This window comes from Lonchura striata, chromosome 2, assembly GCF_050655825.1.
Source record: "Lonchura striata isolate lonStrDom1 chromosome 2, ASM5065582v1, whole genome shotgun sequence".
In the NCBI taxonomy this organism is placed as follows: domain Eukaryota; kingdom Metazoa; phylum Chordata; class Aves; order Passeriformes; family Estrildidae; genus Lonchura; species Lonchura striata.
The window spans coordinates 12,345,088-12,475,738 of NC_140704.1; the positions used below are offsets into that span (position 1 = coordinate 12,345,088).

The 130,651-nt window shown below is 36.3% G+C and overlaps 2 long non-coding RNA genes across 4 annotated transcripts; one reads left to right on the forward strand and one right to left on the reverse strand.

Annotated features, from left to right (window-relative positions):
* Positions 1–42,252: 42,252 nt before the first annotated feature.
* LOC116183196 (uncharacterized) lies at positions 42,253–73,549 on the reverse strand. 3 transcript variants are annotated; one of them, XR_004147739.3, is made up of 5 exons: positions 63,219–73,549; positions 61,892–61,963; positions 55,001–55,068; positions 52,426–52,484; positions 42,253–49,284 (listed from the first exon to the last, which is right to left on the reverse strand). It is a non-coding gene; the product is annotated as an uncharacterized LOC116183196 (long non-coding RNA). The 3 variants fall into 3 exon arrangements; XR_004147738.3 differs by having other exon boundaries at positions 54,957–55,068; XR_013341257.2 differs by having other exon boundaries at positions 52,426–52,496; positions 54,957–55,068.
* Positions 69,767–121,574, forward strand: LOC116183197 (uncharacterized). Its single transcript, XR_014950571.1, has 3 exons — positions 69,767–76,061; positions 95,106–95,153; positions 114,024–121,574. It is a non-coding gene; the product is annotated as an uncharacterized LOC116183197 (long non-coding RNA).
* Positions 121,575–130,651: the final 9,077 nt, after the last annotated feature.

Below are 130,651 nucleotides of genomic sequence, written 5' to 3' on the forward strand. Positions count from 1 at the left end.
TTCTAAAAACAAAAAAAACAAACAAACAAATTATTTGAAATAAAATTGAAACTTCTTATGTAAACCTGTCTTTAATCGGCAGTCTCTCATTTCATCCATAGACCGCTGTAATTTAAGTTTTTAAAAATTTATCAGTTCCAGTGTCCCTCCCCCTCCCCTTCTCCCCCCCCTACCCAGCAATAATCACTAAAGAATAGCAAGAAAGAAAATACTTCAGGATTTTTCTCAATGCTGAAAGAAGTTAATAGTATCATGCTTTCAAATACAATACAAGAAAATTGTGAAATGTGACTGTTCATTCCATTCATAGTTTGATATCATAGAAGATATGAAGGCTGTGCCACTCTGCTTGCCCTTTAGCAGCAGAAGAAAATTATTACATCTTTGCACACCTCAAAAGTATTTCCTGACCCTATATTTAATGAGTTCCCTTCCTTGTATCCACAAAGAACACATAGGAGGACTTTATTCATAGAACAAAGACATCGGTAACCAGATATGCTGTCCCAAGAATCAAAGTCCATCTCATCACATATGTGAAAGATCTCATCTTATGAAAATTTTTGAATGATTGATATGGCTAAAGAGGGAAAAGTTAATTTTTCAAGAAATCACAAACTCAATATTCTCATTGAATAATCTGGATTGTTGCTATATTTGCCACAGAGATTTGACAAAAGAAAATAAAAGGTCTTTCTAAGGCAAATAGAGATCATATTTATAATATTTTTTTATCTATTATATAGCAACATTGTAAAGTCTCTGCACTGGAATTTTATCATCTCAGTTACTCAGCTGCAGTTACTGTAAAAACAAGGATAAGCTTTGCATTATTAACTAATGTGTTCTTTTCCAGACTAAAACAAAACTGTTTCTTTTGGCACATTGTCACTTTGGTTAATCTCAACAAGGGAAAATCCTGAAAATACTCTTACTGTTCTAGTAGACCTGGTTTTGATTCAGGTTCAGGGCTCTCATCTGTCTTCTGGCTCTTCAACACTCTCTTCATCCTGTTCCAAGTCAAAGCTCCTCTGCACACGTGTGTTTTCTGTTCTTTGGTTGTTTTTCACTGTTACAAGCAGTAAAGCTGTCACACTGTAGTGAGAGCTGGGGCTCTCACTGTCCTTGCTAGAGAACCTCAGTTAGTTCACGTCTGTGAAATTTTGGAATCAATTATTAGGCCAACACAAGAACAGACGTGTGCTACAAGCTTCATTATGGGATCGGTAATAGAAGAGCGAGTAACAAACACCATTTAATGACAGATACCAATGCAGAGAGTCACAGAAGGTGAAGAATTTTTCTAAAAATAGATACAATATATTCACCCTTGGATTGCTAAAATTAAATATCTAAAAATTTCTAAAAGTTCCTTAATAAAAGACTGTTCTTAAAGTTGGCAAGCTGCTATGTCTGCAACCAAGTCAACAAGGTCTTCTGGCAATTCAGAATTAGTCTAGTGAAGTCACTTTTGGTATTTGGGAACTTTTTCCTCCTCCATCTCTTTCACGTAGGTTTGTATTGGTCTCCTTCCAATTTTTACAAAAAATTACCCCATTTTATTGATCCTCTTCTTTTTGGATACTCCTTCAAACCTCTCCAGGCATAGCCCTATGATCAAGATGCTAAAATATCTGAATTGTCAAAGTACAGCTGAAAAGATAACAGATTTCTGTGGCTAAAAAATTGAAACAAAAGTAGCCATGGACATTATTTTGGTCAAAATTTGAAAACAAATTCAGCTCCCATTTAAGTTCAAAACCAATTAAACTAAAGAGAAGATAGGAAGCTGCTGTTTTCCAAACATGTCTGTGTGCCTTTATAGCCTATGACCCTTGTCCACTTTAATGAGGCTCAGGTCAGGTCTGTAATACAAAATTTTGCTGGAGCAGCTCTGTTGATGAGGAGGGTGGTAAAGTGTGATGTGTGATTGACAGAGCAGTGCTGGTGAAATCGCTGGTGTAAGCACAGACATATTGGCAAAACTGAGCTTTTGCAGAGGCTTCCTTTTATTCTGAGGAGTGTAGGGGGAGGGAGAAGGAGAGCAGTGAGGTTAAATGATTCCAAGCTAAGCACAACTTTATTAGTATAAAATGCTTTTATATTAGGAAGAATTTGTTGCTAAAATACATCAGTGATCAGAATCCACCAGTCAGTTGTAGCATATCACACTGGCACCCTAAATATTTATATTGGTGCCCAGGTAGGATAAATAGGTGTGATACAAAGAGCCTGAATTTACAAAGGGGTCTCTGATACTCTTTTTCTAAGTGAAAATATAGTTAACAGAAAATAAAGGAACACACTGTTACTGAAGAAGCATCCCAGATTCGAAGCACCCCTTCATTTGTCACCCAGGGATTACAGAAATCTGTGATCACCGAGGAATCTTAAAAAAAAGCAGAAAAGTAATAGAAGTGGAAGAAGATCCTAATGTATTCTTGATTGATACATATAAATCTTCTTAAAGAAATTATACAATCAGATGGTTTTAATCTGGGCACCAAGTACCTAAAGAAAAGTAGTGGCTCATTTAGAACCATCAGCTCTATTGGGTAATTACTTTAATTAGATAGTTTTTGAAAACTGCACATTAGCTACATGACAGATCAGAGTTGTTTTGGTCTATTGAGTAATTATTTAATTAGGCCACTTTTTAAAAACTGTTTATATCCCATATAATGGTTGGAACCAACTCCTTCTGGTTTATTTTGTAATTATTTAATGAGGCCAAAGGTATACATTGCAAAAAATCCTATGCAAGCATGGTCCTATTCTGTGCTGCAGAAGAAATGGAATAAAAAAAAAAATCTAAGGTGTTTTATTAAGAGTTTACTACATGCAGGAAGCAAATGTCTTTCATTGGTAACATTACAAAAATTGAAGCAAGGAGGACAGAAAGGCTACAGCCTTTGGGCAGAAGGGCTAATGCAAAAATCTAAAAATTAATAAGGAAAATGTTAGCCACTTTTGCTAGACCAGCTATGCAAAGGTAAAAGTGGAAAGCGGCCAAGAGTCACCTTTTTTAGTCTTGCCAAGGAAAAATGAATCAGGAATACAAGATATGCTGGCAAGGTAATAATGAATCAGAGTTCTTAATTAAGCAGAGATAAAATATCAAAGCAGAAGCATGGTCTAAAGAAACTTTGTTTCTTTGTAAAAAACCAGCCTGGATTAGCAGAGAATGATGATTCAACATAATATTTTAACTAGGGAGATCTACATATAAGATATGACCCTGTCAACACTGAAGTCTGTGCCACAACTTCTAGTCCTTTGAATGAGAGAAAACCTGAATATGTGCCACTTCAAAAATTAATCACATTTTTCAAGGAGCCTTCTAGCTATGGAAAATACTATTACAAAACCTGCTTAAAATACTTTAAAAAATGTTTTGGTAGTAAATATATGGATGAATGTGTATTTTGCTAAGGTACTTAATCATACTATTCTTAAAAAGACTTTAGAATAGTATGGAAAGAGAGCTGCAAAACCTAGGAGACTTAGGGAATTTTTGTACATACAGGAGACTTGTACAACATTCTTGCCAACCAACAACAGATATGTGATTAAATTTATAATTTCATGGATTTCATGAGGTGATGGTGTTTTTTAAAGAAACCCCAAAGACAGAAGGGATATAGAACCTGTGGAGATGGGGGAAATACAAGACAGTACCAGCATTTACCCACTGCATCCCATTGTGAGGAATGGTATTGCTCAGGTGCCATTGCATGACTTTTTGCAGGTGGATAAGGGAGAAAACTTTCAGGCAGAACAATGTCACAGTAAAAGGAATGGAATGGCAATAGTGATTGTGTTGCTGTAGCTGTTAATGTCCAACCTTGCTTTACTGAAATAGCAACAGAATTTCCAATCAAAAGATGAGACATTTCTGTAGCTGTAATATGTGAGACCTTTGCCCTTATTCCACCCAGAATTATGGCAATTTAACAAATTGCTTCCCATCAGGTACTGTCTGTGTGCACACTGTGAGTGTTGTCTAGCAGGAGGTCTGAATTTGTTAAAGGGAGACTTATTTTTATGCTGCATTATCTCAAAACCAGGAAGAGATTTTGAACATTCATAGCAGTTCCATGCTTCCCTAGCAGTGCCATGGGTCTGAGCCAGTCAGCTCCCGAATTACTTGGGAAAACTTCCTTGGCTCTGAAGATGAGTGAGTCACAGAGCCCAGGGGCAGAAGGCTTTTAAATCCACAAGGCATCATGAGCTTATCATACTTGAACTTCCATAAACTATTTTCATCTGGTTGGTCTGTATAGGGACAGACCAAACAAAGTTTATTGTTTGTCTATATCTTACACAGTTGAAGCCTCAAGGGAAAAAAACAAAAAACAAAACCAAAAACCACCCCAAAACAGAAAAAGAGAAAAAAGGAAGAAATAGACAAGACCTCATGATGCCCAAACTCCTGCTAATCTGGATTTATGTGGAATCTGAGTCATTCATATAAATTCTTTTTTCTACTCCATTCTTTGGCTCAGTGGCTACCTACAAGGATATAGTTAACAGTTTTAAAAATTCCCCAGACCTCAGTTCCTGAAAGGGTAATTTTTCTGGACAGAAGTCAAAAAATTGCCTTTCTTGGCTTCATCTCAGGAGGTCCTTCAGACATTCTTTCTACTATATTCTGTGATTCTTTCCAGACTATTGTCTCATGCCAGAATCCCCTCTGAGCCTTGTTGGAAAAAACCCTATGTACTTCATTTGACTTTATTTTTCCTTCTTTTGGTCTCCTGGTATTGGGGCAGATTTCTCTTTCCAAGGGAAAATCTACTTAAGAGTCCAAGAGTAGGAAAGTTCGAGGAGTTTCACTGTTTCCCTCACATCTTTCTTTGTGTCAAGGTGCAGAGGAAGTGAGGCAAGAATGGGGAGAGGAAAAAGGGCGGGATGGTGACCTTTAAGTTGAGCATTTTAAACAGTTGGTTCCTTAAAATCTTGAGAATTCCTGAGGTCTGTACCTCCTCAGAGGACCTCAATCCACAGCTCTCTAATCGAGTGTGTCATGGCAGGACACTCAAGGCATTTAGAGGTGATGCTGAACTGGCTGAACACTGGGATAAAATAGAGGACTCCAGAGAGAGGAGGAGTAACCTTGCACTGAATATATGTTGTGCATCTTCCTAAGTTTTTGTTGTTTAAACAAACAAGTCACTTGACCTGCCTCCTTCTAAGTCAGTGGCTCAATACTAAAAGGGACAAAAGGGACTAGGTAGGACCTCAGTCAACAGAAGCTAAATCAAATTTAGGGCTCATCTTCCATGCTTTTGGCTGCTTCCTGTTCCTCATATCTCTGGTATAACTGAGAGTAAATCTCTGTGTGCCATAGGTAAATGCCATCAGCTGGGGGTATTATACCTCCTTCAAAGCATTAATGCAATATATAGCTGATAAAAATCTCAAACATGTTTTTTGCTCCATCTGGGAAAAGAAATTGCTTGACATAGTTTATTTTTAACTAAATTTTAGCTACTTTTAACCTCTCTAATAAAAGACATTGATATGAACTTTATGGTATTTTACTTGGATTCATCCCATTTGAGAATTACACAAGTGCAAAAAATATGCTTGAAAATATGAAGTTGATTCTTTTAATACAAACAAATAATGTTGAGAGACTCTGTTTATTTGTATATAAAATTTGAGAAAGGAAGGAAAATGCTTTTTGGACAGTTCTTATGGTAGTCCATTATATGCCAAGTTTTAAATTGCAATGCCAAGTATATTTTTACAAGTAATTTTTAAATCTTCAGTAAATATTATTTCCATTTGATTACTAACATAAACCAAACTGAAGAACCAAAAGGATTCTGCAGGGAAGATAATCAGTCCCTTCAGCCCTGACTGTCTGCCAGAGGGAGACCTTAGTTCCAGCACTGCCATGGTTCTCAATTGTGGCAAAACAGGATCATATGCATGAAAATCATCATGGATTTCTAGAGATCATGTCATACTCTGACAAAAATTGCCTAAATCATGCTTCGGGAAACCCTCCAAAGCACTTATTTAGTGCTCTGAATTTTATTTCCAGCATAGCTGATTGCCAGATATTTGTGCATGAATTAAATTTTATTGCCTTATTATACTTGACTGATTTATGTAGAGGCATTTGTGTAACGATGAGCAAACCATTAGAAGGCTTTAAGGCTTTGGTTCACTGAAGGGAAAAATTCTGCAGTTTCAATCTCACTATTGGTTTGGAGTTCCCGAGAATGGGCTTTCTCATCACATTTTCCCCAGCATTTCCTAGTAATAAACCTGGCTAAAGCAACACGTTTGCGCTCAGTCAAGATTTACAGAGGTTTCTCAGAAGTGCTGTGGTTGTCATTCTGGAGTAGTGGAATTTCCTTTGCTCGTAAAAGGAAATTTTAGGGCCATGACAGCTTGTTTCAATACATTTGTAATGCTGTTTTTCTCTCTGAGGGGTGCAGTGGAGAATTTTTCAAGCTAGGGAAGGAAAAAAGGCAGTTGATGGAAGCAGATGTCTTCTTATTCCCCATGCTGGTTTCATGTTGCCAAGGATTTGCAGAGTGGTGGAAATGGCTGATGCCATTTCCCTTGCGCTGGTAGCCTGGAAAATGGACAGAGACTGGACAATGGGCAGAGGCTGAGGAAGGCCAAGGTCAGGCAGGTGAAAGGGGACCTGCCGACACACCCCATGGGATGGTGACTCCCCATGGAGGTCAGCTGGAGGCTGCAGAGGCTCCCTGGGGCTGCAGTCAGTGTCTGGAGCAGGATGGGTTCAGAGCAACAGGAGAGGATGTCAGATGTGTGGGCAGAGAGCACAGGGGAGCCTGGGGTTCCAGCACAGGGACTGACAACCCCAGGGAGCTAAAAAGATGTCTTGGGCAATGTCAGTAGCAAGAGGAGCCGGCAGGGCTGGGCAGGGACAGGGACATTCATCAGTCCCTTCAGCCCTGACTGTTTTCCAGAGGGAAACCTTGATACCAGCACTGCCATGGCTGCAAAGCTGCAAACTGACCAGGTGCTGTGTGAGGGGTGTGCAGCTGCAGCAAAACCCTCAGGACAAATGCCCTAGCAGGTGGGCAGAGGCAGAAGTGCAGCTCATCCCACAGGCTGGGTCCTGCACGTCACCACAGTGAGTGGCTGCTCCTTGGCATGGACTCGGTGCGCTGAGCTGGCACCGTGACACTGGCAGAGCTCAGCTGGAGGGGGGACACAGCTCAGCTCTTGGGTGTTCCCAAGAGACTGAGGAGTCAAGATGGGAGCTGGGCACAAGCACAAGCTCTGGAAAGCAGCTGAGGCTGAAAAGGAAGGTGCTTTGGGAGCGTTAGTGTCTGTTGGGTGTGACAACCCCTTGCTGCATGTCTTTTCTGGATCATTTTCTTGGACTTCACTGCCTACATTTCATCCAACTTCCATTTCAGGCACCAAGTAGGCGCTCTGGAACTCATCTCTCAGTCCTCTCTCCATAACAGAGCTCCAAAAAAAGGCAGTGACAATACACAAAACCCACCAACCTGCTGGGAAGCGGTGCTCAATATGTGTTTCCGTGTGTTTGACTATTTTGAGCACAAAGCCAAACTTTTGTTTTGTGTTTTCTCAATTGTTTCCACTAATATAAAAGCGACAAAATGAGTGCAGACTGAAAAAAAACCCTTCAGTCTCTGATTGCAGAATTTCTAATGTCAGAAAGTTATTATTTTGAGTCTCTGATGAAGAGGAGAAAAATATTCTCTTTTCTCCTGCCATTGTATCATGTAATTTAGGAAGCTTCTCCAAACAGCTCTATTTTTTAAAAATGGGACATTAAAGACAGCACAAAACTTTTTAAAACTTTTCCTCAATATTAGTGTAAACTATTAGTGTATGTGTTCTCTAGAAAGTATTTTTAGTTTGGCTTTTCTTTTGAAGATCTGAAAATATCTGAAGTGGATTTGCTCAGGTTAACTCCAGAGCTGGAGCTGGGTGAGGGAACACTGTAGATAGCTGAAGTTCAAAATCAGCTACATAGAATTTGTGTGTTGTCTCTTGTCTGCAAAGTGCTCTAAGGATTTCATGGACTTTTTCAATACAAAACACAGACCTCTGCTGTAGCCTTTTATGTAGTTCAGATTTGCCCTCAGTCTTAGTACACCTCACAAACACATATCATTCAGGGGATGGAAATCTCAAATTTAAAGCCTAGATATAAACAAAAATATTATCTGGCTCTCCATCCTCTATTTAGAGAGAAATACAGTTACTTCTATGTTAAAAATATGATTCCTCCATAGAACTCTAGATTCTTATAGATTTTAATTATAATTTAAAATATTTGCCTGAATTCTCAAAAGTCTCATGTTATGTGCCCATCCATGAGAGGTAATGGGGCTGCATGACATGCAGATGTCACCCAGCCTCTCTGGTAGCCAGAGAATTCAAATTGTGTTACTTTCTGCCAATCCCCTGGTTTCTTTGTCATATGAAATATATAAAGAAAATGTCAATACTCAGTATCATACCATATTTTGTTTTCTGCTCTAAATATCTTTCTTTCAGATGGCAGTTCATATTGCAAAAGGTTTGATCTTACAAAAGTTTTGATCTTGTATACTGGTGATTTGTTTTTTATTTAAACTTTCACTTTATGAGGCATGTTGCTGTATCTCTTGCTAGTCAAAATTTAAGAAGAAAAATTCCAACCCTGATATACTGGAATTTAATTTTTCCTTTTATTTTTTCTTTATTTTTCTTTTCTGTTTCTTGTATTTATGTTTTCTTTTTCTTTTTCTTTTTTTTTTTTTTTAATGTTTCCCTGCACCTATGGTTCAGTATGGAGTGTTAAGATGAATACTTAATCTCACTCTTTTGTCTCAGAAGGAGCAGGGAGGTTCTGAACAACTAACTTTTCTCATAAATTCACAAGTTTAAAAATCCCACAGCACACCCCAGCCCATTAGTCTTGCAAAGGATGTAATATTTGCACAGATCAATATAGGAAGTAGTGGTATTTGCTTTTGATGCATGCTATATAAAGGATCTGTTGAATATCTTAGTTTGATTTTAAGATAGTCACATTTATTTTTTGTTTGGATATCCAAAATTTCAAAATAAGAGAAGTGCCAGAGGAAATTTTTGCAGTCTTCTCTTTCCCAAAGGGGAAGTAGGGGAAAGAAGAAAGATACAGAAAAAAAATACTTATTTTTCCCCCTTGGCTCACACAGGTTTAACTGAAGGCTTTGATTGTTCTTAAGCAATCAAGCTGTGGTTTTATTGCCTGGGCCTAGACCTTACATTTAGTTGTCTCTTATCAGACATATACAATTTCAAATCCTAACTTGTAAGAATGACCTTGTCCACATGCTTATTTAACTTGTTTGGCTGCTCGCAAAGCTGAGCTCTATTGATGGGTTTTAAGTTCTACGTCCCTTATGGGTGTGAAGATGTGACCCAGTCCCTGGTGCTACAGTTTGTCTGAATGTGACTGAAACCTCAAACAAATGATAATTTCTTTTTACAAAAGATAAGCAGAAGCAAAAAATAAAATATAAATAAAAAAAATAAATAAAATAAATACAAGAAAATATATTCATTCATAAATAGGGGTGAATGCTTGCCAAAAGTTTATCATGGTCCAAAAATAGATGTCTTTGTTCTTTTCATGCATACATTTTCACCAGCTTCACAACATGTTTGGGAGTAATCAGGGTACAGTCACTAACCCAGAAGCTTTTCTCTTCAGAATGTCATGTAAGTTCATGTATTGGTCTTTTCCTTACAAAATGGGAGCATGCCTTAATAATAATTGTTTATAAAATTACTTCCCTCTAGGAAACAGACTCTTTAATGTTAACCTTAATAAGGTGATTACTGGATTGTTTGCAGTACAAATTAGATATGAGTATGAATTGTCCAATCTAGACTGATTTTCTTTATTCTAGTCGGAGATATGGTATCCATCATGATGCCTTTATCATTCTCAAGGCAAGCATTCAACATTTTGCAGAATAAAACTGCTCAAATATGTTAAAATTATGTCTCCTAAAAAGAAGACAAAATGTGTTTAATACTGTATAAAATTACTGAAGAATAATTTTAATGGAATAATTCTGCTTATGTACTTGCAGATTCTGAGAATTTAACTGCTGAAACTGGACATCAGGGAGGACCACTGAATTCCCTCTTTGACCACAGGCATATCATTTTTCCTAGTTATTCCTGACCAGAAAATGAGAAATCATGTGGGTTTTTGTGCTCATTTTCATGTCATATTTTTATTTGAAGGTTGAGATTTTATTCTGCTAATGCAAAATCTATTTCCTGTTGTTTTGGAAGGAGTTAACTTTCCTTTCAGCCATTATTTTTTGCTATTCCTTAAATGAGTCCATATTTCCACTATTAAAATATGTCATTCAAGTCACCTTTAAATCTTTTGTCTGATTAATTAATCAATCAGGTAGAGGTCTGTAATACCTGAATTTTAAGATATTTTGTCTATAACTTGAGGTTTTATTGTGCATCAGTCACCTTGAAATCTTCTGTCTGATCAATCAATCAATCAATCAATCAGGTAGAGGTCTGTAATACCTGAATTTTAAGATATTTTTTCTATATCTTGAGGTTTTATTGTGTATCAGACATATTCATCCAACATAAGCACAAAGAACCTTTATGCTTTTCAGGAATCAAACTGCATCCAGGTTTTGCAATCACACTTAAAAATGGCTACTGAAAAATGTGAAAAAACAGGTGCCACCAAAAATAGTGGCATTTAAGTCAAGAAATTATAACATTTTTCCTTTATGAATTCTTCTGAAATCACTGGAAACCATTGCTATGTACCTTGGGATGTCTTCTTTATTTGTATTGTTTGTTTTTTTATTTTCCAAGTGAAAGCTTAGTCATAACCTACTGTGCATACCAAACACAAATATTTTCATGATAAAAGACTTTTTGCATTTGCTAGTTATCTAATAATTTTATCATCTTTTACATGGTTTATCAGGTATTTTCATGTCCTGTTTTTGCCCCTTTAGTAGAAATGAGTTCAAGAGGAAACCTCCCTGGCAATTGGGAAATGCATATTTGGGAACAGTATGGTATTTTTTAATATTACATGTGTGTGTATGTGTGTGTACATATATATTTACACACACTCACACAATTTTTTTTTTCCATGCAGTTTTAAACTTTCTTTCTTCATTGCTATTGATGCTATTTAACACACAAAGAAATTGCATTTTCTTCAACAACCAGTGACTAGTGAAATTGGACCAAATGTAACTAAATAAGAGTGACATTTCTCCTATTAGTGCAAGCAGAGAACTACATGTGCTCAGTCATGCTTGGAGTTTTCTTGCATTGTGTCTTGCAGTGATCTCACAGGGTTCATTTTGCACAGAGGGACAGAATTCCTGCCAAAGCCACCCCTTAGACAAACCCATTTGTCACTCAGGTACCACAAACCTGCTATGTTTTGGGACAGGGGTTGCACCAGAGCCTGCAGGATGAGCTGGAGGCCACCTGGAGATCTGGGTGAAGTTCCATTGTGTATCTGAAAATTTGGATTTATCATTTAAAGACTGTGAAGATCTCAGAGAGGTTGCTTGGCTGGAGTCAATCGGCTCCTTAGAAAGAAAATGGAGTAAATTTGTCACCAACAGATGCCAGATTTGACACTGTGAAGTCCAAGCAGTTATATCAGTTTTCCCAAGACAAGTATCTACTTTCCATTCCCCTCACGCCTACTGATTTACTGAGTTATTCTGCATGTCTGTGTGTGCACTTTAAAGTATTTTTAAATATCACTAAATACCATCGTGTATTTAAAGACAGGATTATGGGCAGATTCTGAAGTATGCAACCTAACAGATTTTGCCTGACTACCATGCACTTTCTCTGACTTATGCTGAATATTTGAATTTCTATTTACTAAATGATAATTTTTTTCTTTTTTTTTTTTTTAAATTTTCCCTTTTTAACTCCTACCCATGGTATTTCTTTATCCTCGAGTTTCCTTGGTGTGTTTGGTTTGAGGGTTTACTTTCCCAAAATAGTGAAGATTCAGACTTCTGTCAGACTTTCACTTCACCTACCTTTAATAGGGGATTTTCATTCACTACTTTCAGTGTTTAATAGCTATGGAGACAATCATACCTCCTGCTGAGACGCTGTCCATCTGTTTCTCAGGTATTGAGACTAATGGGACTGAAAAGTGATGCTCATCATATAACAGCAGCTTGAATGAGCATCAGGAGCTCTGCAATGTGAGCAGACACAAACTTTGAATAAAAAAGAGAGATCTTTCAGCAGGTACCCTTGGTTTCCTTAAAAGTTCAATATCAATCTTTCTTCTTCTACCTCTGTTTTCCTGCTGAATTCCCACGTACTAATCAGAGTGAAAAGTGTGTCAAAACTGCTAGGAGACTGTAGATCACACCAGGGTCTTCCAGCTTAAAACAGGGTGCTCAGGAACTCTAATTCTACTTTCTTCTACTCTCATAGTGGAAAACATAGATTCTAAGGATGTTGATGTCTTAGTATTTTGCTAAGACATTATTTAATTAAAACTTGATAGTAATAAAATTCTACTTTTTCCTGGCTCAAATTTGTCTATTTTCATTGACTTGAGTAGTTCCATTGATAACAGTGAAGATGCATTCCAACAGCAAATTTTTATTGGAGGTTTTTTAAGTCATATTTAGGTTTCAGTTCAATGAAAATGTGGAGGAGAGAGAAACACTTGATATCCTGTAGTAAGTCAGTTTATTGAATGACAATTTCTGTGCTCTTTAGCAATATGGGTTCTGTCAGCCTTCACAATGTTTGTGCAGCCATCTGAGAGCAAAAATTCAGCTTTCTTCCTCCTGGGGCAGCATCATTGGTATGCTGGAGCTGACAGCTCAGCTGCAGATTGTGCTCAGGACAACACATGGAGCATCTACCCTTTTCATTAATGGGTCTAAAACAACCTGGAAGCTCTGTTGACAAAGCTTATTGCAAATATGTTCCAGAGATGAGACCAGGCATTAGTACTGCTGGAAGTGGCAGAGCATCAGATATCTCTAACTGTATTACCTGCCTCTACTATTGTTCTGTTCAAACATTTCATGGGCTTTCACATTATTTACCCTCAAAAACTCTGCAGTAGCAGCTGTGCCTTTATCTCTGGTCTACATTGGAGGAAGTTAGAGTATAGCCAAACAACTTGCCTAAAGTCATACAGGAAGTATATAGTGAATAGAGAAGTTAAATGCTAGATTAGTTCACTGTTTTTTAGACCTTTCTTCCTCATTAAATAATTATTGATTTTGTAGATGAAAATGAAGGAGTTATTTACAGTGAAATGCAGTGTAGAACACAAATTCTAATGCTTTTACATTACTGATCATAACATAGTAGATGTATCTGAGCAATTGCTTAATGCAAGCTGCAATTCAGCAGAAATCATAGCAAGATTTTTCTTGGAAATGCATTTAGGCTGCAAAAAAATTGAAATTCTTTGTGTGTAAATGAGTCCCATCAATATTGCCCACAAGTGTGAGAAAACTGACTTTGTAAGGAGCAGCAAACCCACTACAAGGGAGTACATTTGAAATGAGTGGGTAATGGGAAGCTTTTGCTCTTGCTTCACATTGTGCCACGACAGAAGTGTAGTCACTGAGTCTTTCATGTGAAGAGCTAAGAGATGTGATGTGGATGGTGGAAAGCATTTTGGTATTTACAATTTGTTATTGCATACCAGAGCAACTGTGAGATAGTGAGATTAAGAGTAACCACTTGCCAGATAACATCATACCAAGCATCTTTACTGGGAGTGCACATCTTAATGCTTATCTCAGAACTACCCAGGATGTTATCCAGGGGACTTGCTTCACAAAATTTCCTCTTTCCTACATTCAGAGTGATTCAGGGACAGGAAAGAGGGAGTCTCTGGTTACAGACTTGCCACAAGGCATTCTAATGAAAGATTAGTGAGACAGGCTGGATGAGACTAGAATAATTTTATATAATCATATACAGAGAATCTAGTTCTATCCTACAGAATAAAACATTCCAAGTTGCTTTTGAAAAACCATGTGATTTCCATTAGATCCAGCCATGTGATTCTTCTCAGGTTGCTATTAATGGCCCCATCTATCACAATCTAGTGTGATATACAGTTCATCATCATTTCAGGTTATTTTGGTGAGCAGAGAGTTTGCTATGGTGGAGTGTTGCTGGAGGGTACACTAGATGGCATTCTTGATAACTGTGCATTCCTCTATACTATTACTGATGCTCAAATATGGTTTAGGGATTCCTGGAATAATTTCAGCGAGTGTGCTAAATTCCCCATCTGTGGCAGATGCTTAAATGCTACACATATAGTTCTGGCTGTATGTCACTTTCCTGGAAGCAGAGGAGTGGATAACTGGTGTTTAGGCTTTGACAGCTCGTTAAGTAGTCGTCATGGAATTGCAGGGTTACCTGCTCAGAGACAGGAGTCTCTGCAGTACAAATCAGGCTGCCTCTACTGACTTCAAAGGGACCAGGCATCTTTCTGGTAGCTTTGGATCTGCCCCAGTGCCTTTAAAACTTGTACCCCTTGAAAGCTCTCCGTGCAGAAGCCTGGGGCACACAATTAGGATGACCTTCTTCATGATCTTATTGTAACATTCATCCTCTTTTCCCTTGTAATACTTGGCACCAACAAGTTGCATTTAATATTAGATAAAAACTAGCTGGAGGCAAACCCATTTCTGTTTACATTTTAAATTGCAGAGCATTCTTTGGGGAATCTGTAAAAATAAAAGCCAACAGGCTTGATGTCCATCTTTTCAAAGCCCTTATCTGTATCATATAAATGAGCATAATCAGTATTTAGAGTTCTTGAAGAAGATAAATCTATTGTATTTACATTTTTGTTAGCAATCCAGGAAACTTCATATTAGATTTGTTATCAATAAATATTTATGAATGCAAGATAATGTTTCTATCTGACACATATGTAGCAGTGGGAGGATTTTATGCTGCATTAATGTAAAAGAATGAAGAGTGATCAAAATGTCTGTGTTAGTTTGATTCAAAATGTCTAAGAAGGAGGTAATCCATCAGTCAAGAAATATTACTCGCTAGAGGGATATTTATCAATCATTCTAACTGAAAAGAAAATCAAAGAGCAGACTCAACCTAAATATTCATCATTACTCTGGCTTTTGAGGTTTCAGATATGATTTCCTGGTCAGTGGCAGTTATTTTTTTTTTTAATAAACCACAACAAGGAAAAGAGGCTGTTGATGAAAGCAGCTTCTTGTGTATGTTCTTTATAGCCATCAGACTATCATCATCAAGCAGTTTTGAATCACTGAGCTGAAAGAGATCTTAAACCTTCATCTAGTGCACATGTATGCTCTAAAACAGGATGCAGTGTTTTCAATCTGTGATATAATTTCTTCTGACCAGCATTTGGTCATCACTGTTTCATAGAACTTTGAACATGTGGTAAAACTAGCAAAATAAACAATCTAATCCAGTGAGGCATGTAAATATTAAATATATTGAACATTATCTTGAACATTCACCTGAGCAAATTGGGAAAATAATGCAGAATGTTGCAGTAATTTTTTTTTTTTCATTAAAGGAGTTGCTTTATATGCTATAAAACTATTTTGGTGATAATATACTGTATACAATCCTTTAAATCTATGTTCCTCCTAAATTTACCAAGTCTGATATTTGATTATGCCTGTTATTAATTTTCCATTTGCACTTATTTAAATGCATTCTTAAAGTGAGGTCAGTCACACTTTCACGTGTAACTAGTTCAGACAAGTACCTTGGTGAGCACTGAAAATTAGTCACAAATTGACAAATAATGTCACCTGGAGTTCTATTTGTGTAACTGTCTCATCTTTTGACTTAATACACAGGGCTAAACCTTTCCCCTACTTCCGTTTGGCTGTGGATTGTAGACTTCAGAGTAAGTTGAAGGGCAAACCACATGAAAACTTAGACAAAGCTGCCCAGATTGTTGTAATGCCATGTTTATTGAGTGATCTGTTTTAACAGAAAATGGTTTATCTGGCAAATTTAACTGTTTTTGAAATACAGATATGCTCTGAATGATCTAGTGTGTGCAGCATTTGAAATTACTCATCCAGTGACACACTTCAGTCAAAGGTTGATGGTGAGCTGTTCACATGTGCCTGGGGGCATCCTGTCTGTGTGCCATGCTCAGCACAACCCTGTTGCAGTAATAAGCAGCAGCTCCAAATATAAAAAGATTGACTGAACTGAGTTTTTCACTATGTGTATTTTGTTCTACCTCTCTAAGCCTTTGGTCATCTCTTTCATGTGTGAAACCATTTTTGTTTCCTTGTTGGAAAAATTCCCATGCTAACATCAGCTCTCAAGACAAGCTCATGAACTGGTGCAGCACAAACACTTGTACATACACAGCCCATGAGTCAACCCTTATTGACATGCTAAGCAAACAAATATTGGCAGAAAGATAAAAGCAATAGCAAGCACTATCAAACTGAATTTACTGGGTTTGTTCTGAATAAACAAGCATTTTGTCATGGCCTTTTCTAGTTTCAGTGTCATTTATTTAAAACTTCTTTCTGTAGAACCTCTTTCAAAATGAAAAAATCCATAGATGTACAGTTACTTCATCCTCTAAAAGATCACACAGTCATTGTAATGACCCAAAGGTGAATGCCAGGCTATTAACAAACCTCTGACTAGGTGAACTTTAACTGATTTGAGGTTTCATAATGAGATTTCACACAGCTCTGTATAGTATGTAGCTGCATGGAGTTGAGCCACGTGGAATTTTTAAAGAGCAATTATAATAATTCTTTGTTAGAATGCAATGTTCCCTGTAAAAGAGGAGGAGCTGCCTCAGTGCTGCCAAGAAATTTCTGCATGATTCTAATCTTAAATGCATTAAAAAGGTATAAATGCATATATGTTTATATGCAAACAGATTAATAGATACATGTACATATATTGCATATATGTTTATATGCAAACAGATGAATATATACATGTACATATATATGTATGCATGCAAAGATACATAGATGTACATATATGAATCTCTTTATGCACCTAAATATATAAATTTACAAATATGCTCACTTTTGTCATTTTTATGCATTATAGAACTTTATATCCATAGAAAAGAAATCAATCCAGCCATGACTTGAATACAGGGGACTTTGAATTTTTTTTAAAGCTATGATGTGAAGGTAATTTTGATTAGAAATACAAAAGAGGTCAATTTTGGATTCCTTTCTGTGCCAGGAAAGAGCTAATACCTAATTATGTTATGCTTTAACATCTCTTTAAAATAAAATCTCATTGGGACAGAAAAAGGTTCAAATAAATGTTACTTTATTTAGGCTCTTGGTGAAAATAATGGTTTTCACAGTTCATTTGCTCCAAACAGCTGTTCATGGGAATCAGGTCTGCAGGTCATTATACAATCTTGATGTTCGTAGCTGAATCATCTGAAGAGATTGATTGAAAACATACTTCACCTTTGATGTGGTTTTTTTCCCTGTGAGTTTGACTTCATATTTAGTTCATTATGGTATTCCTGGAATGCTGAGTCTCTTTGACATTCATACAACCATGAGGGCAGAAAAAGGTTTAGCTTGCACTAATAGATGCAAATTGTATCTAACACTCCGTACTTAAATAAATTTCCAATTATTGTCTTAAATTCATAAAGTCAAAGAAATATAAATACAAAGCAACTTTGGATCATATTGACATGAAAAATACCATAGCACAAAGATTTAAGTTTTGATTTTTGACCTCAACTTTGCATTATATGCTGTTCCTGGATGAAGTCAAAAGCTTAATGTTAGGCTTTATTGTATTCATTAGCAATTTTTCATATTGTACTGGCCTTTTATGTCAAGCAAAAACACATTAAAATGTGTGTTATGCCACTAAGAGATGATGTAAATCTTTATTGAGTCTTTACCTCTTTTCACATTGAAGGCTGGTTAATCCCTTCAATTTTCTTTTGTGGAGGGATAAAAAGACCACAGAAGAGCCAGAGGGATGAGACTAAATCATATAACCTCTGGCCAAAAAGCAGAAGAAGCATCAAGCCTGTGTGTTTGTGAGGTAGATAGACAGAGTGTAAATAGCAAAGCTGGGAACTGAGCATGCTGAAATGTCTCATCCTTGGAGCACGCTGCCCAGAGAGGAGGTGGATGTCCCATCCCTGGAAGTGTTCAAAGCCAGGATGGATGGGGCCCTGAGCAACCAGATCTATGGCACCCCTACCCATGGCAGGGCAGCTGGAAACAGATGATCTCTGAGGTCCCTTCCAACCCAATTATTTCTGTGATTCTGTGATTCTTCCAACCAGAAGTGATTTCTCCATGTCTGAAAATGGTGTATCAGCTACTACCTTATCTGCCTCTGTGCTGCATAATTGAGCATAGGTCATATTTGTGAGCTCCACATGGAAAGTGTTTGAAAGAGGCTAGGTTATTGAAGAAGATAGAAATGATAAGAAATACTGAATTTCTGTGTTTATACCTTCTATGCAAAATATCTCAGATTTTCCACAAGGGACACTGACATGTATAATGGTTGCTCTCATCACAGAGATCAGGTTATGACTGACAATCTTCGAAAATTTGTGTTCAACCTGAAGCAGATACCAGCCACAGCCAGTTTGTAAATGGCTTCTGGATAGGGCACAGGCTGAGTTTGAATCTCTTTTCAGCTTCCAGGAATTGTTCAATTCCTCTTAGCTTGTCCTCAGGCAAATGCAATAACCACAGACTACCAGGTAACATTGGCAGCTGGGGGAGGAAAGCTAAATTCCACATTCTTGTTGAAACTTGTTTTGTCACTTTTCTGAGAAGAATGCAGGATTCAGGGAATTTTTAACAGAATGCACAGTTGGTTAGTTATTAAATAGCCAAGTCAGAAAGGATGTGTCATTCTCAGAGGAGTCATGCTGATTTTTCTGGTTTCTTTCTGGCCCAAAGAACCTCAGTTATTTTATGCATGGCCTATTACCTCTGACCACTGACCTAAGAAGAAAGAAATCCTTTCGGCAGGGGGAGGAGTTAACTTTCATCTCCCACTTCCTGAGGAAGCCCCTATGATTTAAACCAATGGTTTAATTGCACTGTGTCCTCTTCACAAATGCAGTAGCTGTGAAAGCACTCCACGTTTTCTGGGGCTCTGACCTGGTCTGTGTGCATGAGCTCTACCCTGATGATGCTTACCAAGTCAGAAAGACCTGAGGGGAATTCAGAGAAGGCAGCTGGGTCTTCAGTGAGAGGTTTGACAGTGCAGTGATCACCAGTGCAGTGTTCAGCCGTGTCAGAACACGAGCTCCTCTGCAGTTGTGCACAAGGTGAGCTCTTTGGATGCTCTAAGGTCACAAAATGCAACAGCTGTGGAGACTAGGTGCCTTTGATGCCTATGTAGTTAACCAAAATGTCAACCTTTCCCCACGTAGGTACTTAGATCCTTTCATTTTGCTTATTTTTGGGTTTGTATTTAATCCTAGGCCAGATAACATCTTGCCCCTGAGCAAGACTTGTGTGATCTTGTACACAGTGAGGTGAGCTTGAGTATGAGAAGGGCCCCCTAGTTACCTCAGTTCTCAGCACATCAGCTTTACAGCTGTTTAACCATGAGAAGATTTGAGCAGAGGGTTTCTTCTGCCTTCTAAATATATGCAATTCATTAAAAAAAAAATAAAGGCTGTGTGTGATGCAAGCTCTCTATCTGTCAATATGATGAGGAATATCATGGTTAAACCAAATACTTGAATCAGGTCTTATTCCCAGCTGCAGGTAAAATCTTATCCTCATTGGAAACATATGTCTATCGATCCAGAGGAGACCAGAACTTCTTCTTGTAGTAATGTAGGACATAAATATTTAGTTAACATAAAGAGCACTTCATAATTTAACTATGAACTTAAAAGGTTCACTGACATTCAAATAGACTTTTCATAAGCAAGCAAAGTATTTCTTTCTTTTTTTAATTGTAGAGCTCATATTTTCATAGCAATACTATTATCTTATATGCTCATCTCTGAAGATCTTGCTTTCTCCAAAAGCAGGAAATTATTCTGATAATAAAAAAGTGTATTTATGCAAATACACAAGTACCTAGAAAACCACTTCCTCTGAAGAAACAACATAAATTACAGGGCAGAAGCCATTTAGGCATCTTAAGTATTGGTTAAAGAATTAGGCATGATTAGTATAATAATAAAATATTTTTTATCATATATTTTCTATCAATTCAATAAGTTGCATGTGTTGTTGCCTGGAGGAAGCTGCTTGTGGCTAGAGATCACACTTTTCAGGGGAATGAGAAGTCCATTAACCAGGGCATTTTTGTACTACTGCAGACACAAGTGGGGAACCTGCTTCTTTCTATCTGATGCTAGACAGAAGATGGAAATTCTCACGTGATTCAAGATCTGCCTCAGATGTGGAGATACCTGACAGAAGAAAATGTGTCAGGTGCAGTTAGGCACAGATATCTTCACATTTCAATGTATTTACCAAGACACGGGGAAGAATGTGAGGCCCTTGGACAGAAAAGTCTCTTGAACTTTGCTTTTGCAGGTACTTCAGCTCTCAGCCTTTGTGAAAGTGCAGCAGAGGAAATAGTGCACAGTCTGGAGAAGAGAGGTCTCTGTCCCGCCAGAAATCTGCTCAATAGCTCATGTGAGATACAAAGCAGCCAGTACAGTCAAAATTGGTATATTTTAAGGAAACAGAAATACCTGGAGGAGCAGTCCTTGTGTTCCTGATATAACACTGATCTGATATTCTCACTGCAGTAGGAGCACAGGATTTTTTCCAGTCCTTAATGTAAGCTTCCAGCATACTGTGGGCAATGAAGTGTAGCCATGAAGAAATCCAGCAGTGTATTCCAGCAAGCATAATAGCTAAGCACAGACAAATTAGAATAAATTGTTAACAACTCTCTTCAGATGCCCCTACTTTGTTATATACAATAGCGTCCCATTTTTGAGGCATCTTCAAAAGAGGTGGGTTTGTTTACAGCACTTAAACCAGGTACTTTGCTTTACACTGACCATTTCTCTTTATGGTCAGTATTCAAACATGGAAATGGGCAATATCTTTGTACTTACACTGACATTGTTGTTGTAGTTTTGGTTGGCTTGGTTTAAAATTAATTGAAATAAATTAGATTTTTTGAGAATTTTGATTTGATTCACTAATTCCTCACCCTTAAGAGGATTATTTTTTTTAGTGTGATTTTTTGCTACAGACACCAAAAGCTATTTGACTTGTTAAAACTCATGGTGCCTAAGAGGCACTTCCAATCTACTCTATGAGGCATTTCTGAACCAGATTGCATCCACACAATTTAATTTAATAGCTCCTGATATATTTAGTCTTCATGAATTTCCTGAATCCCATTTTGAACCTAAATATATACACATATTTAGGGAGTGTGTAAGCTGCTTGTAGCAATGAATTTAAATAATTATGCTTTGATCTATCTATCTATCTATCTATCTATCTATCTATCTATCTATCTAAGCTGAGTACAGGGTAAGACCCCAGGTTTCTCATGTTTGTTACATGGGGATTTACAAGACCACATTGAAACCATGCTAGAATATCTGGTAAGACTGGCAGTGGTGTAGCCATATGAAAATCTACGGGAAAAAATTCAGAATAATTATACATTTTCTGCATAAAATGTAAAAGGTTATAAAGAAGTGATTTTGAGATTTAATTCAACTTCAGCTTCTTTAGTCTATTTGCAATCATGGACAGAATTTTTGTATATATAACTCACCTTTGGTGTTTGGCCACCTGCACTGCCTTACAAAAGGCAGAAACCTGTCAGTGTTTTATACTCTGTCATGCAAACTTCATTAAATTTCTTCACTTGAAAACCTGGTGTACAAGGATTACTTTACAAGTTCATTAGTAATAAAAAAATAACTAAACTCTCAAAGTCTTACCTAATTGGAAATAATTAATATTAACTGTAGAATGTGCTTTAAAAGACAATTCATGGCTTTTCTGAGCTACTAATCTTCCTCCAAAACATTAGTTCTGATGATCACTCTTCCTTCTCTTTCCTTAGCTTTAAAAATCCCACCCAGTTTTTATTTCCAGTAAGCCTTACCACTACACAGCACAGTTCACCAGTATTCCCCATCATGAGGTTTTACAAAGTGTATGAAAATAAACAGATGGAGTACTGGAAAAAGTAGAACAGAGCATAGTTCTCACCTGATGACAGTGGTCTTTCTCTGATTTTTTGATTCATATGAATTCTGCCTTTGCAAAGCCTAAAACCAGAATAACTTCTCCACCTTTCTGGCTTGAAGAGAGTTGTAATAGGCAATTATGTCATCTGTGTATGCTTACAGGTATCAAAAAGTGATATTCTGTATTCCTTCAATGAGAGCAATACTGGAGTTTTTAAAAAAATAACCTCTCTTTTTAGACAAAGTAATTTAAAGAGACACTTGTATAATAGTTAGGTATGGAGTAATCATTTGGTTTGAAAGCAGCATTTCGAAGGCAGCCAAATTGCTCATCTTTCATCAGCTTTTAGGCCCCACAATGTAAATCAGAAAATATTCACTCCACTTAACAGTAGTATTTTAGTAATTACATTATCAAGATTTTAAAGAAGGAGTCTATTGATTTCTTCCTCTGAAACTTTTAGAGAAAGTCATATGCTATAGGAAAGGCTCCAGAGTAGATCCAGGCTCAGTAGAAAAATTATAGGATCATTTGATTTTTTTTGTTTCCTTAGGAGTGCTTCTCGTAAAAATCACATCTCAGTGAGAGATGGACAGTCTAGGGAAGAATCATTTAATAAAAAGTAGCCCTCAAGGATCAAAAACATGCTGATATATTGGTGTTTTCCTAAATACTCTCACCAATGCCTGCAGCTGATTTCTTTAATAGGATTTTTTTATAAAAGACAGATTAAAAACTTTGTTTATCAAGAGTGGCTATGGTCAGTTGTGTGAAGCTAAATAAATCCTCTAAATAAATTGTATGGTGCCTATTTACTGAATCTTTAAAATTGCATTTAAAATAAATAAATAAATAAATAAATTCAAGTAGGCCCCATAAATTAAAAGATGTTGCAGCCTTTTTTTTAGTGTAATATGATCTAGCTGAGGTAGATTTAAATTACGGGTTAGAGAAAACATGGCACCCTGTTCCACCCAGAAACACAAAACTTACTTTCGTGGATATTTCTTATTTTCATTGTCATTATTAACTTGACCAGAAAGATGATCCAAATTAAGCAAACCTGAACCCATTTTGTGTGTGAAAGTGTTGATTAACTGCCCAGAATCAGAGACCTTGCTGGTTTGAGCAGTGGATATTGAATTGAACAGGTTTGAAAATTTACTTTATCTCTGGCATTTCAGTTCAAATTTATGCCATATTTTTATTAGTGTAGAATGAAGACTGATGTATTAGGTTGAACTTTCAGGCTGTAAAGTAAGACAGATCTGAACTCCCACTTTATTGACATGATGCATAATATTCTATGTGTGATGAAGATTTAATTGCATTTTAATGATCAAATGGAAATAGTTTTCAGAACTAAAAACAATTCTCAGAAATGTTTCTCCAAAAGGGATATATCCTGTGCATGCCAGGGCAGGGTTTTCTCAGGACAGATATTTTTTCTCTGGTAACAATAATTTTTTTTTTTTTTCTCTAGAGTTCCTGGATGTCAAATGAGATTCTAAGGTGGTTCAAGGAGGATGAACACAGAGCAAGAAGTTCAAAGGGATATGCCCATGATTTCCTGTTTTTAGTCCTATAGTGCTTTTGTAAAGTTAAAAGTAAGATAAAATTCTTTCGGTAACAAAAAGTGTATTATTTATAGATACACTGTTCCACAGATAAGCTATTACTTGTGAGCAACACTTACAGAGACAGAAACTATATTAGCTCCAAGTTCTTAAACTAGCTGAACACACAGATGAATAGCATTTATTTGAATGCAGAGCAATGAATATTGAACTTGGTAATGTTTGGGCTTTCCTGAGCTTTTCCAAGCTCCCACAGCAATGCCAGGGTGCAGGATGATGTTCATTGCTTCCCTGGAAGCCACCAAGCAAAGGATATGTGGGCAGTGTGACTGATTGTCTGCACTAAAGTTCTGTTTGGAGGTTTAAAATAAATTTTCCTGACGATGCTTAGTGGGAATAATGTCTCACTTTTAAAAAAACACAGTGATGTAAGCTAATGATTTTATTGGTTTTTTAAAGTGTAAGTGCCAACATTTTTCATCTAATCCTTTCCTTTATGTGAAAGTAACATTTTCACAGTAAACTTATTAAAGACAGCAGACAAAATTAAATAACAGATGTTTTTTGTATGGGTGGCATTAACACTACTCATATCTGAGTATTAATAGATTAATAAATTGTTTACAAAGACACTCAATATACATACTTAGTCTTTTTCATCTTTCAAACCACTATGCAGAATTGCATAGCAAATTAGAACTAATGGAGTTCTTAATCTTCTTTAGACCATCTAATTGTTCAGCATCTAAGGACTGAAGATGTTCATTAGACTGTAAAAGAAAGAATTCATTGTTTAATAAGAAATACAATATTATTCTAAAAAGTTAAGGAGGCTTGTCTGTGGACATAAGGATCCATGCAACACTTTTGTCAATATGACTGGCATTATAGCCACTCATTTGTTTTTCATCAAGAAAACACATGAAATTATAATTTAAACTCTTTTGCAAAATAAAATCCAGTCAAGATAAAAAATAAAATAATAAAAAAATAGAACAGGACTTCCTTAATGCATTTATAAAACAGTAGGTGCTAAATTTAATGTAATATTTATTTGCCAGATCTTCAAAGAATAGATCTTTTATCTCAGTTAAATTCTCAAAGTGTTAGTCACTGTTTTTTCTTCAGCAATTTTATTTTTAATTATTTCTTTTGTAAGTTAAGGTGCACTGGCTTTGAGTTTTACAAATATTCTTTGTTCCTGTGAAGTTCTCAGCATGCAAAATGTTTATAAGGTAGGGATAAATGAAACTCTTCAAATTCAGCTATTTTAATGCTTATAAAATATTAAAAAGTAATATAAGAAGATGCATAGCAAACAGTAGGAAGAACTGAGTTGAGATGATCAAGTGTTTTATTTTTCTCATGGTGCATTCTTTTATTCTTTATTTTAATATAACAGTGTCACAATAGAAGAAAATGCATCAAAACGAGCCAATGCAATTGCTTCATGGATATGTTTAGTTTACACAATCATAGTCCAAATAAAAAGACAAATGTCTGTGCCACAGCTGTGACTTCACAAACTTTTGGTTTTTCCAGTAACTGAAAAAGAAGCACATGAAACACTGTCGGATTATTTAAGTGATCCAAATTTCTAATAAAAGTGTGAAACAATTATAATTTGTAGCTGCCTCAAAAGATTGCGAGAAAAGGTATCGATAGCAATATATATTGAAATCTGGGATAGATAACAGAAGTTGAAGGTGGCATTTTGTCTGCAGGCACTTTTGTGTGCTTTGGAATTACTCTAAAAAGGTTATTGGTAGAAAGGAGAAACCAGGGAGCTAATGCTCATCTTGTCTCTGGAACTAATCTTTTTCTTCTGCATTCTGAAAAACCCCTCACAGGCAAAACATCACCTCTAACCTTGTTTTCTGTTCTGTGTTTTTTATTAACCTTTCTTTTCCAAGTCTACAGTTTTCACTCGAGTTCAGTCCTGATAGCCATCTAAGTTGACTGATTATTATTTTTTACAATGAGCAAGGTGTTACCATGATATTATTTCAGCAAAAAGGCCATGTTTAGTTGCCATGGCAATTAAACAATAATAACTGAAGTCTTTACTTGTCTACCACAGTTGTCAATCCAGCTCCTGCTTCTTAGTGCCAAACTTAATTTTTTTTTGTTGTTGTTAGTCACTATTACTTCATTCAGGTAATGCAGCTGAGCTTGTTCTGAAGCAGGAAACAAAGCAAGCTTTGGGCTGCTGCAGCTGGATACAAGTCTAGGCATCCATGGCACTGGTCAGTGTTGGTCGAGTGCTGGACTCAAGGAGCCAAATGAGTTAATCTCTGTCTGAGACGACAGATGTGTTAAGCTCTGTGATACAGTGACCTTTGGAGAGCACAAACAACATTTTCTGTCAAAATTCACATCACCATGAATATCCTTGGGCTTCCAATTTTTTGATCCTTCTGGAATCTATTTAGGGCGCAACCAATGATTTATCTGAGAAAAAAAAAAAAGCAAGAATAAAACCCAAACCACGCAGACATCTGACTTGTTTCTTCTTTGAAGGGTGCTTATGAAGAGGTCATGATTTTCACTGAAAAAAAAAAAAGTAAAGCTTTTTAAGCCTTGGGTTTCGTTATATTATCAGTGTTATGGGTTTGGGATTACCTCCCAGTTACCATGTGGGTAATATAGTTGAGTAGCTCTGGGTTGGGTAAGAGCATATGGCACAGAAAAATGCAGCCCTGCCTCTGCTCTGTAGCTTCCATGCAGGGGAAACCGTGGCTGTGTTCATAGGCCAAATGCAGCCATTTGTCACACAGTGTTGACAAAGTAAATGTGGTCTGTGCACATCTCTTGTCTTTGTGCTTTCATTTTGTGGGACTGCACCTGATTTAAGAAATGTTCTAATCATTGAAACATCACTGACAAGCAAAACCAGCTCACTTAGTGTGTTGGACCATCTGACAGATGGTAACTGCTGGTGTTGTCCTTGACAATAAACTGCTCCTTTATGCAGTACATTTAACAAATAGAAACTGTCTCCTAAGTTGTAGACTGTGATTTTTTTGTTGTTGTTGTTTTTTCTTTTATGTTCATAACCATCATTAGAAGGCTATTTCAAGAATCATTTTCACAAACAGTAATATGACTTTTTTATTTTTCAATGCATTTTCCTTACTGGTCTATACCAAATTGTTCACATCCTAAATGAACAAGTTGACATTAAAATAATTAGTTCAACCAGGTATTGAGGGGACAGAAGAATAAAAAGCTGAAGGATGAAAGGAAAGATCCTAAAATTTATCTAGAAGAGAATAGAAACTTTTCTTCCATTGATGCAGGACTACATTAATTATTTCTGACCCAGATCCCCAAAACTTTACATTTCTTTATCCCTTCCCTGAGACAAGCAACTTACAAGGGTGTTAGAACTGTACAAGGCCATCTGTTCTTTTGATACCCTATAATGACTTCTGAAGACCTCTTGCCTCCAAATTCCATTGAATAGTTCTCATTGATGTTCATCGTAGAAGGAACATATGAAGGAATGAATAAAGAAACAGTCCCAAGAAGTTAATTTCATTTTTATTCTGACAATCTTTTCTTATTACTACAGGAAAACCCTTGCTTTGCCTGACAGTTTCCAGACTCAGTTTTTTCTTCTCTGTCTTCATGCATGCTCCGTTTATTTATTTGTTTTGTTCTTTGATTCTCATTATCTCCTTTTAACAGTACATCCTTTGGTTACTTCACCTCTAGTACTGCTTTTTTTGCAATCCTGGGCCTGACACAGCAGTAGCCCTCTATGTCTCACTCCCCTTATAATCTGGCTTTATATCTTTACACGCCAGGCTTTTCAAGAGGGACTATCTGCTGGCTTCTGGTGATTCATCAGAACATAACACTGTATCCTAGATCCTTGATTGATATTTTAGTGTTTCTGTGATAACAATCAGAATTTAAAAAAAAAAAAAATTACAGTTAAGTTCATTTAACTGTAACCGCAATGAAAGAACTTGGAGTGCACCCTAAGCAACTGGTCTTGAAATACAGGAAAAGAGAAGTGAACACAGCCTCTATTGTTAAAAATGATAAACATCCTGAAAAGGTAGTTCACCAGCAGTGTTCATTGCAGAAAACATGAAAACTGAGAGGGAGAGAGAGAGAGAGAGAATGTTTTTCTGAATTCCAGTGAGCCATTTTATCAGATTTGCCTTCACCATGGCCAGGGATTCACATTAAAGATAAACAAGAGATTTTATTCAATAACAGTCAAGTTGTAACAGGGTCAGGCATACAACAGAAGAGCATGTCACAGCTGCTGACTTCTCAGTTTTAAAAAAAACAAAATTAATTTCTTGACCTGTTTTCTTACAGGGGGAAGGTGCCACAGCCCAAAATTTGAAGGGCTATCTTTTCTTGACCATTGAAAATATTCTTACAGAAAAGAGCTTCAATACCTGACAACAGGCAAATTTTAATTCTCAGCTTACTTAATTCTTTTTTTGAGCTATATCTTCCTTACAACAACAAAACCACGGATTTGGGTATTTTATTTATCCCTTTCATTCAAAAAGAAATTTAAAAGAGGAGGGCAAAGCAATCCGTGCCTTTAGAAAACAAAGGAATTCTCTCTTGTTCAGATTAAGCTAAAATGTTTTCAACAGCATGAGCAAAGAAAAATCCTTTTATCTGTGTTAATATAAAAGACTGATTTAAAAGTCTTTTCCCACCATTTCTTTAAATGAGAACAAGTATCCATTTATTATTTTCCTACAGGCATTAAATTATTGTATTAATATTTTTTAATTTCCTGACATCACCTTTTACCTAAAGGATTATGATTTACAGTTCAACAAATTCTCTCCTCAAGAGCTGAGGGCAGGATTGTGGAAGAGGTTGAACTGCTTGTAGGTATGATTTCACTGTATATGCTGTGATGCAATAGGGACTTTGCTTGAGGGTATATCTTCAGTCAATATTTTTTATAATTTTATAAAATGTATCAAAATCAATATGTTGGACAGAATTTTGCTAGTTTATCAATTTATGAATTTAGGGTAATTTTTTATATTCTGAATATCCTTGGCCAGACCCTAAACTTCTCTGTCTCCAGAAACATGACACACAGACATCACAGGGGAAAAAATAAACAGAGTCCCCAGCTGTCTTTGTTAAAACCAGTATGCATTGGTTTGTTCTGGTTCTGTTGGTTTGGAGGGCTTTTTTTCATCTCTATGAGGAAATAATCTTAACAGTACCTTCTCAAAAAGGATTTCCAGTTCAATATTTTATGATAAAGCTCTCTTTTCTCCTTCCCGTAGAGTAAGAAATGACGAGCCAGTTGAGGGACCATATGGCTTAGAAGTTCTCATTTGTTTAGTTAGATGATACCACAGACAGGAAATCAACGTATAGGAATTTCACAACCACATTTCCATCTGTTTTATGTGGGTGATGCCATCAAAGAAGCTGACAAGTCTTAGCAATCCTCCAGCATATGTCAGCTCTTGGTAGTGCTACAGGTCCAAAGTCCATTCTCACACCTGCCTCAAGCAGCAGCAGGAGCCAGAATTGGAGATGATCTCTGTGGAAAGCCTATGGCTACACAGCATGCTCAGCTCTGAACTGTGATATTTCTGGTTTTAGCTGCGTTTGATAAGATATGCCATCGTTTGTCATGGAAGTTCTGGTGTAATTACTACCAGATGAAATAAATTTCAGTATACAAAGATCAAAACAAGACATTTTTATAACATGCTGGCAGGCTATAAATCTGCTCATCAGGTGCAGGATCTACTGAGAGCTGATAGTGGAGAGCATAAAGGCCCCTTCTGAAATCAGATGTTAAATCTCACAATCCCAGGGTGCTTTGAAGTCACTCCCACTCTCCGTGTCTGGAGGGTGTAAAAGGAAACCAAAGTTGGATTTGTATGTCGTTCAAAAGGAAGGATCAATTGAAACATTTAGGAATACTATTAGTGTCATTTACATGTCATAGAGAGTCTCGTAACTATGCTAGTTTTGATTATTTTCTCTCAAATAAAAGAAGTTCAAGCTGCTCATTCTAGTTATTTTTCTCTAAAGACCAGAGAAATGGTCAGTTATAAATTCAGCCTCTAAAGACAAATTTAATCAAGAGAAGAGAATTTTCATTCTTGCATAAATAATCAACTGAATGTTGCAATTTGCATTCAACTGCTTGTGCTTTCACTTGCAGGTCTTAATTAGGATCACTATTGCATCTTGTAGACAGCTAGACTATTAGTATTGTTGGTAGCTTGCCACCATATTTGGCAGCCCAACAAAACTGCAAAAGCTAAAAAATAAGCCTATTTAAAAAGTCAGTAAAGCCAGCATCCTTTCTGAAAGCTTTAATCTAGGTTTCCATATGCTGTACCTTTGCTGAGGGTAAAAATTATCAACCTGCTGCTCTGCTTCCATCTATCAGAGAATTTTTTCTGAATACCATTTCAGAAGAAATTATCTCTCTTTTGCTGTCAATTTGGATATTGATTATCATTTTCAGATTCTTCTGCCTTTCATGTAAACACTCTTGAGAAGGCTGCTTAGATCTAAAGAGAACATTTTTTATTGCTTGTAATTACATTTATACTGCATGATGGATGCATATCCTTAAATGAAAATGGAAGGTAACCTCACGTTTTTGTTGTACTTTATACCATCTTCCTTCACAAGATTAACTTTATTGGCAAATTTAGAATTCACTAATTCTAAGGAACAGATCTTTAAAATCAGACAGGCTATAGAACACAAAAGAGGAAAGTCTGGAGAAAGACAATGTCAGTTCTATTTTTGTCACTGCTGTTAACCTTTCTTTTAGAACAGAGGTCCTTCCATTTCCTTTCTTAGCCATTCCTGTGTCCACTTAAAGAATAAACTCCATAGAATGATTAGTTCATTCTATAAATTTTATAATATTTAATACATGTGCCTTCAGTAATTCTTGGGAGTTAGATAGAATATCAATAAAGGCAACAAATAATAATAATTAAAACCTAACAGGATATGTTTAGCTACTCACTATGCCCATCCAAACAAGATATCAATTACTGATTAAGCACTATTAAAATGTGAACTTCAGATAGAAATATCAGAGGTTAAAAATACAGGGAATCATACAGTTACAAAGGGAACAAGACTATCTGTCTTATCTTTGTTTGCTAAGACCATTTCTATCTCCTGATCCATAATGGTGGCATTGTAAAGAGCATTTCCTTTCCCTGTGCTTCAGGTTAGAAGAGTGTCATGAAGTAACCAAAAGAAACTAGAAGGCAGTAGTTTAAGTGATTTGGGTGCTCAATTTAGATGGAATTCTTTGAAGTTTTCAGCTGACAAAACTGAATAAGTTGAAGAATCCCCTGTGTAGTTTGAATATCAGCCCTGTATCTATCAGCAGTAGAAATCCTAAATGGGAAGTTTATGGACAATGCTAAATGTCTGTTTAAACCCCTGCTACAGATGAAATCTAGGGGAAAATGGAGACAATATAGTATTTACCAGAAACAATTTTTTCTTTTTTATGGTTCTGTACTTATTTCATCTTAAGTGATATCTTCTCAGGCAGCTGAAATGTGCAGTGGTTTCATTCCCAGAAGCAAGTAAATTTTTCCTTATTCAAGTGATTTGATACAGTACATTACAAACACAGCAAAATTCACAGCAGTAAGAAATAAATTCACTTTGTCTAAAAATGCTTTCACAGTATCTTATTGATGCCAGTATTTGCAGCCACTTTTTGCTGGAATATCTCCTCTCCTCTCCTCTCCTCTTCCACATAAAGTATTTATTTTCATAGGGTTTCCATTAGAAACTCAAATTTTTCTCTTCTGCTTTACACACTTAAAGATAGAGGAGAAACATTAAAAGGAGAAACAAAAAAAGTTTTTATGGATGAGTAGTTATTAAAAATATGGTTGCAGAAGAAGAATTCTTAGCCTTATAATCTTACTAAATGACATTTTAGGTAAGAAAATGCTTCATCTATAAGCTGGTATTTAATTCCCTGAAAATGTTATTGATTGTCTTGTACAGTCTGGTTTTATACGGATTATCCTTTTATTATGGTATAAAACATAAAGATTCATGTATGCAGATTTTTATTTCTTTTAGGATTTGTAATATACTATATAAGATAGTAATTATAAGAAAAAAAATCAAAAGTACATTCAAAACTATTTAATTTGGAAGGAACAAAAGATATTTCTTATCCACCTGCAGAAACGCTGGCATTTTTATCCTTACTGCTTTCTAGCTATTTAAATAGATGCATATTAATATATATAAAATAAAGAGTATCAAGAAATTCCAGTAATAATCTACACCAAAACAAAGCCTACATCTATGGTTTATTATAACCTCATAAAAGGAAGAAATTGCTTCTCATTGGTTTAGGTATTCACAGGTATCACAATCTGAGCTGTCTGACAGGAGAGCACAGGTTACACAGGAGCAGGATAAGCCCATTTCTCTGCAGGTCTGCATTGACCTCCTGCACTGCCCCTGGGGTTTTCCGTGTCTGCTCTGCCTGCTGCTGTAAAGGATCCGTCATCGGTGCTGGGTCCCTCACCCTCTTAGGAACAAGTTTTATGCACCAGTTGGTTAAGAGACCTTCATGCTGGCAGGAAAAGGCAAAAAGTGTTGATATTTCTGTGGTCTGACAGCCAGAGAGCTGGAGAGGGGGCTGGGGGCGTAGGTGGGTTCTTGTTCCTCCACATGGGCTTTGGTTGTGAATTAGGCCCTCCACAGTGACATCAAAGCAGGAATTCCAGTTACTGCTAGAGATGATAAGAAAGGAAACAGACATCAGGCTAAGGCAAAATCCTTATAAGCAAGGATCATGAGTAGCAGATGTAAAGAGCAAGAGAAATATTTTTGCTGGAATTACAGACAAGCCTTCTAGAAAGGAATCAAGAATAAATTCTTTTTTATATGATGGCTATTATGTAGTTAGACACATAATTATTGCAAATATTACATATTTCTATTACATAAAAATAGTCACCAAATCTTGAATGAGTAATTCTAATATTAAGTATAATTGGAGAACACTATATGTAAGCAGTATCAACACACACTAGGAAAAAAAAAAAAGAAAAAAAAATAGGACAAGACTATTGAGTTGTGTACAAAAAAAAAAACAAAACAGTTTCAGTCCTACAGGATGAAGTTTAGGCATATTGTTCCATTTCTCCACTTCAGAACAGGAGGAAGCAAATTAATACTTCTGCACAGCCTCCAGAGGCTCCTTCTGAATGCAGCAAGTGTGTGATTTTGTGTGACTCTGTGTGAGCAACCCAGTTGTCTTTCATGTATACTCCATCAGAGGTCCACCTCAGTGGACTTGTAATCATTTAGGAATTTGCTTTGAAGATGATGATGGCGATTTTTAATACATACATTTATTACTGCTGCAATTTTTCTGTATTTTTGATGTTACTCCTTTCCCCAGAGTTAGGCTGAGCAGTATTTTCAATATATCAGATGTGAAGATAATAAATACAAAAATTCTTACTGCTTTTATGCTTTTGTGGATATGCAGTGAGCGTTTTCTAATTCCTACTATAGACACAAGAAAAAACTGCAATATTCAAGATAATAAAATTAAATTACTGCAGTTCCATTAGCTTAAAATAACAAATGGAAGAAATAGGAAGAGTTGCATCTTATTGACTTTTCAACCTGAAATTGTCATACACTGATTACTGTTAGAAGGGGAGCAGGTGGTCATTTAAAAGTCAAAAGACAGAATAGAAAACATAATCTGATTACTTCTAGTGCCAATATCATAAGGTCACTGTCAGGCTTTTTGCTGTCTGACTGATGACTTCTGCTTTTCCAAGGCTGGCAATACTCCAGGTGGTGCCCGAGCTGCTGCAGCCCGTCCACAGATGTTTCATTAAAGAAGCAGGATATTAATAGTGTCCCAGTAATTCCACATCAACTTCTCTGAACTGGCTCCCCCACAAGATTGTGAAGCAGACCCTGTCCCTCACACACCACCTGGCTCTGGTCCTGCTGGTCTCTGCCCATCTGCTTTTGCCATGTGCTGACCACTAGCTTGATATTTTTTATTTCTAGATCAGTGGCCAAGGTGGCATGTATAAGCAGATTTAACATTTCTATGGACCAAGTAGTGTTCTAATATTTATGCATAAAAGCAGAATTTAGTACATCAGAAATACAAATAAAATTAATACCATACTGGTAGAAACAAATATGGACTGTTATGCAACTGAAATACCATCTTAAGATTTTTCTGCTTTGAGACAGAACTACAAAAATAAACATTCATCTTACAAAATTTGGACTCTGCAGGTCCCAGAATTATGAAATTAGTGTAATTATATCCCAAACATACTTATAGCAAATCTCTCTAACTGTGCAATTAGAACTTCAACTGATCCAATTACATGATGTAATGGTGTAGAGTAATTATGCATAATGACACAATTATAATTTGTGATTATATCACAAAAAGGATTCTGAAACTTTTAGAAAGAATATTGGACACAAACTGTCATTCTTTGTTTTAAGCTGAAAGGACTCATCTGTTTCAGACATCTATTCCAAAATATTTATGTCATGTTGCAAGTAAATGCTATATTAGCTAGGAGGAAAAAAAAAAAAAGGATGAGTCAGAGGTTTAGTTGTTTAAAAATGATTCCCAGGGACAGAGGAATGTGGCATTCACTGCAGCGATGTCTAGAGCCATTTAAAATGCACTTTTTTTAAAGCTATGAAAGGAAATTTTTACTGTGTCTGTTAGAAATTCCAGCTGAGCATTCTGCCTTGACACTTCTCATCACAGAACCTGAGCACCCTTCCGAGTAGTTACTGAGAGCATCTCTATAAAATAAGGCTATATAAAAACCAGATAGCAGCAAAACTTCAAGAATTTATATAAGAATATTTTTATAACAGGAAAATACATTTTATGGCAGGTACAGATCTTGTTATTATTTTTCAAAAGAGATTTTCTCCAGCAGACACCAAACAATACACATCCACTACAGAGATGTAGGAGGTGGAAAAGCTCTCTGGAGACATCTGCCAGCTTTTATATTCCTCACTGAGTCGAAAGTCACAGTTGATCAGAGTTCTGTCTTCCCTACCTAAGCAATGGGACTGAAGCCAAGTGGCTCACAACAGCACCGTGCCACTGAGCATGGGGAGGCCTGGAAAACACTGAGAACACATCCAGTTATTCTTGTTCTAATACTGGGAAACATCCCAAAGTGATTTCCTTTGGAGACTACCTTTGGAGGCATCCCTATGGCTTACTCTTATGTATTTTTAAATTATAGAACTGCAGACAGTGACCACTGCATTTTCTGTGACTGAACTCTACACCTATGCCTTATTATAACACCAAACTAACAGAATCTTATAAATATAACTCTTATTACTAACACAGTTCAACATTTGAAAGTCTTTTCCAAAACTTGTTCCAAATAATCATTCAATATGCTATTTGAAAACAGTTGGAAAATCTGATTCTGAAGATAATTCTAGGAAGACATTTGTCACTATGGATGGGGTCACTGAATTCTGGACATCTGTTTTGAGTTAACCATATGAGTGCACCACTGTTGTGGTGTAATTGTGAATAGAGTAAATCCTTACCTCTCTGAGGTAGATTTTTAAAAGAACTCAGATGAATGAGACCGGAAATATCTATTCTCTATTTATACACAAAAAATTATTTTATTATGCCCAATGACAAGAAGATTGCTTTTGTTTTGTACAGAGATATTAGGAAAAGTACTGGTAAATTTATTGTATAAATGATATGTACCCCTGAAAAAGATGCATATCAGCTTTTGCAACTCTAAGTAGAAGGTCTCATGAGTGATTAATCTATGTTTATGTCTGAATTATCTGAACTCTGATGCTATGGAAGGCCTTTCACTTTGAAAGATGGTTGAAGGTACAAACATTTTCTCAAATATTAATATCTGTGCTGCCCTCAAAGTGCTGTTATGAGCATTACCTCTCCTTAACTGAGTTTCAGTCAAGTTTCCGTATTGGTCTAACAGTTCCAGCAGACAGAGTTTTGAAAAGAGAGATAATGTCCTTTAATACACCAACTAATATAGCCAGGGAAAAAAAAAATATCTTTGAGGCTTACAGGTTGACAGACAGACACTAAGCAGAAAATTGTACCTTAATGTTTTAAATACTTTTTTCTAGCAAAGAAAATTTTACTGCTCTTAGTTCTGTTTTTCCTAGAGTCACTTTAATATAGAACATATTATTGTCTTTCCAAGAAATCCTGATTTTTCTATTTCTGAACTGGATAAATTAATCTGGAAAGAAAAGCCAGAAACATATGAAATCTAAAAAATAAAAATAATTTAAATATTTACCAGGGCATTGAGCAATATGTAGCTACCAGAGGAAGGGTGAGTAAGATTTGAAGAAAGATTGAGGTATAATAAGATGGACGTGTACTTACATTGAAATAGATCAGGACATACTTTTCTTATTCTGCAAAGCTTTTTAAAACTTCTGTAATTATCCTTGTAATATAAAAAGTCAAACTGAGAAGTCAAGAATCCAAGTCACAACCTCAGAAAAATACACTCACTTGATATGCAGAAAACTCAGATTTTCCAGACCAAGCAGCTAGGACTGTTCTGCATGATTCTGAGTTTGAATAAATGTGACATTTTATATTAAATCAGAGACATCTCATTGAAAAATATTATCTTTTGGCAATTAAAAGGTTTCTGAAAGGATTTCCAGACCAGGTTTCCTTTCTTCTAACAGATAGTAGAAAGAAATAAATTAATAAAAATGTACGATTTATTCACTGAGGCAAAGAATAAGAAGGAGAAAGACTTAAGGAACAAGAAGATCCATTCTGAATTCTTTCAAAAGGGAAAAGGTGAGAGGATATCCACATAGAAATGGCTAATAAAAGGGAACAAAGGAGGGGAATGCATGAGGGATGGTGCTTACAGACAGCTCTCAGTTTCTCAGAAAGGAGTTACTGAGAGATCCTGGCACAGTCTCACAGACAGTAGCTATGGAAGGAATAACGTAATTCACAAGGAAAATATGCCAAAGAAGACTGGAAATGAGGAAAAACTGATTCTGATGATGAAAAAAACCAACAATGATATGAATACTGTCCAATCTTGGTCATGAGAAACTTCAACTCTTACATGTAATTTCATTAGTACATAAGGAACAAAATGTGTTAGATGGCATTGAATTTCCTTGCTGTTTCTTTTCTTAATTAGTACATCTGACAAATTAATGTACATTTGGTGCATATATAGAGTGCACTAGCACTGACAGCTTTAATTAAATAATCAGTTGTTATGGATTATGTAGCTATTTAAGATTATTACTTAGAAGATTTTCTTCATTATCTACAGCTTTGATACCTAGATAAAGGATACAGAGACATTCTACTGGATGGTTTCCAATGAAATTGCAAGAACTTTGCAAGTATTAAGTGCTGAACCCAAAGCAAATATTTAGTAAGCCAACCTTTTTAATCTTTCATATTTTTACTGTTAATAAAAGTCAGGCAAGAAGATTTGAATTTAGATATCTTAAGGAAATTTGCCAAGATTTGCAGTTTCAGCAATTCCAGGACCTCATTTGGTTCTTTTATATTGAGAGTTGTTGGGTTGGACGAGTCACTCTGTATCTTCCTGATGTCGATTTGGCATCAAACTATTTTTTTCAGGGAGTCACATTCTGAACAAAAGGTAGGAGATGGCCACAGAAGAATTATCTGATAAAGTGCTTGAAAGAATAATTACCGTTGATTAAGTGGAAGCATTGTTAAAAGGTCACTTTTCCTGGAAATTGGCTGTCCAAGCTTATCCTAAAATTTTTGTTGAAATACTTCCATCATTCAAGGTCATAAACACTCTCAAATACATTCTCCTAGTTACTTAGAGGCTTTTAAAATATTCAAGTCAATGTTATTACTGTAAAGCCAGGAATAAATTTTCAGCTTGCATTGAAAAGCCTGTTACTAAAAATGGGTTAGTGGTACTTAAGGACAAAGACTCTCACAAAAGCATACGTGACTGGGTGAGAAAATTAATGGTCAGTGCTGATGAACAAATAATGAGAATATTTGGTCAGCTTTGCCAGCTGCAGATGTAGATGAGTAGAAATCTCTGGCCTGAAACTCTGAAAAGCTTGGCACTCTTTGTGGCTTATAGCTATTAATGGACAGGGATGACAACAGTCAAGAGCTCCCTAAGAAACTAACCTGAGAAAGAGACTGTCATAGTAAAAAAAGTTTGTGCTGTCTTTTCTGGATAAATAAAAGAGACTGTGTATCAAACCATGTCTGTATGATTATTAAGTGGTGTTTTGAGGAGCATTTATTCAAAATATGTAAATGTTGCATATATATATATATATATATATATATATTAAAATTTATTAATATTTTTAATGCAAAATTCAACATGACCCATCAGTGAGTAGTTGCAGCCTAGAAAGCCAATGGAATCTTGGGCTGAATCAAAAGCAGTGTGGCCAGCAGGCTGAAGGAGGTGATTCTCCCCCTCTTCTCTGCTCCCTCCCCCCCAGAGTAGGAGTGCAGTTCTGATGCCCCCAACATAAGAAGGACATGGAACTGTTGGAGCAAGCCCACAGGTGATCACGATGTTGAGAAGAGGACTGAAGCACCTCCCCTGTGAGGTCAGGCTGAAAATGTTGGGGCTTTTTATCCCGGAGAAGTTACACAGCAACCTTCCAGGATCTGACGGGCACCTACTGGGGACCCAAAGAGAGACTCTTTCTCAGGATGATTGGATAAGGTCTTGAGCAACCTGTCTAGTGGGAGATGTCCCTGACATGACAGGGGAGTTGGGGCCAGCTGATCTTTAAGGTCCATTCCAACCCCTTAACACTCTATGATTCGATGATGTAGTGACTATAATCAATATATTCAGTGTACAGGTACCTGGCTACATTTGTAAGAAGACTACTTTTGTTAAAGTAGCCATTAACCTATGGCTGATTATTCAGACTTAATGTTTTTCTCGGAAATGTATTCTTTCACACAAAATACAACTCTGCCCATTTCAGCTGTTTAGGTCGATAATTGTAAATCAGGAAATCATGTTCATGGCCAGTCAGCCAATGCAATCTGTCATCTCACTTTTAGTAAGAGGGTTGAATAAAAAGAGGATTTGAACAATTTAGTCTAAGATCCTAGACAGAACCCACTAGAAATAACACCCAAAATATCTTCTTGCAAATAGCAGAATGCTTTAATAAGTAACTGTTAAGTAAGTTTCTTCAATTTTTGTGGCTGGAAGAAAGATGTGGCTGCTGAATGGAAATGGTAGAAGACTGGGTTTCCTGAAGATTCAGCGTTCTGGACTGAGATACAGTGAACTCTGAAGACATTTCTCTTAAGCAGATGTGAATCATGCCATAGAAAGTTGTGCTTCATTCCGTGAATATAAAGGGAGTTTGGGAATCTGATCCAGTTCTAGATGTTTACAGTACAGCTGTCTCTGCCCTGCAGCCTGGTGTGACTGGGAGATGGAGTTGTGTTATTGGAAGCAGTCAGCCGTAACTGTGGTGGAGGCTGAGTTTGAAGCAATGCAATCTCTTTTACAGAAAATCCTGAATTGTAATCCCCCATCTTATTGCTCAGCCATGAGATAAATAGTTATCCATGACTATCCATTTCAAGTAAAGCAAAGCTCCTTCTTCAGGGGAGCTCACTTGATTGTAACTTTAACAAGATTTTGAATTAAATCTGTATGAAGTACATTATTTAGATAATAGCAACTAAAGTAATAATAATGTAGTTTCTTAATTTTAAAAATGAACACACATGCTCACTTGCAAAATAACCAAACTGTGGTGTAGGCTGTGGTGTATAGTCATGTAATGTCTGAAAATTGCATGATTTTTGGGGGACCCTCTGTCTGCTGCTGGAAGGAAAAACCCAATATGAATTATGTGGATCTGAAACTTTCAGAATTAGACAAATTCTCTGCTCGTGGCTTTACACTTATTCTTAGGGCATAAAATAGGATTTTTTAAATTGACGTGACTTGCTGATATTTTTCTCAGAAGGATGCACATAGATTACATTATAAAATGGTTAATCACAACTAGAAAAATGAGCAACAGTTAACTGTTGTTTAGTCCTTTCAACATCTGTTGTACTACTGGGAAAATTTTCTTGTTGGTATTTGAGCATTTACTAGCAAGTAAACAAATTTGATTTCCTAGTGTTTATTATCATAGAGAAAAAATAATAAAGTTAAATGAGAGCTTTTTAAATTAGATTTAAAGCCAAATTTATTGGCCAAAAAATGTTAATTTGTCTCTAACATTTTTATGAAGACATGAGAAAAAGGAAATAAATGCCTTCTGGATACAATCAAGAACCTATTTACCATGTTTGCAAGTGGCACCTTGAAAGACTAAGTGACTAGTCTTCTCCCTTTGGTGGTTCCATGATTGATGCTGAATCCTTGATTATCTAAAAAGTTGTAATTAAGTTATAGCAATAACATAACAATCCCTCATTTATAGCAAATATTGTCAATCTCCTATGTTTAATAGATGAATAAAAACATCAAGTACGAATATGTTGACATTCAATATATCACTTAAAATATCTAATTTGAAAAATTCATTGTTATCATAAACCTGTATTAACTAAAGACAGTTAAAAAATACAGTTATGATATCTGTAGATCAGTTTTGAAAAAAAAAGACTGAAAGAGGAATCTATCACTCTTTCCTCATTACCCCAAGTATTTTCAAATATTTTTCCTGTAATTATTTTCTTCTATAACACCCAGAATTTTTGTCACATCAAGGTGGTTTTTTTGTAGTTAACATTTTATTTCAAATGAAAATTATTCCTTTTAATGAACTTTCTGGCAACTGATGCTAATTTCATGAATATTCTCCATGATTAATTTAAATTATCAGATCAGTACTTAGAAGACAACTAGTTACGGAAAACAAAACACAGTTATTTTACTAATTCATCCACTAACTGCTGTGAGTAATTTATGAGTGCATGCTTTCAGGATAGAACCACATTGTATCACTTAGAGAAATTATGCACTGGCGTGAATAAAATGGTAACAATTATCATACCGATAACATCTCTATTTCTAATTAGGCTCTAATTACCCTTAAAGCATTCTTAGTAATTTCTAAGATTTTTTTTTTTTTATTACTACTACTATTCTTTTGTCTTATGATAAAAATCTCTCATTTGTAACACAAGGTTGACTATATTTAAGCAAAATTTAATTTCCTATGGATATCTTTATTCTTGAAATTCTGATACTACACGGGAGTGAAGCAGTATAAAATTAAAGTCTGCTCTAATCCATCCCAGAAGGAAGAGCCTAAGATCCTTCATGTGTCATGCATGGCAAAAAAACAAAAGGATTAAAGAAAGGAAAAAAAAAACACATAATTGAATTCTGTATAACAAATTATTTCTAAATTACTCTTGGAAGTTAAAGGGCAACATTATACTGCAGCAATAAGGGTTAACTGTGTTAACATGGTTTTCAAGATGCTCTTAAACTGTGTGCATCATCTGAATGTTAATGATGTTAATGTAATATCGACTCTCATCTTAAGGGAATATTTCATAGATGTGAACTCCCACTTATCTTCATTGCAAACTCAGGAATACATGTGAAATATTTGCCATTCAACCTCAGTCAGGTCTTGTAGATGACCCTTTTGATTTCATCTGTGCTCTGTTCACTCCTCCATATCTCCTAAGGGCACTTTCAACACAGTGATTTGTTTAAAATTTATAAAAAAACCTATTCCAACAAAGAAAGAAAAGGTTTAAGAGGACACTGATTTGGGGATAAAGGAGAAATCACTCATAACAGATATTTGAAAACAATCAGTGTAAGAGATAAATAATTTATCTGCCTTAAGGAAGTGGGATCCTAGGTCTGAACCTCAAAACTTGGTGCTTCCAAATTTCCTTGTCCTACAAATGCCATGTACGACCTGCACTGTGACCATTATCCATACGCTTCTCACAAGAAGCAAACTGCTCTTTTCCAGATGGATTTCAAAATCCCTCTGTTTTCTGTTGTGATGGATGCCAGGTTGTTGATTGTCATTTTTGTGGCTTTGGTGGTGGGATAGTGTGAGAGGCAGCAGCTTCTACAGCTGCCCATTTGATCTTTAGCACTTTGCTTTGACGTTCAGCTGAGCTTGTCTCATCAGCTTGCCGTTCAGAACCAAAAGGAATACTGGGTATATGGAATGGGAAATGAAGGGAATGTGTTGTAGCATGGTAGGAAAGGTAAGACATGAGTGACAAGGAGTTACAGATGATTCTGTGAAATGGATTACTGGGAATGAGAAGACTAGGAAATGTGAAGGTTTGAGACAATTTAAGGGACTACTGCTCTTCTCAGCTGGTAGAGCTTGACAATGCTTAACCCTAACCCTAAAGTACTGATCTAACCACACCTCAGCATAGAAAAAGGTGGAATGTTAAACAGCAGAATCATGCAGTAAAAAGAAAATTTCTTACTATTTATTTTTTTAACTAAACATGATTTTTTCCTTGCTGTTATAATGATCTTGGTCCAGCACATGGATTTCTCTGTATGAGTTAAAATATTTATTTTTCTATAGCCTCTTGAGTTTTGGAATGGGAGTTTTATATCATCTGATATTCTATTCAGCCCTAGAGGAAATCAAGAGACAAGTCTTGCATTGTATAACATACTTATAATGCATAAAGTTAGAGAAAGCCATTTTCAGTTTATTCACTTGTATTTCATGTCAGCTAATACAACAGGCTTTGTAGAATATTGGTGAGAAGTAAACAAACAGTAGTGACAGATCCTTTGTGTCAGGCTTTATGTAAAAGAAGCACCCTTTAACAGCTTAGAATTCATTATTTCATATTGATTTCAAAGGTTTTCAATGCTTTCCTTGCCATGCATTTAGTGTAGTGAGCACATACGTAAAGTTTCTTCTCATTCTCCAAAACTAGTTTCTATTCTCATTAACATGAATGTCAAAATGTCTAATTGATTTAGAAATCACAGACAAAGCTTCATGATTTAACTTTTCAACCAGTCCTGGCATGTGGAGGATTCGTGAAAGACTTGTTTTTCTACTGCTCTTAAGAGAGAATGAATCCATCATATCAAGGTGATGGCATGAGTGTGTTTGTTTTATGCACATTTTTTTTTCTGTGTTAAATTGAAAAGTGTATTTAAGGGTTATGCTTCTTCTGACTTAGTCTGACTCAGTAGAGCATTTTGGCAGGTACATAACTTTAGATGGTTGAATACTGCTATTTAAAGTCAAATGTAGTTCACATTCTTTAAAAGGTATGGATAATCTGGGATTCTTATGTGATCTAACATGGAAAAGAAGTTATTTGTCAAGCCTGCACAAATCACAGGTATTTTTCCAAACAGTCAAAAAGAAAACAAGAGAGGAGAGAGCAAGATTTTATAAACTAAAAAAAAAAACAAAACTAAACCAAACCCCAAAAAACCCACAAACCCAAAAAACTGAATATTATTTGAGTTATGCTAGCTTTTATTTCTTACTTTTGTTACTGTAATTTGCTTCCTGAAAACATTGCACAATCTGCATGAGGAAATGTGAGCACATACAGTGAGAAAAGCCCCACAGCTGGATTTTTTTTGTGCATGAGGAAAACCATCTTCTTCAGGAGCACAGTTGGATATTTTATTTATGAGGACTTCAAGGAAAGCACATTTACTAGACTTTCTGTACTTGCCTCCTTGGGAGGAGGTGCTCAAGAGCCCCAAATACCCAGTGAAGTCTGTTTTAAAATGCTTGAACTGACAAGTGGGAGAAAATAAAGAGTATAAAACCTTAAAAAAAGCCATAAGCCAGTTAAGATAAAAGAGAAAGTCATTAGCTTCTTACTAATGATGAAATCATCGTTTGCCTAGGATAGAGGTTTCAGTCTGCAGTCTCCAGCATTCACAGGAACTGAAGCTACTCAGTACCACAGAGAAGCCCTCAGGCCATTGCAGAGCACATTTGCCAAACATAGACATTATCTCAGTCTTTGCTAACCTAATTAAAGGCATTCTGTCACATAAAACAATGTGAAGCTGGAAAAACCTGAAACACCAAGCCCTGTTTTGAAAGAGTTGCACTCTTTACCAATGCTTGCTTAGCACATATGGCAGCTGCTTTATTCAAGGCTTTCCCATTTGTAGCATTTTAATCTCTGCCTGCTCCAGCTCACTTTCTTGTGGCGGCAGCGTGGGATGCAGCAACTCATCCTGTGAGAGCTAAGGTGGACCAAACCTATGCAGCCAAGTCACTTCTCAGTGATACTCCTTATTGTGACATTAGGAGTTGAATAGTCATTTAGGAAAACTTCAAACCTTTCTTGCCTGTATATTCTAGTTACTCTGAACATTTGTCCATTCTTGCAGCATTTTCACAACTAACCCTTTAGACTACCCTGAGGACTGACTTCAGTGGAAAAGACCTGGCCATATTCATTCCAAGTTCACTGTCCACCTTTTGTATTAAAAGCAGGGGTTGGAACCCTTCTCCATCCATTTGGAAAGGAAATTGCAGTTTTCTTGTTGTCCTGAACAAGCCCAAACACAGACCTCAGGTAATTGTCCTCAGTGTTAACATGCAAGTAGGGTTGGAGTAAAAAGAAAAAAAAAAGTGAGGGTAATTTCATAAAGCTGGAAAGGAAATTATTTTACTAGCCTGTAGTATAGCAGATGATATTCTTGTGGGAATAGGGGTGACCTTAGAATTGGTTTTGGCTAGAGAGACATACTTCTGTGCGAAGAACTAATTTTATAAAACATACACAGATTATTTCATTCCTATATTGTTATATATTTAGAAGTCCTCTCTAAGGCACAAATACCTTTCATTAGTGCATATGGAACTGAGAGTTGCAGTTCAGACTTGTCACTTCTGCTACTATAGCCTTTTTTTATGTCTGCTTGTGTGTTGTCAAAATTAGCACTCAAGGTATATTTAGTCCTTACTTGAAGTTCTTAAATCTGGTGTCTGATCTAGAAGCATAACCACCTTCTATCCATTGCCAGTGGTGAGAAATATGCACCTTCCCACTAAGTGGTGACAGAGGCCCTACCACAGCCATCTCAGCTTCATATATCAAATTCTGTGGGGCAGAGGGATGCATCTCCTCTAGGTTAAGACACCCACTTTATGCATCTGATATTTAGATATCTGAACCTAATTCTGTCAATGTAAGCTCCTTTCATAGTCCAAAAAGCAAGTATGGGTGTTGTCTGCTCCAGTTAGATGTTATCTTAAAATGGATTGCATTATGGAAAGACTTTTTTTATCCCATGAATCTTGGTGATGTCTTGGATAATTTTTTTAGATTCAGAAGTCTAAATTTTAGATGTCCAGTTCTGGGCAGATGATTAATCCCTGTGTTGAAAATCTCCATTTGCAATTAGTCATACCCTGAATCCAGTGAGTGACTGTATCACCTTGAGTCATGCCTACATAGCCTATTAGATGCTTTTTCTCAGAATAGGAGGTTTTTTCTAAGAGATGCTTTCTGACTTCAGACATTTAACACCCATAGTCAAGCAGGTCCTGTCAAGGACTCTCATTGAAGGGTGTTTCACTGCTTTTCCTTGGGTGTTCTGTATTCAAGGTTAGGGCCTATATAGACTTTGATATCTGTTTTCGATGTTTATGGAGCAAGATGTAATATCCCTTTCACTCCTGACCCCTGTACCCCAATCCTTCCCCTGGCTGCAGCTTCAGGAGAAGAAATTGCTACTCAACACCACTTTGAAGTATGCAGATAAAGAGAGAGAGAGCCTCTGCATGGGAAATAAATTATTCTCCCTGAACTGGAGAAAACCTGTGGTCCTTGAGTGGATGTCTGGAATATTTCAGATGTCTGGAAGTAGCTTCATAGTGATGGAGGAGAGGGGATATTGGAATTAAGTGGCTGGGCCAAGTCAATACCTGGAAGGAGCCTTAAAGACTCTGAGTAGTATCCATGGGCAGCACCTCATGGTGTACAAAGTATGATGACTGATGCCCCCTCCTTCTCTTTCTGCCAGAATCTTTCCCTTTATGAAAGATCTTCAGTTCCTAATGGATTGCAAAGACCAAGCAGGACCTGATTGTCAGAAATCTTATCTTTCATATAACTCTTTTTAATTTTTCTGTTTGATGCTGTACTCAATACCTCTAGGGGCCATGTCTTTGAGTCCAAGATAAATAAATGTGTTGTTTAACTGTTTTCTCCTAGATAATATGTCCAATAAAAAAGGTAAGGAGTAGCTCTGTCAATTAAAAAAAATATTTTTCTCTCTTTACTGGCAGATGGAAGGGGTTCCAAAATATGTTGAAAGTCTCACACAGGGAAAATTGTGAATGAAGAAGAAAAAGAGTGGGGGAGACAAAGATGACAGATGGCAGTAGATTTTGATAGCACCCTTCTTCTTAACACATAATTAACATACTCTAACATGCTAAGAGGTTCTGAAAACTCCTAATCAGGACAATGTGGATCAATGAGAAGAATACACAAGAAATAGAAGTGGATGGTTCAGAAAAATGTGAAACTTGTCAGATTTACTGCATGAATTACAAGACTGAAGAATGAAATGACTAGCACAATATATATTTACATATTTGTAGCATGACTCTACCGCAAGCAACTGAAGTACTTAAAATAGTTACCTATTAACATAGTTGACTTTCTGAAGAACAAATTATACTGTTAAAAGCAGATCAAACATGTTTCTTGACATGATAGTTGACAGATTTCTCCAGCAGTCTTTTAGAAAATGCAAGGAGTAGTGTTTTATGTATAGTTCTAATAGGTAGATGGGTCTCACAGATGAATGTCCCTTGGAGAAATAAAATAACTTGTGTTCAAAAGCATTGATTGTGTTTAAATATTTGAAATACTAAACAAAAAATACACCTGTAAACAAGGTTTTCAACAGTAAGAGAAAAAACTGAAAAAATAAGGATAACTGATTGATATGAAATAAAGAATAGACACTGTATGAAAATAAAAACCTTAAAAAGCCTGCTGGAAAATACAATAGGAAATCAAAGTAGGTAGTTACATATTAAAGGTCTTGAAAAATTAGGATAAAGTAATAATGACTTATAACTCTATTAGACCTTGCAAAGAAATTAACAAAAATGATGAAAGGATCTTTACCTACAGTGTTCAAAAGAAGGCCACAGTGGAATTGGCAATGCAGTATGAGTAAGACAAAAGCTAATGTTAACTTTAAAAGGGCACAGAACCATATGAATAATTTTAATCTTAGACAAGGATGTGAATCATGGGTCAGAAGGTTAGATGTCTGATAGAGATGTCCAAATCAAGATAGAAATTACTGCTATCTGGACAATGTCAAAATGTAAAAGCTATGCTGATAAAGATGTAATTCTGGCATGATCCTTGTCCCTCAGACTATGTGCTGAGGAGCTGCTCATGTTTACATAGTTCAGAGCTGCTTAATCCAGAGCAGACTGTGTGTACCTGTGTTTTGTAATTCTTCACCTAAACTGCTTCTGGGGCACAACCAGAACACATGGGTATTTTGGTAAAAAAGCATAAATGGTGTCAATGTTGTTCCATGATAGAACTGTTATAGCATGTTGTTAAGAGGGTATGATAGATGCACTGGGCACTAGTATGACATTATATAGAACATGTAGGAAAAGGATTTATGAAAATCAGAGTAGTTTTAGAATTATGGTAAATGACTGTGAGAAAAAACCTTTTTGAGGAAATTAAGCCTTGTACAGCCCCGTTGTCTATGATAAGTTTCATCTTCGGATATATATATAGAGATATAGGTCTGCATCTCATCCAAAGAAAAAAAATATTATTTTCATCCATACAGAAACTCCATGAGTGATCCAACACATATATGTTGATAATCAGAGAGTGAATTACTTGGCAAAATAAATGTATTCAGGTGATTGCATTAATGCAGATTAAGGGCAATGGTAATGTACATGTCTGAATGCAGAAGGAAATTGGACAGATATAAGAAACCACAAGCCAGATTGAAAATATTCACAATGATTTTATCAAATTTTTTTTAATGGAATCATATCTGTTCCTTCAGAATAACAATTATTAGATCTATTGTACTGTGCGAGAAAAAAACTGCCAATAAAAATGGAAGATCTTGCAACTAATACTAAATGGGATAAATTGTTATTAGAAATGGCCAGTTTATCCACTGGTGATGATATGTGATTTAGAGGCAGCACTAGACCATTAATGGCATGTGATCATTCACAAACAGTTATGTCCATAGTATCTATCAGGAATGAAATTGCCAAAGAAATAGAGGAAGATGCAACAAAGCCTACTGAGATATTTTATGCAGCACTGTGCCAGTTCTGGCTGACTCTTCAAGAGGACATTCACACTGGAAGATGTTGCAACAGAGGATGGAAAAAGGGGAAGACCTACATCACAAAAGGAAATTGAAAGAGCATGGGTTCTTTCAGCTTAAGAAAGAGTTTAAACAATTTGATCTTCATAAATACCCTGAAATTAAAAGCACCAAGTTGAAAGAAGACATATTTAAAGTAAGTGTTTGGACAAGAATAAATTAGTTTAATCAGGCCCTGGGAAGGAAACAAAAGGTTCCTAATTTTCTGAAGCTTGAGGCCTTCTTAGTCACCTTATAACAAGAAGCTCAACTGGATTCAGCATCCTAGAAAATTAAATACATGATGTGTTTCCTGGCACAGCAATATCTGCTTATGTAATTGAAAACACCAACATCTTTATCTTTTAATTCTATTTACTTTTATTTTAATTTAAGAATAAAGTATATGGATTTTTTTTTTTTTTAGTATGTTTGGTGACTCTGAAGCTGTTGAGTAGACAGATGCAATATATTTAATTGGAGTATGGATTAATGTTACAAGGCGAGTGATGTGATTAATGAGCACCTTTTCCATTATCATTGACATCCTATGTAGGTAGATTCACAGGGAGATACATCACACATACAGAACACATACACATATGGAATGTGTGTAATATTCTTAGACGTTATTTCAATAAATTTTATTATCTAAAACATATCTGTTTATGTGTGGAAATGTGTTAGAGGGACATGTAATGTTAAAGAAGAGGAGGATAAATCGTGATGGCAAAATCAATCATTTTGAAAAAGAATATAACAATTTTTTTTGCCAATTTGCTGTTCATTTGCTCATTTTCATAAATATTTTGGAAGATTTCAAAAGAAAGATTTAGGAATTCAAACCTATGTTTCAAATCATGTTCTGGGCAATTCATTTTTACCTTCCATTTTCCAGTTCCTGTTACATAGCAGTATTACACACAACTTTTTTTATATGTATAAATAGAAGAGCCATTCACTTTTATTACTTCTCCTTTTTATTTTACTGAAAAGGAATGGGCTTAAAATTACACAAGTTTTCTCTCAAAAACATTTCTTCATCCAGTTTCTAGCATATGTAGGATTAAACCTTGTTGCTCTGCATTCATATACCTGGAAAAAAGAACTCCGTATCAATAGTCTAGTCCAGTTACTTCCAATGTGAATGTGAGTTTTGTGATTCGTCTGAAAGCCAGTAGAAATACAGATGAAAAGCCAAGAGTGCTTCTCTGTCATTGCTGTCATTCACTAACAATATTCCTGGTTTCTTAATGTCTCACAATCCCTCTGAAAACTATTGAAATATCATTCATATAGAGAACTATATCCTTTTTACAGAGGGGAGGAGCAGTAGGAAATGTGGAAGATTTTAAAGTTAGATTTAAGGAGTGTGACTTTTACACCAGAAATGTGAAAGAAATTCCAGACTAAAAGGGTTAATAACATATCTATAGAAGATTTTTGCTAGAAAAAACCATCTGGATAAAACTGCGGGGGTGGATGGAGAATCACAAAAGAAAACTTAAATAACATTAAGTCATCTTTTAGGAGTTTTGATCTCCTGAGATGCAATTTCTAGATGGTCTAAATAAATTAGGATCTCATATTTTGAGAAGGTCCTCATCACCTTGCAGAAATTATTTTGGAAAAAAAAAAGCTTTGGATTTTATACAGTAAGAAGAAAACTTAGAACTATAGTGTATATATTTTCTTATTAGAAAGGCACAAAATCTTCAAAAGGAAAGATGAAAATTTCTCTCGTCTCACTGATTTGTCTTAAATCATGTTTTGGTGCACACTGCATTATGTTAGCTTGAAGTATTAATGCACAGTGTTATCCCTCAGGTATGTGAACATCCCTAAAAGCCTTTTTCATGTTTTAGAAATTCTATTTCTTCCCTAAAACTACTTTTTTTAACTCTAGGAAGCTGCTAGGAGTGAGAGAAGCTGTCATGTGTGACCTCTGGAAACGCCACAGTGGAGCAGAGCAGATTCCTCAAATACTTTAGATGGAATCAAATGATGATACATGGATGGGGCTATAAATTTCCAACTTCAGCATCAGTCTGTCAGAAATGGCTGAGCCAACAAAGTAAAACATTTAAGGAAATTATGCTGCTCTCAAAAAGTCTTCTAGCAAAGGATGGGCAATGTTCTGCCAAAGCCCTGCTCTGATCTCTGCAGGCAGGCATCAGGCTCTGGGGCTTCTCAACCCAATACTGACAATATTTTCAGCATAGGCACCTCAGGCACACAATACCCAAAATCTTCTGGTTAAATTGGCAATGAATTACAAACCCAAAAAAACAAAAACTGAAATGTTGAAAAACTGGACCTTTCAGTGTTTTTTTTCTTTTTTTTATTGACTCTGCATTTTAATTTTATTTTGATTTTTTCTTTTATATTTCTTTTACATTTCTTTCTTTTGACCAGCTTTACTGTTTAAAAGCTATCCATGACATAAACATCATTTCCATAAAAAGTTTATTTTAAAAATATGTAATGTCAGTAATGCACAGGAGATAACCAATTTACATGCAGCCCATTATCACCTGATCTAAATGGAATAAGTATTTTAATCTGTCTAAATTTTTTGTTATGTGAAATACTGCACTTGAAAATGGCTACTGCAGTAGCTCATGCAAATTTCAGCTTCTGCAGTTCTTCTTCATTATTATTTTAGTGATCATCAATATTTCATGGAAAAAAAAATAAGTGTTTGTATTGGCTGATGAGAGTGGATGCCATGCTCTTCTCTACATAAAAAAAAATCAGCACTTATAAATTGTCCATTATCAATAATTTCTACTTTCAAATTTTATATCTAATACTGAGAATGCACTTAGCAGATGGCCACTTCTAATGTCCTGGATGATTGTTTGTTCTTATGTACAGCAAATGGATACTTCCTATTTACTAACTGAAAATCATCTCTGCAGTCAGTGCTGAAGGCTTTATTGTACATTTGTTTTTTTTTTTTTCCTAAAGAGAGAATTTAGCAGCAGCTAAATTTGCTTCCTATGGTATACATTGCTGAGCTGAAAATGTGAGATATTGCAATTAATAAAAAAATTATAATTTGGAGAGCTTATAATACAATCATAACAAGATTAAGTGAAATAAATCAAATCCAATTTGTGCTTGGTGGTTTTGGGAATAACATTTCTGTCAAGTTGTTGAGCAGTAATCATTAAAACATGGGAATAATCCACCTCCTAATTAAACAACAATAAACAATTGTCAATGGCACATAATTGTTAAAAGTCAACAAAGGAAGCATTAGTGTAAACAAAGATTAGACATAGTTCTTGAAAATGAGAATGGGAATGTTATTTAATGCCTGACAGAACTGACTAAATGCAATATTTGCAATACTAGAGTAGCAAATACCTCCATCAATATCATTTAGTTAGGAGAGAAGCTGAGTAGTCTGTTGATAATATAAGCAATGTGTGTAATGTTTGGTCTCCCAAATTTACTTACCCTTGGAAATGTTGTTACATTCCTTGTTACGTAGTTTGTTTGCCTGTAATTTTTCCTTACGTCCTAGTCCTAGGACCAGTCAAATTCTCAAAAAACATTTTAGGCCAAATCCATCTGTTCTACCAGCAGCTGTTTCAGTAGTCACACACTGGTTAGTTAGGAACTGAGATTAGTTCACCAGACCTTGAATCTCTCAATTCAATTCCAGATAAGCTCCTGAGCTGTAAGCAAGTCTGAGGACACATGCACATCCAATAACATCACACATGCACGCTCACAAAGATATGTAGATATGGATGTGTCAGGAGCTTTGGATCTGCAAAAGTGTCCATGTGCCTGACATGAACATCTTTAATAATTAGGAACCTAAAACGTCTTATTTCAATGCAACGTGGAGTTAACCCAAATTCCACAGATGCCTGTGAGCACAGGCACAGAGATGAGCTGTAGGAGGGGAGACTGAGGTAAGAAATTTCAGAGCCCTTTCTCTGCTGTAATCCATTAATGCTTGTAGCATTAATGTGAGTTTATCTGCTATGTGCTCTGCTGGAAAATGACAGTCAAATGGTTTTCACAGGAGACCTGTGGGGCAGTCCAAATTTGTCACATGGAAATTTGTCCCTGTGTATGTACCCATCTAAGCCTGAATCTCTCCTCAGATTTTCATTCATACGAATTAGTTTTCATGTGACCCTGCAAATTCTGAGGTCACTTAGTAGACTGAAAGACTGAAAAAAAAAATCATACACAACATATTTTCTTAGCTCTCACCTGTGCAGGTTGGAGTTTTATTTTGCTAAATCCACAACTGGCAATGCAGAGTCTTCATGCTGAAAAGGAGACTATTGTAAAGAAATGCAAAATTGAGCCTTGGATTGCTTTGTACTTCATAGCTCAGTGTCAATTACATGGTGAACTAGACAATGGATATGCCAGAAAAAAATTTCCTTGCTTTTGAAAAGTTTTCCTGGTAACATACATCTCACTCATTGCAATAGCTCAGTTTCCTTCAGAACTCTGGATTGTGAACAGGACAGAAAAATGCTGAGGAATTAGGAAAAAAACAGGTCATGAAAATATACACCATGTATAAATGTAACAGTATCCTGGAAAATCTTTAATACTTTAACAGACAACTTTTATTATTGTTGTAACTTTACTGACTTAGCCACAATTTAGTAGTAGTGAGTCTGACTCAGCAGCAATTTTTTTTTTTGAACAACACTCGTGGAGAAAAATCAAGCCAAACCTGAGACAAAGGCTGGGATCTGTTCCTCAGAATATATACACCCACCATTACATTCAGCTGCAGTTCTAGTCTGCAATATTTATTAAAATATGCATTTATACATCCAGGAAATAGAGGATATACAAGAAATTAGCAGGCATTGTAAACAGGAGCTAAAGATGTTATAGTGACTTCACATTTATGAATGAATCACGGATTTTGTCTGGCTCCTCCATTACTGAAGTGTTATTAATATTCTTCCTGATTTCCACAGAAGGTAAACACAATAATTTGCAACACTGCAGTCCACTTCACATCCAGGCAATCTGTCCAAAGGACAGGTGGTGCAGTGGAAGCTGTTTTATGTCTTTTTTGTTAAAGCTTTGTGCTTTGGTTAGCATACAAATATTTTCAAGGACACCACTGGGGACTCCATAACATAATGACACTCCATAAGTGTCATTACCATGTTAGCTGAGGTCAGCTAATCTTGCTTATAAGCATCATACATATCACATGTATCATTCTGCAGAACTCCAAGTGGGAACATAAACATTTATTTTCCATATTCTAGCTCCTGTTATTGAGTTTAAGTAATTTTTAATGTTTATTTTCTTAGGGGGAAATTATGGAGATATATATATATATGAAGGTCCTTGATCAAGAAAAATCTATAGGGAAACTAAAATTATGGTATTAATGATACTAAAATTCCAGTAGTGATATTTTAATAATTCCAGTAGTGATATTTTAATTAACAAAATTGAATTTTGTTTTAAATAGAAAAGCTTGAATAATCAACAATTTAAAGTTTGCAGTCTGAGTTGACTGTTGATATGCATTAGATTAAAATTCAAGGCATTGCTGACCTATTGGAAAGCAGAGATTTTTAAACTGCTGCAGAAAAATTGTTCTTCAGTGGTGAATGAAGATAAAGGTCAAGGATTCAAAGGATGCAACTTATATGTTTGTGATGTGGGTGCTCTTCCTGCATCAAAACAACAAACACTCTCAGGTTGTATTCTGTATAATCTTTAATTTATAAGGAAGGTCTTGATTAGGATCTCCTTTGAGGAGTGGCTTTATACTCTAGTTCAGCAGAATTATTGTAAAATTGTTCTCCAGAATGTGTAGGTGTGGCAGACCCTGGCCTAATGCCATTTCCAAATTCTATACTTTCCCCTGAAAAAAGTATTTTTCTTTCCTCCTCTTCACATTCTTGCCTCCCCGTCACACGATATCTTGGAGTTCTTCCAAGGATAGTTATATGCCTCTTTAGACACTTGGTGAAGGGTTTTTTTTAATTAAAGAATATAAAGATTTTTGATCTTTTTTATTTAGTCATTAGTTTCAATTAAGGAGATGTGAACCTGTTATCCAGAGATTAATTCAAGTGTATCATTGAAAGGGCAGCAGATGTGATAATATGCAATAAGGTTAGAGACTTCATGGATATAATTCCCTGCTATAATGATTAGTGTAATCCACTAATGAATTAGTCTTGGTAATTTTTAGGAAGGTAAAATTTCAGGAGTGGTTATTTTTACTTTTCTTTCCAGTGAGTAGAAGCTTCTTTAACAAGTGCATGGAGCTATCCTGGTGTTCTGAAAGCCGCTGAAAAATCTCTCACTGAACCCTAGAGGAGAAGAGTCCCTGATCTAATTAGTGCTGCTTTGAGAGGGGGATAGGATACTGTGACATATAGAGGGCCCTTCCAAAATGAATTATTCTATGATTCCATGATTTCTGTGTAGACAGATAACATGATTTTCTTAAGAAAAGCAGTGCATGAAATTTGCTGCCTTATCCAAAACCCATTGAGATTAGTACACAAATACCTTGCAATTGAGTTTATGTGTCCTATTTTGGTACCTCCTTCCCTTGTCTTACCAGCTGAAAATGAAATGAAACTCATTGAATTCTTTGGGTCACTATATGTTTATAGCAGGACTCGACCTGGCCCCACTCACACAGAAAATGTTTGAGAGCATAATGTAAGCATGGGAAACCAGCAGAAACCACTTATTCTGATGCAGCTTCATCATATTCTCTGCATTAAGGAATGCAGTCCTACCTGGTTGGTGGTTTAGAGCCTGAGGTTCTTTATACCTTGCCTACCTCTGAAAAATCTGCATGCCCTTTGGGAAGCTGATCCCTGGGGATTTCACCCATTAGGCTGCAATCACCTGTGTGATGAGAAAACACAGCTTTATTTAATTTATCTTATCTTATTTTTCTTTTTAAAAATTTATTCTTGATTTTGCATGCTGAATGCAGTGTTGACTAAAACTAGAACTGCATGAAGATTTCCAAAGCTGATCACACACAATATTGAGGAGCTCATGTACAGTCACACTCATTTGGGTTTGGACACAAAATGGAGCACGTAAAATTCTCAAGCGACATTTGGTTATGTAAACTATAAAAGGAATATTTCTGAAGACATTGTAGACTATAGACACATATGAAAATATATGTGTCTGTATTAGATTCAAATCCAAGTTCTGGAGGAGAGAATAAACATTTTTTATAGCTTAACTTTCTAATTATAATTCTAATATATCTTTTGTCTTGTAATAGCATTGAAATTCAATTCAATTGTCCAGACATAGGTATCTAATGACTCCTGGGCTAATGTACAGTTTATAATACTCAGGGCTAGTAAATGTGACAAAGCCTCTCCAGAATATACAAATTATTTTGAAGTGACAGGTGGAAACCAGAGAGGATATCTGGGATATCTAAATGCCATGAAATATCTTATGAGGCAAACAGAGTCAAGTCCCTTTGAACAGCCTCTTCTGTGTCTCTCTGGTTTGGTCTAGACATTACACATCCTAATGGATTCACATCTAATCTTATTATCTAGCAGTTATCCTATGCTTCAAAATTCTTGTTAAAAGGGCATTATGAAAGGATTAAGTTAGGGGCTATAACCTTTAAGAAAGGGTTATTTTTTATATGGAACTGCATGGTTCTGGTTAACCTGAAGGGAAGCAATAGAGCTGCAAATAGCTTTAGAATTTGGGACTGATGGAGTTGAAAACCCACATTTTTTTTTCTCAATTGAATCTTACCTCTTCCCATATCATAATTTCATAGGGAAAAATAAAATCAATTCAAATTTATTTTTATTGAAAAAAATTGTAATTTTTCCTTTTTCTTTTTCACCTTTCTCTAACACAGCCTCTAAAGTCAATAAGAGTGTCCCAATTGTTTGCTGCTCTAAGCATTATTATAATGGACAATTTCGTTAGCTGCCCTGACATTCTGCTAAAGATATTTGAGCCCTACGATATTAATACAGTATATATTAAATAACTTAATAAATAACTAATGCATTGAAAAATATATTCATCCACAGGGATTAATCATCACCTGGGATGCTCCTAGCGTGGATACCTATAACGGATATTTTACATGGCATTCAATATTTCCATCAGTGAACTGGAAATAAACACCAAATTACCATTGGCAAAATATGTCAACAACACAAATGTCAACCATATAAGGACAAAATGGTTGTCATATGCAACCCAAACTGCTTGTTTAGCCTAATCCTCTGAAATTAAATGTGATTTAATGCTTAATTGCTTAGCCAAATCCAAACTGTTGCATCCAATAGGAGGAATAATCTGTGAAATGTGGTACCTTGTGACATGGAGCCAGTCTACCTGTCTGAATTCTAAAGCTGCAATTTAGCAACTTGTTAAAGACTCTCATTAACCATTTTGTTCAAGAAAAAAACACAAATACGTGACATAATATTTAACTTTGAAACTGAAAAATAAATCCTATTAATATACAAAACCAGTATGAGCTAATGCAATGCAACTATTGACACCACAGCTTTGCAAGGATGTTAGAAGTAATATTATTATTTACAAAAATCTATTATGACATATGAAATGATAGTACATGACCAGGACCTTTATCAGCTTATAAAACAGAATATTGCACTATGAATACATGACATTGGCTCTCTGGATATTAGGATTCATCTTACTGAATCATCAATATTTCTTCCTTTAACACCTGATACTTTTCTTGGACAACTTCAATCAAAACACTGAGCTCATATGATCCCAATTAACCCATGAAATCTAAGAGAATAAAAGCATGAGGCAGGAAAATTTCAGGGATTGCTGTTAAAATGAATTAAATGTGTTTGGGGACACAGACACTTTGATAGTAGAAACTACATTGTCAGCTGCTTCCAAATGTGTCAGAAAGATCACAGAGATCAGTCTGTAGAGATAAATTGTGTTGCAAAAAAAAATTTGCATACAGTGAGAACAACCATGTGCAAATGGAGCTTTCCATGCCAAGAAATGTGTTCATGGAAATGAGAAGAAAGTAGATAAAATATTACACTATGAGTAAACCTTTCCATTAAGCTCCTCCTTCATGTACCAGAAATCAGTACCCAAAATCACATTGTCACAATAAGAAATCCTCTCTGACTTTCTCTTTGAAATGATTCAGTGGCTTCACATGTGGTTTTTTCCTTTTATTTAAAAAGCACTACACTTATATTTCACTCCTTCATTTGTATTTCACTTGTAAAGAAAACCAGGCACCTACTTTCTTTGCTTTTTTTTAATTATATATGGAGCTAAAATTAGAAATCTGCTGATGCACTGATAAAGGAGCCATAAGAGATCATGTTGCCTTATTGTCTCCATGAGTATGTGTCACAAGATTAGATGACAAAAGCAGGGTTGTGCATTGCCATAAGAAGGGTGTGTGACAGGCTGGCAAACCACAGACCTTTGCTGCCAGATGAGGGGAGACTTCAGTCAGCTTCTTCTGGGATCTCTCCCAAAGCCTACTCAGAGTAATTTGCTTTTTAATGACTCTGATGAAGCAGTCAGTACACTTGTGACACTGGAGGCTTATTCCAGCCTGAGATAAGTTGTGGCCACTCAAGGGCCCATCCCAGAATTAAAAACACTCCTCAAAAACTGATAGTTTGGAAATTAAATAAAAGTAAATGCTAGTCCCATCTAGAGATTTAACGTCAGGGAATGTAGTAACACAATTTCTTTCCCACACCAGCTCACCATTGTCCATTGTGAGCATTTGCTACATCTATGAAACAAATTACATAAATTCAGCAATCTGGTACAGGACATGATTCTTTCCTCCTTTCTCTAAGCAAAAATTCAAGATTAACTTAGAATGGAAAAAGCAGAAGTGCTAGTTTTAAAATTTCAAGGACTTTAAGATTAGTATCGCTGAGCAATTAATCTAGAAATCAATTTTTCAAATAGAGACTGGGAAAGATATGGGAAGTACCAGTACTTCAGGAAAAGATATGTAGTATAGTACATTTACAAAAAGCATGAGTTAATACATTAATGTTATTGCAAATAGTGCAACTTTTATTTGGGCTGTGCTAATAAGAGTCTTACATATCAGAAAAGGAAGTTAATATTCTTGTTGGAATGTAGTCTGTTTTCTGATGTCTGAGGAACCCAGGTTGAGAAACTTTATGTTCCTTCTCAAACTTCCTGAATTTCTTTCAGTGTTTCATGGTCTGAAAGTATGTGACTGCAGAGCAGATGACAGTGCTACTGATTTAGAAGCCTTTTGGTTCTGCCAGTAGTCATTTACTATTTTCAGTTCTGGTTCAGACATGTAGAACTAAGTGAAACTGAGAGCAGAAAAGACACATATAAAACAAGTGTCATTCATCTTTGAATATTATATGTTGAAAATCATGGCAAGGGCTGAATTTCATATTGTTAGTCCCCCCCTGTCCCCTATCTTTCCCCAGGTTACTTTCTCTTTATTGCTTATAAACCCCTACAGCTGCTTTGAAGCAGGCATTTTTTATTTCCCTCTCTATTGTAGCAAAACTATTGTAATCAAGGTTTTAGAGTCATGAAAGCTGAACAGGGGACTTCTAAACCTTAAACACCAGATGTGAAAGGCCAGTACTGTAATCTATATAACCTTTCAAAACAGGCAGAAAAAGTTAATGAGTTACTCTACAAACACTGTTCACGATGTTTCGTTCCAGTCTCTTAACTATCAAAATCCCATGTTATTCATTTTCCCATGTCTGATTGTTTTACTGGAGTGCACTTGCTTTTGGAAAGATTTCAGCCTCTAGCACTCTGTGTTCTCTTGTAGGAAAAAATTATATATTTGTCTTTTCTTCCCCCAAGGTCTTGCAGGTTTTTTTTTAATTTTATTTGGCACTTTATAATATATTACATTCCTTGCCTGCATGTACATGCACCTTGGCATTATGCTGCTTTAATGTGAAGACTGGGAACTCATGACAGAACAGGTTTACAAGGACTGGCAAGCATGCATTTGCACAGAATATCTCAACAGATATCTGGCACTTACTATATATGGAAAAAATGCTAAAAACAACTTTGAGGAAAGAATCTGAAGAACTACTTTCATTAGCTTCCAAACCAGATGTTCACATGAACATATATAGAAAGTGGGACAGCAGACAAACACATTGATTTGCCTGTAATGCTCTTTTGAACCTGGCATGTAGTAAGAGTAAAAATGTCACCTAACAAGAGATCCATCTGCCTTGGTTTAGGCATCCAACACGGTAACTAAGTTACAAAGTGACTAAGACAGTTACTACACACTCTTTTAAATAGTCAGTGAAGAGAAATACCATCTCCAGACAGCAATTCATCTCTTCCTGAGATAGGTGTCTAGAGCAGATCAGATAAACTGTCCTCTAGGGAAGCCTATGTCTCTTTACTGACTGCTAGGGGAATGGGAATAGCTTGAACTTGGATATCCAACTTCTAGGCTTCTGAAACGTGATGAATTTCATTCTGATATGGCCAAAGAACTGACACAAAATCGTTGGCCTGATAAAAAGGAGAAAAATCTATCCAGCTAAATCCCACACATTTTATACCTAAGAATATGAGTGAGTGAAAATTCAAGAATATTAAAATTGCTTTAATCTGTTATCTGAATAATTTTCCATTATGATACCATCAGCTTTTCTCTGTAATACATCTTTTACAGGAAAATGAAAATTTACAACTTGGGTAAGGTTTCCATATAAGAATATAAAAGTTTGGAAAAATATCACAGCAGCTTATAATAATTACTATTAGGTATAATTAAGATATCCAATTAAACATTAATGTTTTAATATATATATGCATCTATTTAAAAGGCATCCGAGAGATGTAGGAATCAAGTAATGAATTTTTATTTGGTTTAGATACATAAGTGCTTCAGGCTGTCTTGAAAATCCTTCCTTATTTGTATATACAGTCATATGATCACACATCTTCAAATTCACCTCATGCAGAACAGTCTCATTGTGTCTAAATGTTGACTGCAAGGCTGCCATTCACATGAGAAGTAATCACAGGATCAAGACCAAATGATATTTTTTTTGGGAAATGTTCTCTTCTTAATCTGTATTTTCCTCCAAGAATTTGTGAAATTGTCTTGTATGGTGAAAAAAAAAAGAAGCTTCTGACAAAGTCTTGGGAAAAAATGATCATAAATAATAACTGATCCAAATATTAATTCTGTATAAAAATTCTTTAAGAGTTATGGGTCCAAATGAAAACAAATGCTCAGAATTTGTATCCCATTTGAATAGTCAGAAATTTGAGCAATTGTGCATCAGAGACATCTGGCAGTGAACCATTTTTTTAAACATTCTTGTGTTCATTTGATGAAACTGGGTAGACTCAGGCAACTTGAAAGAAGCAGCTTGGCATCATCCAGTTTTCTCTGTACATCCCTTTCACTGATTGGTTTAGCTGACCAACCATCTTTTCTGTGCCTCGCTTCTGTTCTCCACCTCCTGCTTTTTAGTTTCTCCTGCTTGGTTTCTGACCTACCACACAGAACATGTTTTGTGAGAAGAATACACCTGGATTGCTACTGGGACCTGCAGTGGGCCCAGAAAGACAATTATGGGTCAAATTAGGAGCAGGAAAGGAAGACTTGGGTAAAGGACATATCCTGTAGATGTGTAGGATGGAGGGGAGAGCAGAAAGATCAAAAATTGTGACAGGAACTGCTGTGGATGTTGGAGAGAAAAGAGAACAGTGAAGATGTGTACTGAGGGGTGAATTGCTGGACAAAGGTGGTTCCTTTGTGGTCTACCTCCAAACATCAGTCCAGTTATGTTACTGGAAAATGCTGTCCTCTTTATTTGTAAGCCTGTTCAGCTTTCAGTGCCTCCCCTACGTGGGCAGCAAGAGCTTCCCTAACACCTCCTGCATGAAGGGGAAACAATCCATATTTGCCACAGAGGATTGAATCACCTCAGCTGCCATTCATGAAGGGGTATTTCTCAGTCACACTTCTTTTGGAAAATTTACTTGTTTATACTGTGGATTAGCACTTCTCAGTTATCTCCTTCATGTTTACAATTTCCAATTAGTTCAGTCATTCCCCTAGGGATTAATCAAATAATTTCTCTGTAGAATAGCAAACACCAGCCTTCTAGAGTAGTGCTTTCTTCCTCAGGTTGCATTTGAGCCCTTTAACACTGTGAAAAGAGTTTTAAGTTTACTATAAAGACTCATAATAATTTTCACGGTATTAGAAAATCAGGCATTTATATGGAATTTAAACCAGTACACACAATATGTGGGTTATTTTGGCAAGGGGATAAAATGAGAGGATATTATCTCAAACAGGAAGTCCATTATGGCTAAATCATAAAGTTTGTCTTCTAATTAAATCAAATCTGCTTGGAGGCTGTCTATTAGAGACCATGAAACTTACTGAATGTCCTAATGGTTAATGAGGTAAATAAATGAGAAATAGAACTGATGAAGAAAGTTAAGATTGCTGGATTTAACTGTAGGACTTGATTACATTGAGCCAGAGAGCTCCATCTATTGTTTTTTTTTATTTTTCATTCCCCGTCTTTGAAGGGATGTATTTTTCACTATTGATCTCCATTTCTGCCTTTTGTGACTATTTCTTAAGGTTTCAGCTCTTTTTTGTCTCTCTCTTAAGTGAAAAGTAAAGAGCTTTTGTCCTTACAGTTCATAAAATACTGTTGCTCCTTAGAAATTTTCTGAACTGCTGCTTTTCTTCACTAGTATGATCCTATTGCTGAAGATCAGAGGGGACATATTTTAATAACAGATACAGAAGTATGCTAGCTTTTGTTAATGTTAGCTTTTCTAGCCACTTAAGCATGTCCAGGTAAACCTGACAATTCATTATGCACAAATAATAAATCCAGAGGTATGTACACTGTATTTTTTACAGCATTCAAGACTGAATAATTCAAGAGAAATATTCTGCTGTAACATCTGGAGACAGGAGAACATGTAACTCTCCATAGGTTCTCTGAGTGGAGACTGCACAGTACAATACCTATGAATATAGATTAATGCATGCATATGGATAGAAAAATGATCTTTTAGACATATCTGAGAGTTAGGAAACTTCTCTATAATCTCCCCAGAATATCAGGGAAAGCTTAGAGAGATACAGGCCTTGCATATTGCTCATTAAAAGTAATTGGCTGTATAAGGAACTGTAAATTCCCTTCCACAATTTCTCAAGGCACTTACAATTCCTCTCACATAAGGGTATTGCTACATTGTCAAAGAAATTGGGTAAACTGATTTATAATCCTTACAGTCAGGTATCACTTCCTCAGAGTTTAGTGTGTCTCTTGTTGTCAGATATTTGTTTGATGTATTTAGTCTGTTGTAGCTTGGTAATGGGTAATTCCCATAATCGACTGTCATATTTCTCCTGTAGGGCATGGAAGGATTCTGTCTTATTTGCAGTATTATATTTAACTGAAAAGAATTCTCTGTATGTGTAGAGAAGAGTACTCACATGATCATGAGTTGTTCATATGGCTGCTCTGCTTTAGGGAACTAAACCAGATTTCTTTAGCAAAATAAATTCATAAGCATCCTTTTAATTTTCTGCTTTTAAATAGGACTAAGTCCAGGTGGGTTTCTCTTAGACTAAAGGCATTAAAAATGTATCTGATCATTATGTGCTATTTGAATATAGAAAAGAAACAGCATGCATAAACCTTCCTTAAAAATTATTAGATCTGTTGCAGAAGCAACAAGAAAAGTTAGAAAATTCTGCAGAATATTGGTGGTCACAAATTTTTGTCCTTTCTCTTCCTAAGCATAGCTTCTTTGAATGATATGGGAGATCTAACAGAAAACTAATAAGCACTTCTATTATTCATTAGATCAAATTACATGTCTTGCCTGTGAACATCTTTTAGAATCACATTCCTGACTGAATTTTTTTCAGAAATTAAAAGGAACAGCATGCTGGTAGAAGCTCAGATGGGAGCTGGGAGATGTCTTCTCTGAGAGCAGCATCTTACCTCTGGAATACTGGTGTTCCAGCTGCCAGGTTTGCTGGGTGAGTGCCCAGAGGCACAGGCAGGCACTGCTCCTCTCAGCTGTGGTGCTCAGGGTGCTGCAGCTCCAGGTCTGGCTGGGCTGGGTGCCAGCACTGAGCTCCAGTGATCCCAGGAATGGTGCTGCTCTTCTCCTTCTCTCCTTTCTCCCCAGCCTTCGTGGCAACGCAGGAGTCCCCAGCCTAATGTGGGGACAGAGAAAATCCAAGGAGATCCCCTTGTTTCTTCTTCTTCTTCTTCTTTTATGTCTTTCTCCACATTTTTGACTCCTTTACTGAATTCTCAGCTATGTGGGATGCCTCCTCCTCTTTTGCATTTTGGGAGCAGTGTGAGTCTACTTATGTATAGCTGGTACTTGGGATTTTGTGGAACAGAAGAGGAGAGAGGAAGTGGCGATGTGTAACAGTTTATTTGCAGTAAAACCTGGGTATAGCTTCACACTTATTGTTTTCAGAGTCTTCGGTATTTGGAGCAGGGAACTCCCTCAGGCGAGATACTGATTTTGTGGCTTTTTATCTGGGCTCTGAAATTCTGCTCAGCTTTCACTGGTATCAAAAGTTTGAAGAAGGCCACATGAATTTTCATTAGCCTGTCTTAGGTTGCCTTCTGAAAACAGTTTCTAATTTCTTCTACTGCAATTTTTCTTAACTTAGATTTTCTGCTAATACATAGTGGTAAGTTTTAGGGCTTTCTAATTAAAATCCACCTTATCTAAGTGTGGATTCTAGATCTATATATATATATATTTTTACTCTAGCTTGAGCTACTGCATAGATCTGGGATGGACTTTGACAAATTTACCATGTATCTTCCCACAAGATGATTTTTAATCCTGGGAAGATCAGCTGTTGGGGGTGGTGTTGGAGAATAGGATTGGGAAGCAAAATCTCTGGGTTTTCCTCATCTTTGTCTCATCTGTGTGTTGGAGAACAGATTTCGTTGAGGGCTCTGCTATCACTCATGGTGAAGTGAGCAGCTCCTGGGAATTTTGGAGATCATTTTGAATTAAGTGAATGATTTTCTAATATTTCAAAAGAAATAAACTCACATTTGATCATTTTAAACACATCATAAACAGACACAGTTGACTCAGGGGTGAAGTGGAAGCATGATACCCGCACACTGCTGAGTGAGTAAACTCTGTGACCTGACACTCCCGATACATTAGTTGCTGACATGAAGAGTTTTACCACATGATAACTGCTTGACTTGCAAATGAAGAGGCTGCTTTGAAAAGCAGAAAACTCTGTTTCCAGCCCCTGGTGGGGTCCCATGTTTCTGTACCTTCTGAGGTGCCTTTAGGCAGACCCTGTTGTTTATAGACAAAGAATGCTGCAATTTTACTGACTTTCATGTGAGTTTGTCAGAAGTTCAGCGTATATTCTATCAGAATTCAGCTTAGAATTTTGAACAATGCCAAACTAATATTTTTACTTGTTAGGAAGACTCTGGGTTTTGCTTGTCTTCTGAGGCACTCTAACAATATCCCACTTTGCAGGTTTATTTGATGTCAGCTATGACAACAAAGCTTCAGAGTTTTCCAGTAAAGTAGAGTTTTGTTCGTCCTTTTTATCACCTGGTAAGTACTGGATGAGTTTCAGTGCAATAACAAACCATAAAAACCAGAATGGAGAGAAGAATAAACTTTTATTGTTTTAGCAACAAATCTGTTCCGCTTTGCCTTTCCAACGAGACACAAAAGCCTGTCTTTTGTTTCAGCACTGGAAAGCCTTTAACCTTGTTTGCAAACACTAGCAATTCATCTTCCACTTTATGTTTATCTGAGCAAGAATATGAAAACTGTTAACACTAAACAAAGAAAAAAATCCTTTCTATACAGCTGAGTGAATATTGAATGGGAATAATGCTCCTGAGTTTCGGGTAGAGGGCTATTATTTTGATTATTATATTCATATCATGGTCAAAATTGCATAGCTGAGCGAGGGAAGTGGTACTGTAACATTACTGCTAATTGAAAAAAATTTTCTGAATTACTTCTTGTGAGGCAAAGATAACTAAAGACTCCATTAGCTCTTGTTTCACAGCTATTAAGTTGTTGTTGATAACACATCATCCTCAGATGGAGAAACGAAGTTTTAGCCCATTTCCCTGGTTTCTTGACTGTAAAAAGGTGGGCACTATGTGACTCTGAGAAGTAATCATCAGTGCCATGAATAAAGTCAATCAGTAAGTGAGTGACAAAACTCTCAGTTGAATTCAGAGCTTTTCACTTCCAGATATATGTCAATTTTCTTTGCTCTAAACATTTTTCAAAGCCACATATTTTCACCCAGATGGTCCAGATCCCTTATTCTCCTGCTGTATTGCTTTCATTTCAGTTATGCTTGAGCTTGTATTCCCAAGATAAATCACTGCATGTTATTGAGCTTGCATCTTTGCTATAAAAGTGTATTCTAAACAAGCATGGACTGGGGGAGTATTCATGCACAGTGTGGGAGGGAAAAGGTGTTTTAACATTTCTTAATGTTGCATGAAAGTCTGCATAGACTTTTTAACAGTGAATGGCACTATGAAGTTTTATTCTTAGAACTTTGAAGGACCATTACCCAAGGGTAGAAGGGTAATTCTGGTTTTCTAAGAAGCAGCTGTAAAACCCTGACTGCTCTTGCTGTACAGTATTTTGTTTATACCACAAACAATTTTTTAAAAACTTCATTAATTTTTAACTTTTCATTTTGCTTTTCACTGGTTTTCTGTCTTAGAAGTACAGATTCATAAGACATGAGAACAAATATATCACAATCATATATTAAACCTGATCTAGCACCTCCTGAAGAGTCATCTCTCCTCAAGTTACCTTCCTAACTTTCCCCTATCACTCTCTACAATCAATATGGAGAAAGGTAGATACTTCTAGAAGGTGAATAATTCTACCAGACTTCATTATTCATCTTCAAATTGCCCTCAGAAAGTGCTGATTTCTCTCTCCTGATTTTATGGTCTACTTAGAAAAACAACTTTGACAAAATGTTTCAGATTAAATTAATCCCCTGTTAAGAATCTCCTTTGTCTTCAGTGGGAAATACTTGGTTCTGTGACTTACTTAGAATTTTGAAAAGTAACATTATACTTATATTTTTTCCCCTGGTATATTTAAATTATTAATCCTAGTGTATGCAATAAAATTGAAATATTTGAGATTATGTGTGTTTTCATGGACTACTCCCAAAGGAAAATCATGTAGAGAATCTGCTCGACAGGGTAAAATAGCAATTTTTAAATTTGAATTATCTTTATTTTTCTATACCTATCCTCCTTTGCATATGTATTTTTATGTTGTATGTGAAGTGTGTGTGTTGTATAATATTTATTATTTCTAAAGTAATGGCACCTAATATCAAATTAAGAACAAGTTCTTATTACAAATAGCATCACAAAATGAAATATGCCACAGGCAGTCCCACTCTGGAAAAAGCTTTCTCTCTTGGATGTAGGTTTCTATTTATTTTTCTATTTACATAGAAAATTTACATTATTTTTCTATTTATGAGTTTCTCTTTTTTAATCATATAGTAACTGCACTAATGATGAGTACTTCTGTGGTCAGTTCAGTTAGACCAAAAATTGAATTTAACTTTATTTTGTTCATGGATTAAGAAAACAGCCCATTTTTTGATAATTAATAAAATCATATTGATTGACTCGAGAAATAAAGAGTGGAGGAATCCTTTCCTTGGACTGTCATGCTTTCACATTATTATTTGGCTTTCCCATTTCTAAAGCACCTGGTTTAGTAACAAAAGTGATGTGTTTAAGCATCTGTTTATTCATCAACTTGTAAATAATTTTCTGCTCTGAATATGAGACAAAACAGTACTAAATAAATGAGATAAATAAATGCATATGGAAGTAATATTTGATGTAATGCTTTTCCTTACACTCCTACCAGGAGTTAAAGGCAAATTAATTTGAGCATTAACTCTGAACATCTTCTCAATTTAGGCAATCCAACTAATTTGTTGTATTTACCTAATATCCATGTCCACAATAGCACACAGCTCCTTATATAACTTGCTGTAATTGTAAAAAGGAAAACACAGGAACTATTTTGGTTCAGGATTCTAGATCAAAAAAACTGTCATCTGATTAAAGAACAAGGACTGCTTAGAACCATGAAAGAATGTTTGTTATTGTTTTAGGACACAAGTTTTGCAGGAATCATATGATAAGAAAATGACATGGAAAAAGTTTCTCTTTCGGACACCCTGGAATCAGCTGTTCTAATCTTGTTTTGGCATATGTAGGAAAAAGCAATCAGGCAAGTTGTAATATGCTAATCCTGCTTCATCTCCTGATTTCTGTAATTGTGGTGACTGCTTCTGCTTCTGCTGTTTTGGAAGGAGAGTTTTTAAATATTGTCTGTTGCCTGAAGTTTGCAGAACTCTATCTGGGGAAAGATTTTAAAAGTAGTATAGAAAAAAGTCTCAAATTAAAAAGTATTATTTCCTTCCAGTAGGAAATTAATTCATTTAATTACTAATTAGTATACCTAAGAAGATATTTTCTAAACAACAGGTATCTAAAAGCACTCAACTGGAAAGTGTCTAGTTTTACATCATCATTTTGGTAGAAAGGAGGAGCATGCTGATTTACAGAAGAAATCTGAAGGAAATGAAGGTAGAACCAAGATAAGCTGAGATGTGAATTAAGTTCAAAGTGGACATGAAGAATATTGCTGAAAATATCCTTAGACTCATTCCTTTTCTGAGACTCATTCCAGACAAAGAAGTTGATGGAGAGGGACCTATATGAATGATGTGCCATGTTGCCATTGCTTGCAGGGAAAGATTGTTATCTGAAGCACTTGGTGTAGAAGATGTAAAAGGTGTTCAAAATGGCATCTGATTTCAGTAGTGTAGAGGTTGTTTAAATTCATCTTTCTCACCAATAACTGCAATTGCCTTCAAAAATGGATGGCCACATTAGATGCCAGAGTAAGGAAAGGCAAACACGCAAGAGGGAAAATTATTCTCCAAGCAATAACATGGTATTCATCGTTGGAAATGCTGCATGGTATTCAGGGGTAGAGATGTGCAAAAATCAGCTGGAATTGTTCAAAAGAAACCTTGTGAACTTAAAAAAGTAAAGTTTTTCCTGCTTAGACGGGCCAGTTGGCCCAGATGGCCTCCTGAAACTCTTTCCAGCCTAAATGATCTTATGATTATATGACATTTTCAAAAGGGGGCTTTGTTTCTCTTGAAATGGGTGTTCAGATTGGGGTAAGACAGTGCCCAAGCCAAACACTGTAACACAATAGTACTAGATATTTAATAAAATAATGTTATAAAGTAATGTGAAGAACATTGAGTAAAACTGATCATGAAGCAGTATATTGAAACTAGGGGGAAAAAATGTTCCCTAAAAATCCAGCATGATAAAAAGCCTGAAGCATTTCCCATGAGAACTTTTGCACATATGTGTAAGTCCAATTAACAAGAATCTCTTTTCCAGCAAAACTGAAACAAATCATATGTCACTAAGGTCTACACATATTTGGTGTATGTATCCTATGATAAATATTAGTTCTATTTCTCAGTTTAGAAAGTTTATTTTTTTGACTGAAGTTTTCAACGCTGAGACACAGATAAATTTAAGTTAATATTGAGTCACAGTATTAATAAAACTTCTTTTTTAAGCACACACTTAATACCCAAAATTTCAGTCCATATAGCCTTTGAAACAGGATTCTTGCACATTTGGGTAATTTTTAACAAAAAGTCAAAGACTGTAACTGTTGCAAAGGCTTTCCTATAATATCCTGCAAGACAAAATAAAATGAGGACAGCATTCTCTGTTGCCACGGAAACACAAATGTCCACTGCAAATTATGTGATGTTTAAAGTTATTTTCTATGCCAGTTTGAACAATTTTTCTAAAATATCATGTTATTTTCACAGAGAGACAACACCCCTGCTGTTTTAAAGTTGAGAACTTTGTGAAAACAGATACATAAATGTTGCCTGCACCACCAGCCAAAGACTTTCTAAATTGGAACTTTTTTACATTTTCTTCTTTTGAGTAATAGGAAATGACTAAGTTCAGAGAGCTGAAAATCCCCTTATTGTTGGAAACTGCTCTATTGTTTTAGGCTGAAGATTCACAAGGAAAACAAAAGGGGAATACACAGGACTGGATCACTAAAGAATTCCCCTGTCTGTGCAGGGAAGTGGAGGACTTCACATCCAGGTGAAGTCCTTTCTAAACTTTACAGCCAACAGTTCAGCCAAGGGCTGGACTTACACATCATCTCTTTCTGAAGCAAACGGGTCTCTCACAGCTGATGTGAGGCCTGGGACCCTCAAGCTGGGGTGTCTCTGCCCAGCAGGTGGAGGGAGCCCTTGCAGTCTTTCCCCTCTCGCTGCCCATGGGCGATCCTCTGGGTGACTCATCTGAAAAGGAACATTTGCATTCTTTGCGGTTTCTGTGAAAACCCAGATGCTTGAAACCAGCTGAGTAGTGACAGATATACAATGGGCATCCTCAGGAACACCAGCCCGTGGGTGAACCCCAGAGAAGGATGCCCTTGCAGAACTGTCACTAAGCAGATGCTGCACAGCTCAGCTGTGCCTCAGCACTCTCTTGTTTGAAGGGCCTGTGCTGCAGGAACCAATGCAGGAAACATCACGTCTCCCAAAATTCACTGATAACACAGAGGAAAAGCAATATTCCTTCCCTTCCCAGGGTTTCTAATGGCTACAAAGAGTATCAGGGTGGGACGAATGCCAGATGTAGGTCCCTTATACAAACTGAGGAAAAAAGAGGAGTAAAGTTCCCAAAACATAAAGCCTTCAGCATCTGTGAGTTAGGCTGGAGTGGAGAGGGTGAAAAGTCAAGGAACTTAATTTATTCTTCTCTTCCAACTTTGCCACGTGAAGCCCAGAATATCAATATTTAATGCAAAACTTGCACAGTTTGATTTTGATCCCACACCTTACATGGAGAAAATCTCATCAATAATTTTACTAAAGTCAACAGCTCATCCAGCATTGATCCAAACATTCCTACCAATTGTTTCTGACTAGGACAAAAGTTTTCTGAGCTTTATATAAATTAGTTCCAAGCTTTTTAAACCCCGGTATATGAAAGGCAGATAAATAATAAATAAAAATCGTTGCCTTCTATGGCAGCATGCACCTTCCTTTGTTGCATACCTCACTGGACTATGGATTCTGCCCAGGCAGTCCAGTACAGGTTTTTGCTGATATTGCAAACATCACAGTTGTCCCATCTAGACACCTTTATTCAGTAAATGATTTATAAATGCGACAGATTAAACAGGAAAAAAAGCAGCAACATTGACATAGTGCTCATGTGATGCAAGGCACAGCACCAGATTTCCATGGAGCAGTTCTATGTTTTCATGGTAAACAGCTTGTGAGACTCAGCAATCATTGTTTTGGGTTGCCTCAGGGAGTCAACTCATCTGCACTTGCTCTGACAGTGTCAGATGATTGTTCAGGCTTTTAAACATCACATGAATGAACGTCAGAGCTGCCTGAAGGCTCTCAAGCAGTGTGGGCTAAACTGAATTTTGCCACCTTGGAGATGAGGGGCTGAAGCATTGCCTGGCTTCCTGGCCAAGAGTGGACAATCAAATTGATGTGGGAGTGGAGAATGGGGACACCAAACCCTAGAAATTGTGGTCAGTTACTGCTGCTTTATCCTCCCTTGTGTCTTAGTGGAAACCTTCCTTTCTTTTTCACTGACAGCAGGGGATGACCTGGGTTTCCAACCCACTGCTGCAGGCAATGGCACCAGCAGAGCCATAGCCTTTTTACCTCTCCTTTTCCCTGCTCTTTCTCCAAATTGCCTCATAACTTGCTGCCTCTGGCTTTTCTGTCACAGCATTCTCCTTCTTTAGTTGACACCTCACAGGGCCACAGATTCTGCCTAGGAAGTGTGGCACAGGTCAGGCTGTTATAGCAATTAGCACCATTATTTTATTCAGTAAGTGATGTATAAGCATGGCATATTAGACAGGAAAAAACAGGTGGCTTGCTTTGCATACACCTGGGTCTGGTTGTGATGAATGTTAAGGAATAATACTTACTAGCAATAAATAAAGCAGCTCTTCTGATCTCTCACCAAAATTGTACCCAGAGAGGTCTGTCAGTGCCTGCACCTCAATTGCAGCTAATACTTTCTAAATAAACCATCTCTACCCTAACTTTAGGGAATTTATGATGACAATGACTTTTAACCCAAATTTCAAGCAGAACAATTTTTCTATGCCCAGCCTAGTTTTTCTCCTAAGACCTGAATTTGCTCTAGGTGTATTTTATGACTCAGCACCCTGCCCTTGTTAAGTTCCTGTCATCACTGGTGACAGAGACAGAACAGAAATGTATCATGCAGCTACATTGTTAGGACTGAAGTGAACCCAGAAGGAGCTTTTAATCTTTAGGCCAGAGGCTAAAAAGGTAACATGATAAATTCACAAGCATCTAGACTGTGCAGTGACTTTCAGACTTGATGGAAACCTGAGGCTGCACAGTGAATAACTGATGAAAACCTAAAAATGTGTGTGTGGGGAGAAGTGCGAAGAGATCAGCTACAGGCATATTTTTTAGGCAGGAATAATGCTGTCTGTTAACAGCAGTTCATGTGAGAACACTCTGGTACTTTGTGTATCTGACTCCCCACACAGAGATAATGGGGGCAGTCAGGTATAGCACAGGGCAGACCAAAACTGCTGAGAGATCAGATCCAGGCTGCATGGAAGTAGAAGGGATTGTATGTGGCTGCTGAGATCACTGACTCATCTGGGTGCCATCATATGCCTGCAATTAATTCAACATGCCTGGTGCCTGGAATAGTGGTGTAGGCGTTCAGACAACATGTTCCTATGAGAAAATACACAGTGAGACAGAGCCTCACACAGCCCTACTTACCACAACTCGTTCTTACTAAATTATGGACCTCCGAGAAGCTGGGGATCAATGGGAGGGCTGTAGTTCCAAAGCAGGATTGAAATGCATATTAGAAGACACCTAGGTAACATCTGAGAGCTCGAGCTTGAAACTAGTCCAAGATCAGGCTTCTTCCTCTCTGTCTGACTGTGGCTGTGTGAAATGGCTGTGGAGCAATATGGGACAGGGAGGACAGTCCATCCAGACCTTGTAGGAGCCCATGGAGCATAGGACTGTAAAAGGCATCTCAAAGCTAGTTCTAAATATGCCTAAATCCAGGCAGAGCATCCAAGATAAAAATTTTACTCAAGACTACCTGTTTACAGGCAGTGCAGAAGCACCCTCTGTTCTCCTTGGGAGCAGAGCAGACCTGACAGTGTCTGGGTGCCACGTGCAAGCAGACACACACTCCCACTGCTGCTTGCTCAGAGAAGTGTATGGTTCATTTACAATCACTGTCTCATTCTCAGTGAACTTCTCTGTGCTGAAGCATGTTAGCACTTACAAAAAAAAACTAGGAAAGCTGTGGGCTACTGACCCATATCTGCATAAAGCCTCAAATTAATCTTCCTCTCCTGCTCTTTTCCATCCCCAGTGATGACTGAAAATAAGAGAGAATAGTGATTAGATTATTTTACTAATCTTTATCCTATTTATTAAATCATGACATTTCATCCCCCATTGAATTGCATAACTATACTATTGAGAAGTGTAATAATATCCATTTTTATTTCAAAATGCTGAATAAAAGGCACGTCTATGACACATTTCAGCGGAAATTAGACAATGATATTTTTGTACTCAGAAATGAGATGTGTTTTTATCTTACCATGCTTAATATTCATGCTAATTTACAACACACTTTTTTATTGTTATCTGAGAAGCATATTCTTTAGGTATAAATTTGATCTACTGCCTGCTAGCTCAGGATTACATGAACATGGCTTTTGGCCCACTTCTCTTTGTATTCTCTTGTGTGCTGCCATGCAATGCAAGACAATAAAACTATAAAGATCTTCCTGAATATTCTTCCTCTCAGTTTTTTTAAACCTACAGAAAATCCTGGTTTGATATGGGCAGATGACAAAGGGTTATTCTTCCATTCTCTTCTATCAGAGGTGGATCTGAAGCTCTTTTAACTCAAAGTACCTCCAGCTTGCTTTATACATCATTTCATAATGTTTTATTATATGGACTTATAATCACTTAAAATCTAATAAAAAAAAAAAGAATTCTCATGGCTGAAATAGAGCATCTCCCCCTGATCATATTAGGTATGTTCAAAATTATCCAAAGTTTTTTCTAGCTCAGTTTAGGGATTTGTGGACATGTCTAAATAATAAAACTCTCCCATCACATTGTTTTTTTCTAAGTCTGTAAATCCTGTGAACTTTCCTTTAACCACCAACAGACAGATGAAGTATTTCCATTAGGAGTTTAGGGTACTCTGTACATAAGAGGTTCAATGTGTGCAAGCTTACTTGAAAAAGCAGAGTTATTTACTGTTAATCACCTGGCCTGATAGTTGCCTGCTGGATAAGCTTCCTTCTTAAAAGAAAGGAGAAAAAGAAAATTTAATCTCTCTAGTTGATACTTAGCTATCTTCTTCTCCAGGAGCTATATCAACCACCTTAGCCACAGCTAAGGACACAATTACTCACTCCACTTCTATATTTGGGTTGCTGCTGTTTGTGTTTTCTCTCTCTGGATGAGGATTTTAATAGGATCTCAGAAGGTGAATGCTGTCACTACACTTAGAGACTTAAACACTTTGCATAGTAAATGTTTTAGTAAATAATACAATGAGCAGGTGAGACATTGAAATAATGCATGTTATGAGCTGGAGGACATGTGCTGGTTTTATATACTTGTGACTTCTCAACAGAATACCACAGGAGAGGGGTGTTTTTTTTCCTCAGTTTTCCTATGTGCTAGTGCCTGTCCATCAACCTAACTAAAGAATGTCAGATTCAAATATCTCAAAAGATGCCTATGAATGTCATGACAGAAATTTTGTCCCCTGCTGAAAATATTATGAATTTCAGTGATTAAAACTGCAATGCATCTATGCTGTACACCAGTGATGTGGAGTATGAGATTCCTCTCCAGGCAGCAGCTCTTCTCTGGAGATCACCATCACCATCCATAAGGGATAAAACCTGTAGGCTTTGATAGTCAAAAGGCTTTGATATAGTGCCCCTCTAGCAGAATCTCTTTGGTGCAACTTTTGGGCAGTTACGCTATAAAAATAAGGCTTGGAACTGGGTTGTAAAGGAAAAATATGTACTGAGTACCTCTCCTCAGTTTAGGCACTGAATAGCACAGTTCATCTTGCTTTTCACAGTAACAGTAAAATATCCATTTTCCTACTGGGACAGTAAGTAGAAACAAATGGAAACTATTTGAATTTTCCAGTGCTAATTCAGCAGATCTGTGTTTAAACCCACAGATATGCACTGACTTGTTCAGTATGACAGCATTAACTCTAAGTGTCAGAAAGAGGTAACATTTGTGTACCTGGCCAAAGCCCACAAGAGTGGAAGAATTTGATATTTAATATATATATGTATTTTAAAAAATCAAAATGTGAATGAATAGAAAAAAATAAAATAGCATGGTATGTAGACATTACAGAGTTCATATGATTAAACACCTCAGAAATTCTGGTGGATTGCAGATTTAGAGGAAGGTCAGGACCGAATCTGGTTTATTTGCTCAGAAAGAATGAAAGAAAATGGAGAAACAAAGTGGAGAATCAGTGATCTAAGAATCACAAGCAAAGTCCTCCAAACTCTTTCTTAGCCCTTTCTCATTATCCAAGTGGCAGCAGGCAAGTAACAGGCCTTTTTCTGATGGTAATATCCTTGATTTTTTATTTTATGCACAGTTCCTTATAACAAATTACCAGTAAGACTGGTTTCTATTGTCTTCCTTTCTCTTCAGATTTATTTTGCTGTATTGCTCAGGTATGATACACTTCCAGTTAACAGAGAAAAAAAGAGAAAAGCTATGCCTTCTTTTTTTTTTGTTGGTTTTTTTTTTTTTAGGTCATTGACTTTTTGTAGTGGGAAAATTCACTATCGTATGACTTTGCCAGTAAATCAGGCCAAATGATTTTGTAAAGCCAAATGCTTGGAAACACGGTCAGCTGATTGAGGCATTGGGCTGTGACTCAGAGGATCTGGATTCGGTTCCTGGCACTTACTGCATCACCTTGGGCAAATCACTTTATGCTTTTATCCTTGCAATTCCAAACGTTGAAAAACCTTGGCAGCATTTCTTCTGTCCTCTCCCTGCCTCCCCCACCATGGGCCACCAGTGCATCCTACAAGCTGTACGCAGCTGAGAGAATGGGGTTTGTGCTCAGTACAAAGCTCCCTGCCATCAGCTGAAGTGAAATACATATATGGAAGAAATTTGCTTCCTTAAAGGCACTCTCAGTTGCCCCCATAAATAAATAAATTGTGAAGAAAAAGCCCAAAGCTCTCCTTCAGAAAGGCAGCTCCATGCTCTCCCTTATTTCCATCGTTTCCTCTGTGGCAATGAAAGCAAGCCTTGTATTGTTAGCAGTGGCAGAAGAGCTGCTGCTTCTGTTTCTGCTGATAAATATTTCTACTGCCAAAGCAGCACCTGCAGTGCCAGCATTCAGAGGGTGCTGCAGACACCCACCCAGCCTGGCTCCCCTCCTCTCGGTGCTCTGTTCTGGACTGGGCTCCAGAGCAGCAGCATTTCCTTCTGGAGGCTGTGCATGCCTCAGCAGCCATTCTTGGGCATGATTCTTTCCAAGCTGTCAGCAGAGAGAAGCAAAGGAATCACTTCCCAACCTCTGATCTCCCAAGTATCCTTAATGGGCATGCATCCAGACGTTTTCATTAATGTAAGTAGCAGCTAACTAAACTGGCTAATAAGTTGTCTCTGTTTTTCACTCATTTTCAATCAACATAACTAATCAACATGCCAGAGAATGCAAAATACTGTACAAGCCCTTGAGAGGAGAAGCATTTTTAATCATCATGATTGTTCATCTGTTGATAAAAAAAGTGTCTTAAAATTAATAAAATGATAGCTTGTGATGCTGAATCTTTAATAGCATATGGAAAGCGCATTCAATATAGAACGGAAAAGGGCATTGTGGGATATGCTCTGAATCACAAATGTACTGATGTGAAAATTCGGAGGGCTCATGGCACAGTGATGGACAGTTAAATATCTAATGTAGTTAGAATGGAAATATGACCTGGGGGTGAAAATTTAAACTGAGTTGAAAATACATATAAGTAGGTGACAGTAATAAAGAGAAATAACACAGCTAATAATACTTGGCATTTGTATCATTTTGCATTTAGCAAGCACTTTATAAATCTGCATGAATAAAGACAAACCAGGTAATAATAAAATTAACATTATAATTCACAATTTATATATGTAACAGCTGACACACAGAGAAATTAAAACCAATATTGCCAAAAGACACCTGCTTTCATTCTGATGCCTGTCTATCCTTCACTGAAAAGTCAAGGTTCCCAGACTTTGAGAAAGCTTATTAATTTTAGGTGCCTTAATTCTCAAAAAGTATAATTGCCCATATGTATACAGCAAGGCTTAGCACAATTGCTAATGGAAACCATAATGATTACACCATATTAAGCTTCTTGGGCTCAATTTGTCTAAGTCAGTCAGCATAGACATCCTTTACAGCTAAGGAATTTTCATTAGTACTGCCAATGGAGTCTAAGGTATGATTCATCACATCTTAAAGTGACTGCTTTAAACAAGCCAGATGAATTACACCTTAAAAATGCATGTTTCTCTGCATTTATCATAAAGAGAACCTGCCTTGAGCAGAGCATCTGTGAAGGCTGCGGTCCCAGTTCCGGGACACTGAAAAAGCTCAGTGTTAATGGGCTGCTTTTATGACATTCTGCCCTGGATACAAAGCCAGTAGCAGGTAAATCCTATGCACACAGAGATGTTTCTCTTCTCTAAAATCGATTCTGATAATAAATTCCTTCTACCTGTTGGATAGTATAGTAAGTATTTGACAAAATTTCTAGGAAATTATACATGCTTCCATGACATATACATATTTATATAGCTGTTCAGCACAGTAATTTACTGCTGGCATTCTCAAAATTATGCAGCTGAAAATCTGACCTGTATTTTGTTTATTTGGTCAAATTTCTTTTTTAGCCAGAGAAAAGATGAGTGTCATTTTCAATATTTGTGTTCAGTGGAGGCATTTTCTCTCACAAGTGTTGAAAACCCTGCTGTATATACAAAGGCCATCTAGAAATTAATTTCATGACTATTTCAGAGCGAGCCTCACGAACTCAGGTTATCTTTATAATTATGATTAATTATCCTGTCAGCTGAGATGAAAGACATTAATAAAACCACAATTTTGGAAGTACTTACAGAGAAGTTCATCTGTTGCTTCAAATCTTTTTCTGCTGGAAGTATTTGCTCCTGGTAAAGGGACGAACCGCTTTTTGCCTAGGGTATTTAATATCCACCTAAGATTCTTTGAAAAACTAAGAGTCTCTAAATACCAGTAAAAAAGGTTCCTGTAAAGCAAGTAAATGGCCGAGAAGTGGTTTTGAAGACCCAAATGTGCATATCTCTGTAATTGTACTGCTTCCTGAAAATCATATTTTCCAGTTCAAGACATATCTAAAAAGAAGTATTACGATCAAATATTGCTAGAGAAAAAACATTTTATTTTATTGTCTGTAAAGTCAATAGCTCTAATAATCAGTAAATGAGTGCAGTGGCAAACAGCCCAGGTTGGATGGGTGTCTGCACAATCACGTGTGTGTTTATCCTGCACACCGTGCTCCGTGTGTTGACATGTACACTGTGGTCAAGCACCACAGCAGCCTGGCAGGATCCAAAGTTGTTCCTTGTCCTCACTGCTGGCCACTGTTTGTGTATGTTTGGCAGCCTGAGAGGGAAAGAATGACCTTGTCATGGGTTATGTTGCTTTTCCCAACAATTCAATATATTAGCTATTGAATTTTGTATTGATTCTGGGTGCTGAGCAAAGGTGGCAAAGGATATGGCAACAGGATGGTATTATTTGTTCATGGCAAAGAAAATTTGAAAAATTCCTTTTGAAAGGAAGTTTAATGAAGGAATTAAAACCTTATGAGTGTGAGTTTAATATAAATGAGAGAAGAAGCAGATAAAGAGATTTGCAATTCTCAGATGAATGGGTATGGTTCTGACATATTATTTACAGTGGTTAAGCATTTTATCTCTCATGCAAGAAGAAAAGCTAAAGTAGCCAGGAGGTGGTAAATAGTAAAAAATACTTCTGATTAAAAGCAGATGCTATAATTTGTGACTTCAATACTTCAAAACCAGAGAAAGGAAAATAAAGTAAAATGAAGTAACAACAAAAGCTTCTGTACCAGCACCCTGTTCAGGTCTCAGTCTTCAATAATTAACTCAGATTTTATTCTGGATTCTCCACTGAATTCAGTGAAGAATATGTTCTTGTTTGAGATGCTAGCATGTAGCTTCAGAAACCTTCAGGATTTTATCTATTTGATCACAGATTAATTATTCCCTCAAACTATTCCAAGAAAATGGTCAAAAGGTCATAGAAATCATTGGAAGAGTAATGAATGCATTTCAAAAATCTTTGCATCAGTCCCTAAAAGGCAGAAAGGTTGGAGGAATTTTTTTAACAATATTTCAGTCAACAAAAATGCTTATATAGTTTCTGTTAGCAGTCCAGGAATTTTTGGCACTCAGTGAGAGGTGCGCTGCAGAAAAATCCATAGTCTTATGCGTAGCATGTTCTCTTGGAAATAAATGATCCCAAATTCCCCATCGCTAGAAGAAATGTCTAACAAATGACTGCATGAAAAAGAAAGGGAAGCTTCTCTTGGTTGTTGTTGAAGCACGAGAGTCATGGTATAAAGTAATCTGCTGGACTATGTCCAGTGGTGTTTCTCAAATGAGAAAATGAATACCTGTAGGATTTGGACATAAAATTGTTAGGTGTTTTGGGAAGACTGCTTACCCAAGAATTGATGCATTTTAAATTCTGGAATTAAGTTTATAAGTTTTGTCTTTATGTGTATGTTTTTGTAATTTTTCTTTTGTTTTTTTTTTTCTTTGTGATTTTATATTAAAAATGAATATGAAGCAGTTGTAGTAATAGAAACAATGTTACTTTTAGATTGGGTGTAGCATAGCAGGAATTTACTATTACTCTAACTTGCCTTTTTATTATTTTGGCAAAAATAACCACAGCCAGTAGGTGTATAATTTTAACATCACTCTCCAACTCCTTCCTTTTGTCTTCACTCAATTGTATTGTAGTAATGCCCCTGCAGAAAGGAAAACAAAGACTGGGTTTATGCTACCAAACTTTATACATTCTGCTTCAGTGATTTAAATTAGGACCTTGAACATCTTGGACTTTCATAAGGTAGATGAAAACAGACATTCATCAACAGAAGGCTATTTAGCTTCTCTGCCACCAGAATTGCCTTTCTCTCCTGGTCTAGGACAGTGATAAAGATTAATTGGTACTCGTGATGAGTTGGTCTTCTATCAAGAACTTGCCTTACACCAACAATAATTAACTGTAATGCTTCAGAAATTGCCACCAGACTCCAAAACTTGTGTTATTCTTTTAATGGAAAGAACCTTGAAAGACTTGACTGCAAGCCTAATTAAAGGTATCAGAATCTCAATTTTGGTTTGTACTGAGGATTTAGAGGTTGGGTCGTGTCCAGAACCTAGCCACCACTTTTCAAAGAATGCATATAAAACTGGAATTCTGCATTCTTTGGTGCACATGGTGGCAAATGAGATAGAGAGAAACACAATCCTTTTTAAGGAGCAGATGAGTCAACCAGCCAATATGTATGTTTTCACAGGCTTTAATGATTGCTGTCTCAGACATTGTTATGGTAGTAAATAAGATATTTTATACTACAAGAAGAAGAAATAATAAAAAACTATACATCTAAGTTTGATACGAAAATGAAATGTAAACATTTGAGGGAAAAATCTTAGGACAGCCAAAGAAAATATTTGAAGTGTAGCAGTGGTCAGAAATTAAATCCTGTGTAATGTAACATAATAGAAACAAATATAAAAGTGCTAAAACATTAAATAAATTAACTTTAGATTTTCAGCTTGAACATGTCTCTAGACACCTGAACTCAGTATATATACAGCAAGAACCAAATTGAATCAAAGACAAGGAACAAATTAAATCTATAGAGAAAAATTTATATCAAAAGAAATTGAAAATTGGGGGCTATTTAAAATTATTAAGGGTAAGTAATGGATGAAGAGCTTAGACGAAATAATGAATGAGCTATAAACAGTAAAGCAGATGTTCCACTACAATTTGTCCCATAATACAAGAAGGAGGAATAATCAATAAAAATTTGAAATGGCATATTGTGCACTGCTCAGCAAAAGTGACTCTGGAAAACAGCCACGTAGCTTGTAAATGTAAAAATTTCAATATGTTCTTGCTATTCAAAAATTTTAAGAGATGCACAGAACTCACACTTCTGGCATAGATATATTTAAAAATGGAATAAATCTACACAAGATAATATAGATCACTATATTTTAGTATGTAAAAGATTATGGACAGATCAGTTCTCCTCATGGGGTTTATTATACCTTGTTCTAAGTAGCCTAATGTTGGGCAGCTTCTAAAGAAAAATACAAAATGACATGGGCTGCTGGCTAGGCAGATATTAGGAATCTTTAAATCCCTTTTTGTATTTCACTTTGTAATTCTGACCTTGTGAATAAAGAGCTCCATCCTTCTGACATTCAACAAAATGATATCTGGTATAGTAAGTCTTCCAATTTATAGGACAGATATATTCTAGTAGCATATGCTGCTAGAGACAGAGCCAGCAGTGACATCTAATCACTGTGAGAAAGCTCGTTCTGACTTTGCTGCCAACAATTTAGGTTAGATAACAGACGTGCATTGACTTGATAGCAGGTGGATAAAAGGGTATAAACTGTGTTTTGTGCCTTCTGTCTGTATTACTTATAGATTAGCTGATTTGGGGGATTCAAGAGAGATTGTGTCACACGAATTTAGTTTCTGTGAGAGTTGAGTACTTGTGAAAGATGGCAGATTGGTAGTGTTCAATTTGAAATTCTTGATTTAACTACAAGACAGATATGTAGAGATGGTCACATGTTTGTCAAGCTTTTTAATGTGAAAATGAAGGGCTAACCAAAGCTCACAAAAGATTGTCTCCAAAATTATTAGTGTCTAGTTTCTTATTTTTATTATGTGGTTCTCAAGCATTGCTGCTCATGAGACAAAACCAGACAATCTGTATTTAACTTTTTCATTTACTGGTTGGGGAACTCCTGAAACAGTAATTGCTCAAAGGATGAGACCAATTGCAGTGAGCAGATAAAAAGAGATACATTTTCTGAAAGGTTCTTGCTGTCCATAACTCTGTTTCTGTTTTGAAAAGCACTTTGAAACAGAATTTATTGTCACACTACTTGAAAGCACTGTGATTTATAAATCACAATTGTTGTTTGAGTTATGGCCGTGTAATAAAGACCATAACAAAGGAAATATCCCAGACTAGCATTATCAGAAGGAAGACCAAAAAATGAAAATGCAGTTAATTCCATTAATTCTCTGGCCTTCTTGTTGACAAGTACAGAGAACCTAACAACATTACTGTTGGTTCATGCCATTAAAAGACTTCTCAAGGGTGGATTGAGTCCAACAAATCTTCCAGAGCAACAGTTATCACATGACAAAATCTTTCATCATGGTATAATCCAGTGCAAATCTGAAGCAGCAACTTAATAAACTATTCTGTGTTTGCAATTTGTTATTGAGTTAAAAAAAGGGTAAAATTCAGATGATTTACAGAAATGTTGTTAAGAAGGCAAAGTTAAACGATTCTGTAAATTTTATGAAGTCTTCAACAGAACCTCTGGGATGCAGATTTTTTTTTTTCCTGAGTGGAGAAGGACTTAGAATTGTCAGACAAAAGGACTAAGCATGGGAATGAGAGAAGTAAGTCTAGAAGGTCCAAAGCTGACAGCTTCAGCTATGTCACAATTACAGATGGCCTGGCAGCTTGGGGTGAACAGAAACAAAAGAGGCTCTTTAATGATCCTCTGCAGGGCCACAGCTCTGGCTGTGCCTGGTTCCCACCTGACAGTCAGGTGCCTGCAACGACTTTCTTCTTGCTTCTCTTGCCATTTAGCATTCACACTCCCACATATCCATTTGTTTTCTCCTCACTTTTGAAGAGCCTGCACACATGTGGAAAGTGAACCAATGCTGTATGGCAAAAAATGTATTATGGTATTGCTGTTTTTTAATATAAAAGGACAAAGAATTAGAAGATATCCACCTCTTTTAGGACTTAACACAATTCCTATGGTAATAAGAGAACAACTTCCACATCACTTCCTTCATAGACTGGGGTGAACAATGTGCTTAATCTGGCAGAACTTCACATAAACAAGATAAGCCTTCATCACACAGTTTCTCAGCTGAAAGAATACCATGCAGACTATGACAACAAACTAGAATTTAGCACTCCCTGGGGAAAGTAAAGAATAAATTCCAAGTATTTTTTTCCTGTGTATATTTTATGAATACCAATTTTAAAATGACAGCTGTAAAAGAAGAAATATTCTTTTGCTATGAACCATGCAGGAGACAGCTTCCACTAGATCACAACTTTATGTTGTCATTTATATCATTATTAAATTACATTCCTAAGGAATTGCCTTTATTTTATAAGTTGCATGAACATGGGATACTTGCTTTATGTCTGGACTTTTTCAATCTTGTCAGGTGAAACTACTATTCTTTCAGTTATTGCTATCCTAACTCATATATTCAATGATTTCTTGAATGTAGTACTTTAAAGGAAATGAGATGATACAGGTTTTTTAAACTGATATTTAAGTCATAAGTGACAGTCTTTTTTTTCTGATTAAAGCAACAAGAATAATTAGAGGCAAACTAATTGGTTAAAAATAGATATCCGTTCAGAACCATCAAAAAAGGCATCTAAAAATAAATGCTTGAGAAAACAAAGAGCTTAAGAGACCAAAAGTTTTACACTCTGCCTTTAAATCTTTAGTAGTAATCAATGAAGCACTGAAATCTTACAATACTATTTCTGTCAGTACCTAACACTTCATTTCTATTTGTCATTTCTACATATAACAGGACTGACAGAATTACTTTAGGAAATTCAGCCAAATGTACTGAAATACATTTTATATCTTTTTATTAAGCTCAATTTTTTGTTGCTTAAAATTTTAGCTATTGAAAACTAAGGATCAAATTGATGTAAGGAAAATGCACACTACAAAATATGCCATGAGAGGAAACAACCACAGTCAATACACCTGAGTGTGTGTCTGATGTTCTAAAATATCCACCTGGGGCATTACATGGGCACCTCTATAAACCTATGGACAAATTCCAGTAGGTTTTATTTGGAACAGGGTTTCATCATTTGTCTTATCTTTAGCTCTGTCTGGACAATATTTTTTCAGGGAAGATAATGCATTCCTGTGGAACTAGGTTCAAACTGGTGTAACTGGGCTGTGTTCAGTGTCATTGCATGCAGGATGGGTTGACAGATGTATCCTGAAATAGATGCAGCACTTGCAGCTTTCAAATATTAGTGTTACTAATAAATAGGGGACTACATACTTTATTTATTAAACTTTTTAAAATCTAAACATCAGCTGTAGGAAAAGAAAGATTTATCTACCAATAAAAACCCAAAGATTACATTTACCAAATCCCCATTCTTTATTGTAATGAAATTTGTCTTTCAGCTTTTAAAATGCATTTATAGAGCCAGAAATGTATTCTGGTCCACTGTCTTTGAGATGAATAACCACATTATTACTTGCCTGTCAAATCTAAGTACGGCTGTTAATAACACACAGACAGCTACTAAAAATTCAAAACATGGGAGGCTTCCTTTGGAGAAAATTGCAGTTTTAACCTCTGATTTCCCTTCTGAATCAATTACTTACTTTCATATGCACCTTGCAATACCTGATTTCCAATCAGAAGTGAAAAATGGTTGAAAGGATTCAAAGATTTTTCAAACATGCCTATGGAAATACACTGCCAGAATTTTAAAATTCCACAATCCTTAATCTATAGAATATCTGTCATCTGCACATTATCCAGTAAGCATATAGAAGGCTTACTTGATGGAAATTATTTAAAGGTATTTTTAAATTTTTTGCACTTTTATTTTCTATGTAATATATATTTGTACTTAGAAAACTGGACATCTAAACTGGGATTTTTTCCTGATGTCATATTCTAACAGTTTTACTTTACTACTTTTCATTAAATTAAGGAAAAGAAAAATGCTCCATACTTATGATAGATACAAGGAAGAGCCACCTAACCTAAACATAACAATATAGATGCAATGGCAGATCTTCAGCCAGCTCTCCACAGATGACTGAGAAGTGATCTCACAACTGCAATGCTGCTAATATCATTCTGTAGAGCAGGCAAAGACAGCCCAAGCATTTACAAAGGGCTGCAGGGCTTGCCGAAGAGGTTAAAAAGTAGTATTACAGGTTCTTTGTAATTTGTCAAGCCTGAGTTAAAAATATTTCAGTCGTATTTTTCTGATGGCAACACCAAAAGATTTATAAAAAATATATTTTTTTTTCAGTAAGACAAGAACATTGCTAGTAGGATACCTTTCCAACCTTATTCAGCAATACGGTAGTCCCAGCCCATATTCACATTCATTCAATTTAGCATCACATGTTAAATCAACCAAACAAATATCTCACATTTGAGGTGTTTCATCCTTATATTTAAAAAAATTGTCCCAAGAGGTTCTGCTCATTATTAAAAATTTCACTGATATGGTCCTCATGTGTCTGCCTCCTCAACTATGCATTTGCCAGCTCTGGAAAACCTAATCACACTGCACTGCCAACTCTCTTTTCAAGAAAGTCAACAGATAATTATGCAATCTGTTCATGCAGTGCAAATGACTTGGCATTCTGGGAGCCTACCACTGCGACACGAAATAATCCCTACTTTGTGGGGATGTGAGCACCTTACACAAATTCAAATTCTGTGCTCTTCTAATGCCATCATATGAGGCAGCAGAGGCAACATGCAAATATTTTTAAAATTATAGACTTGGCTTTTTGGTTGGATTATTACTTTTGACAGCTCTTTCAGATATTACACTTGGTAAAGCCCAGTGTACATCTGCATGACATGCTGCAATTCAAACAAAAGCATCTGCCTTCTGTGGTGTCTTATGCCTCCAAAAAGACTGCTGCATGAAAGGTCTACAGCTCTCTCCCCCAGCCCCATCAGCTTCCCTCATTACTGTCAAATTATCTTAAAGTATATAAAGCTATTTATTTTTCCCCTAAGGCTGTTGCACAGTAGCTTTAAAAGAAAAAAAAAAGTTACTCTTATGATACAATGTATGTGTTCTTGGTTGAATAGCTCTATTTCAATTATTTAATTTCATATATATGTACATGACCTGCTACATTCTACAAGTTCCAGAGGAACACAGGGGCAATGTCTTTGGCTTATCAAAGATGTTTTATGAAATGATTGACAGTTACAAGTGGGCAGACAGTTACAAACACAGTAAAACAGAGAGCAGTTGCTTTGTCAGTTGTCTTTACTAAATAAAATACCCCTCCACAGATATCCAACTGTTGGAGTATCTTTTCAACTACTCATATAAAGAAAGAATTTATTGTCCTTGTATGCTTGGTGATCTATGCTTGCATACATATGATTTATATTTCACGTGTTCACACACTTCTTCTTAAACATGAAGGAATTACATTCCTTAACATTTTAACTTGCAGGTAATAAAGTCGGAAGAAATATTAAACCATCAAGGGACATAGAAAAATTGTGGTGTAAGAGAATCTTAACTTCATGTAAGATTAATTTGATTAAATGTAATTTTCTATAGCCACCTTGTCATGATGACTCATCATTCTCCCATAATTAATTTACAGTAATAAAATCAAGATAAGACTAGGCTATGAGGAGCAGAAGTATATTTCCTTCTTCTAAGAAGAGCAGTTATAGAAAATCTTCTGAACATAAGCAAGATGCGCCATCCTCCCCAAAAAAATGATTACTTGAAAGTATAAAATGGGGAAAATACAGAAGAGGATTAGGCATTGTCCTTTGGAGTATAAAAAGATTCTCCATAATTTTTTCAGCAGCAAAAATATGGCAATACAAATAATATGCTGTAAGTACAGTGGAAAAGAATGTGAATAACCTTGAGTCAGCCTTGTAAAATGCTGCCAAAGGCCTATCAACACCTTCTTATTAGAGCTGTAGCAATAACTCTCGAGAGACTTAAGCCCCTCTAAATTTGTGAGCTCACTGAAATCACCAATAAGATCCCCACTGATGAGGGACCATGAAACTGTACCACTGGGCAGCTCATTCATCAGACACTTTCAAAGTGCTCAAGGCAGAAAAGCTAAAGGAGCTGATGAAAACAGATGCTATACCAAAGATTGCTGTATTAAAGCATCCTAAAACCAAAATGGGATTCCTTTTGGCAGGGGACCACAGAGAGGTACAGAGAATAGCAGATGAGTACTGGGGGTGAGCAGGTGAATAGATGATTTGGCTAAACCCAGGAAGAGCTTAAATTTGCTTTCTTTTGTTCTTGATGTAAATATACTGTATAGGAAAGATAGTAGAGAAAATACCAGAAAATAAATTTCTTCTTATTATTTAAGAAGTGTTATGTTCTAGCTAATGTTGATTATGTCCAGAATCAGTCTGTGTTTAAAAAAAAAAACATTTAAATTGCTGGGAAAAAAAACCAAAGCAAACCACCACCACCAACAAACTAATGAAAACTACATTCAAATTTCATTATAATCTGGCTAATATTTTTTATTAAAACATTGATTTTTTGGCAATATTTTTGTCTCTAGTGCAAAATTAATTATGACTGAAATATATTTTTGTCACTTCTCTAATCAGTGGAGATGAATATGAAATTCTAAGGCTCAGTTTGTGCCATCTTAAAAGAAACAAATAAAACAGTTCAGCCAAACCCTTTACATACTCATTTCTTCCCATTAGTTGTAAAGATCCTGATAGTGACCAACTTAGATGTAAATGCCTGCATGATGGATGTCTAAAGGTAGGCAAGGGATCATCTCATCTGTCAGGACAGGCATAAAAATTCCTTTCCTCTTCATCAGAACAAGCACTGCAAAGTCAGAATTTACATCTCCTCTGCAGCAACTTAAGAAATTGTTGCTCTCTGATTTTTTTAATGCACATTTAGAATAACATAAGGGGGATTAACGTTTTCAATAGATTGATGTTTTAAACAGAACATTTTTATTCACAGTACCACTGTTAGTAATGCTGCTTAAATCTTTCGCTGTCATTATAGTTAAGCCCACCGAGCTCAACATGGTCTGAATTAGAAGAGTAACTGTAATCCTCTGCTGTGGATTGATCAACAGGGAAGGTATCTTCTCTCTGGTCCCTCTGGGCAAAATTTGCCTTCAGAACTTGCTTTGTGTGATGAATGCTCTTAGAAGACATCTCTCCACTTAGCTACCCTTCCCGTTAACCATGGTTCAATGAGAAATCTGGGCATATCTTTCACAAAGGAGACGGAAAGAAAAAACTCTCCATCTGTCTGCGTGTTGTTGCCATCCCTGGCATTTTTTGTCCATTCATAACCAAGTTTAAAAAACTTATTTTCTCAAATACTAGAAGTTCCTACTCATTTTATATGAATGAATGCCTGGTTCTAACGGTAGCTCTAATCAGCATTTCCTTGAAGGAAGAGGCTTTGTAATCCAGTAATTTGCTTGTTTCAGGAGGGAGCAGCCATCTGGCCAGTAAGACACATGTATGTTTGGACAGTCAGCACATGTGCAGCTGTAAATCTGCTGCAGCATATGCTGCTGCTTGTCCAGCCAAAGCACGTGGAAGACACAGGAGGAGAGAAGGTAGCAAGGAGTATGTGAAAAACTCCTGCAAGTATTGCCAAGAGGGTTTAAGAAAGGTAAAAACAAGTCTTCATCATTTTTGTTGCTGATGAAAAGAGCCATATAAGCTTTCACATATGTACCCTTCATGGTTCCACAAGTGAAGTTTTAACCCTTTCCAGGAATGTTGCAGGTCCTCCCTACTCTGCTTATTTTTAATCTCTTCCGTTTCTGCTCTTCTGAAGAAAAGAATGTTAAGATTTGTGAGTAGGAATTTGGAAGCTTACTCGTGACAAAAAGGAGGAAGTATGTATTAGCATTATCATGAAAACATTACAGAGAAGCATATGCAGAATCCAGCTGACACCACACTTCCTCACAGAGGGCAGTGCACTTGGATAGTCTAAGTGCTTAAAATGCATGAAGTGACTATATGAAATATTTGAAAACAGATTATATTTTATCTCCAGGCACATGGTGAAGGTTGCTTCAGAGAGTTGCTTAAAAAAGAATAAGTTTGAAGACCAATGTCTTTAATCTTTTTTTTTTTTTTTAATAAGCTGTTTTAGACAAAACTGATATTCAGAGGGTGAAAGGGAAGACTTTCTGCATTGCTAAGAAATGAGCCACAATCCTGTATATTCAATAGGAAGGCAAGCTTGTCAGGCTGTCAAAGAAGCACCAGACTGTTCATGCAGCTAGTTTGCCTTCTTGTAAGCTGCTTAACTACCTTCTCTGCTGTGCTGTACATTGGAGATTAATGGTAGGCACAGGAAACTGAAAGGGAAGATTTACCAATGAACAGAAATACTGAATGAAATGCCCCATAAACAAAATTATAGTCTCTAAATCTTCAAATTCCTGGAAAGCCTATACCAATGCCAAGGAGAAAAGGAATCAAAGTGAGCAGCCAAGAAAGTAATTGCATTCTTTCATAAACTATTTCTCAATCAACAGAAATTTTTGTATGTGTTAAGTTAAAAAGGAAAACATTTTTTTAAATTGAGGAAAACAGTACAGAGATTTAAAAACTACTTTCATTTTTTTTCCTTTTACTTTTCTTGAAGAAAAGCAACTTTATATTTCCACAAGATAAAAAGTGTTGCCCTGAAAATTTTAGTAACCTAAATTAAATAATTCAAGTTACACCATGCCAAAAGCTTAGTTTAGCTAAGGACCCATATCCTTTTAGGTAGAGCCCAAAATCTTAGTTCTTAAGCTTCTGTATGTCTCTGCAGTCTCCTGAAAAGCTGAAGCCATATATATGAAAATGTTCAGGAAAATAACTCCCACCTTCTTTGTCAAATCTTTCTTGGATCTGAACTAAATTTCCACAAGTGAAGTTCCTGAGCATTTGTTTGTCTATGTGTGGAATTATCCTCTTCTATGCACTACTGCACACTTTGGTTTCTTTTTAATTCATAAGTCCTATCCTTCACTGATCTTGACTGGAAATCATTGTCTTGGTGTGCTTTCTTTACACCAAGAAAAGCACAGTGAAAGGAGAGGGAAACATCTCTTACTTCTTCATGTGTTGGTAATCAGCATATTCAATTAGGAAAAGGGGAATCAAATCCTTCCTTTGAGCAAATTTTAAGTGAAAAATCCAATTCTTTAGTTCATTCTGCAATTTGGCTTCCTCATTCCAGTGGACATCATTCCATTTTATATGTAAAAAATTATATATTTCAGAATTGCCTGAGATATGATATTTAGAAAGTTCAGTTAAGAGGTTAGGTAATTGCAGTAGAAAATCCATTAAATGCAGTAGAAAGCATTGAACATGGTGTTATTTAATCCTGGATGTTGCAACCCTTGAAAGAAGACGATAAGAACGACTGGAGCAAAGAGGACAAGACCAGGCCTGACAAAGTGTCTTAGGACATTGGAGTGAGCACTAACACTCTCTGCAACATCCACAGAGCACACTGCATCACTGTCTAGAGGGAGCAGGTGGAGACAGTAATCCTGAGGAGATCCTGCATACAGAAACATTATGAAGTGCACGGTAATATTGTCTTACTGGTGATATATAAATATATTTTATGGTTCCTTTCTCCTGTTGCTCTAAAGCATGACCTAACACATGTTAAGGGCTGACAATGTATTCTTTAGTCACTTGCTGCTCATAGAAATTGACTTGTGATAGAATATTTAGTGCAGTAATCAATGTAGTTTAACCAAAGTTGAGTCAGCACAGGGGTTTGTGCTGGAACAGCTCTGCCAGTTCTTCTTCCAGAGCCTCCCTGTCTGCAGCAGAACAAAGGTGCTTCAGCCTTCATCAGAGCAACACCTCAGACCCCTGAACCTGCAAGAAGCAGGGTGTCAGAAACACCTGTTTCTGCTGTTGTCCTCCAAACCTTATGCAGCTTTTCCCTGATCAGCAGGCCAGTTTGACTTCTGCTGATCCTTCACATTAAGTGGCATCTCAAGACCATGCTCTGTGTATGGAGCTCAGGTATTTTGTTGGAAGCCACAGTGCATAACAAGTGCCAAATTACCTTTTCATTTGAGTCTTTGAGGTTTCTGTTATGACTGAGTGACCCGTGTCTCATCTAGAACCTGCAAAAGCAGAGATGAATTAATAGATTTCACCTTTATATTTCTTAGTATTATTTGGCTTCCAGCTGATTTAAAGCAAGGTAGCTGAAGAGTGTACAGGGCGCACTGCAAAAATGGCCCTACACTGCAAAAAACATTTCCAACACACATGAGATTTTATCCAGAAAACGAAAAAACCTCATTTTCTTATAAATACACATTTCTTTTTGTACTTGAGGAATTTTATGTTGAATGAAATTTGTTGTACAGCAATAGGAAGTACAAACACTTTAAAGGTGTCAGACACAGGATTGCACTCAATTGCTGGACACCCTTGGTGCTGGTCCTCTGCTTCACTGGAGAACAATCATGAGGCTACTTATTAGATTAAAGCTTGGGTAAATATTTGTGTAAGGGTGGACTGTTAAGAAATGAAATGTAAATTGTTCTATATCAAAAACCATTATTTATCTGTTTACTTTTTTATTTTCCAGTGTGGGATAGGTTTCCCTGAATATGTCTGAGAAAAACTTGCGAAATATTTGATGAAACCTTATCAATAGTGGGTTCCACCAAGTACATTATTTCCTACACAAGAGAAATAGTAGGTGAAACAATATTGAAGGTCTCATGTTAATATGAATTATTTGCAAGATGAAAGGCTATGACTAAGACACCCTGAAGGAATTCTCTCGTTTTCATCATAGAGAAGCATTGCTGAGAAGTGTGCCAAATGATGTCACCCTTCCAAATGTACAGCAAATATATCCTACACTTGTTTGTCTCTAGAATGTGCTAACAAGAGGAATAAGCTTAATTGCTCCTCACTAATACTACAATCTTTTTTTTCTAAATCCAACAACATGTGCAACTCGAGCCTAACAGAGATATTTTAAAAAATATTAAAAAATAAAGAAAAAAAAGAAAAAAATAAACAGGTTTTTTTCTTTGAATGTTGCAATACTCTGGTCTAGGGTTTCTCTTACTGATTGTGTCCCTGATTTCTGAGACTTCTTTGTTCTCTATGTATTTAGAGAATGGATCTACTTACATGGATTTCTGGCAAAATCAATGGCGAGCACAGGAATGTAACAGCCAGAGTTGTTCAGCTTGGAGAAGATACTATTTCAGGAAGACCTTCTAACACCTTCCAGGACTTAAAGTGGTCCTGGAAGATGATAAGACTGGATAAGGCTTTTTACAAGGGCATGTAATAAAAGACAAGGGAGAATAGCTTTAAACTAAAAGAGGGTAGATTTATATTAGATATTAGGAATTCACTTTGAAGGTGGTGAGGCACTGGAAGAGTTCAAGGCTTTGGATGGGGCTTTGAGCAACCTGGTCTAGCAGAAGTTGTCCCTTCCCATGACAGGGGTGTTGGAACTAGATGATATTTAAGGACCCTTTCAACCCAGACTCTTCTGTGATTCTATGAACATTATTAACTTTTCAGTCTGGGTATCAGTTTCCAGCCGAGTGCTGCAGGTAAATTATCAGAAGTGAAGAGCAGGACAGACACCTCACAGGCATCAGAAATGAACACTGAAGGTATGTGCGTGAGGAAATCCAAGCCTGTCCTCTCCTTTCCTGGTGGCCCTGTCAGAGCAACAGCTCAGGAGCCAGCTCTGGCCTTAGTAGCTGCTCACATGGCAGCCGCTCATACCCTTTATTCCTCTCTCATCTGTCTCATTTTGCTGATATTTGTGAAATGTTGGTTTCAAGTGACACAAACCATTGATGTGCCCTCAGTTTCTACATTACTGAAAAGTCTTTATGGCTCCTGCCTTGGTGTAGCTTTAATGGTGTGTAAGTAGCATGCTACTTAATTTCATTGGCTTTGATATTTTATCTAAGTCCAAAATCTGTTCTGACGCTCTTTTCTCATTTGAGATCCTAATTTTTTTATATTACTAAAGTAAGCTAAATAATATATGTAATTTTGACAAAAGAAATTTTGACAAATTTATTATAAAATATTTTATTTCTATTTTCTTTCTTCTATTAAAATTAATTTCCTTTTTTTCTTAAAAACATGTATATTTCAAGAAAAAAAAAATCAAAATTAATGGTCTACTTAACACAGTCCTCTCATGTTCCCTTAAATAATAATGAAAAAAATGCTGAAGAATCATGGAAAGTATAGAGAAAAGAAACCAATAATATACTAAGTACACTGTGACTGAGGCACTGAAAATAGACCAGCACACTGTTCTCAAAGCTGGTTTGCAGAACATGTACAGTAAGTGAGCTTCCACTGGGGGTTTTCAGCATCCAGTGCCTGTTTCTATCTTTGGTGTCTCCAATGAATACAAGAGCACAGCTGCAACATTCTCAGGTATGGGGGGAACCCTCTGGCTGTACCTTCTAGGTTTCAAGTCAGTAAATATTTTAAATCAGCTATTATTGGTTTCTTAAATCTTTCTGGTCGTGTGTTTCTTCACTATGGGACCTCAGAATAAATGTCAGGAATAATTAGCCGACATTTGGTGAAAATCCCTAAAGAAAGAAATGTTATTCTGTAAATCTCTCAGTAGGAATCTTAGAAATATTTTATTGTATTGCCCTTTTATTCTTCACAACTGAGACTGACACCATTCACCCTTAAACTGATTCCTGGGTGCTTTCTTTTCTTTTTTTTCTTTTCTTTTCTTTTCTTTTTTTTTCTTTTCTTTTCTTTTCTTTTCTTTTCTTTTCTTTTCTTTTCTTTCCTTTCCTTTCCTTTCCTTTCCTTTCCTTTCCTTTCCTTTCCTTTCCTTTCCTTTCCTTTCCTTTCCTTTCCTTTCCTTTCCTTTCCTTTCCTTTCCTTTCCTTTCCTTTCCTTTCCTTTCCTTTCCTTTCCTTTCCTTTCCTTTCCTTTCCTTTCCTTTCCTTTCCTTTCCTTTCCTTTCCTTTCCTTTCCTTTCCTTTCCTTTCCTTTCCTTTCCTTTCCTTTCCTTTCCTTTCCTTTCCTTTCCTTTCCTTTCCTTTCCTTTCCTTTCCTTTCCTTTCCTTTCCTTTCCTTTCCTTTCCTTTCCTTTCCTTTCCTTTCCTTTCCTTTCCTTTCCTTTCCTTTCCTTTCCTTTCCTTTCCTTTCCTTTCCTTTCCTTTCCTTTCCTTTCCTTTCCTTTCCTTTCCTTTCCTTTCCTTTCCTTTCCTTTCCTTTCCTTTCCTTTCCTTTCCTTTCCTTTCCTTTCCTTTCCTTTCCTTTCCTTTCCTTTCCTTTCCTTTCCTTTCCTTTCCTTTCCTTTCCTTTCCTTTCCTTTCCTTTCCTTTCCTTTCCTTTCCTTTCCTTTCCTTTCCTTTCCTTTCCTTTCCTTTCCTTTCCTTTCCTTTCCTTTCCTTTCCTTTCCTTTCCTTTCCTTTCCTTTCCTTTCCTTTCCTTTCCTTTCCTTTCCTTTCCTTTCCTTTCCTTTCCTTTCCTTTCCTTTCCTTTCCTTTCCTTTCCTTTCCTTTCTTTTCTTTTCTTTTCTTTTCTTTTCTTTTCTTTTCTTTTCTTTTCTTTTCTTTTCTTTTCTTTTCTTTTCTTTTCTTTTCTTTTCTTTTCTTTTCTTTTCTTTTCTTTTCTTTTCTTTTCTTTTCTTTTCTTTTCTTTTCTTTTTTCTTTTTCTTTTCTTTTTCTTTTCTTTTTCTTTTCTTTTCTTTTCTTTTCTTTTTCTTCCCTTCCCTTCCCTTCCCTTCCCTTCCCTTCCCTTCCCTTCCCTTCCCTTCCCTTTCCATTTCCATTTCCATTTCCATTTCCATTTCCATTTCCATTTCCATTTCCATTTCCATTTTCATTTTCATTTTCCCTTTTCATTTTCCCTTTTCATTTTCCCTTTTCATTTTCCTATTTTCTTTATTAATTTTTTCCTTTTCCTTTTCCATATTTTCCTTTTCTCCTCTCCCCCACAGAATATATATTTTATTGATGTTATAATTTATTTTATTCTGACGATGGGCCAGTCTCTCTCTTCCCACAAAATTCATCACCAGATGAGCATTTTTTTCCAAGCAAGACAGACTGAACTGGATCGTTTGGTCAGTCTTTGTAGCTGAGCTGTATTTTGTGTGAAAACAAATATTTTGTCTTCAACACAAGTGCACCTAAACAAAAATATCATATATGGTTGTTTTTGAAGTGATTCAAAGTGAGGAATGAAAATGCAAAGTTCCTAAAATTCAAACAAATCAAACAAATCCCATGCCTGTATAGATTTCACCTCACCATTGGGCATGACACTAATCCAAACCCCTGACCAACAAGAGAGTCAAAAATCACAAAGAAGATGCAAGACCAAGGTTCAGATCTACCTGTAGGCAGCCAAAACTAAAATATCCCATAATACTTCCTCAGCAGAGCTCAGCTCCTGTGTGACACTGATCTGGAAAAAAGGTATTTCATTTGTTTGGGTTTAATATCTTTCCACAGTACAGAAAGAATTAAGCACAGCTTGGAGAAGAGATTAAAAGTCCTAAGGTAAGTGGCCTGAACATCATGCTTATGGTTTTGCAGTCATCCAGAACTCATCCTTATTGTTTTGCATGAGCTCAAGAACAGTTTAAGTGCCAAACCTCTCTGCTTGATGCTGGGCAAGCCTGGGAACTCAGACCTGCAGCAAAAATCAAGAAATGTAAAAATTACTCTCCAGACTTGTATTTCATCATGATTATGAATACAGAAAGCTGAGGCTTGTTTTGCTAAAGCCAATATACTACCACATAAAAGGGAGACCTCTGGAAGGTTTATAAATTAGATTTTGACATCCTTAGTTTCTTTAACAAACAGCTGACGTGGAAAACTTTATTCTGAAATTTACTTTGCATATATTGTTACACTTAATTTTTGAAGAAAAAAATTGTTTAGATCATAATATTCATTTTTACATTTGATATTTGATATCAAATCAATTGATATTGATATTTGCTTTTGATCCACTTCATAAATCCCTTTGTTATTTACTCAGTCCTACCTCATTCTGTATGAACTTAAACATACAAGGTTTAACATATGCTTTGTACTTATCAGGCCTTTGCATAGAAACAAATTTCACTGACAGACAGAGTAAAAATGCAATTTATGCAGAATTCCATTCTCAGCACACAGAAATGAAAAAAGGTATAAGAACCATTAAGAAATAATAATAATAAAAATAACATGAACAATCATACTAGAAGATAATGATGTGTTTTGGGAGGAAAAAGAAAATTTCTGTGACATTATGAGCTCTAAATAATTCATTTTAATTAAATGTTAATGTTTTTCTTAAACATATGAAAATGTAGTTTTTGGGGAGATGCAGGTATAGACTAAAGAGATGAGTCTGTAGACACTTTGGATAGGTACAAAATCTGACATTATTTTATTCAAAGCACACCATCTTCACCTTTGAAATAATAACATCCCTTGGAAATATGTGATTCTGCAATGAGCTGCAAATGTTTGCTGTAGGGACATGAGTTATAAAATAACCAGCTTGGATAGGGCAGCCAATAAACTCATTCCCAGACCTGTTTCAGGCATTAATGTTCAGTCAAAAGCAAACCTTTAATATTTGGTTATGTACTCAAGTTAGGATGCTAATTACAATTTACTTTTCTTCCAAGTGTGCATTTCTCTCATTCTTTCTGACATATTTCATATTTTCTGTGTCAGTGACTGTAGATATTCTCAAATGGGTTATTCATTTGATCATACCTCAAGCAATGACTATCCTAATAAGCCATTAACAGATAGCTGACCTATTCAGTATCTGCAAACACACATAAAACAGTGCCCTGTGCAACTGCAGAAGGGAACTCAATATGGGTGAATATTGAGCTCTGCATTGCCTGAGAAGAGATGCAAATTTTGCCTTTGCATTTGTCTTGACATCTCTTAGAAAGCTGGAGACACTAATATTTTTGGGGGTGGGGGTAGGCGGGAATAATATCTCCAGTAAATATCTGCTAGCTCTAAGACATGCATGTGTTGCCACTGGGATGCAAATGATACACTCATCTATTTCAAGGTTGCTATTTTTACGTTATAGTGCTTCTCCCCTTCCCCTTCCCCTTCCCCTTCCCCTTCCCCTTCCCCTTCCCCTTCCCCTTCCCCATCCCCTTCTCTTTCCCCTTCCCCTTCCTTTTTTTTTCCCTTTTTTTTTTCTTTTATTTTCCTTTCCTTTCTTACCTTTCTTTTTTTCTTTTCCTTTTCCCTTTCCTTTTTCTCTTCTCTTTTGTCTCCCTAATGCCCTCTTCTTGTGCCTGCAATTGCAAGTTCAGAGTATTTATCATAAATCAGAAATTCCCCAGGAAAAAAAAAAAAAAAACTGTAGGAGGGTGTGTATTTTCATATGAGATGTTTGGGGTATTTTCCCTGGTCTTCAGTGAGAAATGCTGATATGAGACAAAGAGGTAGGTAGCGCTCTCCTGGGTCACCGTGGTCAGGCATCACCAAAATGGGAACTACACCTAATGTGCAAATTTGGGAATAATTTAATGGTGTCAGGAGCACACTGAATAGGAACAATTGCTGCTTGACTGAGGGCTGTCAGTGATTTTCACAGGGAGGCTCCTGCCCTGCCCTCGCCTGTGGCTCAGGGCTCGATTATTTCTTGCTTCTGCTGCACTCTGTGATTTCCTCAACCACTCAGTGCTTTAAAGGAGCACAGCTGGAACACAACCAGAACACAACCCCAAATGTGAGCATTTGCAAAGCCAGCCTGGAGAAGAGCTCATATCCAGATAAAAATGTGAATTAATTTCTTCTTTCTTTTCTCTTATGTTTTGTTTTGGTGTGGTGTGGGGAAGTGATGTTAAAATATGGCACTCATTCCTCCTAGAGCATGGGTTATATAAGAACTGTCATTTGAATACCTTCCAGTGTACAAGCCTCTTCTTTACAAAAAAAAAAAAAATCACCAAAAAAATACCTAAAAAAAAAAGCCACACCTATCATCCATGTCACTGAGATGAATTAAGTTATTACAAAAAATTACTGATGTAAGAATCTCATTTAAATTCTATGTTTTGATCCTTCTGATGTGTGTGGAAATTTTCCTTCCAGATGATGAGGCAAGAGTCTCAACTCTCAATCTGTCCCAAGCACAAACACTCCTAAATGATTTGCCAGTACCTGTTCAAGCTTTATACATATTTAATGCTACTTATTTATTAGCAATTATGAACATGAGTACATGATAATATTCTACTTCAGCCACACAGGGTATAATGCGATTACATTGTTTCTTGTTCTGTTTCTTCTACTCATTGACCTCTTTTATGAATTTTTTAGAAAAAATGGAATATGATGCTTTTTTTTATTGCCAGAATTTCAGACTTTCATTTTTGTAGGAAGAAAATGTAAATTATTGAAGAAAAAAATAAACAAACGTACATTCCCAATATTTTGTATTTCTATAAAAGAGAACAAATTAAGTGCCAAAAGTTAAAGTATTTCAACAAATACCATTCCAAGCAAAAATGAAAAAAAATCTTATTTCTAAACAGCACAGTGAGAGAAACAAAAAAAGCCAAATACTGAAACACCTTGAAAATAGAGTATATCTGAATTCTAAGGGGTTTTTTATCTTAGAATGGCCTATAGAATGATAATCTAAGTTTTAGTTTTTTCCCCTGTGATACTTCAAATAATAAATATCATAGGAAAAGAGAAATATATGATGAGAATAGCCACAACCTGAAAGTACTCATTTTCCAGAATATAATTAGAAAAATGCTCAAGTAAGTAACCTGGCAAGAGCAGCTATGTGTCATGCCAGGCATCATGCTAAGCAAGCAAACCCATAATTGAAATCCTGTGAAAACTTTGGTCATGACAGCCTCAGCATACCTATCCTCTTGTAATTTGCCATGAACGGTTCCAGGCTGCTCTGGTATTTCTTGCAGAAAGCCATCTGACAGCTGTAGGTGTTATACCTTGTGCCTGTAAAGCAGGAGATTATGCTGGAAAAACTTAATATAAGGTCAGAAGAGAAATGAAGCAAGTTGAAAGGCTCTAACTGGCTCATCCTCCCAGTCAAGCAGTGGAAAATTAGAAGGGAGGAAAGTCCCAGTAATTTAAAGATGCTATGAAGTGTTCCCAAATATGTTCTAAGTAAGGATTCTAACATCTGTAATGAAGGTGGACATTTACAAAATGCATGGTATGAAAAAAGGAAAAACTGGGTAATATGTCCAAGCCGTATTTCTGGTGTTTTAGATCCTGGAGTACTAGGATCCCATAAGATGCATTCTTTCCTTGATCCTCGGTTGTGATCCTACTCTACTTAATTGTTTCAAAATACATGTCCAATTTTTGAAACATGAAATTTTTGAGGGTTTTATCAATTTTCTTGTCTTTTCCAGATGGCAATAAGTTCTGTAATATCTATATTTTCACTTAGCCTTACAGAGAAATCCTGGCTTTTCTTCCCCACACAAGTGCAGACTGGCTCTACGTCATGGTCACACATCCAACCCACCCTGCACAGCCTATGAATGTTCATAGGTTTGCCTATGAAAAGCAAACCTCATGATTTTTTGTATGCTGAGCTTACTTTGTCATGCAGAGATTAATTAAATAACAGATTGCTTTAGGTCCAACAGGTTCTTGATTAAGCTAACCTTCTGGGAATGTTTTGCACAGAACAATTTTTGTTTGTCTGAAGTCTGCCCACCTGAACTGTTCAGTACAGACATAGAAGGTACAATGTATCATGGTGTGCCTAAATCCACCAGAAATAACTTTTCACATTTTTTAGAAAGGTGCTTCTTCTGTGGTCCCATGGACCCCTTCTTACACAGTATGCCTTTTGTCTGAAGACAGAGTTGGGACAAGATAGAGTCAACACTTCCAATGTATCCTTTTGGGAGGTCTTGTAATTTTTAGTTTCCCTTAGCAGCCAGGCAAAATCTGGAGCAAACCTCTAGTTGTGAATTAGTACCAGAAACGTTCCAATTAGGATCTGAAAGGAAGAGATGAAGAAGTGGGGGTGGTGGTGAGGTGGTGAAATGTGTGTTTGTATGTGTGCATCCCCAGCCTGCAGAGTGCTGGTGTGAAGGATCCTGTAGAGAGAAGGGAACGGAGCCAGATCTCATGAGGAGTTACAAGTATAATTTTATTTAAAACTGAGTCTCATGGAGTGCTCCTGTTACTCAAGTTTCCTTAGTGTCACTTCTTAGTTGAGTAACTGCAGTCACCAGTGTGGCAATGCTCGTACTGGGAATTTCAAAAAAGCCTAAGGGAATTAGAGGCTTTTGAACTAAGTTATCTCCCCTAGGCTCTCCTGAAAACCTCAGGCTTAATCTTTTGTCTTGCTTCTTTCTTTAATGATGTCTGTAATCCTTTCCCCCTCACTTGCAGGCATCAAAGAGACTCTTTCCCTCTTGAAAATTGACAACATTTAATCACTGGTAAAATATAAATTTTTCTTAAACTCATCACTTGGGAGCTCCTACTCATCCAGAGCACCATATATGCTCAAGTGACAGCTATCATCTGCTTTCATTTGCATTGGGGAAATACTGAATTACATGGAAACATTGAATGTGAAAGCTTATCAGGTACTTAGCTTGGCATTATTTTTTGTGCTCTGCCAGAGCTGATGTGTGCTGTTTATGTCTAACAACTATATTATTATGGTTATTGAGAAAAACAGCTGCAGAATGAATGTTCATTTATTTTCAGTTGCTTTTCCACAGATCAGGTGATGCTAAATTACACTGTCTGCAGTTTTTATCATAGTGCAAAATGTAGCATAATTTTAAATCCATAATTTTAATTCTTTTATTTAAATTTTGCCTTTATAGAAAAATGGTCCAAAGATGAAAACTGATACAGAATACCACACCGTTTGCTGACAAAGTGGCACCTTATGCGAGTGATTTAAATGAAATTTTCAAGGACAAGACTAAATATGTTAGACTAAGCATCTGGTTTTACAGGCATTTGCTGCAGAAACCAGGAAACTGAAGGAGGTGTTCACAATTCATGTTCTGAAACATTTTCATCCAAGTGTTTTGTGAAGATACAAAAAGAGAGCCTTTAGAGATCCCCCCACTTTGCAGCCACCATCAGAACCAGTTCAGTTTGTCTCCTGGTGGCTTGAGGCTGTTCATCTGGGTAGTGTGATCAAAAGGAGTAATCATGCATCAGCCTCCCCAGTGCCTGCTTAAAGGCACCACAGACACTGTGGGACCAAGCTCTGCTCTCTTAATTTCACTGACCTCACTGAACCCTAAGGCTTCCCTCTACAGGCATCCAATCCAGCACTGCCATATTTGTGTCACATCTAGCCTGTAGGTACCAGCCCCATGTGACTTAATAATGCATATTTCCTGAGCAGAGGAATTAAGAAAGCCTAGTTTCCCATAGCTTTCTGCCTTATGGCTGCATTCCTTGCTGCTAAAGAAAATATAAAATGAGTGAGCAGTGTTGCTTTAAAGGTGTCATCTCCAAAGGATATCTTAGAAGGGTGAATTCTCTAGTCACCAGCAGGAATATATTGCTTAAAAAATCCTTTTGCTGTTGCTTGATCTTTGATTTTAGGTAGTCTGGAGGAGTAAAACCTTTACTCTTATAAATCAACCCAACAGGTAAAAAGTTACTAATGGGCAAAGGCAAATGGACAAATTGGCACATATAAATGCATACCCAGAGCAGAAAGCAGGAAGATTAATTTAAAAAATAAAATACATTAAAAAAAAAGTGATTTGAATGAAAATTTTGCTAGTGGGTGGGGAAGAGCTCCTTATTGATTCTTCCTGCCCCTCCATCTATCGCCCCCTCATCATCTTCTACAACTGCTTTGCCATTTCTGAAGGTCAGGCTAAATCTCAACATATGCTTTTAATTTGAGGTCTTAAGGCAGCATTTCCCAAACTAGGAAAGCTGGAACCAAGCCTGAAAGGACAAATATGAGTGGAGTCGTGAATGGAAAAGTTTGGCAACTGTGGTATAAAGCTTACTCATTCAACCCAACCAGACTTTCAACAAGATGTGCGTGGTTTACAAGCGAATTAAGCACTGATGCATTGCACTGTGGCCTTCAGAAAAAGGCACCTTGTAGAGCTGTGCTGTCTGTTATGCTCTCCGAGTTGCAGCCCTCATTATAAAACTCAATATTTTAATCAATATTTAGTTTTCCCTGTGCAATAGATCTTTTAACAAAAATCTCGGTGGAAATTCTGTTATAAGAACAAACAACTCTAGTCCCTTCCCCTTCTCCCCTGTGGGCACTGGCTCTTTCACAAAATGGTCTCATGTATAAAGGCAAGTGCAAGGCTGTCACTGTGTGATCTGATGAAAGGATGGAACCCTGCTGCTGGTGATGTTGAAATTATCTCATAAATATTGGCTGGAATTCTGTCCTTGCAGGCAATGGCAAAAATTCCCTGGCAGCACATGTGGGAGAAAGGGATTTCCCTCTTGTCATAGGCTGTGGAGGGTGAATTTCTCAGTGTGGGGGTGTTTGTGGTTAGTGTTGCTGCAGTTGTATTGTGAGTGGTTCTAAGAAATTCTCTGTCCCCAAATTTCAGTGTAATGGGTAAAATAACTCACTGGTTCTAACTCAGTCTTCTCATTCATTTGTGGTTGTATGATTTAGAGTATCAAAGCAGAAAACTTTGGCAGTTATTTTTATGGGGAAAAGGAAGGACATAAAAAGAGTATGATCCATGGACTCATTCCAGGGAGTGCTTCATGTGTAAACTTCATATTTTATTTTTTCTATTATTTGCCTTGCTTTTTTTTTGTTCTTAAAAAGATATATTTACTCCCATTTACCTCCATTTGGAACTGTCCTCAAAAAAAAGAGAAAAAAATCCATGCTTGTTATATTTAAGTAGACCAGGAGTAAATGACCAATATGCTCAAGTGATTTGAGACCTTTATCATGACTCTGCCTACTGTTGTGACATTTAAGTTTTGAATGGTTTCACTTTCAATCAGGTATCCAACCTGAAATGTTTTTATAGCACTACTGTGCACACAGATCCTGTGGATAATTGCTATAATCACCTCACATTTGCAAATTCTCTTTGGGGACTTGAACCCAGGTCTTGCTCCTGCTCTATTACAGGGGAAGTAGAAGGAGCAACTCTTCTAGTTCACAATAGCCTTGGCAAAGAGTAGTTATTCTGAACTCTCAATTATATGCAGAAAATCTGTGCATCCTGCCCAATTAAGATTTCTTTTTCCCATGGAGCAGGTTCTAAATTTTTAAATAGTTTGATTGGAATTCTAAAAGCAGCAAGAGAGAAGATTAATCTTGTTAATAATTAGAAAGCTGAATGCTAACATTTTTCCCCCATAGGAGCTGCCTCAATGCTATTACTCTCACAGCTAACAGCAGTTATAGTCTGTGTGTAAGGAACCTGATATACATGTAAATTGACCAACAATTTGTTTGAAGTGTATAGTTTAATTGTGTCTGCCTCTTGATTTGCACTACAAAATGGAAGGATACAGGGACAAGGTAAACCAATTGATCCCATGACTGAAATGGTCAACCTACATCTTTGCTTTCCTTGTGGTATGAGGAAATGTTGCCTCTAAGCCACATCCTCTGTAAACCGAGACAAGCAAATGTGCAAGCCCCTCTGACAACTGAGGATGTGTTTGGTGTTGTTCAAACAAGCCTTCTGCACTCTCTGCTCAGTGAGAGGCAGGCAGAGTAACCCAGAGCATGAGGCAAAGATCCCTTTTGATGGGTTCTTCCTGTACAGTGGTTCCCAAATATGGTTTATTTGTCAGGATCACTTTTTCTCTTCCTCTATGTCTTTGGCATGGGGCTTTCAGAGACTTTACACATAGCCATCAAAATTGCCATCTAAAATATCTGTTTAAAAATTTAATTCTTATTTCTATAATCGTGGAGATATGTAACTTGTTACAACCTTGTCAGGGTGTCAAGAGAGCAGAGTAGGGAATAACTGCAAGTTTAGTTGTCAGATGGTGACTTTTTGGTTCTTATTGTGACTAGATTTTTGAACTAAGATCCCACTCTTCACTTGAAAGCATACTGATCAGTAATAAAAATTTTTCCCTGTTTTTCTTTCTCTCCAGTTGCAATATATAATTAAATATTGTAGAGAACACTGCCAACACAGATGGCTGGCAGATATGATATACCAGTCCACCTTTGCTGCCACCATATGCAACAAACAAGACAGGAATTAAGGGTTCCTTTTTAAAGTGAAGATATAAAAAATACTGTATCATAATGCAGACGGGAGATTATTATGATGGTACACCAACAATAATTTGGTTATTTCTTTTTGTTTCTGTGCTTAACTACTTGAATAATTGTATTTAAATCCTTGTCACCAAGAATGTGTGGTTATATGTGTATATTAAATTTATTAAAAAGAGTATTCAAAGTTAGATCAGGAAAAAAATCTTATTTTATTAACTACAAAAGACTTTTAAAAACAAAAGAAACATTCACCAGGTTTCTCCCTCATTTAATAACCATCATGGTTCACTAATCAAGTCCAGTAACATACATTGGGTGAACTGAGATTAAAAGCTTTATTCTCCTCTTTCTGACCAATTTATACTAAAATAACCATAAATTTTAAAATTGAATGTCATAAAACTGGAATTTTAAAAAATATTTTTACAAGATGTTGACTTTTGTCCTATATGACAAATTAAGATATTAATAATAGTAGATCATTATTATTTTCCCAGCAGTTTGACTTCTCAGAAAAACAGATTTTTTCTTTTCAAAATATCCCAACTGCTTACTAAATATCAAAACCATTTAAAATTGTGTAATATTCCATCCATCATCTATATAATTTCTTTGGTCCATTAAAGGAGCTAGAACTATGAAATATTAGAATTGTGGAAAAATATTTGTGATGAGCAGTGAGATACAGTAGAAGGAAAACCCAAGGGAACCTGAAGTATTAATCTTGAGTCTTTGGTCTTTCTTGCATCTAAAGAAAAGCATTTCTTTTTATGTAAATTTCAGTCTGAGATAATGTACAGGTGAATTCACTTGTAAAATTGAAGGAGGAGGTTTAAAAGATATTAAAGTCTTTCATAACTGTATGTCTTTTTTCTAGTCTGTATATCTCTTCAAGGATGGAGAGAGATAATAAATCATATGCTACATTTCAGAGAAACTTGTATAATGTCCAGAACTTTCTTATTATTTGAAGCTTTTTCCATAGATCAGGATTGGCTTCTGTAGTTATGAATGAATATGAACACAGATTTCTTTTCTTACATACAAGGGATTTTAGACAGACTTTTTTTCTTTTTTAGTAACTCTAGCACAATGACTGAATTTACATTTATTTTTTTCTATTTCAACATAAAAATATAAGGGAAAAAGTCTCCATAGCCTGATGATATTTCTGTTCAGTGAATTCTTTTCAAGATGTTTTTAATAGAAAAAAAAAAATCATATGAGGGCTTGAGAAAAAGAATATTAATAAAGAATAATTTTTACATTTTACAAGTATATCCAAATATACAGAACTCAAAATTACATTGCCAATCATCAACAGTGGTCACAACAGGACAGTAAGTTTTATATCAGCATGCATTTAATCTTCTACAGAAGTTTAGAATACCTAGCAGTTGTCATGATGTATTTTAAAAATATATCAAAAATTATAGTTGTGAATTACCATCATCAAATATAATTGTACACGATCATCGCTATCATAGCACTGCAAGTTAATGTCTCATATTAGCAGTAAATCACATACCTTAAATGGGTCCATGATGCATTTTTATGAACTTTTTAATGTGCATTGGTGAAGAATGCAAATTGTGGAGAGAAAAAGAACTTAGGCAAAACCATTTTTGTTAATTTCAATATAGAAAGGCAAAAAGTTGAAAGTGGTCATGGCGTTTAAGCAGACATTAAACTAGATTACAGGGATTTTTTTTCCAGATTAGGTGCCTCACTTTACAAAGGAGTGCTTTAAAAGCTGTCAGAATGAGGTGGGAAATTCAAAACTTATATGAAAATAGCTTTGGGGGAACAATTCATGAGACACCTCATGAAAGAACATGAAGTAGTTTCTCACACAGAAATTTGTAGCTTCAATAGGTGATTATTATGCTGTGTGTATTTTTGCAGTCTTTGTAGTCAAGGTTCAAAGACTAAAAAGGGAAATGCCAATTTCCCTCAGTACTGAAGAAGAAATAATTTCACAAGTGATTAAAGTTTTTTCTTTAATCAGAAAATCTGAGTGTGTATATATATATATATATATATATATATATATATATATATATATATATATAATTTATAACAGAAAACTGGACATTTTCAAAATATTTTTTAGAACAAGACATTGAAATTTTCAGTCCTTTCTAAAGGGGATTAGACATTGCTGTTAACCCAGATGGATGTGCTAGAGGAGGGCAGGGCAGTGCAGGTCTGACAGCAGCTCTGGTCCAGAGACATCAGTGGAACACTGGCCAGCAGCAGAGAGAGGAGAAGAGCAGGTCATGGCAGCACAGGGACGATGGCTGGGAGGCAGATCACTTGCAGACACTCTGTAGGATCAAGAATCCCAGTGCCATTTCTGCAGAAGGAAGGACAACCAGTATCTGAAGTCAAGCAGAGTGAGAACACGGACTCCAGCCAGAGTAGGAACTGAAAGATGGTGACTTTTGGCACGAAAAGGATGTGTCGCCTTACAAGTGTTTGATTGGAATAGTGGATTATGGAAGCAGGGAAGGAATGGGCACTGCTGGGGAAGTACCCAAAGTGATTGCACCTGATTCAGGTGATAGAGTCAGTGCCTCAGGCAGGAAGGGCAAAGGATGATGGAAGTCATCTGTGTGTGAACAAGATTTGCTGCTGCAAGACACTTTTTGGAGCACCTGAGCTCTAAATCTGTAAAGCTGTGAAGATTTTTCTGAGGTTCATCTGGGACTCAGGCTATTACTGATTGATGCTTCTCCATGTGGGTGTTGTGACACCGCCAACAGAGACCTTGACCTTGAGCAGATCAAGGGTCACTACTTGAATTTATCATGATGGGTAAAGAGAAGCTGTTGGTGTTTTCTTCAGGTCTGCTGGTCAAGGGGAAGCAGCCAGAGAGAAACTGTGGATTTTATGGATCAACACTTGGCTGGTGTGGTGGGCAGGCATCTGTCTTCCATGGTCATGGGAAACTTTTAATGACTAGAAAAGAGCAAATGCTACAGTTGTTTTTAAAACAGACAAGATGAAAGATCTAGGGAATTGCAGCCAGTCAGCTTCACATCACTCCTGTAGAGGACTGTAGAAAGCACTCTCCTGAAAGTCATTTCCAGACAGATGAAAGATGGGAGAACCCAGTCACACCAATAGAAGAGGGTAAAGCATGCCTTACCAACCTGATTGAACTATGTTGAACATTCAACTATGTGGAAACAACTGTCTCAGTGACTGAGGGGTGTGTGTTTGACTTTAGCAAAGCTTTTGAAAATATGTCCCATGGCTTCCTTGAAGTCAAACTGAGAATTATGGGCTAGATGATGGATTATGAGAGGAGTAAAAGACTGACTGTATTGCAGTGTTGAAAGTATGACAGGCTGACAGGTATGGAAGGCCTCAGGAGCTGATGTTGAGGCAATTAGTGTTTGATATCTTCATTCAGTGGGCTGGATGATGAAATTGGATGATTCTCCTTTGTATTCACAGAATTGCTGAGTCAAAGAGACCTTGACCAGCTGGAGTAGCAGCTACAGAAATCTTATGAAGCTGAATGAAAACAAATGCAAAGTTCATGGGGAGTGACAGCCTGGGAACAGCTCTGCAGGGAGCCCTGAGGGACTCTGACTGAGCACGACAGTGGGGTGGCATTGCAGAAATGAATTGTAAGTGTGCACTGGGACACACTAATATGCCATAAGTAGCCAGCAGGCAAAGAGAATATATTACCACCCTCTATTCAGCTTTCATGATGCTTCATCTGAAATACTGTGCCCAATTTTGGCATGCTTCCCAAGTGTTGGATAGTAAACTGAGAAGGCCCAGCAGCAGTCCAATGAGATGGGAAGTTGTGTGAAACACAGGGAATAGCCAGAAAGAAAAGGGAATGTAACTTCTTCCTGTGATAAATTGATGGCTACAGAGAAGATTTCCAGGCTCTCCTCTGAGATTCACAGAGAAAGGGTAAGAATAACATTAATAATTTGTAAAATTAAAATTCCGGCTAGGTATATTAAAAAAAAAATTATAATGAGAGTGGTTAAACGCCAGAAGAGGTTGCCCAGCAAGTTTGTGGAATCTACAGCTTTGGAAATACTAAAAATTTGACTGGAAAAAGCACTGAGTAAGCACTAATCAGCAAAGAGCACTGAGCAGCACTGATCACAGATTTGATCTTAAGGATGCATCTGTTTTTAGCAGTGTTGCACTAAATGACCTCCAAAGGTCACTTCCAAAAAAATTATTCTGTTATTCTATATTAAATTTATATCTAAGCACTCTTGGGAGTGGAGGATATTTTACATCCTACTCCAGTCCAGGAATGAAACTTATGGCTACAAATAATTAGTACTCAATTAGGATGAGAGAACTTTCTGCATCTGAGTCTCTCTGAGTCTCATTGACTAGCAGATAATTTTATGTGTATGAGAGAAACCTCTTATGCATGAAAGCTTCCAACAATGCAAATGTTTATGATCCTGATACAGAGAAACCATATGTAAGCAGATGAGATTCAGGCTTCTGTTCTGTGTTTCAATCATGTGCGATTTATGAAATGTAAACAGTGGATCCAAACCCATCCTAGTCGTCAGTGGTCCTTGTGAGGCAGTAAATGTCATGAATTTCAAACTGTTTAAAAATCTTTCAAAACTGCTCAGCATGCAACTGCTTTTATAGTTACATGAGCTTTTAAAATGCACATTTCCTGAAAGGCAAGCAAGCGGGAATAATTACTATTCATTTTTTTCCTCTCAGCTTAGAGAGTTAAATTGTACTCAACAGTTATTTCTCCCTAGTGCATGATACAGCAGAAATCCTTCCAGGGCAAATGCACTGCAATCACAGAGTTGGCTTCAACAGCAGAAGCACTAAAAGAAGTAATTCAGATTAATGAATGGATGATGTAGATACACTCTGTCAGCACTGTTTGCTACAGGGATCTCCTAAAGCTCTGGAAATGAAGACTTCCTCTGGAAAGTTTGTTTGCTTAGCCTGTGGTAGCTACTGAGAATCTATTCTTTCAAGGACCCTATTTCTCCCCACTCCATTGACTTCAGAAAGATTACCTTTTCTTTTTGTGCATGAAAAGGGTGGACATTGCAAAGCACAAAACCCAAGCATCAAAAGACTTCATCACTGTCAGCAAGAAGCTCGTGATGTTTTCCCAAGGAACACCCCATACATTCATCTGTCTTTAATAAAAGCAGATCTGCCTGCCTGTATCGGCTGAGGTGCTGTGCTTGCTTTGGAATAAGAATCATGCGTTGTTTTTTTTTCAGTGGGAGGGTTTTCAAGATTTATGGGTGTGCTGAGAAAACATGGGAGGAATCTGCCTGGAGGGCTGATGGATCTCCATGGAGTGAAAGATGTACTGAATGAAGTGTGTTTATACATACTGTCCTTGGCTTGCAGTGCAGCTTTCCAAGGGTGAGCCTCGCCCAGCCTCTTGAGAAACAACTTATTTAGTACTTTCTTCTCCATATGATTTGCTAGTTTATGGGAACAGAATTGTTGAGACTTGTTGCAGAAATGTGAGTAATCGTATTAATGGATGTGGCTGTGAAATGGGAGGTTGTGGGAAACAAGATCTTGAAATTGTGAAACATATATCCATATACCTTAACAAGCTTAAATGTTCCAGAAGTTAAGTAAGATGCTATACAAAGGTCCTACAACATTTTATAACAAATTCTTGAGAAATTAAAAAAGAAAATTGTGCTTTGGAAATTTTCAGACTAATTAGGTACCTTGAAGAAATTCTTTATAGAAGATGCCACCAATAATTTGATACAGTAAAAAGAAAAACCTAACTGGGCCAAAAGGAAAAGTTTGGCATAATATAAGCAATTAGCCATTTAACCACAAACACTGCATACTGGTCTAATCTCATTCCTGGAACTAAACAATGAAGTGTCTCTATGTTCTTCTAGGAGAGAGCTCAACATTACATTTTTAGTCCCATCATGCCTTAATCCTGCCCCCTGACCTCAATATTCTAGTCATTACTAGAGTCATTTAAGATCATGACATATATTCAAATCTCTTCTGTCATGGAAAGTAGCAGAGATTTAACCTCTGGGACTCCAGCCTTCTGTGCTAGCTTAGAAAGTAGTGTATCTTCCTTTCTTTTCTTTTAAATATCCTGTGTTTGCATAAAATATTCAGACTTATGCTAAAGGAAGAAAGAATCATCACTACTAACATCATGAATATGACTAAAAGGTCTCATATTTCTCCCACATAAGCATTTTGTATTTTGTACCTGGTATCCACCACTTAACTGTTCCAGTCACTCAATATGAATATAAAAAGAAAACATCACATCCTTATGGAATCACAAAATTCATCACTCTTTATGAAAAAAGCTTTCTATTCATAGAGTTTTTAGAGAGGCTGCAGGTCAGATAACAATAGCTAAAATCATTCCTAGCTACAAGGTAACTCACTGCCATCATTAGCTGCATTAAATTGTAGATTTATTAGTGCTGAACCATCAGTTTCAGGTGAAATTTTGAAAGGTGCTCTAGCCAAACTAGGAATTCTGATATTCTCAGGACTGAAGATCACAGCTGATACCTCTGCAGTTAGTAGTAGAAATGGGAGGGGCTTAGAGAGCTTGGGTTTCTAGAAGAATTGCTAGCAAATTTAGGAAAAAAAAATCTCAAAGAACTGGGAATCAAGCTTATCCACACAGCTGAAACAGGGTTTAATCTCATTCTGGCTGTGTTACAATACCATTTAAAATGTTTAAAAGCACATACCTATTTTGTGTACAGAAGATATGCTAGTGGGCATCTTTAGTTCTCTATATGTTAGCAATGAAAACAAACTACATTATGCCCTTAATTACAATACCTCTCCCCTCTCCTTAAGAAAGGAGTCTTTCTTAATCTTAATATCTTCTATAGTTCTTTCAAATGCATAGATGGATTCCTACCTGCAGCTGTCATACCTTTTTATCAGCTGTACAGCCCAAGTAACACCTCAGGTTGTAGTTTTATTTTATTACCTTGAAAGTTGTTCTGTAATTAGCCAATGTACAGAATAAGCTCATAACCTATAAAGTCCCTCAGTATCTATCACTATGCTTGTTTTGATATAACCATACCTTTTAAAATAGGTGAGTTATCCACCTTATTGACTTAAACAATATTTCCACTGCAACTACTGCTAAATAAAGTTGAGGGGGACAAAAAATTAAAAAGCTAGATCTTTATGGGAAAAGTATTTACCTAAGTGTTTACTATCTGAAGCTGATATTCAGTGTTGATGGATGGGAAAAATAAGTCTTTCAGTCTAAGATGTAGGTAGGATATCTCCAGATGTCAACGGCACAGAGACTTACCAGTGTCATAGCCATAAAGCATCAGGGAGTCTACTTCAGAGTTCAGGAAATTTGTGAATTTAAATCTTCCTACACCAGCTCCATTAGTGAACCCTGGTTTCAGTCCAAATTAAGGACAAATTCAGTTTTGTATCATCCTGTGGAATAAAACTTTGTATTTTGCTCAGAGACAATGCAAAGAAAAAGCACAGCTCAGATGTGTCTGAGGAATTGAGTGTAGTTAAATCTGTACCAGAGCCAGCAACAGCTGTAGGTCCTTTATGTAGCAGCATATAATGCTGTCAATGCCTACACACCCAGCAGAGGTTACAAAATCTCTTGAGAAATCTGCAGGATGGGTTTTACACACATCTCCAAACTGGATTGGCATCTGTCATGAAAGTATTGACCTTCAAGAAGCATCTCATGGTGATCATGATATGCAGAAAAACAGCTCAATGTTTAATACACAAGAATTTGAGGATTGCTTGCTTATAAGCACCTGCAATGTTTAAAATGCTGACTGTTGTGTGTTAATTCTTTCATACTGTTCTTTTATTTTGCTGATTCGCATGCAGAATGTTTTTGGGTTTAGTTCACCTAATCTTAAAGTGTGGATGAACTCTGGGTTCTGATTACTTGTGGAGTTCAGAGATTAACAGACTACCAGATGTCAGCTCAGAGAACATCTTCATCTCAGCATTAGCATCTTCTGAAGCCAGTGGCCACTATGCCAGTCAGAAATAAAGACTTTTGTTCTGCATTCCAGACAGTTGCAAGAGAAGATGGTCGGAAACTATAATTTAAGCACAGAGATGGAAAGTTAATCAAGGGTCATATAGCAGTTCTCAGCTTCAACAGGAGAAATCCCTATTTCTTGGCTTACTCAAGTTAACCATCATCTAGTGCTGTGCTTGTTTTCTTGCACATTCTGATTTTTCTTATTGCATCTGTTTAGAAAAAATGCACTAAATACCTACTAAATGCCTACTGAAGTATAATTCCATGTGAGTCCTGATACAAGATAGCATTAGAACCGAGTTCTGCCAGATTAGAAAGCCAAAAAGTACTTCAGTGGTGTTTTTGATTGTCTTCATTGTGAACCTATTACCTCTAATACAAGATTTCATTTTATAAAGTGCTGAAAAGATGCATACAAAAAGATTAACCCCTGACAAAAACATGAGTTTAGATAGGAAAAGCAGGTCAAGACAGAAAAAAATTCTAATACTTTCAGGTGCTTCAGATCATCTATTTTAGACTCTGCTCTCTTATGGCACTACTTAATGGACCTAAAGAAAGGGAGAGCGAAGGAGTGACCAGATCTGTTGAGTGTTAAGAAGCCATTTAAATGAAACTTAATTTCCTAAGGTTAAGGGCATTTCTAGCACTCTAAGGGCAACATAGAGTCCAAGACAAATTTTACAAATTTATGAACACATCTTCAGAATATATGAAATCTGATCATTTCACATGATCTTTGAAGGGGCCACAGAGCATGCAGGGATGAGGGAGGCAGCAGACTTTTCAGAGACCCACAGAGAATTGGAGGGATGAGATGATGCTTTTCATGGGCACACATGCCCTTCAATAACCTTGTACTTGACTATACCAGTGCCAGGGCTGTATAAACAGGTTCATTATTAGACTACTCTTCTTCCACATGTCTGCATGAAGCACTCTCTATTTTTTCAATCTCAGGAGGTACAGAGAAAAATAATTTACTTTAAATGATTTTTCGATGAAAAGAAATCTTACAGAGCATTTCACATGTTTCACAGTTGCACAATTTTTGTTCTTTTACCTTTTTTTTTTTTTTTTTTGGCAAATATCTTCCTCATCTTGTTGGCGAATACTTAGGGAAGAAGTAAGATCCAACCAGTCTGACATTTAAAACCAAATGTCTCAAGGTAAGAATAAGAACAGCTGTCAGTAGGAATTAGCAGAAGCCAGCACTTGAGAAGAGGTTGGTATTTGACAGTGTTCATGAATACATTTCACACTGAAGATGTTACCTTTCAAACTTTAGGTTTCCCTTTTCTTTTTAAGCAGTGTCTGGCCTTACTCACCCTTTTAATGTTATGAAGTGGTACAATATTTTATACATGACAAGCGTGAGGGAAGAACCCTATTATCATTCTCTCATGTACGTGTTGTAACATGAATTAATGCAAGGAGGGAAATATTCATCCATTTCATGAGGACAGCTGAAACATTTGCTGCCAAAATTCCTTGCCTGTCATTTATTACTGACATTGGGAACATTTTTTATGTACTTGTGAAAAAGCTTTCCAAAAAACATTGGAGTTTATGAATTGCTTGCAAATTTGCAGCTGATAAAGGTGAATTTTCAATATCTTGCAGAGCTTATATTTCTCTGTGGATTTAGAAGTAACCTGTACATTTAAATTGCCTTACATAGCAATTTTGATTTGCTCATAATGTGCTACATGCTCGGTGACGTTTCCTTGTGCTGTTATTCCAGTTAGCAGTTAGGTCAGTGCATACTTATGTCTCCTGCAGAGAAACTCAGCTCAGGAGGAGGAAATCCTTTGAAATTCCTCAAGGTTTCCAAATTCCTTTTGTAAGAAGAATAAATATTTTGAAGATCTCTTATGCAGCCTACTGTTAAAACACAGGGAATACTCATCAGACCACAGTATAATTACCATATTCATCAATTAAGTCTGCAGTGCACTAAGCTATTTTGACAGATTTTCTCTGACTCAAAGGGAAACTGAAGGTCTTCTTCATTTTCTCAAGGTTGTATAGTAGCCTATAGAATTTTTAATTGTATTAAGGAAATAGAAGTATTTTAGAAAACCTGATTTTTTTTAAACTAAACTGTAATTTTATTTAATCCCTTTATTTCCAGAACATTTTCCAGACATTTTTAAAAGAAAAATAAGCCACGTAAAGCATCAGTGAAATTTGCAGAGGTCAATACGTATGTCCAAGAGAAAATCAAAACAGAATGTTGTCCTTGAAGGAGAAGTACTTCAGGACAAAAATCAGGAATTTTCTTCAATGAAACATTTCCACCTGCAAAGAGGAAATTCACCAGAACTGAAGCTTTCCAAAGGAACATGTCAAATTTGACAAAACCATCACATGGAAGGTCTGGTGGAAGTCAGAGAGAAACCAGAAGAGAGAGAGAGATAGAGAGAGAAAAAAAGAGAGGGTGGGGGGGATAAAAATGCTGTGAATCAGGATAACCCAGACCATTCCCTATCCCTGAAGAATTACTGCATGATGTTTTGTTATCTAATCAAATGCACTACCCTGAAAACAGCAAAATGCCTCCAAACTATCTCTTGGACACCAAACTATGCCTGGCCACTGTGAGACAGCACAAATTTTAAGCAAAACCAATGTAGTGAGTGTCCTATTAATTGAATGGTAAAGATGATAATGCTGTTCTTGCTGTTAAGAGGTTAAATGGATTAACTATCTTCATAATATATTTTATCTTTTATTTACAAATCCAGTGTAACTGTTGTTTTCTGAGTATCTACCTGACTTTAGAAATATGCTTTGTAGTTCTTACCAATCTGTGAATGAGAGAAAAATAACATGTAAAACTATAAATACCTAAATATTTCTTTTCCCAAATTTTCCCTATTGCCTAAGCACAACAGTGGTTTGCAGCCTTTCTGAGTGTTTGATATGGAAGAGCTCAACACCTACATAAAACCAGAACTATATGCATTTTATTGGATGTGATATAGATTTCTTACACTTTGCCCAAAATATCTCAGAGCCAGTATTGCTGTATGGTCTGTGGCTTTTCTACACAGACCTCAAGGGAGCAAAGATGCAGAGACGCATGCATGTGTATCCACAGGTATTTCCAAATATATCTGTCCTTATTTTAATATATTGTTCTTTATGACTATTTGTTCCTTGCCGTCTTTATTCTGGCACAATTTCTGGCAGTTAAAAATATCTATTGAGATGGAATTTTAAAACATTTTTTTAATAGTTTTTCACTGTTCAGCTTTGTCCTCTCACTAACAGCTGTGGGCAGTTTCTCATACAGTTGTATGCTCCAAAGTGTTTCTTGAGAATTTCAGTTGGAGAAGATGAGAGAGGTGAGTCTTGGGAGGGAACAAGGCAGTACCACTTTAAGTGACAATACCAAAAGTGGTGAGTTCATATTAGTATTGCTTTATATAAATTTTAATCCTCTTGTGATAATCTGTTTTGGTAAGATTTGTAAGCCATTGTCTGATTCAGTTCATTTTAACCATAGAACATAACTAATGCACGTCTTCAAGGTTTGGCTTAGGCTGAAGTGCTTAGCTGAAAGGAGATACAGATTTTTCTGCTGAATAAGCCTGTTATGGCAGGTCAGTCAACAGCAAATCTGTTTTACACAGATTTGGAAAAAAATCACCATTTTGTACTTAATTCATTCAGTGTTTACAAGCACATTTAATGGGGTGTTGTACTTAGGTAAGAAATAAGGATAATCTATAACTTCTTTGGACCTTAAAATGATTCTTTTGAATTAAGGCTATTAAAAATATAATATTAAAATAATGTTATATTTTCCAGGACATTCTGCATGTCTTAGTCTCTGTGACTGCAATATCATGATATAAAAAAATAAGTTGTTCTTGTTTCCTTCTCTGACCCATCTCTGGACAGTGTTTTCCTTCTTCCTACCAATTGTTTGCTGCCCCTTCAGCTGTGATGTGACAAACCTTTGGGGAGGGGAGGATGCTGTAGATAGGATCACTAAAACCTCTGAGTTAAACTTCCAGGAACAATAAGAGTGCTGATAAGAACCGCAATAAGTTGGCCCTGCACAAAAGCTGCCATCTCTTGAAACTATATTTTTTACTCAAATAAATCTTAACACAAGAACATGTTGCACAGATAATGCTTCAATGCTTATTATGGATAGATGGTACTTTTAAATATGTTTAGGGCATAAAAGCAACCAAATGTTCTTGAATAATGATTTCTGTGTAAAATGTGGAAAAAAGGGGAAGGGAGTCTCCAACAATCAAAGGAGAAGAAAAGATGTGTGAAATCTCCCCTTCCCATTTTTCTGACAGCCTGTCTTTTTTAAGGTCATATCCTCCCATAAAGTTGAAAGATGCACACAAATATTCTGACAAAATTTTTTTCTAAATAAACTATGCTATTTTTTCCCACTGTGATTGTTTTTCAAGGTGAAACTGATATGCTTATACATTTCCAATAAGAAAAAGAAATCAACTGTAAACATGTACTTTACTGAGTGCAGCATAAGCATAGTTTCTACAGTAATTTCTGATAAGAATATAAATCAGTACACATCTGAGATCACTGAAGTTTTAAATATTTAAGTAACCCTCTGGGAAAGGTCACAGTTTTCCAAAATACAGATCCTCTCATGTTCACAGCATCAGCAAATACTCCTCAGTTTTAGCAGCCCCTCCTCCCTCCCACCTCTTTAGTGATTTACTAGCAGCTAAAGGGTCCCCTGATTGTTAGAGCAGTATTTATGTCCTTCCAGCCAGCCAGAGTGACAGGGCTCCAAGGAGGAGGTCAGCTTGGTGCCGGGTCTCCAGCTTGCCCAGCATCCTTCCCTCGCTGCGCGCCCATCCCGGGCACGGCCGTTGCTATGGAAGCAGCACAGAGCAGGGATCTGGGAGGTGCTGGGGGGACTATTCCCCATCTATAGGGACACAGCAGAGCTCTCATGCAAGCCTATAGTACAGAAAACTTCACCACTTCACTGGGACTGAATGGTCCTATATCCTGTGCTTTTTGGATACCATGAGGATGATGACTTTTGCTTCCTGTGAGGGTATGCAAGGAGAGATTTTGTACATCTGGATCTGATTCCCTGTAAGCTTCACTATTCCATTTGAGACTTGTCTTTCTTTTGTATACATTCTACATGCTTTTCCATGTTTTCCAGTGGGAGGTAACACAAGACAAAGGTGGATGAAATGGATGGCCTCCTGCCAGACCTTCCTTTCACTCCCCAGAATCATTCCCTACATGGGAAGCTGTCAGCCCAGGAGTGAGCCCTGCCCCTGGCCAGCCCTGGGAGCTGCAGCAGCTCAGATGCTGCAGTCGTTCAGAGTAGGGGAGATCGAGTACCCGCTGCTACATCACTGCAGTGACAAGGTCGTTTTCAGTTCCTTGCTGAGGTCAATCTAGAAAGGGACCAATTTGCAGAGTCCTAATCCTTTTGTGAATATTCTAAACTCAGTTCTCCTAAAAAAAAGATTAAGCTTGTTGAACAGTATTCCTTAAAAAACTACACTTGCAATAGTGAGGAATTACTTTCTCAATATCATAGGCAGGATTTAGTTCACAGGTTAAAATGGCCAGATAGAAATGTCTATATGTGAGGCAGGTATCTGAGCTGTATTAATAGAAGATTTAATGCACATCCTCTTTCCAGAGTTATAAAGATCAAGAATAAGGCAACACTCTTATTTTTATTCTACTATCTAAAATATGTTAATTAGCAGGTTTTTTGCAGGAATCATCTCATTCAGTTACATCTATCTTAAAATTACACGTTTAGGTTAAGACTGGTTTTGAGTTGCTGTAGGGAACTATTTCTCAACCAGAATCATAATACAGTATTTCTGGAGTTTGAACTGAGCTTCTTCAGACAATTTATTTAAAATAGATAGGATGGTTGATTTCTGAAGGATTGTACCTTACATCCTCAAATACATACAAATAAAAACTAGTGTCAACAGGATGTTGTTAATTTTTTAGCTAAATGAGCCTGACCAAAAGGCTCTGTACTTCCACCTGGTAGTTATAGATACAAAAGATTTTAGATAATCAGAGCTACCAATCTTTTGTACAAAATTTTTTGCTGTTTAGATTAATCTACAGAGTTTACCAGCTTCTACCATGAGAAGAAATCCAACACTGCGTTCCTCATGGGTAAGAAATAGCATTATGAAGTTCTAGTGTTCATATAATAATCATTTGAAGGATCAACAAACAAGTGACATTTTAGTTTGCAGGGAAATACAATAATTTACATAAAATCAAGAATTCATTTCCTTTTGCCTACCAAATGATGTCCCATAATTTAGTGTCAAAATAGTGGCCTCTGTGGAACGAGGTGATTTACAGCTGACAAATTCCTCTTGGAGCACCCACCACGTAAGATTTTTCACTGGGAGTCATTCTCATGTGAATCAGGCTTAAAGCCAGAACGGTTGGAATCTCAGGTTTGTTGAAAATTGGGTTGGATTTCTTGGTAGTTTTTCTTTCTGGTTTTCAGAAGGGACTTCCAGCAGCAATGAAATCTGGAGTTGCTTCAGCTCTCAGCATCTCCATGCTTCCCAAAATAAAAAGGGCATCTCTTTGTAGATATCCCCTTACATTTTTTATTATTTTTGCAACACTTGCATGTAGGCTTATTCATGAACTGAATTATTTTTTGTGTTGTGGCACAGCATGGGATTTATGAAAAAACAAAAGCATCAAAAACCACATACAAGAACCAAGTTGGATAGAAGAAAGTTTGGCAAGTAAAGTACATTTTCTGCATTTTCTCTTTTAGAAGATTATGATTACATGTAATCTCACACTCCTGAGCAGATGCTATCTGTTTTCCCTTCCAGAGCTTTAGGCTGCAACCAACAGGAGACATAAAGGAGACAGGGGAAGCTGTGAAAGACTGCAAGGATTTCTTAACATGGTTTTTAAATTAAAAAAAAAACAAACAAAAAAACCCACAAAACCAAAACCAACCAAACAAAAAACCAAATAAAAACAAACAAATAAGCAAAAGCCTGCAAAAAAAAAAAACCTACCCATACACAAAAGCAGAAGGTTCATTTTTGCACTAGTTGAAATAGTAAAAGTTAGTATGAACACATAAAATTGAATTTGAATTTTAATGAAAATTCCTGAAAAAATTAGAAGGATTACAATATTTACCTTTAGCCTTCCCTGTTGTGTGCATCAGTCCTGCTGAGACACGTAGATCTTTCGTCATTGCAGCATGTCTGTCATGACTGATGGTAATAACACTCTTATTTCTGTGGTACAAATCAATGGCAGCAGATGTGAAACGCGAATGCATTTTCTTGTGTGCACGGTGGCCTGTATTGTACTCATAAATCTGTAACTATTTATGAAAACATCTTGTAATTTCATGGTTTCTTATGTGCCCCTTTCTCTATGTAATGAGCTGAGGGTGAAAGTCTGTGTCAAGGTTTTACTGGAAGGACAATGCTGCAAGGATTATAAAAAATTTCCGAAGATGTGAAGAAAAACACAAGGAAACAAAAGGATTAATGCAGAAAAATATCAACAACAGAAAATACAAATTCTTTTATGAAGAACCTTTCTAGGTAAAGATCTTGTGTAGGACATGTTTAATGCACAGCTCTTCCTCCCCACAGAGATATTTGCATACACAACCTTAAACTCTTAGAAAATACATTGATATTTAAAGAAAAGAGAGGATAATCAAGGACGGTATAAGTATTGGTTTGAGTATTTCCATTTGATGCTCTTGATTTTCTGTGAGTAAATAAATATTCAATTGATGCCATCCAGATACACTTTCTAATGCAAGAGACTACGCATAATTCAATAATTGGAAAGAATATTTCAAGTGTAAAAGAATGAAGAGGAGGGACCCCATAAAAAAGTAGCAAATGACCTCATAATTCAAATATTTATTTGAGAAAAGTGATCACTTATTTTAAATCTGCTTGTAGCAGTAAGAGGATATTTACCATGATGATCCCCTTCTCCAATGAGTGAGTTATTTATTCTCTGACTTAAGTAAAATTTACATGTTTTGCACAGAGCAGAACTTCTCCCACAGCAAGTTTTTCTGTTGTGAGTCTATATATTTTAGCCAGAGTTGTTCATGAATCTGAATCTTCCAGGGCCAGAATTTTTGTCTGCTGGTGATAAATGGAATGATGAATATATGGATATGTTGTCCAAATGGTGCTGGCTCTAACTCATTTAACAATTAATTAAAATAGAATTTAAAAATACATTGTGAATAGTCAAAACCAAACTTTTTAATTAAATATAATTTTATTGAAATACTTATACCATTTTGCCAATACATTAATTAACTCTGTCATGAAAAATTGTCATAGGAGTGGTTGTGGTCATCAGTAAAATGTATTCTCCATTACATCAGGGTTATTTTTTTTAACACAAATGTTATGATTATGAATGGCTGAATTAAGGCCTGTTGTTTGTGACTTATACAATGATTATCAAACAGTTATTTCCACAATAGTTCAGATAATTTTGCCTTTGACACTACCATTAAAATATATTTTTCTTTCCCTAGAATCCTCATCCAGTCTTTGTTTTGCCTCCAAACCTGTCTAATTGAAAATTACTTAGCTGAAAGAAATTGTGAGCTTAACTGACTCAGTGAGAAGTTATCTACAGATCAAGAACTAATATATGTTTTATTATTCTGAAATAACCCATTTGAGTAGTCTATGGGTTCACTCATCGTATTCCTTACCATCTGATGCCAGAACTTTTTGAAAGAATACATATGTGTATTTATCACAGTTTTTATAATTTTTTTCACTTAAAGAGAGCTGAGAAATAATACATTTTCTTCAGTGACTAGCATGTCATGGCTCTGAGGGACTATTGATTTGAAATGTGACCTTTTTAAGAATCAGAAAAAGACAGGAAAAAGAAATGCAACAGCATGTCAACACCAGTTTTCACCATTTAAATAAGCAGAAGTTGTCTGAAGTACTGTTTTGTCCTGCATATTTTTTCTTAGATTCTCTATAGTTTTTTCCATGTTTTTCTCCATACTTTTTTTTTCTTTTACTTTATCTTATTTTGAAAAATATTTAAGTATTGCTATTATATTCTCTGATGGTTTTAAGAGTCATATTTCATTTAGGCTTGAGTGGCACAGTTGTGACTTTTCTCTGTTTTTTGCTTTTTTTCTGTATATTTTTTTAATTACTCTTGTCATAAGAGGTACATAGGACATATTAGATGACACAATTTGGCAAGTGTTCCCACCTGTTATGCCTGCTGTGGTAATGACAAAACCTCCCAAAATTCTCCATTGCAGATGTGAGTAATCACCATTTTTCCTGCATGTGTCAATTTCATCTTTAATGTCTCTATTTTTTATTTCTCTAGTTCAATATAATCTATTAGGTTAAAAGGATAATATTTTTCTTCAGATTTGGTATTATTTTTTCATATTTTATTGCAATTTTTTTGCTTAAAATATCTCAGTGAACTGTGTCTGGGATCATTGTTTAATTCTATAAAGATTATTTTATAAAACACTGTTTAATGGTCTGTGATAAAATACCCAAACATAAAATTCCATTTAAGTCTCGATTAAAACTTTATCTTTCTGTGTGTCCAAAATGATATATAACTTCTGTATTAACGTAACCTGAAATAAAAGATACACTTTTGGCCATCTTGAGTTCTGTTTTCATTGCCTGTTTCCTTACATTAATGCATAATAATTTTATGGAAACATTTAAACTTTCTTTTTTTTTTTTTTCTTTGATGAGGTAGCATTCTCATGAGCCTCTAACATAAGATGGTAGTATTAATTTTCAAAAGTCAAAATTAGTTAGATGCAGAAATGTGAACTCAAATACCAAGAACTACCCTTCATGACTTGAAGTTGCAAAACCTCGTCTGAATTCCAGAGGGGGTCATTATTATCCACTGCTGAAGTCAACAGAAATTTTGACCTTGATTTTAGATGATATATGGAAGAATATTGTGAGAAAAGATTGTAGTGAAATATGTTCCATGCTCATTCTCTTTCCAGTGCAATGGTGACTGTTTTTTTGCATTTGGTTCAAGAGGTGCCTTAGTATTTCTATCAGTCAAATCTATAAACATGCATGGCAATGTTATGACATAAGGTATATTTAAGCTATTGCTTAATAATAGAATTAAGGTTGCATGTGCTAATTTAACTTTTAGTCTGTGAAAACCAGTATCACTTGCTGGAAACAGGGCACCTTTTTTTCTCAAAAAAGAACCTTATAATTTATTCTTATGTTTAATAGCTATTTTAAGATAAGATGAACAAAGGGGGTGGTCATAATATCATTGAAATTAGGAAATTCTAATGAAAATGTTCAATAAAATAATCATCATATGATTAGCTATAATAATAGCAATAGTACTAATAATGAAATATGATTCAATAATATAGTACAACAAAGGAAAGTATAGTCCTTAAAATGGAGAATTTATTCTGTCTCTTTTACTTTCATACCTCACATATTCCATTTATGCAATATAATAGCACGATTAGTCATGGGTTCTTTGGATGATACTGTGAGACTTCATATATAAGCATGGTGTGATAACCAGTGTAGTAATTTGTATTTTCACATGGGAAAATTGTAGTAGCTATTATTAGATTTATTGTGACATCCAGTGATGAAATTCTTGCCTCATTAAAATAAATAGACTATTTGCTAGTTACTGCAGTAGAGCCACAGTTTCAGCCCACAACCTCAGCTCATAATTCAGAATGTCTCCACTGAGTTCATTGATTCCAAGCCAAAACACACATGCTAAAGTTCCCAGGCACTATTGAAATATCTTCCAGAAGCAGGAGACATTATCTTCCAAATAACACACAGAAGGTTAGTTCCTTGTGTTTTTCAAAGAACTATGGCATGACTTTCTAAGGCATGTTTCATCCACACAGAGGCATACAGAGGATATCCTTAGGTAGTCCTTGGTAAATTGTAGTCCTCAGAAAAAACTGGTCCTGTTTCATCTCTTCAAACTGTTCTAGAAAGGTTGAACTTGACTAGCTCCTGGAATCCACCCAGAAAAAAAAGGGATACAGAAAATAGTGTTTGCACCAAGCCAGTGATCCTTGTCCATATCATCCTGATTTGAGCAGTGGTTCCTTACACAGATCTTTGAGTACACTTCATTGTAGAAGCTGTTCTTCACATCAAGTTTAACACTAATACTGTGGCTGGTGTCTATTACAGAGTAGGGATTATAATTCTAAGTGGCTTGGCTGAATTCCAGTACTAATAGTTTCATTCTGCCCACACAAGAAATTCTGCTGTAACTTCATAAATGGTACTTTGGGTCCTGCATCAGAAGTGTTCTGGGCAAGATCTGGGCTTTGGTGCATTGTTGTATTAATTCTCATTGCAGACAGAAGGTACTGAAGATGTGTGCATACTGAAGCTCAGACACAAAGCTATCAAGTTCCCTCATTTAAATTTTTTTTTTACTTTGTTTTTTTTTTTTTTAAGCTTCTCCTCACCTCTCCCAGTTTATAACTTCCTGATGAACTCTTGCTGGCAGCCACCACATTTCACTTCCAGCTGGCAGGTCAAACAAACACCCTCTTTGAGGGCTGATGTTAATGCAAGCAGATCAGAACATGTGCAGCAACCCAGCCAGCTTCTCTTTGCTCTTCTCTCTGCCCTCCCAGACACTTTTTAAAACTGCATTCCTAGGAAAGGCTGGACATATAATCCAACCTTGAACCTCTCACATGGAAACAGTCCATAACATTTTGTGCCAAATAATCTATTTTGTTCCCAGTGAGTACATAGTTTTACAGGATGTTGGTCTATTTCAGCATGAATTTAGACAACAATTTTGTTTTCTTCATCTCCCAGTCACTCTCTAAGCTAGTTTATAAAAAAGACACTACTGTTTTGTGCGAAGTAAAAGCTGAGAAGTCACACTAAATAAAAATTCTTAACTAGTGTGTTTTCTGCTAAGGCAAAACTGAGCGAACTCCCCTCTGATGACAGAATAGGTTTCTGTCCTCTTCACGGTGCAGGGACTGCCTTTGTTGCCATCTCTTATGGAAGCTAGATTGGAAAGATTTCACTCAAAGTCAGTCCACTGGATGGCTAGAGAGTAATAAATGTGCTTCATCAAATGCTACTGTAGGCCTGGCTTGTTTCAGCAGGACCTGTGCTTCACTCATGACTCAGGGCAAAATCAAAGCTGGCTGCACAATGGTTAATATATAAGCAGAATTTAAAGTAAATTATCTGTGCACCAAATGAGCTGGATCTTGTTGAAATGCAATCATGTCATCTAAGTAATAACACTGTAATGTGACTTTTTTATAAGCCTATTAGCTATACATCCTACTGAGTTATATGAATATGTGCTCAAGTACAATAAATTTCAAAGCCCATCCAATCATCATATCCATCTAGTAAAACACACTTTTTAATGTACATTTAACAAAATAATGATTTGAACAGTTGACTACTCAATTTTAATCAGACAAAATGATATGTCCATATTTCTTACAAATAAGAAAATCTCTGGCTGTGGGAAGTAAATGCACATCTCTTCAAGAGGAGTGATTTGTTCTGAATGCAATTCCTCTCTGGAATGCTTGCAGGCCAGCAAGTGACCTACTGTACATTGTTATCTCTGCAGCATTTTGCTGGCTTCATGTATTTTAATTTCAGAGTTAATGTCTTTCAATGTTCTTTTTATTGGAAGTAGTGAAACACTAATGAACCAGTGTTCAATCCAAGAGATGATGAAACACAGGGGATTTTTATCTTTGCAAAGGCAATTCTATAGACAAAACAAGTGATTTACTAATACCTTGACATGTCCTGTTAATGGATAAGTTGTTTTCTTAAAAATAAATGGTAAAATATTGACCACTATGTAATTAGAAACAAACCTTTACAAGGTTCTTTTCTGATCTGATTGACAATATGTACTTTAAAAGGTGTTTGGTAGATAGATTTTAGAAGCCAAACTGATTATCTTTCTAATTCTTAAGGAGAGCCATTGGCTGCAGTCTTATGTCACTCAATAGTTGGGAATTCAAGGAAACCATGATACATGGCCTAATCAAAGAGTTTTTATTTGACAGCTGCTAACAGGACAGGTGTGCCCTTGGCCCTTCCTGTTTGTTATGAGCTTGTTTCATTCTCTTTTTACCTCAGTGTCTGTTACTCACCAAGAGCACATTAATCATGTCTCCTGCCCTGCACAAACTGCAGCACGGATCGAGGCAGCTGCTGCAAGGAATCCGGGAATGGACATGAACCCAGCAGGCTGCAAGGGTCAGACATCCTGGCTGAAAAGGGCTCTCAGAGGCCACAAATTACTTAGGGGGAGGGGAAAAATGAAAAAAGAAAAAAAAAAGAAAAAAAAAAGATGAGGTATGTGAAGACAGGGTTACTGAATAAAAGAACTGTGATCACCAACCACTTCTCCAATAAAAGTTTATTGGTTTACATCCTATTTGAAATCTAAATGGAGGACTATTATGGGAATGCTATTAGAGGATGGTTTAAAGCTTACAAAGATTTCTCAGCAGCTCTGGAAGGGGCATAACAAAGTGATTATTTAGTGACTTCAATCCCTCCAAACAGAACACAGTGATAATGCAGATATGCTGTTTCAGGTATTCAGGCTGGTTTGGAATGGTTTCACCTCCAGCTAGGACAGCATCACACCCATGACTGTCTCCTCAGAAAAGGAGTCTCAGTGCTGTGAATCAGTGCACAACATTAATCAAAAGCAAAATAACACAACAAAGCACAGAAAGGTGGAACAAATATTTAAAATAAGAGTGCTGTAGGGGAACCATTTCTACTCTACACAGACCTTTGAGTGATTGTGTTCAAAAGTTCTGTAACAGATGAAGCTGGCAAAAATAAAAGGAAAAACATGGGTTGGCAGGCAGAGACAGGCTATTAATACCTTTCAGCGAAATATGCTGGAAGAAAGGACACATTTTCTCTCTGGAGTTTTGGTGTGCTGAAGAATAGCATTTGGGCAGCCACTTTAGTACAGGAACTGCTGTTCTGCTCTCTGTTTCTTCACTACAACGGGAGAAAAGTCCAGCCAACAGAGCTTAGTAATAGTATGAGAAAAGGATCTACTTGCCACATAATAAGAAAGAAAAGGGAGAAAATTATATTGAGCTGACTTGCAGTGTGGGAGTATGAAACATGAAAGCAATAGCAAGATTTTCTACAAGTCTTGCTTGAATTTTCATGTTGTGTTTTCATGATGTGTGTGTAGTAAAAGTGTGGGAGTGACAGGACATCATGTCCTTTCCCTTCTGTCATGGTTTAACTCTACGTTATCAGCTAAAACTGAAATGCTGGCTTGAAAGAGTAATATTCATGGGGTGAACATGAATATTACAATACAAATTAATTTTATGATACATTAGGTTTTGAAACTTCCAGAGACCATCAATGAGACAAATCTGTGAACAAAATTACTGTCCTTGGACCAATTCCGGGTACCTTCATAGGACACCGCAAAAGCACATTCCCTTGCAAAACAAAGCTAGTTTAATGTTTTTGCAAATAAATAGATTTAAATCCCTTCCAAGACACTATAGAACCTCATTTCTTATTTGTCCAAGTGACTCTCTTCCTCTGATGTACTTGTACTAACCAACTTATACAGACTAATTCTTCTTGTTATTAATGCCTATTTATTTGGTAATGGTTTTTCCAAATCATTAGAGATCTTGCTACTGGTGACTGAGTCAGTCTATCCTGACAGCTCTCTGTAATAACAGCAGATGGGATTTCTCAATATAATCCAGGTGACCCATAAAGTAACTTACAGAAGACTGACTATTTTGTCAGGCAAATAGTAGAAGGTTTCTTTTCTGCTGCTCCCTCCATTATCTATAATAAAATACCCATTGACTTCCAAGGTACAGAGTTGATTGTTAAGTGCTAATCACACTGCTTCTGGCCCTGGGAGATTTTGACGTTGCCCTTCTTTTGCCAACATACTGCATAGAAGATAAGGATGGGGAATGGAAGTCATGACAAGCCACATCCTGACCCCAGAAAGTATCACCAGAAATATTTAGGAAAACTGTTCTCATTTGGGAATACTGATACAGTAAAATAATTATATTTTTTTTCTTTTATGAATGAAGTAGAATTTGGTTCTTTTTCTATTTTAATTGTTTTGTATTTTGAAAGGAATTTCTGGTCACAGCAAAAGCTGAAAAGTCTGGAATTACCCAATGGTCACAAACTTCCTGTACACCACCCTTTGAAATCTTTCAGTGTGAATTACTCACTGTTTCAGCATTCCTAACTTAATGGCAACAGTGGAAGGTAAAATATACTAATTATGAAAGCTTCAATGGATCTAAATGTCTGTCTTTGAGGCTTTTTTGCATGTATTGGTTTCCTGATCTGAATAAAAATATCTGTTAATCATATGGTTTGTTTACAACTTGAAAGTTTCCAAATCTTACAAGAAAATTTATTTACAAACATCATGGAGGCATCAGATGATATCAGAAAAAGAGGCCTCCCACTTTTTAAATTTTTTTCATCCTTATTTTTTCCTTACAGACTGCCTGTAAAATGGGGAAAAAAGTACTATTCTAAAACTTCATCATTCTTTAAAAAATCGTGCTTTTTTAAAGATTAAAAATTAAACTACAAATTAAATTCCCACGTCTATATTTAATCTTATGGTACATCAATATAAAGGATTGGTTGATGATATTAACAAAGTACAGAGCAGCTTAGGCCACACGAATTTTTGCTTAGAGTGAGGAGAGTTAAATTTATTTTATCAACCACACATTTGTTTTTGAGCAGTTCTGGGAGCACATGAAAGATAGCAGAGATTTAGAAGAGAAAGAGACACATGAAATGCTTCCCTACATCTGTCTTTATTCACAAAAAAGATTAAATTGTATCAGGCATTCATGAATGCAGGTGAAAATTAGGAAGCATGCAAAATACAGCAGAAAATGTTTTTTAAATGGTTATAGTATTTTAAAATCAACAAGATTCCTTGGCCAGATTACACACACCAGGAGTGCTGAAGGAAGTGGGGGATGAAACTGGCAGAACAGTAGCAGCATTTTCACAAGTTCACTCAATTTTTATTCACTTCAAGAGCCAGAGACAGATCTGAAGACTGGGGAAATGGGTCACACCATTTCTTTACTTCAAAAAGATGAAGAAGAGGAAGGGATACATACATGATAAGGTTGATTCAGTCTTTTTGATAATGTTGTAAAAAGAGAGTGAAAAATGTTATGAAGGCTTGAAAAAAACAGAGATATAAAATATAGCAAAGAGTAAAATGCCACTCTGTTTGTTCTGCATTATTAAATTAAGATCATTTAATATCCCTTCAGACTAATGCATTTGTCCATACCTAAATGTATTCATGTTGTTTGAGAAGATATTATTGTAATAGATAGGGATCATCAAAGAAGAACAATCAGTACACACCCTGCTAACTCATCCACATCACAATTACATATGGCTTAGAAGATCCTTTGAGAGCATCCCACTTCAGAGTCCAGGACAGACAGGCATGAAACAACAGATACCTTTCTGTAGTTCCAATTCCTTCCTCAAGTTCAGAGGCTAAGACTTTAAAAACAAATGTACGATATAAGAGATAAAAAATAGGAATTCCGATACGGTGTATCAGGATGTGAATCTTTTTTTCACCTTTCACAGTGAACTGTAGCTTATATCTATTTTACACTCTCAACTATAAACAGCACTATTTACCTGCAGCCATGAAAAGCTGTTCCAAAAACCATGTATACAAACATAACTTTGCTGTTGTTCTTGTAGAAAGAGGCAATTCTACTCCTATTATATGAACATCATGATTCCCTGAAGACAAGACTATGGTTTGCCTAATTCTTGCCTAGCTGCCAGTTGTGTTAATTTCTCTGAACTATTTAAATACTGGGCAGTGAAGCTGTGTGTATACAGAGGCAGTGATGCTGGTCAATACAAACTGCAGATGCCATCCTTTGAAATCTGTAAATTAAATGCTTATTTGCAAGGCTCAAATAGATAGAATGTTTCTGCCTTTTTCTTTTAAGTGCTGATGCAGAAATGCTGTCTTCCTCTATGTATTCATAAGTTCAGTCTCACCGTGCTTGTTTGCTCTGTCAGTGTTTATGAGAGCACACTTCTGTCACTCGAGACAGGAAGGTATCACATCCTGCTGCTGCATGGCTGCATGGAAAGGCCAAAAACTGTGTGATGGAGCTTTTGAAATGGTGCTTATTTTCAGAAGAGTTCAGGAATGAGAGTTCACAGTGCTGCTTACCAAGCTACAGCTACACCTGTGTTAAGCATACATTTATTTATTACCAAAACACAAGCCCAGGGAACAGTAAATAAAAGATAAGGTGAACAGATGTGGTAATGCTGCATATTAGAATCCAATTAACTGATATGCCAACATAGCATTTTTCTTGTTCCTCTCTCAATATATTTTTTCCATGGCATCAGGACTTGTTTCAAGTGACAAACTACTGCAGCACCATAGCTGGTGTGACCATATGGTATGTGGTCAATAAAACACACTTGTAGAAATGCAAAAAATGAAAACACTCTACTCTTCCCCAGGCACATTTCTTCCTGAAATTTGTCTCTCTATAATAAATATTAAATCAGAGCTGAACAGGAAAATCTAATTATGGAATGAGTATTAACCAAATCTTTATTAAAAGATTAATTATTTACTTTTAATATAAAATTTGCAGGTCACATGCTTTTACTCATGAGCAAGAAAAGTCACTAGATACTACATACAGCTGTTTTCTTAACTGTTGTCTGAAAAGTCAAGAATTCATTTTTGGAGGGACAGTATTTGACTCTCTTTACACTTTTTCTACATTACAGTTTGTAACTGTTAAGGATACAGCACAGAAAAAAAATATTCCATTATCAAAACTGTAAAAAAAATATGTGTGCTTTTTTAGAAACTCACAAAACCAGCTCTGAAGCTATTAAATTATTACCTGGCATCACAAATGAATGACTTTTAGTTATATAGTTACATATAACTATATGTAATAATCCTTAGACCTGCTTACACGCACATATTGCAAAGTTTGCATATGGTCAGATTAGAAGATGTCCACCCTAATTTTCAAAGAGCAACGGGCGAACACCTTAGACAAGAATTTCAGTATTCCCCAAGAGAATCAAGAGTGACAAGAGAACATTTTCCCTCTCACAGCTGTAGATTTAATTACTCATTAGGAGTTCTGTGGCTCTGAGGAACTTCTCATTTAAACTTTCTTGTGAAACACATGCATTTTGAGAGGTATGTACTACCAATCTTGTTACAGACTGTTCTAAAGTTCTACCAAAAAAACAAAAGAAGTTCGTATTCAGAAGTGATGTCCTTTCAGAAAGAATGTGGAATAACCAACATTATGCTGATAATCCCATTACATAAAGTCCTCTCTTAGTATGATAAAAATAAAAATATAACCTGATGTGAATAGCCTATCTCATCTAATATTTCTGAGTTCCTATTCAACCAGACAGAATGGTAATGTCTGGCATTTAAATAGCCACTTTAAAAGGAAAGATAATGATGTGGTTTGAGGTTGTCTTCTGACACTCATCTGACACCAGCTGACACATACCCTAATTTCAGACACCTAAAAATTTGATGCACCACGTGGGATAGGTCTCCAGCTTTGCTATGTAGTCCATGGAGAGATAGGAATCTCCAGGATAATTCACAGAACAT